This window comes from Magnolia sinica, chromosome 19 (assembly GCF_029962835.1).
Source record: "Magnolia sinica isolate HGM2019 chromosome 19, MsV1, whole genome shotgun sequence".
NCBI classification, from domain to species: domain Eukaryota; kingdom Viridiplantae; phylum Streptophyta; class Magnoliopsida; order Magnoliales; family Magnoliaceae; genus Magnolia; species Magnolia sinica.
Window position 1 is genome coordinate 5,991,907 of NC_080591.1, and position 127,639 is coordinate 6,119,545.

The 127,639-nt window shown below is 41.3% G+C and overlaps 6 protein-coding genes across 7 annotated transcripts; 3 read left to right on the top strand and 3 right to left on the bottom strand.

Annotated features, from left to right (window-relative positions):
* The first annotated feature begins 34,153 nt into the window (after nucleotides 1–34,153).
* Nucleotides 34,154–37,974, top strand: LOC131235642 (probable LRR receptor-like serine/threonine-protein kinase At2g16250). Its single transcript, XM_058232905.1, has 2 exons — nucleotides 34,154–34,701; nucleotides 36,863–37,974. Exons 1-2 carry the CDS (start codon nucleotides 34,154–34,156, stop codon nucleotides 37,338–37,340), a joined length of 1,026 nt encoding a protein of 341 aa, XP_058088888.1. The 3' UTR covers nucleotides 37,341–37,974.
* Nucleotides 37,975–39,437: 1,463 nt separating this feature from the next.
* On the top strand, nucleotides 39,438–43,528 carry LOC131234787 (benzyl alcohol O-benzoyltransferase-like). Its single transcript, XM_058231740.1, has 2 exons — nucleotides 39,438–39,909; nucleotides 42,368–43,528. Exons 1-2 carry the CDS (start codon nucleotides 39,469–39,471, stop codon nucleotides 43,301–43,303), a joined length of 1,377 nt encoding a protein of 458 aa, XP_058087723.1. The 5' UTR covers nucleotides 39,438–39,468; the 3' UTR covers nucleotides 43,304–43,528.
* An 8,781-nt stretch (nucleotides 43,529–52,309) lies between these two features.
* LOC131235217 (uncharacterized) lies at nucleotides 52,310–57,435 on the top strand. Its single transcript, XM_058232363.1, has 5 exons — nucleotides 52,310–52,804; nucleotides 52,965–53,101; nucleotides 53,233–53,314; nucleotides 54,168–54,284; nucleotides 57,024–57,435. The coding sequence occupies exons 2-5, from the start codon at nucleotides 52,983–52,985 to the stop codon at nucleotides 57,075–57,077; spliced, it is 372 nt and encodes a 123-aa protein (XP_058088346.1). The 5' UTR covers nucleotides 52,310–52,804; nucleotides 52,965–52,982; the 3' UTR covers nucleotides 57,078–57,435.
* Nucleotides 57,436–61,357: 3,922 nt separating this feature from the next.
* On the bottom strand, nucleotides 61,358–78,676 carry LOC131234466 (double-stranded RNA-binding protein 4-like). The gene is made up of 5 exons (XM_058231372.1): nucleotides 78,460–78,676; nucleotides 75,366–75,643; nucleotides 63,692–63,905; nucleotides 63,047–63,564; nucleotides 61,358–61,613 (listed from the first exon to the last, which is right to left on the bottom strand). The coding sequence occupies exons 1-5, from the start codon at nucleotides 78,527–78,529 to the stop codon at nucleotides 61,566–61,568; spliced, it is 1,128 nt and encodes a 375-aa protein (XP_058087355.1). The 5' UTR covers nucleotides 78,530–78,676; the 3' UTR covers nucleotides 61,358–61,565.
* Nucleotides 78,677–85,995: 7,319 nt separating this feature from the next.
* LOC131235590 (mitogen-activated protein kinase 9-like) lies at nucleotides 85,996–107,148 on the bottom strand. Of its 2 annotated transcripts, none has more exons than XM_058232814.1 (11): nucleotides 106,637–107,148; nucleotides 103,360–103,768; nucleotides 103,139–103,266; nucleotides 102,874–102,933; nucleotides 95,947–96,096; nucleotides 94,676–94,831; nucleotides 94,435–94,572; nucleotides 94,266–94,339; nucleotides 92,642–92,743; nucleotides 92,262–92,523; nucleotides 85,996–86,334 (listed from the first exon to the last, which is right to left on the bottom strand). In XM_058232814.1, exons 1-11 carry the CDS (start codon nucleotides 106,895–106,897, stop codon nucleotides 86,260–86,262), a joined length of 1,815 nt encoding a protein of 604 aa, XP_058088797.1. In that variant the 5' UTR covers nucleotides 106,898–107,148; the 3' UTR covers nucleotides 85,996–86,259. The 2 variants fall into 2 exon arrangements, with proteins under 2 accessions (XP_058088797.1, XP_058088798.1); XM_058232815.1 differs by lacking the exon at nucleotides 106,637–107,148 and adding an exon at nucleotides 106,180–106,357.
* Nucleotides 107,149–116,893: 9,745 nt separating this feature from the next.
* LOC131235647 (uncharacterized) lies at nucleotides 116,894–119,541 on the bottom strand. The gene is made up of 4 exons (XM_058232917.1): nucleotides 119,281–119,541; nucleotides 118,918–119,153; nucleotides 118,387–118,810; nucleotides 116,894–117,412 (listed from the first exon to the last, which is right to left on the bottom strand). Exons 1-4 carry the CDS (start codon nucleotides 119,539–119,541, stop codon nucleotides 116,894–116,896), a joined length of 1,440 nt encoding a protein of 479 aa, XP_058088900.1.
* Between the last annotated feature and the right edge of the window lie 8,098 nt (nucleotides 119,542–127,639).

The window sequence follows — 127,639 nt, forward strand, 5'->3', positions numbered from 1 at the left end:
TCAGTTTATGACCCTTCTAAAATGGCCCAATGATTTTGGACGGTTATGGCACATGTAGATTTTCAGAGTGCCATGTGTATGATCTATGACACTCCCAGCGCATAAGAAGCTTTTTTGCTTTTTGTGGTTCCATTGGGGCCCACATGCTGAGATGGTCCGATGATCAGAACCGTCCATATTCTGGAATATACGCCATTTGGGATATAATGAGAGAGGCAGGTGGAACAGATGATTATGACCCTCCTCAACCATGTCCAGATGAATTTAAAACATTAAAAAGAAAATTTTCAACGGACTAGGTTCGAGTTCATAAATCTATTGTCGTGATCATCAGTGCAGTATGATTACGGGATAATGGCTGGATTTATTGTGGAAACCGTGGGCTATCTAAGCATGTGGGCCCAATGGGCCCACACATGTTGATCATCCTAGTGCTTCACAGAGGCTACAAGAACTTCCATGCCTGCATCGTTGAAGGTTGAAGGCTATTGGTCAGACATGCAGATGGTTGATCTGATGAAAGATATTCCATATCCAAAGATCCTGGCCATACATTCCTTGCCCTCTCAGTTGAATGTGCACCGCATAGTATTCTTTTCTCATTGTCTTATATGTTGGTCTCCACTCTCCAGATGAAAAAGTTAAGATTGTTCTGCCGAGGAGATCTTGGGGGGCATGGTCCACCTGCGGTGGGGCCCACACGTGATGTGTACCGTGCCATTCAAATCATGCATTTGGTAAGCCTTCTTTGGGCACCCGTGATTATAACCCCGATCCGAAACTCGGGTGGGGATTCAATCACGACGGTTTCCTGTGGTATGGTCCACCCAGCTTCATTTTTGGGATCATATACTAAAATGAGCTTTCAAAATGGTTGGACGGTGTGGATTTAAGGCACATACATCACAGTGAGCCCTGCAGTCAGGTTCCCACCCTCCTCGGTGATCCGGGGATCCACCGAAGCGGCGCCCGAGGATTGCCAACAGACGCCACCAGCAGCGAGGTAGCTACTGGTCTACGTTTTTGTGGGCCCCACCATGATGTATTTATTATATCCATACCCTCTATCTATTTTTTTTCAAATCATTTTAGGGCGTGAGCCCAAAAATATTCCGGATCCAAATCTCAGGTGGACCATACCACAGGAAACCATGGTGATTGAACCCCACCATCAAAAAATTATCGGGGTCCACAGAAGTTTCGTTTTTTTTCCTTCATTCATGTCTACATGACCTAATCAAAGAGGTTGGACGGCAAATATACATTACTGTGGACCCCAATAACTTTTTGATGTTGGGGTTCAATCACCACTGTTTCCTGTGGCGTGGCCTACCTGAGATAATTTCTAACTCATTTTTTTGGATAATGGCATAAAATGATCTGAAAAAATGAACGGACGGCGTAGGTAAAACACATACATCATAGGGCCACAGAGCAGCTTCTCATTACTGGCAGCCTCAGTGGGCAATCCGCGTCCACCCACGGGATAGACCTTCTATCGTGTGCCTCGCCAGTGTTTCCCCCATGAAAAAAAATAAAATCCTGACCGTCCATGATTAAAAATAATAATAATAATCATACCACCCATAAGAGCACGTGTGGATTCCACCTGATAGATCGGACCAGCCTAATTTTTGGACAAGTGCATGAACGTAAGCGAATGGGCCGGATCCAGTACACGAGTGGGCTGGGATGCGAGACAGATGCCTGGCATTGTCCATCTTCGTTTTCAGCGGTTGACTTCGAGCCACTAGTTAGATGGTTAGGATTGGTCCGCAGGGGAGTTTTTGGACGGTGGTGAACTAACAAAGGAATGTAGAAGCTGTTCTAGAGGCCTGGGGGAAGACGCTGCATGGGTCTGAGAAACGTTTGTCCATTGTTTTCAATGCCGCAGATTACACGCGCTGTATCTACCCTCATTCCAACGCATCGAAGACGTCCCCTTAACGCAGTTGCATTTGGACTTCTTCACATTCATATCATCTATCTGAACCGTCCATTGGATCCGATCCCCTATTCTGTCTGTCGTTATAAAATAAAAATCACAGTAATTAGATGATTTGAAACACCTGCGAGTAGGCCGCTTCGGATTGGCTGGTGTACCACACACCAGCGATATAGCTGATGTGGGTACGTGTCGTGCGAAGACGAGCGCTGAAGCTCCTCGGGCTCCGAGTTTTACTAACGGTTTAACGGAGATCAAAGTTACATGGGCCCTTTAATGATGTATTTATTATATCCACACCGTTCATCCATTTTTCGAGATCATTTTAGATCATTACGCAAAAAATGAGTCATATCCAAAACTTAAATGGACCACACCACAAATAGCATCAGGATAATGATTTTCACCTATAAAAACTTAAATGGACCACACCACAAATAGCAGCAGGATAATGATTTTCACCCATAAAAAATTCATAGGCTTAGCATAACGTTTATTTTCCATCCAATCTGTTCATAAGGTGACCTGGATGAATAATAAAAACAAATTTCATATTGATCCGAAACTTCTGTCCCCCTAAAATGGTTTCAATGGTATGCGTTCAATCCCCCACCGCTTTTTGCAGTGTGGTTCACCTGATTTTTAGATCTGATGTCAACACACCAGATATATAGGTGGTGTGTGGTACACCACCCAATCCGCTTCCCTAATGGCTCTACCGTCCATCCAACCGAAAGTTAAACTGATTTAGTTCCTAACTAGCCGATAGCCAATAGGACGATTATAATGGAAAAGATTCAATGTCCATATTCAGCAAAGAGATATCAACGAATTAGAGTTTAAGATATTTCAACCAATCTATCTACAGTGGACCCCACAATTTGAACGGCTTAAACTTAGTTAGTGTGGGTGACGTATACAAAATTTGAGTGCCTGCGTATCATGGGTAACACTCTGTCAGTGTATCAAATAACTCCCGATCTCTGAAATTCTGAACCCCGTTTGGTAGCTTTGTCCTGATATAACGCCCACGGCCTCGAGCTGGGCGATGATTTTACTCCCTTTTGCTTGTAATATTACCAAATTACCCCTCCTTTTCAAAAAAAAAGCCACCCCCGATGACTGCGGCCAACAGTGCTTAACAAGTGGTGTCTTTCCACCGTTTTTTTTTTTTTTTTTTTCACACACGCACGTCGTGGGATTTCACCACCGGTGGGTACTCGAACCCTTGATATGGTGTTGAAACTCCTGGGAGGCTACCACCCGGGTAAGCGTAAGGACCCATCCTACGTTCAAATGTCATACGTGCGCTTGCATCCAAACTGGCCAAAGCTGACATCCCATCCTAGATGGATCATGGACTTAGATTTACACCAATATGTCGATCTTAACCGTTCGATTGGTTCTTTTGAAATGGATGGTGGGGTTCAAATTCAGAGCGAATTGAAGGGCGAAGATTCAATCAGGCCGGGGTATAGCACGGAGTGACATAGATTCATTGGCCCACCAATCATAATCAAGTGATATATATATATATATATATGGGAAAAGGTACTATGCGCTCGACCTCACGAGACCATCCCATGAGGTCGAGTTATGTGGGCCCCACCGTGATGCGTTTCGAACATCTACCCCATCAGTCAGATGCACCATTCCACCGTGGGCCTAGGTCTCAAAAATCAAGTCAATTCGTGACTTGTGTGGGCCACACCACATACAGTAGTGGGGAGGGGCCGTGCACCATTAAAACATTCATAATCATTTTTTGGGCCCACCAAGATGTGGTTTGCAAATCCAGCCCATCCATTATGTGTGTCCCACTTGGATGAGGGTTCAGACCAAGTTTCAGCAGCATTCAAAACTCAGGTGGGCCCCACCAAGTGCTTTTATATGTTTTAACGGTGTCTTCACATGATTTTAGATGGTATGGCCCACCTGAGTTCCATATATGACTGATTTTTGGGATGTCCCATAATTTAGAGGGGACCCATCAAATGCACGGTGTTGATGGTCGACACGCATCACGGTGGGGCCCACACAGCTCGACCTCATGGGAGCTTTATATATATATATATATATATATATATATATATATATATATATATATATATATATATATATATATATATATATATTGTTATCATGCCAAATCCACTCGAATGGACCTAGATTTTGTACTATTGGCTATTGCTAGAGCTGGGTAATCCTGACCTGATTCGGTGGATCCGACCCGTTCCAACCCGTTCCGACCCGATCCGAACCGATCTGAAAGTCTGGATCGGTGCAAATCGAGTAGGTTAGGTTAGATCCGAAAGCTTTTGGCTCGAGTTCGGATCCATGCCTACCCGGACCGATCCAACCCGGAATTTGATCCGATTCAATCCGAACCAACCTGATCCGGATGTATGTGTTCCGTTCACTCATTTTTAAAGTTCATGTTATAGCTTTGTACCAAAAATGAGAGGAATATAAATCTCAGGTGGACCACACCACGTGAAAACAATAGCGGTTGGATATCCACCATTAAAATCCTCTCAAGGCCTACTATATTGTTTATTTGACATCTAAGGCCTACTACACTGTTTATTTGACATCCAATCCGTTGATTAGGTCATACAGTCCCAGATGAAGAGAAAGAACAAAGATCACCTTGATCCAAAACTTTTATGGCCCTCAAAATGTTTTTAATGGTCAACTCTCATTTAACACTATTTCCTATAATGTGGTCCACTTGAGAATTGGATATACCTCATTATTAAACTCATATTGTAAAATGATTTGTAAAAATATATGGACGGCATGGATGAAACACATACATCATGGTGGGGCCCACATAGCACCAATTATGTCAGGGAGAGTATCCAGTCCGTTTCCCTCTCCGTACGCCCCATGATGTCTATTTGACATCCCACTCCCGTCTCCAGCTGCTATATAGGTACGTGTCGTGAGAAGACGAGCACTGACTCTCCTCGAGCTCCGAGTTGTACGAACGGTTCAAAGGATATCAAAGTTACATGGCCCACCGTGATGTATTTATTATATCTGCACCGTTCGTATATTTTTAGATATCATTATAGAGCATTATCTAAAAAATAAATAATATCCAAAGATCATCTGGACCACACCATAAAAATAGTAGCAAAGAATGATTTTCACCGTTAAACAATTCGTGTGGTCCCCACGATAGTTAGATCTGTCTTATTTTTTGTCTCAAGCCTTAAGACGAGCTCGCGAAATGGATGGACGGTTTGGATATAACACATACGCCATAATCAACAAGTGTCGTGCTTATATACAGCAAGTGACGAACTTATACACAACTGACGTGAAAAGGACGGCACTGCACGCAACATTGTAATACATCTAGGAAAGCATAGATATAATTTTTTCAAAGTTATGTGGGGCCCACCTTACTGTATATGTTTTATTTAAGCCTTTCATCCATTTTGACTTATCATTTTAGGCCTTGAGCAAAAAAAATGTGGTATATTGAAGACTGAAGTGGACTACACCACATGTAACAGTTAATTAAATTCAAACAATCCAAATTGTACCAAATCCGATCCAACTCGGTTTCCCTAACTGAGTCGGACTCGGATCGGGTCCGGCCAACCATGCATCGAATCAGTCCGAGTTAGGTTATTCGGACTCGGTCCCGGATCGGACCGAGTTCGGATCAGGCCATAGAAATTTCAGATCGGATCGGGTTATATCCGGACCGATGCCCAGCTCTGGCTATTGTCATCCCTTTCTACCCAGACAGTGGCTCTGAGAGGCTACTGTGATGTATGGGTTTATCCACACTGTCCATCCATTTTTCCATCTTATTTAAGTGTGTAAGTCCAAAAATGAGCTAGATCCAAGGCTCAAGTGGATCACACCATAGCAAGCAGCAGTGATAGTGACACCAACCATTAAAACCTTCTTAGGGCCCACCATGATGGTGAACTGCCATCCAACCTGTTCAAAGGTCACATAGACCTGGACAAAGGGACAACACAAATATCGATTGGATTAAAACTTCTGTAACATAGAAAAAGTTTTCAATGGTACGTGTTTAATGCTCTCTATGTGACCCACTTGAGCCTTGAAACTGCCTCGGAATTTAATTGTTTCCTAAACTGATAGGAAAAAAAATGGATGGACGGTGTGGATAAAACACATACATCACGGTGGGCCCTTAGAGCCCTGATCATTCCTAACCAGGGACAGGCAGGTAGTACCTAATCCGCGTCTGGAGTGGGACCCAGTTATTATCTGGTCTTAATTGATGAGGGGAGCGGATTGTGTGACCGTCGGTAATACGTTAGTGGATGTAGCCTGACCGTGGGGCCCACCTTGATATATGAGTTATATATCCATGTCGTTTATCAGCTTGTCAGCTCATTTTAAGACATTGTCCGAAGAATTAATGAAGCAGATTCAATCCTAAAAGTGGACCACTCACTACTAGGAGTGTACATCGGGCCAAACCGAGTCGAACAAGGCTCAACCCGGCCCAGCCCGGTCACCAGCCAAACCAGCTCGAACCTGGCTCGGCCCAGCCACCGGGCCAACATGTCCAGCCCGAACCCTGCTCGGTCAGCAATCGGGCGAGTTCAGGCTAGTTTCGGACCCACGATTTGGACGGCCTTGATTTTTTTACTCTACTCCATCTACTCCATGGGAAGGGCTTTGGCAAGTAACTTAAACGGCCTTCATTTTTGGGAAGGGCTTTTGTCATAGATTTTTGGAACTTTGCTCCATCTACAAAAAGACCCACGATTTGGACAGCGTGGATTGCTGTAAATGGCTAGGGTAAGAATTTAGGTATATATATATATATATATATAAACGGCCGAGTTGGGCCGAACTTGAACTTATTTGAACTCGGCCCGAACTCAGTTTCGGGCCAAAGAAAATGGCTCGTCCCGACCCAAACTCAGTTCCGGGTCAGGCCAAGTCGAGCTTTTTCGGGCCGAGTCGAGCGAGTTAATCGGGTTAGCCCAGTTCGTGTACAGCCCTACTCACTAGGGATTAAACGTTCACCATTAAAAGCTTCTAAATGGCCACAGACGTTTTGGATCAAGTTGATATTGTCGTTTCCTTTCACCTAGGTTTGCATGTCCTTATCAATAGGTTCGATGGCTAATAAACATTACAATGGGCCCTACAAAGTTTTAATGGTAGGCATTCAATGACTACGGGTTCTTATGGTGTGGTCCACTGGAGATTTGGATCATGTTCATCATTTTTAGGAGCATGCACTAAAATGAACTGATAAACTGATGGACGATGTGGATATATAACACATACATCAAAGTATGCTAGAAGTTCAAGCAACACTAGGGTTGTACACAAACCGAGTTAGCTCGGTTAGCTCCCTGGACTCGACTTGAAAAGCTTGATTCCACTCGGTTCGAAACTTAGTTCGAGCCAAGTCGAGTTAATTTTTTGAGCTCGAAAAAATTTTGAACTGAGTTCGAGCTTGCCCGAGCTTGACTCGACTCGCTAGTGGGATTTCACCACCTATGGATACTCGAGCGCTTGACCGGATATTGAAACTCCTGAGAGTCTACCACCCGAGCAAGAGTAAGGTTCCTGTAGATGAGAAGGTGAAATTATTACATAGGTTTGAATGTAATTACCATTAGTTCCATATGCGTGGGCCCACCTGTGATGTGATGGGTATGTGGAATACAGACCGTGCATATGCCGCATGTCCTCATGTTCAGTGTAGGTGTGGCCCACCTAGGGAAGCTATGTATCCCGACTAAACCCATATACTCACTCATCGTGGCCCACTTGAGTTTTGGCGTGTCCCTTGATCATGTGATCCTGTTGAGGCCCACCATATGAGTGGGTTGGTTAACATATAAACAACACGGTAGACCCCAATCTTCTTTTTTTTGTTTTTTTTTGTTTCCCACACACTCACGCTAGTGGGATTTCACCACCTATGAATGCTCGAACGCTTGACCAGATATTGAAACTTATGAGAGACCCGAGCAAGAGTAAGATTCCTGTAGATGAGAAGGTGAAATTATTACATAGGTTTGAATGTAATTACCATTAGTTCCATATGCGTGGGCCCACCTGTGATGTGATGGGTATGTGGAATACAGACCGTGCATATGCCGCATGTCCTCATGTTCAGTGTAGGTGTGGCCCACCTAAGGAAGCTATGTATCCCGACTAAACCCATATACTCACTCATCGTGGCCCACTTGAGTTTTGGCGTGTCCCTGATCATGTGATCCTGTTGAGGCCCACCATATGAGTGGGTTGGTTAACATATAAAGAACACGGTAGACCCCACATTGCAATATGGATGTTTTTTTATGGTGGGCATCCTGTCCCCAATATCTCCATTGTTCCCCCTTTTATATGGCCCACCTGAGTTACAGATCAGTTAGATTTCGGGACCAGACACGCCCTTAGGTAGGGCATCTAATCAATGGACGGATTGGATGGCAATCAACATCACAATTCCAACTTATGTGATTACTTCATTATCATTTGTAAGACACCACAGCTAAAGAAATGGTGGTGAATTATTATCCTATTTTGGTAAATGGCCCATGTATATTTATATGATATCCAACCTACTTAATAGATGTAATCCACCATATGATACCTAGAATAACTAAAAATTTGATCCATCTGATCATATGGTAATCAATCCTATAAAAAATAATGTACATCACTTAAAAATATCAAAATTTACGTGCATTTTATCGGGTAATTTAATTAGAAATATTATTTTGTTAGTGTTGTTATCTTGGATGAGTGTATGTATTTGACAAGTTGGACGTCATACAAATACTAGCTAAGTGGGATTAATTTTTATTTTTATTTTACTTTGTTGCCTTTAAAAGAAAAATAAAAGACGAGGGTGCCTTGTAATTCCCTTCTCCAAAAACAGTGCCAAGTATTTTGATTTATAGAGTAATTTTTTTTAATTATATAAATATGGCACTTGTAAGGAAATTTTCAATAAAAATCCTTAAGAGGTAATCAAAACATAAAAATGAAAGGGAGTCCTACATTTTCAATATTTGCAATGCTTGTTTTATGAAAATGTATTTATTTTTTTCATTATTATTGTTTATTTTGGCATTTTGAAACCGGTGAATCTACCACATGTAGAACAATAGAATAATGGTAGCTTCCGTTGCTAGAAATTCAATCAGACACAAGGCCAAACATGTAATCAAGGGCTTGTATTCAGATCTCATGTGTGATTTTGATGTGCAGGTATATCAGAGTTTACATAACTTAATGTTTGATAGAATGTTGGTGCCCCTGCATTGAGTTAGATTGATTAGAGACAGGACATAAGATCTAGTTATCCTCTCAACCACAAGTTATGATTAGTGATAAGGTGACTTTTGAAGAGTAAGGGTTAACCCTTCTAAATGGATTCTTTTTGCCTTGTGTCTAAGGATTAAGGGACTTGTTCTTTCACCAACACTTTCGCAATATACTTTTTAAAAGAATGAAAATGAACAAATAAATAAAAAATAGCTAAACAATGATGATTTCATTAATTGAATATGTCTCATTACAATCGACAAGCATCGAAAGAAACCTAGAAAAATAAGCAAAGCGAGTAATAAATACATAATTCGTCTATCGAAACAGATGGAGGAAAATGGTCAACATGATGTAACCAGATAGGTGTGATCGCTAAGTACAAACTCAAATGATCATGATCCAACAACTTAGGATTATGGATATTTAATCTAATTCTATGATATTATAGCAGTTTACGTTGGACAATGGCGATGTATGTTAAGTGAGTCTATGCTAAGATAAAAGATGATAAATGAAAGATAAATTGAAAAGTAGATATAAGTGTTTGGCGTCAGGACACCAAGCTCTTCTTCACGTGCTCCTTTTATAACTTGTTGAAGAGAAAATCTTCGTTGGGTTTCCTTGCTGATCCTGGATCCTCCGTGTTTACAACATGCACTCTAAATAGAAAGGACTCCATATAAATTCAATACTACTGACTTATCAGATCTTCTTTTCATAGCTAATCCCTTTACTAAATATCTTTGTGGCTCACTAATTAGATTTGAGATCAATCCGGGGAACCTATAAGACTGATCATGAACCTAAAATCGATTATGGACATGCATTTGGTCGGACTCTCCATCTCTTGAGATCGTGGTGTTGGACAGTCCGAATCCATCGAATACCAATCTATTATCAGAAATAGGTTACATAAGATCTTTCAACAAACTCTTGTGTTCTATTTATTCTGATTAATGCATAACTTGGGACCCAATCTGGCTTATGCTCATTCTTTCTTGATTTGGGTCCGATCCATTTGCTTGGACAAGGATCCGATCTTCAGATATTTAAAACTTTTTAAAACATCATAGACTCTTCGAACATTTCTGGGAAGTTCTCCCATATTGGAAGTACTGTAAGAGACAGTCTTGCTGAGCATATCATAGCACATTTGTGATTGAGAACACTGGAAACAACACCAACACGTTTTGTCTTTACTTTGGGCCTGTGGGCTGACTTGTACTGGATATAGTTGACTTGGAGTTGCCACTGGCCAATTAGTTAAAATTCATGCAATCGACTAGAACCTACAAGATCTATGAAAGCTAGAGAATTTGGAGAATTTCTTGCTTAAATATGGCTCCTGATCGGTGACCTAGAATTTCGAGTAAATGACATCGATTACATAGAGGGAAGCTGTTAGGCACCCTCTCTTCTCGTACAAGTGTACACTCTCTATTTCGTGTGGTTAATAGTTTTCTAGGGATATGATGATTCTATTCTAAATACGGAATACCAAAATGGGACTAGCCAAACTTAGATTTCTAATGTGACAGGATCTATAATTCTGACAACCACAAAGCATGCATTTAGAGAGAGCCTAGAAAAGAAAGGGGGTTAATGAGGAGATGTAATGATGCATAAAATAATACGTAGGAGAACTAGGCAACCTTGAGTTTCTAATATGATAAGATCATGAATTCTAGCAAGTCATGGAGCATACACCCAATAGGAGCCTAAAGAAGTAGGGGGTTGAGAAGAGAAGTGATGTTGCAATTTAATGAAATTAACATGAATGCAAGTGATAATGGTTCGATCCTTAGGTTGCAACTTATAAATTGGGTGGGCGTAGGTGCAAAGGGATGACCCTAATGGGCTAGGAGGTCAGGAGAGGGCTAGAGGAGGCTAAAAGAGGGGCTAGAAAAGATGATCGCTTGAAAGCTCAAGCACTTCCTCCCTCACACACTCTCTCTCTCTCTCCTTCTCTTGGTAAGTATTGGTGTGTTAAAATGAGAAGATGAGATGGGTATATCTGTATAGCTCCCTTGAGCAGTTTTCTTTTGAATATTGAGGTCATGGAGGGTAAAGGATGAGCGGAAGCTTGTGATTGGTGGAAGGAAGGGAGGTGCCACATGGCACTCTCACATGGGTTGGGAATGTTGGTAAAATGGTAAATAGGTGGAGTTTGGGGGCATTGGTAGTGTTTACATAGTTGTCTTAGCTAGAGAAGCAATAGTCAACGACAATTGGATTACCGCTACCTCCTCAATTTACTCTAAAATTTGGTCAGTTGAGTTCGGTGGCCCCATAATCTCCAAAAGGACTATGGTCTAGGTCTAGGGTAGGCTTTGGTGAGTGCTATGATTTTATTTCTATTTTTTGAATTTTATTTTTTTTTGCATTTAGTTTGAATTTTCCTTAAATTTAGCCAACTTTTGGAGCCGTGGGTCAGGCTTAGTTTGGCTTGAAAAGTAGCTAAGACTCAAGTATGGCTAAAGCTTGGGTAGAACTGGACACTGAGTCGATCATAGCCAAGTTGTGCCAAGCTAAACTCGGCTCGACCAACAGCTTACCTCGGCCCAAATTCGCCTTGACTCGGTCCTTGAGTTATATTGGAGAAACTTGGCCTGAGCTCGAGCCAAGTTCAAGCGAAGTACAAGTTATACCTTATTTGCGAGGAATAGAAGGAGAGATTTATCAAAGACAGGTTGGTGGGTAATCATAATGTGCCGAGAAATTACGTTTTTCACCTATTTCTCTTTATCGGGGAAAAAATCGCAAGAAAAAGGGCTGAGCACATAGTCAAATCCTTCTTATGCAGGTAATGAAACCCTCACAACCTAAATATAATTTTAAAAAATCCAATGTTTATTAGATTTTGTTTGATCCAAACAAGATAAAATCAAATGAAATTACTATTTTCGTTTCTCAATCTTACCTTCAAAAGAAAAAAGAAAAAAAAAAAACCCTAAGAAGGATGAGCTTCCAGAATGCAATTTTCCCCTACCTATTCTCTCCTCCCCCCTAAAACATCAGTAGGCAAAAATCAGAATCTCCGATGAGCTGAGGGAAAACCACACCAAATGAAAGGTTGGGTTTCATCATTACTTCTGTAAAAGAAAAAAAAAAAAAAAAAGCACCGATCTCCATCTCTTAACAGAACTTTCTAGAAATTGCATATTTGAAGAGGGAAATAATCTGGCAATTAGAGCTTGAAATATCCATAAGGCTTTTTTTTTTCCTTCCTTCAACCCTGACCAGACGCTTCTCTCTAAAGAGAAAATGACCTAAAATCATAGCTTTGAATCTTCTTCTCCTTCTACTGAAAAGTTTTCTTAATAAAAGAAATCTCATATTTATCTCTTCGAGAATAGAAATGGGGAAAATTAAAGTGGAAAGAAAAGATGAAAATGCAAGCTATGAGAAAATACAAGAAATAGTTATTGGGAATAAAACCATAGGTTCGTTCTATACTCAAGATTTGGAGCCAAGCTTCGAGCCGACTTGAGTCGAGTTCAGCCAGCTTGAGCTCAACTCAAAACTTTTTTCAAGTTTAAAAAAAAAACCTGCTCAGCTCGGCCCAAACCTTGCTTTTGAGTCGAGTGAGTTAACCGAGCTAGCCCGGTTCATGTCCAACTCTAGGCTTGGGTGTGGCTAAGGCTTGAGAATAGCTTGTAGATTGAGGATTTAAGTAATGGAAACTTGTGTGGGGTGTCTATAGTGATAGGATATGTTTCTCTTGGCGAGTCTTTTATAGACATGCTGGGCACATTATATTATTAATTAGCACGTTAATCATGGTTACGTGGCATCCATCGATTTGATCCTCTAAAGGTACTCATATGGGTCTGTGCTCCGTATTAATAATAAAATACGTGAAACCAATAGAGGATCAAGCAAAGATATTCCCCAGTGTGAGTAGGATTTCCTGCGGTACTAATTCTGTAGTGTCGAAACGTGACGATTTTTCATTAGATCAAGGCACCGAGAATGGGTGTAAACAGCTTTAAATAACAAAACGAAAGAAATTATTTTTGATGGAATTCAAATGTAAATTTAAAAAATAAAATCTCACATTTAAGAAAAATCATGGATGATAAGAAAACCCTAAAATGGTTATTTGTTTTAGTTTCTGTAATCTAAAAAAATGTACCATGGTCCATGGTTAAATAGTAAAATATGTCCCTCAAAAACTTTTAAAATTAGAGTTATCAAGGTTTTCTAAAAAAGGAAACACCAATTTTTTTTAGCAAAATTATCAATAGAAACATAATTTTTTACAAATTACTTTATGATCATATTACAACAGTCTAAGAACATCACACATGTAAAAGGTGTAAGAATTCTATTTAGTGGGCCTTACTGATCAACGGTCTGGATTGTCAATCAGTTGGACTGGATGATTGAGTAGACTAGTGGGCCCCACTTCAGGTGATGCGCTGCACAGTCTATCTGCGCAGCTTTGCGTACTAGGGCTGGAATGCTATAGTTGTCTTACGCAAATAGCAGTTTGAGTCGAACTAGGATGCTACAATGTGGAGCGTGGGAGAGAGAGTTGTGATGGGTTTCAAACTCTCTCTCTCTCCATAGACTCTATATAAGAGAGCTGGGTCCCCAATCCTACACCACAGCAAAAGTCTAGTCCCATCTATAGTTTTGCAGAAAGGGTGTGAAGGAGAGGAAGATCCTAGTTTTATATTATCTGGTATTCTATTTTCAATAATGGTGTCTCAGTCAGGTAAGCCATCCAGCCCCTTGATCACCATGTTCTATGCACAGAGAGATCAGTGGGCCTATTCCGCATATAGATTAAGCCCCACAGTTGGTATCAGAGCCACTGTGCAAAGGCATGGATGATCAAATTCATCTAATTTTCATATTCAGGTTCGTATTAGGGATTTCAGATTCAAAACACATAGATAATCAGGGTTTATTTCTTCCAAAATTTGAAGCTGTATTAATATTTAGGGATTTTAATCCCAAATCCAACATTGGGGAATTCAGTCTCATAAACCCCAAAATCCAACTAAGATTAGGGATTTATAATCCCTGTATTCAACAGATAATTAGGGTTTTCGATTTCGAATCCCTAAATCCAGTTAAATTAGGGATTTTAGATTCGAACCCCTAAATACAGACATCCGATTGGGATTTTTAATCCAGTAATTAGGGATTTGAACCCCAAATACAGAATCCAGAGTTAGGGATTTCGAATCCCCAAATCTAGTTGAGAAATTAGGGTTTTTTGATTTCGGACCCCCAAATCAGAAAATTAGGGTTTTCAATTTTCAGATCCCCAAATATATATTCGGATTAGGGATTTTGATTCGAAACCCTAAATACAGAAATCTAGATTAAGGATTTTGAAAATCCCAAATCCAGTTATTCAATTGGGGATTTCCATTCCCGAATTCCCGTTATCCCAAAACCTCTCACCGTGATCTATTGGACCGGTGACCATTGTTGAACCTCGTTCGGACAATGGTGATGAGTCTCCACCTCTCTTTTCTTCCTCTATCCGAAGAAATCACAAGCGCCTCGAGCTTTTGCGTTCGTTTATGGCAGCCGATGCACCTGCCGCAGCCGCTGTTTTCGTTAATGATTACAGAGACGTGAGAAACTCCATCTCTTCTCATTGCATGAGGCGGACAGGGAGAACAACTGAGATTCATCTCTCTTTCTTCCCTTTTCCAAGGCTGCATACAGTGGGTCGAGATCTACCAACTCCTTCTTCGCCGCAGACATCAGGTCGAAAACAACCTGTGTTTTTCGTTGCAACTGAAATTAGGTCGAAAACCGACCTTATATTAAGTCGGGTCCCGATTTGATCCATTCAGGCATATGGACCCAATGTGAATTCGTACAGACATTTGGACCCGTATTCGGTCCAACTGTGTATTCAGGTCCACTTATATTGGGGCCCACTGATGGGATCTAGATGAACCTTGTGCAAACCTTGGCCCATTCGACCGTGTACTCCATAATACAATTGACCTCATCTGAAGACCATGCTTGTGCATCTTGGTTACACAACCTTTGGTATGTCTCCATGATCTGGACCGTACATTTAGGTCATAATGAGCAATCTATTTCATTAGCTGGATAGACGATATTATTATATGGACCATTAGACATGTGGATCTTTAATATTTGGTATGGATTATCCATATGGACACAAATTTGATGATCTGTCAATCCATCTGAATTATTTAGTGATAACCGTCTATTGTGAGAATGTTGAAAACCAAACACATAATGCTTATTGATGATGTACAGATCAAATTAGAGTATTGATTCGGCCCTATTATAGGCCCATCACCCATCCTTAAGAGTTGATATGGACCATTGGAATATATGGTATGAAACCTATCTGCATGTTTCACTTTAAGGTTCATATATTTTCCAATGATCAATACCGACCATCTTATGGGCCACATCGGACTGATTAAGATATAATCCAAAGAGAAGCAGGATTATAATAGCAATCTTAAAGTCTATATTTGTAGTTTTGAATTCGGTTGTGTTAGCCAACATAGTGACCTCAATCGATGAAAACTTTACAAGCACAAACTTGTAACATTGGGATAAGGAGGATTGCATATAGTTGCGTTCATTTTTTTATGCGTACGGTAACGAAAACACAGACGATTACCGTTTGGCAGTCAAGTGAATGGGTGAAGTAAATGGTGCTGTTAATGTAAAGTTGAAAGACTCATCTCACCCACAGGTGTTGAGTGTCTCAGATTTACATGACTTACGTCACTTAGCTTCATGTTCAGGAGGATCACTAACATACTGTTATTATCACCCACAGGAGGAATGATGATGATGTAACAGATTCTCACTAGGATGAGATGGTTGGGCCCATCGTCATCCTGGATGATTCAGTTGATGCCTCCCTTAGCAACTGAATTTATTAACTTTGCTTGATATTTGTTTACATTCACTAAATTGCTTTGTAAAATTATGAACTAATGTGAGTATAAATGCATCTCTTTTATTTCAATCTCAGTTCCAACTAATCAGAATCAAGTCTCTGCCCTTAATGGATCTAATTACGGTCAATGGAAGAACACCATTGAAGTTGTACTAGGTTGTCTTCAATTAGATCTTGCCATGGTAACACTAGAACCGCCAAAGCCATCTGATAATGCCACTGAAGCTGAATATAATTGATGGGTTGCATGGTTTAGATCAAATGATACATGCCTGAAAGTCATTAAGTATTCAATTTCTGAATCGATGAAGGGTGTCATGCCTGAAACAGATAAAGCCAAAGTTTTCCTGACTGAAATAGGAAAACGATTCAAGAAATCTGATAAATCTGAAGTGGGCATTCTTCTGAATAAATTGACTCGCTCGTCCTACGATGGAAAAGGCAACATCTGTGAATATATTGCAGAGTAGATCGAAGTTGTTTCTAAGATTCGTGCTCTAGGGCTTATACTCACTAATGATCAACTGGTTTATTTGATCATGAACAACCTACCTCCCTAATTCGGCACGTTCCTGGTAAACTATAATACTCTGAAGGACATGTGGACATTGAATGAACTCATCAATCAGTGCATCCAAGAAGAAGACAGGATCAGGCAGATGGTAAAAGTTCAAAATTTTAATATGGTGACTTCAGGACAAGGGCATGGGCAAGGGAATAAAGGTAAAAGGAAAAGGAAACAAGGTTCTAATAATGGAATCTCTTGTCCTCCATCTGGAAACCATGAGAATCAATCTGGAAATGGATCTAAACGCAAACGGGTTAAAGGTAAACCATGCTTCTTTTGTAAAAAGGCAGGTCATTTAAAGAAAGACTGCGAAGGTTTTCAGAGTTGGCTCATAAAAAAAGGTAATCATTCTGTTCTTGTCTATTTTGAATCTAATCTAACCGATGTGTCAGTGGACTCTTGGTGGATAGATTCAGGAACTACTATTCATATATGTACTTCTATGCAGGAATTATTAGAGGCCAGGCCACCAACAGATACAGAGCGCTCAGTATATGTAGGCAATGGTGTCAAGGTAGACGTGAAGGTAATAGGAGTCTATAGGTTTAAGTTGAAGTCTGGTTATTTTTTGGATTTAGTAGATACATTTTGTGTGCTGTTTATAAGACGCAATTTAGTTTCAATTTCCTGTTTGGATAAGTTGGGATATTCGTTCCACTTTGTAAATAAAAAATTTAGTATTTACTTTAATTTGATTAAAGTTGGAACCGGCTCTATAGTAAATAACTTATACCAGTTAGACTTGATTGCATTTCACGTCTATAATATTAATACCTTACATGGAAATAAAGTGGGATCCACGCGAAGACTAGACTATGAGAATTCCTCCATGTCGTGGCATAGGCGGTTATGCCATATATCTCATGACAGATTAGACAGGCTTGTGCGAAAGGAAATTTTACATTCTCTAGACTTCTCTGACTATAAAGTATGTATTGATTACATAAAAGGAAAACAGATTAGAACGAGAAAGAAAGGTGCAACCAGAAGTGTAGGTCTATTAGAGGTTATACATACAGATATTTGTCGACCATTCCCTACAGCCTCATGGAGTGGCCACGGATATTTTATTACCTTTATAGATGACTACTCTCGCTTCGGGTACCTATACTTTATTAATGAGAAATCAGATGCCCTGGATGCTTTTAAAATCTATAAGGGCGAGGTTGAAAATCAACTCGATAAGAGAATTGAAGTTGTCAAATCTGATCGTGGTGGTGAATACTATGGCAGATATGATGAATCAGGATACAATCCAGGGTCATTCGCTAAATACTTGCAGGATTATGGCATTGTCGCTCAGTACATTATGCCCGGTACTCCAGAGCAGAATGGAGTGACTGAAAGACGTAATCGCACCCTTATGGATATGGTGCAAAGCACATGGTCAACAATTCGACATTGCCAGAATCTCTATGGGGTGATGCAATCAAAACCGCAGTTCATATATTAAACAGGGTTCCCAGCAAAGCAGTAAGTAAAACTCCTTTTGAGTTATGGAATGGGAGAAAACTAAGTCTCCGATATCTACATGTTTGGGATTGTCCTGCTGAGGCCAAAGTTTATAACCCACATGAAAAGAAGCTTGATCTTAGAACCATAAGTTGTTTCTTCATTGAATACCCAGAAAGATCAAAAGGTTATGATTCTATTGTCCTTCCCACTCTATCAGTATTGTTGAGACTAGGGGTGCACATTTAACCGGTAGAACTGTGGAACCGGACCGGAACCGTTGGATCGGTCCGGTTTGGTCCGGTTCTAAACAGCACCGGTTCCGGTTCCGGTTCCAAAATTGCAAGAACCGTTGGATACGGTTCGGTTCCGATTTAGGGGCATGTAGAACCGAACCGAACCGTGGACCCGAACCGTGAAACCGATCCGTTGAACCGTGGCCCAGAACCGTGAATCTGAACCTTGGATCCGAACCGTTGATCCCAACCAGATACACATGTGCAAAATCTAAGCCAGTCAGGTGTTCCCCACTATTTGGCTGCATTTTCTCGAAAAAAAAAACCTCTGTAACAATCTTGTGTACCTCACGTGCACAATAAATATGGATAATTGGCCAATCTCATCCCAACCACCCATTTGTTTCGTGACAGGTGGGTCCCACACGATAGCCAGATGTTTATGGCTTTTCAGACAAAATAGCTACAGACTGGAGCGTCTCGTGAACGAATCCGATCAATCATGTGTGCCTCATTTCCACATGTGAGTTTCTCGAGTGCACTTAATGTGCGTGTGAGTTTAAAGCTCCAATAAAGGCCTTTCAAAATTCAAACCACGAACCCATTTATACACGGAGGGAACTCAAAATTACACAGAGAAGATGTAAACCATCAGATCTCTCGCATGTTTTCTATGTTAGCACGTGTGTGAGCATTCAAATAGCAAAAGTACGCCCAAGCGGGTGCATTTCTTGGATCAGCAGGTCCAATCTCATATTCCCCTAGTTATTTTTCCTCTCCAGCAATTCCAGTACAGGAGTTCTGATGCTACCCGCAATGTCTCTCCCCCCAATCTCCGCCTAATGTTCTCAGTGCTGCTGACTCCACGCTAACCCAAGGCACGCCAATCAGGCCTCCTCAACAGCAACCTACTGATGAGCAGCAACTACGCCTGATTTCACCCTCAGCGTGCGTGTTGTTGAAGTAACCACATTGAATTAGTTTGGAACCGTGGAACCGATCCGGAACCGAACCAGTTTTCACTGTCCGGTTCTGGTTCGATTCTAGTGGGCTAACGGTCCGGTTCCGGTTTTACCCCAAAACCGGACCAAACCGACCCGTGTGCACCCCTAGTTGAAACTGGGAATGCCAGATTCATTGAGGACACTGAAAACAGTGGGAGCACGAACATAAAAAATTTTGTATTTGAGGAACAAAGGACTGTGACTCCTATCATAGTCAATCCAGCTCACGTGGACATTAATGATGCAGTTGATTCTACAACCACTACTATATAGAGCACCACGTAGAACCTCATATACAAACCACTGATGAGGAAAATCAAGATCAGACCCTACAAACTAAACCATTAAGAAGATCTGAAAGAGAGAGAAGGCCTGTATATCGAGACAATTACATCGTATACTTATAGGAGTACTACTTTGACATAGGGGTGGAAAAGGATCCTGAACCCTTTACACAGATCAAACAAAATGCTGATCCTTCTCATTGGTTTGATGCAATGAAAGATAAGTTAAAATCGATGAAGGACAATAAAGTATGAGATCTTGTAGAATTACCCACTGGAATAAGGCCGATTGGTTGTAAATGAATATTTAAAACTAAATGGGACTCCAAAAGTAATGTCGAACGATATAAAGTCAGGCTTATTGCCAAGGGTTTTAACCAATGTGAGGGCATTGACTTTAAGGAGACTTTCTCACCAGTATTTAAGAAAGACTCATTCAGGATCATAATGACTCTTGTAGCTAATATGGATTTAGAGTTACATCAGATGGATGTAAAGATTGCATTTCTCAATGAGGATCTGAATGAGAATGTATACATGTTGCAGCCCGAAGGTTTTGTAGTTACTAGCTCAGAACATTTGGTTTACAAACTTAAGAAGTCCATCTATGGGTTGAAACAGGCATCGCGACAGTGGTACCTTAAGTTTCATGAAGTAATTTTCTCATATGTCTTTGTAGAACACACTACAGATGAATGCATCTATATTAAAACAAGTGGGAGTAAGTTCGTTATGATGATTTTGTATGTTGATGACATTCTATTGGCTAGCAGTGATACCAGGATGTTGAGTGACACCGAGAAATTCTTATCTCAAAGATTTGAAATGAAAGACCTTGGTGAAGCTTCTTACGTCATCGACATTGAGATTTGTCGTGATAGAACACTTGGACTGCTCAGCCTGTCACAGAGGGCCTATATTACTAGGGTACTCGAAAGGTATGGCATGTAAAATTATGCTTCAGAAAAGTCGCTCATTGTGAAGGGCGACAAATTTGGTCTATTTCAGTGTCCAAAGAATGATTTGGAAAAAAATTGAATGAAAGAATTTCTGTATGCATCAGTAGTAGGGAGCATCATGTATGCTCAAGTCTGTACACGACTGGACATTGCCTTTGTCATTGGAATGTTGGGAAGATACCTATCTAATCCAGGAATGTAACATTAGATAGCTGCAAAGAAAGTATTATGGTATCTATAAAGATTGAAAGACTTCGGACTCACATACAGAAAATCTGATCAGTTGGAGTTGATCGGATATTCAGATGCAGACTTCACAGGCTGCATTGACATTAAGAAGTTTACTTCAGGATACATCTTCATGATGGTGGGAGGAGCTGTGTTGTGGAAAAGCGTGAAACAGTCTATCACAGCCTCATCTACTATGGAAGCTGAATTTATTGCCTGCCATGAGGCATCTAATCAAGCACTATGGTTACAGAGTTTCTTTTCAGGTTTGCGGGTACTGGAGCATATCCCGAAACCATTGAGAATATTTTACGATAATTCGGCTCCTATTTCCTTCTCTAGTAACAACAAGCATTCGTCAAGGTCGAGACATATCGACATCAAGTACCTTGTTGTAAAGAAAATGGTTTAGAATCATCAAGTGTCCGTGGAATTCATCGACACTAAGCAGATGATTGCAGATCCGCTCACTAAAGGGCTCCCGATCACGCTATTTTAGGAGCATGTAAGATCCATGGGAGTCATTGATCCCACAGATATTTTCAGTTAGTGGGAGTTGAGCGTATTTTGATTTTCACAGACACTTAGAGATCTCGTTTTATATAGTTTGTTTGGATGATTTTGATATAACGATTTATTTATGTTTCTTTATATATATGTACAAATTTTGAGTAAGTAAAACTACAGTCGTGTCTCGTTGGAGACATGTAAAAACTTCAGGACCTCTTAAGGATAGACACGTATCATCACACTAAAGTGTGTAATCCTTATACCACATTTCTTAGTTCGTGATCTATGTCGTTAAGATTTAAAGTACTTGTGATTGCGCTTAGTCTCACTTTGCCTAAATTAAATGTTGTGACGACTATCGCGTTCCGATACTGACAGTCTTAATGGACCAGATTGAATAGCATTACTCATATTATCCAACTATTTCATTGGTTAACAATTTGGATATTTTCTTAAAAGATCAAAACTTGTTTTCAAAATTATTCTATATGACCATTATTAACGTTGCTCAATGAGGTCCAAGTGGGAGAATGTAAGAACTTTATCTAGTGGGCATTACTGATCAACGGTCTGGATTGTCATTTAGTTGGACTGGATGATTGAGTAGACCAATGGGCCCCACTTCAGGTGATGCGCTATGCAGTCTATTTGCGTAGCTTTTGCGTACTAGGGCTGGAATGCTATAGCTGTCTTACGCAGACAGCAGTTTGAGTCGAACTAGGATGCTACAATGTGGAGCGTGGGAGAGAGAGTTATGATGGGCTTCAAACTCTCTCTCCACAGACTCTATATAAGAGAGCTGGGTCCTCAATCCTACACCATGGCAGAAGTTTAGTCTCATCTATAGTTTTGTAGAAAGGGTGTGAAGCAGAGGAAGATCCTAGCTTTATATTATCTGGTATTCTATTTTCAGTAATGGCGTCTCAGTCAGGTAAGCCATCCAGCCCCTTGATCACCATGTTCTATGCACAGAGAGATCAGTGGACCTATTCCGCATATAGATTAAGTCCCACAAAAGGCACTTTCGTTTTCCTTGCACATTACACCAATCCGAATAAGCTTTAAAAGAACTCATTTTCCTTTTAACGGTTAAACATGATTTTCCATCTTATAATCACTTAGCATAAATTTTATAACGGTAGTGGTGGCTCGTCTTCCTCCAAGGTGGCCCTCCAAGGACTCATCCTCCTTGCACATGGCATTAATCATTAATCGACAACCATCCAACCCATCCAGAGGGTCCTATTGTAAATGAAGCATACATTAATACTCACATTGGTGGCTCTAAAATAGATTATTGAATACGTTTTTGCTTTATTAATTACCATAATAATGTAAAGAAAAATTATTATCATTATCATAATAATTTTTACCACTGCCAAGCCAAATAAAAATTATTGGATTCCAACCTTTGATATAAAAATTACGGGCCGTGTTTTAATGAGATAAGTAAAAATTCTCGGTCAAAGACAATTAAACAAAATTATTGTACTTTTCATCGCATTATTATGAAAACATCGAATTCAATAACAGATATCGAATGTAGATATAATGATTTGACATGAAAATAATATCCCGAGACAAATGAATTTATAATCATTGCACTTTTTCCAGATCAGGAGGAAAATGGCAAGTGGTCCAAATGGGAATAGAAAGCAAAGATGGTCATGATTATTTACCAAGGGAGTAAAATGTTGATTATGCTCTATCAACAATTTGGTGATCAGTGATTTTCAATGGCCGATTACTGTACATATCTGCCACAGGAGTGGATTAGGTGTGGCCCCAGCCTCACTTAAGATGGTGCAGCCCTTGCCATGGGCCCACCTTAAAGTATATTTTCTATATCTATGTTGTCCATCTGTTTTGCCTAAGGCATGAACTAAAAAATAAAGTAGATCCAAATCTCAGTTGGACCATACTATAGGAAACAGTGGTGATTGAAGTCGCACCATGAAAAACTTACAAAGGCTCACCCTAATGTTTCCATGAGTTTTATTTGCCATCCAACCCGTTGATAAGGTCACATAGATGAAAGGAAAAAAACAAATATCAGCTTGATCCAATACTTTTGTCGCTCGTTATCACTTGTTAATGGTTAATCACTACGATTTTTATGGTATGATCCAGCTGAAATTGGGATGTACTTCTTTCTTATGCTCTTGCCCAAAAATAATTTGAAAAAATGAATGAATAGCATGGATATAGAATAATTGCATCAAGTGGGCCCCATGATAAGGCTTCCACCTAATGCCATATGTGGAAGGAACACGGATTGCATACTGACAATGCCAATGGCTAGGTGGGTATTGATTTTTTTTTTTTTGGGTTAGCTTGTTATTACACACCCGTGTCAGTACACACACTTCATGTTAGCCACCCCCGCTAGGGATCGATACCAAGACCTCAAGTGTTGAAATGAGGTATCTCCTCTAAGCCTGCCAGTTGAGCTATGGATCTGGGTGTATTGAACGGTGTTCTGAGAGCCATGTAATGATGAATGCGTTTTTTCCAGGCCATCCATATTTTAACAGCATGGATAAAACACTTACATCATTTATTTTAATTGTTGGTTCAAGGTATGAGCACAAAAATGAGACAAATCCAAATATCAGGTAAACTACACCTCACGAAAATGTTGGTGATTAAACGTCCACTATTAAAAACTTCTAAGGCCACCATAATATTTAGATGGTGTCCAAACTGTATAGATTAGGACCGGAGTGAATTTCGCTTTTATTATGTTGAGTAAACTTTGTTAGGCCCATTGTGAATATATGTGACTTATCCACATTGTCTATCCGTTTTCCATCTCATTTTAGGGTTGAGCCCAAAATTGAAGCATGTTGAAATTTAAGTGGACCACACCACTGGAAGTGGCGGGATTAATGATTTCTACAATTGAAACCTTATTAGGGCCCATAATGATGTTTATTTGTTATCCCATTTGATCGTAAGATCACGCAAACATGGGCAAAAGGAAAATACAAATATCAACTCAATCCAAAGCTTTTGTGGCCCTTAAGAATATTTTTTCGGTGGACATTCGCATTGCTTCCTGTGGTATGGTCCATCATTGCTTGGGATATGCTTCTTTTTGTGCTATGGCCATGAAAGTATATGAAAAAATAATTCAGATCATCTACTTGCTGCAAGTAGGGATTTCTTACTTGATGCAATGTGCTCGGGTTACATCATTACTGTGACGTGGCCTAATCACATTTCAACAAGCAAAAAATCTATGCTTGTGGCAAGTAGAGGATCCGTACTCCTGAAAAAAATGAATGGATAGGTTGGATAAAATACATAAATCATGGTAGACCCCACACAGTTTATACAGTATGCAATCCCATTCGATCGTTGTGACCATAATGAATTGAAAACACAAAATATTTTCAAAACTTTTGATTTTTCACAATAGGTGCTCAATTACCATTATTTACTGTGGTGTGGTTCACTTTTAAGGCATGTTTGGTCCGTGGACTAAAATGGTATGGAATTGTATTAGATGGGATTAACATCATTATTGCACAATGATTGCATGCCCAGAGATACCATGGTATTTTAGCCATTGAAACTCATGTTTTTTTAATAAAATTCTTGCCAGCGAATTAGACCATGCAATTTATGTCATTCACTTGTACACGTACATAACTTAGAATGTCACCTCCAAACGGTGTATATGGATGGATGGAATGGACAAACGCATGCATCAATGTGGGGCAAATATATTGGATTTCAAATACAAGAAAATCTGACCAAATGCAATTCCATCCTCCCAACATTTCTCGTCCTCCCCATATGCTGGATGGATTTTATATGGAACGGATGCAATTCTATCCCACTTAAATGCACCATTAGGACTTCGATCTGCCTCAATTTCGCATAAAGCTTGAAAGAGATGGAAAAATAGATGGACGGCAATCTTTAGCCCAGTCCGATAGCGAGTGGCCATCTACTGGCAGTGTCAGCGGGGAATCCGCGTTCCATGATAGAAGTCACGGCCATGGGACTCTAATTTGTTTCCTGAAAAAGCATTATTAATTAAGGTACGGATGACGAACAGACACGTCAACAGTTTAGATCATCAGATGGTGGACCAATTTGCATAGACAGCCACATCATACTACTCCCGTCCTATGTGTCGGCACGTACGATTCCTTTTGGAGCATTAATTACGGTACGACTACTAAAGTATGTTCCATGGCATAAAGGCAAAAGCTGAAACCGCTTTACCACATGGGATGTCTTTCTTCCCTTCACGCGAATCGTAAATTTCTAAGATAGTTTACCACCGGTTAAGAAAGATAGTTTACCACCGGTTAAGAAAAAGGTTAGGAATCTAGCGTAGTACATGCGGCGCACATGTAAAGAAATACGTATTGTTATATGGAATTTGAAAATTTATTTAAACAAAATAAATTTAAATTGAAAATAAAAACAAAAAATTAGTTTCATGTCATAAGTCACTCAGGTTAAAATTGAATTTGCTTTACTTAGACAGCGTTCCAAGTGTAACGGGTTTTCAAAGTAATCGATCTCTAGGATATAATGATTATGACCTGGTTCCAGTGGTGCACTCACTCTATGCGGGCTCGAACCACTTACAATCTTAACCCGAACTAGAAAATACTTAAAGTATACTTTGAATGTAAAATTGAACTTTTTTTTACCTTTTAAAAATAGATAAGAGAAAGTCTATTTATATACTTTGTAAAGACACTCTTAATGGTATAGAGATACTCTTTCAAAAAGAGTTGTGACTATTGGGTTTAAACTCAATTGGTGCAACCCTTAAGCTTAAAATGATAATTTTTCAAAACAAAATATGAAAGGATACAACCTTTCGGACTTGTGTGAAAAGACACATCAATAGGGCACGTACTCACCTATTGCCACGGCAACGACCCGTCCCAATGGAAACTTTGAAACACTAAATTATTTTAAAATACAACAATTCCTTGCATGTTTCAAAATTTATGACATTTCGAGTTAAGATGGAAGAGTTGCGCAATGGTATTGGTGTCACCATATATTTGAACCATCATGAGAGTAAGCAAGATAAGTTTAGAGGAATTAGGTGACACCATAGTCTTGAACCTGATTCTTTTCAATGTAAATCGCAAGTACATGCCACTTATACAACTTTTCCGCTACAAGTGATTTTGTGGTTTGGTACGTTTTGGTCATGTGCTATTACCTGGATTTCATGAGTGCTTTAGAGAATTGGTCTAGATTCTCATAAGAAGTGGCCTCTACCTCCACACTCATATAGGTGAATTCCATCATGTATACACAACAATTGGGTACACCACCAAATATATAGCTATGGACTCATTAAGAGTTCAAAAACTCATCCTTCCTCATTGCTGCTTACACTGCTACACCATAGAAGGGGCTCATTTATATTAGTGCAATTCTCTACCTTGTGTCTTGTTGTTTACCCATTGAACCTATCCCATAGGATCTCTACTTATATAGGTTGGGTTGCCAACATTGGTAGCTCATATATCACGCACAGCCGCATTCCCTTTGATATACCATTGATTAATCTTTTAGATAGTCATTTGGTTAGAAGATTTAAAAGTTTATGCCTCGTGGGCCTTTTACCTCCACCCGACATTGCTCCATTAGCCTTTCACCTATTACCGAAAATTTACTGTTGTTACCTTCCATAGGACTTAAGCCATGTCGTAGTCTCATTGTGGTAGATCATCCTCTCGGACCAGCTATTGAATATCGCTTTGATAAGCTATTTCTCACCAACTAGCTACTAAAAAATGAGCCTATACTTAAACGGATTCCTCCTTCTGCTCTTCATTCAAGTCTTCACTAATTAGGTCCAACCTCTTAAGTTATTCATATCTCAAGCCAACGCATACCAAACTATTTTCTAACCTCGCAGAGTCAAAAATTACGACACCATCATGCAACAAATACTGCCCAATACTTTTATTGTGATAGTTGTCATATCACCAACTCTAAATATAACCAATTTTCCTAGTCTTGAATGCACTCTTACCATTCAACTAATTTCACTAGCCCACTAATTAACCAACTGATGGTAAAGTCAATTGAACTTATTGTATCTATAGTACAAAGTGGCTGGGGTAATCTGTCATGTTACAACTAAAATAGAGTATAACCTTCATATAATCATATTATAATATTATCGTGTTATCACATGTTCCCTGACACATAAAAGGTTCACCAATTTATCAATTAGTGATTAGAATTCAATACAATCACCGGATATTTGGCAACCGAATATGGAGGAGAAATGTCCAACTTCATTATCAAGTTTCTTAATCGACAGATTGAACAATGGGCTCTATAGGTGTATAAGTTTGGCCATTAGAAAATTATACATTTGTTGATGGTAAAACAATACAGTTCATCAAATAAACTTACAGTCTCATATGAATATCAATCCCAAATGTCCAAATCTAGCCTCCAGTGAGAATATAATATAGTCTAAAAATCTCATTTATCCAACAATCATCTTTTGAATTCAGACCGCTAATAATTTTCTTTCTAACCATTTATTTGATGGCTATCAATTAGATCATTAAAACATGTAATCAATTTGATTCCAGATATCTTGTCTCTAAGACCTACATGATGCCAATGTAACACATGTGCATATTGATCCATAACATTCATCATATAGCTTTCTTGGTACAAACCTTCAATTCTTTTGTCAAATACCCCCAATTTCATATTTAGCCTCGATAGATATATTTATGGCTTACCTAATAAACATATTGTTGATCTCCTTTGACCCGCTCGGTATCGTGGTCAGTCGGAAACTTCATCATGAGATGATATGTTGACACGACTGCTCAAAAAGTCTTGAGGAAAGGTCGTTCGAGGATGACATTGTAGACGGATGAACGGTCGACCACCAGGAAGTTGATCATGGTCGTTGATTGGTTTTGCCATTCTCCTGCGGTGACCGGAAGCTGAATTGACCCTTCCGAGGTGATTTTATCCCCCACAAACCCAAGTAATAGGGTCTTGATAGGTCGAAGTCGGGACCTTTCAATCCTCATTTTGTTAAACACTTCGGCGAAGAGGATTTCTATTAAGCTACCAGTGTCCACCAAAATTCCAAACACTCTGCGGTTGGCTATGGTCATAGCCACCACCAGTGCGTCGTCATGGGAGTGTAGACACCTTGGGCATCCTCTTCGGTAAAGGGTAGATCGCAAGGTATCATTCTCTGCTCCTTTGGAGGTCTGTTAGTGACACAAATCTGGTGTTTTGAGCCACAGTAGCTGATACTTCGGGCGTGAGCTCTCGAAGCTCTGTTTTAATCGTCTCCCCTAGCGAGTCCGATAAAGATAGTATGGATTTATACAATGACTTCGTTGTTAATAGGTTGCTCGTTTTTTAAGTCAGTCTGTTCTTCTCTTTTGGTGATGTATTCCTGCAAGTGTCTGTTGCGAATAAGAGGTTCAATTTCTTCTTTCATATCAAAGCAGTTGCCCGTTGAATGGCCATGGTCACAATGGAAATGACAATATTTCCGCTTGTCTCGCTTGTCGGCGTCAAATTTCATCTTGTTCAGCCACTTGAGAATCCGTTTGTCTCGAACTTCCATAGACCTGCTCAAGCGTCATGTTGAGAGGGATGTATGAGCTGACTCTGTTCTTGAGTCGTCTGCCCAAACGTTAGCATCTAAGAGGTTCGTCGTCTTTCCTCCTCTTGTTGTTGTTAGTCAAGGTCAACTCCTCCTTGGTTGAGCTTTCCTTGTGCCGAGCCGCCCTTCGTAGGTTAGTGACTTACTCGGCGTTGGAGTATTTATGGGCTTTGTTAATGAGGCCAACCATCATCCTAGGACTTTTGTCGAGCAAAAAGTGAAACATTCCTTCTCTTATATCTCCCATCATGGCAGGGAAAGCAATTTCCTTTGAATGTATTTGCACTTACATCGTTTCCAAGTTGAAATGCTTGATGTAGTCTTTGATCAGCTCGCCTTCTTTCTGAATGATATGGAGGAAGCGGGAAGTCAGTTTGAGGCTTTCTTTCCCCCTGATGAAATTGGTGATAAAGACTTTGCTGAGCTGCGTGAAAGAACTAATTAATTATGGCTTCAGTTGTCGAAACCACTACCAAGCTGCTCCTGCTAGGGTTAGCAAAAATGCACGGCACATGACCGCAGTTGATGCGCCATGCAATTCCATCCAAGCCCTAAAAGATTTTAAGTGCTTGGCAGGATCAGTGTTCTTGGAGTACGGGGCGATCTGAGGCATACGGAACCTCGGTGGCGCGTGGATGATGTCGGCAGCGAACGGAGGCTTGGTTTATTCTAGTATTACCACCACTGAGGTCGGCTTCCCAGGGGTCGGGACATTCAATCGGCAAGCTCTTCGTATGTCGCCGATCTGAACTTGCAGGTCATTGAGCTCGGCTTCCCAGGGGTCACCGCTTTCAGCTATGGCCTCAATGGCTGTCTCGGGTGCCTTGTCATGCTTATTTTTTCCAACTCGTGACATAGATCGAAGGCTGCCAGCGCGGCGGTGCCAGATACTTGAGAAGGTACTGGCCTCGATGTTCTGAGTTGCCGACTCTTGTGGGAGACGACGACCCTTAAGCTTAAAAAGACAACTTTAAAAAAAAATAAAAAATGAAATGATGTAATATTTCGAACTTGTGTGAAAAGACACATCTATAGAGCACGTGATCACCTATGGCCATGACCACGACCGGACGCAAATTTCCTGCGAAAGCCTTTTGTAGGAAGTTCCTGTGTTAGAAGCCAGGTGGGGGCCACTATCATATTTGTGAGAAATCCTCTCCGTCCATCCATTTTTTGAGTTCATTTTAAGATATAAGGCCAAAATTGAATAGAATCCAATGCTCAACTGTGCTAAAAACACGATAAATGAACGTCCGCAATTGAAATACTCGTAGGGTCAAAAAAGTTTTGAATCATTTTATTAATTGTGTTTTCAATTCATCCTAGTACGAATGACGTTATTAACGGTATGAACGGCATGTAACATCATGGTAGAACCTAGGGAGGTTTCAATGGTAGAAATTTCCCAAACGACCTTTTCCTTTAGTACGGTCAACTTGAGTCTTGTATCCTTCTCAATTTTGGTTTCATCTCCTTGAATGAGCTCACAAAAATGGATGGACAGAGTGTGTTTCTGAAAAACGTCATGGTGGACCCCACCTAAGTTTCAAGCGCACATACTTTCCATCCAAATGAAAATTTTGAAATACTAAATTATTTTAAAATACAACAATCCAGACGGTCCAATTCACTGAAAAATTAGCTGGGGGGACAATCCAAACATTACATTGAGAAGCTGACAATCACCATCTGATTTTCGCTTAGAATTTGAACCAGTCTCTTTCTTGCCATCCGTTTGATGCCATAAAATGGACGTTTATGGTTTCTTGATAAGTGTAATCTTGTAGATATGATCCATCTACAATGCGCCTTGGCAATTTAGATGGACAAGATGGTCCGGATAGATATGCATCAGTGTCACGTGAAGAGAATAAGTCACCGCGGTGAGATACCTATGTGGCTTGGGAGAGGATTAGGTGCGGCCACGGCCTCACCAAAGACTGTGCGGCTCTTACCGTAGGACCAACCTTGATATATGTGTTCTATATCCATGCCGTCCATCCGTTTCTTCAGGTCATTTTAGTCCTTGAGCCCAAAAAGAAAGCAGATAGAAATCTCAGGTGGACCATACTATAGGAAACAGTGGTGATTGATCATGTCAAGGACCGCACCGTCTCCAGTGAGGCCGGGGCCGCACCGACGCGGATTAGCTACTGACATTTGAGCAGCGACAGCTGAAGTGACGTCACCAAGTTATACGGGAGGTGTATGTGTTGTATCCACACCATCTATCCATTTGGATATCAATTTAGGACACGACCCATAGAATTAGTCAGATCCAAAGCTCGAATGGACCCCACCACAGAAAATAGTGGAGAGAGTGGCGCCGACCATCTAAAATTTTTAAGGGCCACAAAAGTTTTCCATCAAGCAAAGATTTGGGTTTTCCATTCTTTCATATCTGTCTTAACTTATGAGCAGAAATTTCAAGGTCCTTATTCTTACCCGGGTGGTAGACTCTCTAGAGTTTCAACTCCCGGTCAAGGGTTCGAGCACCCATGGCTGTTGAAATTCAACCTGTCACTCTCTAATCGGCGTTCGGGCCGCACCTAGTCGGGCGCTGAGCTGATTGGGTACTACCCACTGCGACCTAGAGCTAGAGACGGACGGTCCTGTCATGATATCTGTGGGGGCCACCGTGATGTATATCTTCCATCCACACTGTCTATCCATTTTGACAGATCATTTTTGAGGCATAAGCTCGAAAATGAGAAATTTTGAAGGCTCAAGTGGACCACACCACAGGAAGCAAGCAGTAGGGATTGAATTCTTTCGGTTGAAAACTTCCTAGGCCCACGGCGATGTTTATTTGCCATCCAACCTGTTCATAAGGTCACATATACCTATAAGAAGGGAAAACATAAATATCATCTTGATCCAAGATTTATATGCCTAAAAAAGTTTTCAACGGTGGGAGTCAATCCCCACTGCTTCTCCCCGCGGTGTGATACACTTGAGTCTTCAATCTGCCTCCTTTTTGAGCTCATATCCTAAAATGCTCTGTCAAAATAGATGGACGGCGTGGACGGCACATATACATAACGGTGGGCCCCACAGATATTCTAACAGCACTATCCGTTTCTAGCTAGGTCCTGGTGGGGGTATTAAACAACTACTCTCCAATCTGCGCCCCCGCCAAATCCGCTCCCCTCTGGCGACATGAATCCCTGCCCTTCGCACATGTGCCATGCGCCGTGTGTGTGTAGGAGATCTTGAACGTCCAGATATTTAACGGATCCGGACTGGCAAATGACTCGAAGGGAGTAATGGAAAGAACGATCTTGATAGAACGCAGGCAGGGCCATACAAGTACACTCAATTAGCTGGTTGGACTTGTTTTTCTAACCACTCATTTTTCTGCTACAATTTTGACCTCTCAGATAAGTGTACCAAAGTTATTTTTACTTCCTAGCATGTTCAAAGTGCATTCTACGTGACGAGTGGCTCAGATTTCTGACAAGTGTACCATCCGATGGTTTATCCAGTGGTAACTTTCACCTACTTACATGTGGGGTCCATCGTTGAAATAGACCCTAGAAACTATAGAGCCTAGGGTCATTAATGACATGCTACGGGTGCTTTCTATGTTTGTCAGAGCATGGACTTTGATTCGATTTGCTTGCCTATTTTTGACGGTCCACCTGTAGTGTAAGCTGTTAATGTGGGCCCTTCATTTTGTGTTTTCTATTTATATGTGAATCGCTTGAGAATAATATCAATGAGAATACAGGTGGGCCCCACTTGACATGTGCCATTGTCTGAAAATCAGGCCAGTTCTGTCATCTGGTGGACCACACGACATATCAAAGTCATACTCGTGGGACGTGAATTTCCTGCAGGAGCTGTTGCTGGATCACGTGCAGCGAAAAAGGTCTGTGGGGCCCACCGTGATTCGTGTTTGACATCCCCTCCGTCCATCATTTGCGCTGGCCATGTTGGAACGTGAGCCGTAGATTCAGGCCCATACGAAACTCCAGTGATCCACACCACAGGGATGGAGATTGCCCACAATAGAAACCTTCATGAGGCCAACCAAGGTCTTAAAACAGGATGTCATTTGGTTTCCCTTCATTCCGGTGGGACCCACCTTATGAACAGGTTCTAGGAAGGTTTTAATGGTAGGAAGCAGACTAGATTTGATTAGGTGGGACCCGCCTGCTATCATTGAGAGATGGCCCCATAAAGCATGTTTGAAAGTAGTTGGAATGAGTACATGACCGATCAAATCAGACCTGTCATCCTTTCATCTCATCACCGACGTACAATAACTTTCAAACATGCTTTATCTGGTCATATCAAAGCCGCATATTATTTAATCAAAATCTCACTAACTGGGCCACACCAAATTAGCCCACTAGAGTTTTGGATGACCTTATTTTTTCGGGTCACATCCAAAATAAGGGCGATGATGATCCAACATCCTAACATCTTAAAATAAGGGCGACGATGATCCAACATCCTAACATGAGGCTGGCCTAATTAATTAAGATAAGGCTTAGACGAAGATGATGATGTGAATCATAGCATCAGGCAGTGAAAATAATGGACGGCGTGTATGTCACTACCATCACGGTGGGCCCATTGAGCTTTTAGTGACACGGGCCCACCACAACTGTTGTAGGACATTCGCATCCATACATGTGTCGCCAGTTCAATGAACACTTTGGCCAGCATAGCAAATTATGGGCGGATCCACCGGACCAATGACAGGGATCTCGCGCACAGGTGCCGCATCAGCACGTGTGAGGTTTCAATTGTGACATTTCCTTCTGTGTGGCCCAATTGAATTTTGGATCGTCCTGCTTTTCGAGTCTACCACTTAAAATGATGTGGCACAAATGATGGACGGAGTGGATGTCACACAAGCATACCTCACTAGCCCCCATCAAGTTTTTAATTGCACGGGCTTCCAACAACTGTAGGAAAAGTCAACTACAAACATGTGCGGCCCACCCAACAACCACCTCTGCCTGATTTTCAACACACGACACATAAACGGTGGGACCCATCAGACCGACCAGGACCTTAAACACACGTGCCACATTAGCACGTGCCAGGACTGTAGGACTCTCTTTATATAAACGAGCCAGTCCCTCTCCTAAAAGAGGCCATGGAGCCTGACTCACTTAGACTTCTGATATGGAGCCTTTTCTCCGTGTTTGGCTTCCTGATTTTCATCTTTCTACTTAGAAATCTCACAAAATCAAAACACGGGTCTTCTCCTCCCTTATCTACTAAACCTACATCTTGTATTACAAGGGATCTCAACGTCGAATCATTACGGTCCGCCACCGATGATTTTAGTACGTTGAGCTTGATCAAGATCGGCCACTCAGGTGAATTCTTCGCTGGCTTTTTAAACAACGGAACGGATAAGATCGTCGTTAAGAAGGGTGTTGTAGAGGATCTGAAGAGAGAACTTGAGCTGTACATCTCCCTCAGTGATGCTACATGCTTCGTACCGTTGATTGGTTATTGTGGTGAAGATAAAGAGAAGCTTTTTTTGGTTTATGAATTCATGGAGGGTGGAGATCTTGCAACGGTCCTCACATCCAAAGATCGGCCGCTTCCGTGGATCGTAAGGCTGAAAATCGCCGTTGAGGTGGCCGATGCATTGCTCTTTCTCCATTGCACTTGCAGTCCTCCTGTCCTTCACAAGTAAGTGTTTGTGTGTGTTTTATAGTATTTTAGTGAGGTTTGTTAATTCCACACGTGTGTGGGAACTGCACGTATGCACACGTGCGCATGTTTTACAATTTGCCATTTATGTGAAATCTTAGCTTTTCATCAGGTGAGCTACATTAGATATTCTGGTATAAAAATGAGACCATTTCACTCATCAGGTTGGCCACAGAATATCAGAAGAAATGAATGGCCATAAAAGATTTTAACCATCAATCTATTTCGTATGCTGTGGTTCACCCGATGAATGGAAATGTCTTACTTTTTAGGTGGAAGATCGGTTTGAAACCTTATGGAAGGCTTAAATCTCACACACATGTTTCATATTTGCACGTGTGCCCATTTGTAGATGTGTACTGCTCTACATGCTTGTGGAATTAGCAGGCCTCAAATTTAGATTTAACAGTCTTGATTTCATTTGAATTAAAAATTTAAAAAAAAAAAAATCAAAATTGGAATGTTTCTAAGATGAATTTACACCTTTGGTTCCTGATACAATGATTTTTGCTGTTAAAAATAGAAAATATTGGGTACGTTCCGTGTGCACCGAGAGTCAGTGCGCACATATCTCTCACCGTCGAACAACAGTCAAGGGGTTGGATAATGGGAATCCCAACGTAGATTTCCAAATGGAGTTTTGAAATTTTAAAAGTGGAAATTTTTATATATTCCCGCCAACTGCCTTTAATTTGTTGAAGATAATGCGCGCATTGAAGTCTCCTTCACTCCTTTGGAGTGTCCTCAACTTTTCAAGTGGGAGTGATAAACGGCCCAGGACTTGCAAAGTATACCCGGGTTCTGACAAGTGGGGCCACGGTTTTATAATCTAGACCGTTGGGATGTTGCGTATCACTGTGGATGGACCATGCCCAAAAAATCTCCTACATTGGAAGATCCTAACCACCAATCTTTTACTTTTTTTTCAGTTGAACGTCTTAACCGTCTATATTTAGGCCACAAATTAACGGGTTAGGATTTATCTATTCCAGTGATATTTGGGGCACAGTCCATCCAAGGTGGTTAATATTTTTTATTTTAGTTTTTTTGTCACTGGCCAATCACCACCGTACTTGGCGATGTAGGTGAATCTCGACCATCCAATCCATCCGATCGTCCATACCATCAATGACCTACGGTCCAAAACCCCAAACCATTGGAGAACACAACTGTCCGATTGATAGAATTTTCGACTTCGAATGTGGGCCATTCATCATCTCGGTGACCAGAGATATTCAGATTAAGAATGCGGAAGTGTACTTATGATTTCTGACCGTCCGATCTTGATGGATGATTTTCACTAGGCGGAATCACCATATGGAACGAATAAAGCGACAGACCACCATCCTTGCAAGTGGTGGGCCCCACATGTGATAACTGCCGGATCATGAGCAGTTTATTCAGAGTGTACAGCAAAAAATCAGGAAGCCAATTACAGTTATAGCTGAGCAGGATCTGACCCGAACACACCCAGATCCATGGCTCAACTGGCAGACTGAGCGGAGATACCTCCTTCCAACACCTGAGGTCTTGGTATCAATCCTTTGGGGGGGGGGGGGGGGGGGGTGGCTAACATGGAGTGCGTGGGTAGACCCGGACCGATGGATCTGTGGCTAACATGGAGTGCGTGGGTAGACCCGAACCGATGGATCCGTCTGACTTGTTCGAACCGGTCAGATCCGATTTGATCTAGTTGAGTAGTATAAATAAATTATTATTTTTTAACTTTTACTCCTCTTTTGCTCAAACGGTTCTAGCACGAGAGTCTCCGGCTTGACTTGACTTAGTCCTGTCCGAATTGACTGAACAATCGACCAGACAGACTCGACTCGATCCAACTCGGTTTCCCTGACTGAGTCGAACTTAGTTCAGAGCAAGCCAACAAGAAATTGGATTGGATCAAGTCAGCCCTACTAGACTCAATCCCGGATTGAATCAAGTTCAAGTCAGGTTCTTAGAAAAATAAAAATTGAATACCCAATCTAGTTTGACTCGACTAGATGCTCACCTCTAATCACAGTTGATAAAATGGGCTGGGCCTAGCCCACTCAAAATCAAACGGCCCAATCAATTCCAAAGGGCCCACAACATCACCACCACCAGATAATTACAACATAACATGCTTTCCATTTCCATGCAGTGATGTGCAGAGTAGCAGCATCTTGATGGGCCCGAACCAAGAAGCGCGGCTCGGGAGCCTAAGCCGAGCCACACGTGTGGAACACGAAGAGCTACTGAGTCACGACGTGTGGTGCTACGGAAAGCTACTGATGGACCTGATCTCGGGCCTAAATGTGAGCAGTGGAGATGATCCATATTCCCAAAGATGGTTACAGAAGGTAATGGCTTGTCCGGACCGAGCCAGCTTGATCGGCTTGATGGACCCAACCCTCATCATGGAAGAAGATCTAGCTGAAGAGATCATCGGAGTAGTGACCATCGCTAAGGCTTGTATGAGTCAATCGAGCTGGATCACGATGAAGTTGGTGCGACAGGCCATAGGCCATCCAGCCCGTATAGCTGATCAGGGTTGTGGGTCCCAGCTTGGATCCTCTGATCTTAGCCACCCAACCCTCATCAGGATGAATGGTTATGATATAGAAAGCAACATACATTAACATTATACAGGAATGCTAGATAAAGTGTGCACAAAATCTGGCCTTTGATCATTTTATTTGGTGGTGATTCGGGTATGATACAGCGTGCCACACGTGCCCATGCGGCACATGTGTGAGAGATTAAAGTCGACCATCAACCACGTGCAGTGCCCTTGCCCAGAAACCAGGTGGGTCCACTCATCAGATGGGTAACAAATTAATGTGTTTCGAATGTGGATACACAGCAATTATTTATAACAATCCATTTGTTTTTTTTACAAAAGTGTGGCCCAGATGAAGAGTGGACCGCCCCACCTTTTTTGCCAGGGGAAAATCCAACATGGAACGTGCATGATGAACGGCCTGGATCTCATTCTTGTCTGCCATGTTGACGCATTTCAACCGTTTTTAATTACATTCTCTTGTTTATCAGCATCATTTGTGATTTTTTTTGGGGATTGGTAGAAAGATAGGGAGGATTAACTGCAGAGCTCTGTAAATGGGTCAGGCTGGCCAGTCAGACTTTTAGGCCAAGCCCAATTTTGGCTGGAATACTCGGCAGGGGGTCAAGCCCAGGTTGATATTTGAAGCCCATTTATTAATCATGCCGCGCTCAGGCTATTCTAAGAGCCCATCAGTCAGGCCCACGTAGGCTTTCAAGGATTTTTTTTATTTTTTTTGTTTGTAATATGGCATGCATGATGGCTAATGAACGTCCCAAATTTGCACAAAAGTCAATGGCCACGCTCGGGGCTGCAACCTAACCCATGTGATGATGTCTGTATCAAAAGTTATAACTCTTTTATAATCAAAACTTTAAATAATAAATTTTTTATATTTGGAATGAATTTTTTCAAATTAAACACATTAAGAAGCTACTTACATCATGTTTACGTAGGATTGAGTATAAATCTAACGAACTACTTCTAGTTTGTTTGGGCTTCTTTTGATCCAATCATGCCAAGAATATAACTAATTACGTAAGTCCAATGTAAATTGTTGGTGATTTTCCTTCTACCCGTTTATCTTTCTCATCCATGATTTCCCCATCAGGATTATCTAATTTATTGACGTGGCATGTTTATATTCGGCCCCACCTAATAGTTGGCCTGGATGTCATACACGTGTTACTTGTTGGCACGTTGTTTCATTAGCTTGCACGAGAATATTTATACGGTAACAGAAAGCATATTGCATTGGTCATATGGCCGTTTAGCCGGTGAGATTGAGACTGCTTTGGGCTTTGTGTTTCGAATGATAACAGTTCCAACGTATCGTATCGGCATCACATTTCGGCGTTTGTTGTCTTTTTCCAATTCCCTTTTCTTTGACTTCGATTCTGCTGTCCATATCCTGGTCTCTCATAGGAATTGATGGATAATCTGTACTGTCTATGTGGTGGACCATGCAGCGCATGGGCAACTGCTCAAGTTTCAAACCGAGGGACCGGTCCTATCCATCTTATCATCAGTTTTCAGATGGATGGTCATGAATAAACTATTTCGATGGGGAAGATCAGGCCACTAGGATTGTCCCGATGAGAACGAATCTATACTGTTTCCCATTAATCTTGGTGGCCCACTAAAGAGATGGCACAGATCATTTTATCGTACGGTCATGTCGGCCCATTTAGGTTGTGATATGGACCATCCAAACGGTGGGGCATGATTGGACCGCTGTGCTCCGAAATTGTTTGATTCGAGGATCCTAGTTATCTGATTGAGCGCAGTATTTCCGCATTTAAAAAGGGACCATTCTCATTTCTAACCGTCTATGTGCGGACCACTGACAAAAATGATTAAATAGTATAATCTCACCGTTGGATCGCAGTGATCTTCTGCTCATGACTCATGGACCTGATGAAGTGCTAGATCAGCCGTTCCGATCATAAGATATTATGTAGCCTGCATCTCTCTCTCTCTCTCTCTCTCTCTCTCTCTCTCTCATTACTCCAACCTTTACATCCTTAACTAACTCCATCAACGGTTTTCATGACATCGAGCCGTTGGTTTTCTTTTTTTTCTTTTTTCGTAATTCCATAAAAAAGGAGGGGTATCTTTAAAACATCCACACTATAAAAAGAAAGCACCCTCAACATGGCCTACAGATATACACCGAAGTAACCGTCTATACCCCTTCGCTACCAAAAATGGCACCTCTCGACTTCTCAGTGCAAATCAACGGCCCAGAGCTCGTTGGGCCCCACACATCAACGCCTCGAGAATTCAAGTATCTATCCAATATAGATGATCAAATGGGCCTGAGAAACCACATACCCTTCATCCATTTCTACCCTACCAATGCCACTGGGACCGATCCAGTCCCGATCATACGACGAGCATTGTCGATGGCCCTCATTCCCTACTACCCGATCGCAGGTCGTCTCAGGAATGCCGAGAATGGCAAGCTCGTCGTTGATTGCTGTGAAGAAGGTGTGATCTTCCGCCAGGCCAATGCCAATGTTACACTCGCTCAGTTGCACGAGATCGATGGTGGATTGAAGCCACCGTTCCCTCAGTGGGACCACTTTCTTGTTGATGATATTTGGGGCAGCTTCTCCATCGTCGATTCTCCATTGCTTCATATGCAGGTAATTGGTGATATCCTCACACATTGTAGTTTCTTCAAGGCCAATGGCCCACCCTGGAAAAATAGGGGTCCACCAGCCCGTTGCTTTTCAGATCAGGCCCCTTCTTGCCAATTAGGTGGGCCACATTCATCACAAGGCTACAATTTGTGAGGAGATTGACCTTTTTTACCCCTTTGTTTTGTTGCCTCTTTAAAATGATCTCATTTCATTTTTGTTAGCAGTAATGATGTAATAGAGATCACGTCTTAGGGTGCGTTTGGTTGTACCAATATCATGATATTTGCACCAAATTAGATTGTGATTGGTCCTGAATTATCATGAAATTTCATGATATTTAGTGCAACCAAACGTGCTCTTATATAAATTAGGTCGCATTTGGTTGGACCAAATACCATGAAATGTTGATAACGTTTTGTACCAAATTAGACTGATTAATCAATTCATGATATTTGGTGGAGCCAAACGCACCCGTCAAAACACGATAATTTGAGTTGAACCAAATACCTAGGTCGAGTGTTTTTTTTTTTTTTTTCTTCTTATAATATTTAATAGATAATATAATAAATGGAGAATGATCCAGTAGTGTCGACTATAGAGCAGTAGATTAGCCGTAGAGTTAAGTATGTGTGGGGCCCACTTGGATGTGTGTCAGACATCCAATCATGCATCAAATGTTCTCTGTCGAGAAATGGGACACACCAAAATTCAGCCAGATCCAAAATTTAGGTGGGCCACACCATCAGAACCAGTGTAAAATCATCCATATAACCTCTAAATCACGCCGCATGTCCCCTGTGTTTCCAATGGCCTAATTTTTGGGCTCTCCCTTCATCCACGTAGGCCTCACCCAATCAACGGATTCGATGTTGTATAAATAACATGATGGCCCCCATATAAAAACCTATGGTAAGCATCCCTTCTCGACCGTTTCTTGTGTAGCCCAAATGAGTTACGGATCAAACTGATTTTAGGCCTATAGAACTAAAATTGAGAGGCACATACAATGGACGGGTTGGATTTCATGTAAACATCACAGTGGGGTCACAGATTTGACACCATCATAAATTTTATATGAGAGAGTACTATAAGTTATAGTGCTCCTAATTGTATTGGGACATTTAAAGAGCCAAATCCATTGATCTGGATTGTTCATTCCGTCCGATGCACATTTCATGAGCAACAATGGAAAAATCACACCGATCCGACAGATTTTATCAATGTCATTTAATATGGACGACCAAGATTATTTACACAAAACAGGTCAAATCAACAATTTGATCTATATATCGGCTAGGGACCATCATCGATTGCTTTTTATTTTAAAGAGTTGGTTTTGTTAGGCAACCGTGACCCATCCATTGATTTGGAAAAGGATGGGTAAAGAGAAAAAAAAAAAAAAAAAGGCCAAATCAAGGATGGAATAGATCACCCGATCAGTGTTATTTTCGGATGGTAGGCCTTGAGATGTGTTCTCCACTTAATGAACAGTTCGGATCGATTGATTGGACTGTCCAAGAGAATCCACTCAACTAGGAGCACTATATCTTAATAGTTCTCTCAGAGCACTGGAGCATTTCTCAATAAATATTGAGCCCGACAAATGGTTGGGATGGTTCTAGCCGTCTGATCTATGGCCCTCAAAGCAACGGTAGAAACCAGAAATGTATATCAGAAAACTATTTAGGGAATTTCAAAAAAAAAAAATAAAGGTGATAGATATAATTGTCCAATAGGTGTGAATTTTGAAATATGTGCCATCCATGATAGGCCCCAAAAAATGAATGAACCTGATCAGGATGATGAGTGGGGCCCACTTGAGTACCATCGCCACAGGCCCACAAGATTACTTAGCAATTGCCCGTGTAGCGAACTTATTGTGGGCACACATCCCTAGTAGAAATGGGCCCCACACATCGACACACCAACCATTTAATGCATACACCTTGCCTTGTAATTAAAAGTGGTGTTCATTTTTGCCGATAAAACCTTCAGTGATCTCAGAGCTTTATAATGCTCCTGGTTGTATCGGGTAACTTGGACAGTTCGATAATCAATCTAGGCCGTTCATTAAGTCTAGAACATATTTTAAGGGTTAACGTCTAAAAAGAAGCCTTATTGGATGATCAAACCCATCCTTGCTTTGTCCTCATTTTTCGTGGCCATCCTTTTCCCCGCGGATGGACGGATGATAAGGATTTCCTAACAGTAGTGATTCTTTACCATCATAAGCAATCCTTGATGGTCCATCAAATAGATGGTCTGAAATTGTTGATAATTTTTTTTTTTACAAATAATATTGATCGTCTATATTAGAGGTCGCTAATCAGATGGTTAGTACTGTAAGATAGGTGTGATATTTGCATGGTGGCCCATAAATTGTGTGGTGGACATAGTGGACGGTCTAGATCAACCGATCTTTTGACTAACGTTCGGTGCCTTGTCATTGTGTTCTTTCCAGGTCACCCGGCTTGCTTGTGGGGGGTTCGTACTCGCGTATACATTCAACCACTGTGTATGCGATGCGTATGGCGCCCTCCAGTTCGTAACGGCCGTATCGGAATTCGCCCGAAACCCTAACCGACACGCCTCCTCTTTCCTCCCCTCCTGGGGCCGCGAAATCCTCGCCCCACGCTCCCCGCCCCGCGTCTCGTACCGGCACCCGGAATACGACACTGATACAACGTCCGAAACGCCCGCCACCGGCGCAGATTTCAAGCGCCTCGCGCAGATCTCCACCTTCTTCTCCAACGCCGACATCTCAGCCCTCAAGCGCCAGATCAACGACCGTCGATGCCCCACCTTCGACGCCGTAGCCGCCTGCCTCTGGCGGGCCCGGACCCGAGCCCTCGCTCTGAAAACCATTACGAAACTCCTCTTCCCGATCGACACGCGCTTCCGCTACCATCCCTCGCTGCCGGATGGATACTACGGGACTGCGGTGGTCTTTCCCTGCGCCGTAACGACGCCGGAAGCGCTTTGTAACGGCCCGATACGTTATGCTGCGGGGCTGATATCGGGCGTGAAGAAATCGGTTGTTGGAGACGAGTATCGGAAATCGGTTTTGGATTTCATTGACGTGAATGGGCGGAGGGGGTTCTGTTCGGAGGGCGCGTTCGTTGTGTCGGACATGAGCCGGTTGCGATTTGCTGACGTGGACTTGGGGTGGGGCCCAGGGGTTTATGGTGGGCCAGGGAGGGCTGGGACTGGGATGGTGCCTGGTATGGTGACATCTGTCATCGGACATAAGGATGAAAGAGGGGTTGAAGGGGTTTTGGCTTTGGTATCTTTGCCGCAAGGAACGGTGGAGATGTTTGAAAGGGTGATAAGGGAACAGATACGGAGGGTGGAGGAGATTGACGATACTGCCCCTGTAATGGTGCCGTCTGCTCTTTAGCGTGGAGCAGCATTTCTGAGGGTATGTTGGTAAAGTGGGTTTTTGCCTTTATGATGTTTTTATCTGAAAAGTTGGAATAATGTGCACATGTAAAAGATACCGTTTTAATATTACCAGTCAAGTTAACTTTGTAATGCCACGTGTACTAATCATTAGTGCCTGCGTATCAAGCATCAGACCCTGCCAGAGTATCAAATAACTCCCAGTGAAAAATTTTGACAGTCAGATAGAGTGGATGGATGATGCATATGTACACAAAAAAATTGTAAAATAAGGTGAAATTCAAATTTAACCATTCAAATGGTGGGAGCAAATTGTGATGGTTTACAAAGGAACAACTATGCTGAAATGATGTTATATATAGTCAATTAGTTGATATTTAGGGCTTGTTTGGCCAGGTGGATTGGAAGGGATTGAATGGTATTAGGGTGGATGGCATGGATTTCAAGGTAGTTAGGATTGCTATATCGTTTGGCCCATCCCTTCCGATCCCGCAAACCAAACACGTCCCAGGCAAATTTGAATGGACTAAGGTGGATTGGATGGGATTTAAAAGTAATGATAGTGTTGTCAATGGATTGTCTTAAGATCCATGGGATTGCTATATTCCGGGATCAGATTGCCCAGTCTGTTTGGCACACCCGGCCAATATGGGGATTTAACTTCCAATCCCTTCTAATACCTTCTAAGCCTCCCGGCCAAACGGGCCCTTAATGGACAATCAACACGTGATATTGAGAACGCGTGGAGGGTCCATGACTTAAGAGGAGCAAATTCAACCGTAGACACGTTTTAAAATCATGATCCCATCACATGGGTGGCTGACAGCCCGCATGTGACTGTTTGATTGTAATAACCCAAATTTGTATAATAGTTTATACACATTTGTACTCTCACAAAACCGTGACACGTGGAATGTAGTAGACATCTAGATACATCGTTGATTATAGAAGAGTATATTCACCTATTCTTTTAGGGGTGTAATTAAATTTCAAGGACGAAATTTTTATAAAGGTGGTAGAATATAATGACCCGATATTTTGGTACATGTGCACGTACATACATATACATTCATCTTAGCATATATGCATCCACCCATGCATCCATGCATACTTGCATCCTTCAATTTATACAAGATGTGGCCATTGATATGGATCGATTTGTTAGTGTAAACCATTGAATTAAATTGTACTATTTGGTGTGTATATATGTATATGTGTATGTGTACTCCCTTCACTTGTACGCTTGAAATCATCCGTTCATGCATTAACTAGCTCAAATTTAGTTACGAATCACACATTAAACTCATCCGTTCATTCATCGTACAAGGTATGTGATCATCTATTCATTCATCCATTTTTAAACTTTAGTTCAATTTATTAAATCATTAATCTAGACCATTAACCCAACGATCTATTTATTTAATTCATATATATATATATATATATATATATATATATATATATATATATCCCTAAGTTAAATATGAAAGTAACCGTACATTAACTTATACATCAAATTGGACTCATAACTGTCTAATTATTTACTTATATCTCAACCATCCAACCATACATTGTACTTGTATCCACCAACCGAGCCACCTAATGGTTAGTTTCCATATTGGTCACAAACACTCGTTACGTGAGATCATGAAAGAGTAAGAGCCGTTGAAATCTATTTTTGCCACTTTAGGATGATCATATGACAATATTAAGCTTATTAGATAGAGTATGTTGAGTGTAAATTAGGCATTAAGTTTCATTCTGATACAACGGTCCAATATTAAGATATTCGCTTGTGTACTAGAGGAACTAAGAGAAACTCAACGTTGTAAGACTTTGTCCACTCAAACAACCAACCTTTAAAAAAAAAAATTAATTTAAATAAAATTTAAAAACAACAAACTCAGCGAGATTTTCTGCCTAATTAACATCTCTTCCCACGTTCTCCACATTGCTTTCCTTTTCCGTGTAATGAGTCTCAGACCCATCGCATCTAAACCACCCATCATCATAGTTGGCCCTAGAGTCATTGAATCCTAGCCATCTTCATCTCATTATTGTGGGACCCACCAAATCTAGGGTCGTCCACTTGGATGGATCCTAAGGAAGTTTCAATGTAGGTTTTTCCTAACCGTTCTTTAGGATATGCGATCCATCGAAGTTTTGGATCTGCCTCATTTTACACCTTATGTCCCATCAGTATAAGATAAAACTTATAATCGGGTGGATTTCTCTTAAACATGTTGGTGGACCCCACTAGCGATTTTTGCAAGAGATCAAGCAAAATGATTCAGCAGGTAATCCACCACTCCTACTTTTCCTCATCTTCCTCATTTTCCTCATTTTCCTCCTTCAAAATAGAGATAGCCACATCATTGCAATGACATGTTACAACAAGTGAATCACCCATCCATCGGGCCATGATCAACATTTCAACTACCACCATAAATTACACAAGCATTATAAGTAAATAATAATATTAATGAATAAATAAATAAGAGAAAAAGAAAAGAAACAGAAGACAGAGAATTTGTGTGTACAGTGGTGAGGTTGAGCATGGGTCTAACCTGCGACGGCGGGGCTCATACAACAAACTAAGATCAGGTAGGTAATCCTACTCATTTATGAACTTTCTAATTTTTATGTATTTCTGAGATTTAATTTTGAAATAATTTTCTTAGATTAATATTATCAGAGTCATTTATACCTGATGTTCATGTTTTCGAATTTAAATATTAATTAAATTTGATGGATTTATAAAGCTCAATTATATTCTAACATTATTTCAAAAAATTAGTTTTATGTGTATTAAATTAAATTCATTAATTTTAGACTTTAATTCTGAGTTAGACTGATTTAAAATATGTTTATTTAGAATGAATATTAATTTCTTTATTTCTGTGTTTAGAGAGAGAGAGAGAGAGAGAGATTTTTAAAAATAATAATAAAAATAATAAAAAATAAATAAATAAAATAAACAATTTATTTAAGTTTATTTTTTAATTAATAAATTTTATAATTTTTTTGAAGATTAAAATTAAATATGAGTTATTCTTAAATTTTAAAATTAATTGATATGAAATTAAATTATTAAAAATAAATTAAGTTCAAATTAATTTATGAATTGTGTAAGTCGGATGTAATATAATATCTAAAGATAAATTTTATTGTTTTATATCAGAATTGTTAAATTTAACTTGGAATTAATTTAAGTTCAAAACTAGAATTAATAACTTAAATTAACTTGCAAAATTTAAGACTTGATTAATATATGTATTTAATTTCATAAGTAATAATTAATTTAATTTATTAATTTAATCTAGATCGAGTATAATTTTAATGATCGATTAATTTAAATTTAATGTATGATGGTTACAATTAAATTACTAACTGGCGGTTTAAATTTAAATTATAATTCTTGGAGTTTAAGAATTAATATTAATTATACTAATTGGGAATCTAAAATTATTTTTAAAGTTGTATGAATTAAATTAATGTAAATTTAAATCTAAGATGACTTTTAAAGTCTTTAGAAAATAAATAATTATAATTCAAAATTTAGTAATTTGATGACTATTATGAACCTTGACTTATATGATTATTTAAATTAATTAAATCAAAATTTAATATGATGAAACTTTATTTATTATTCTAATTTAAACTCTAGTTTAAGTTATAATAATAAAATGATAATGATAATAATAATCTGAATATAAGGTACAAAGAAACCTTTTATAGATTATTAAATAGGAATTTAAATTTCAAATAAATTAATTTGTTTACATTGTAAATAAGTAAATAAATTTAAAAATCAAAATTTTGAGACAAAATCAGTATTCCAACATTTTTCAGGAGTTCCTTTGAAAAATTTTAGCACTATTACAGAAAACAGCTTGATATTTCAGAAACTAATTTTAGACAACATCAAATTTATGCACCTTATATAAAACTTACATCATAGTGTAGAAATTTGATTTATTAAATTGTTTTATTGCTGATTTTAAAATTATTCATATCATTCATACTCCTCTATTGATTATTGAATTGTGAAAAAAAAAAAAGAAGATAATATTAAAAGCAAGTGGGGCGATCGTGTCCCTTGGGTGAGAGACCCTAAAGCCAGCAAGTAGGGCAATCGTATCCCTTGGGAGAAAGATAATAGAACTCATTGGATCCTTCGGAGTCTCATTTGTGTACGGCGTATGAGTAGAATTATGTGCGCGAACATACATGAGACGTACAACTGGAGCAGTAGTCTGACCAGCTAACGTATAAATGGGTCCCTCATCACGAGGTACCGGTGCGTAAGCGTTAATGCAACGTGGCCATCCACTTGGATATGGTGTTATAAGAGATGATGATTATTTAATTTTATAATGGAATTCATGAGAGTATGGCACAATTCCAGGATTGCATTCATGTCATCCTTAAGATTTAATATCTTGATTTGTATTTGAAATTTGAAAAAAAATAATAATATGTATATATATAATTTCATTATTTGCTCATTTGTTATAAATTTAGAATTTTCATATTTGAGTTGAATATAATTGCACGAGCTGTTATACTCACACCCAACATAACAGTGTTTCAGGGTTCGAAGTTTAGTCGGGGCAAAGCAAAGTGAAGATCTAACCATCAGCTCAGTTGTAGTCATATCTTTATTTGTTATGTTAAAAAAAAAAAAAAATTGTATAGTAGGAATTTAGAAGTATGTTTAGATTGTAATAGTTAGGAATTGTATTGGATGAATGTTTGTTTGTTGTAATGTTTTTTTTTTTTTTTTTTAAATGTGGTTGTGAATGTTTGAATTTATGTCATGACCAGGAATTCGGAGTCGGGTCTGGCTAAGTCGGGTACTGAATTTCGGGGCATGACATTGATAGCCTGAACTTTAGAATCCACTTACTAAAAAAATTGATTGAAATTCCCTGGTTCGAGCATGCGATACCAATACCGTCCAATCATTAACTAGATTCAAATTAATACTTAAACCCATACCCACATTCATACCCGGCTGACGTTGGATTGAGTCTGAGTACTCATTGGGCATAGACAGACCATCACCAGCCATTATCCATCATTTCTGTTACAACCTGACTCTGATATTAACCTGTCATACCTCAAAACCCGGATACCTGTAGTTGAATTTAGAGCATGCGAGATAAATCTAATGAATTCATTACTACACGTGTAGGCATTCAATCTTATATAAACATATACATTCAAATTAAAAGATGATAACTACTAATTTCAAAGTTAATTAAAAAAGCATTGTATAATACTCAAATTGAATCACTTAACTTATTATATTAACATTTGAAATTCTAAACTAAACTTAATGATAAAGTAAATTAATAATAATGACTGTTTGCTCAAAATAACCCAACTCGAAGCCTGTATTGTTTAAATTAACGTGTGTATAATAACTCATTAGGATTGTTTCATACACAAATCTAAAGTTTTTAGATATTAACACATTTCATTAAGCAAAGAAATAAATTTTAAACAAAACAAAACAAAACAAAATAGTTTATAATAAAATCAAGTGCAATGAATACAAAGATGATATGCATGCGATACTATTCATGAATCTACATAAATAACAAAATAAATATCCATCATTAATTACAACACTGTACTCAGTGTATGGCCATGTTGCATTAAAGCCCACGCATCAGTATCTCGTGGTGAGGGACTCATTTATATATTAACTAGTTAGACTACTGCTCCAGTTGTACTTTTAACATATGCCTGCATATACAATTATATTCATAAGTCGTACACAAAGGAGACTTCGAAGCATCCAACGAAATATATAAATGTTCACCCAAGAAGCATGATTGCTCTACTTGCTAGCTTTAAAGTCTTCCACATAAGGGACACAATCACCTTATTTAATCATACCATTTTTTAATTTTTTTCTCACAAATCAAATAATGATGATGATGCATGATATGAACGTAATAAAATTCGCATAATAATACATGTTATGGGTAAAATTGGACAGTCCAAAGGTGACCATAATGGGATGAAAAACACAAGGTAAGTAGCTCGAAAACGGAGGTCACGATCATTTCGAGCACTAACTACAATCAGTGACTTCGGTTCTAGGTGATATCTCACTATCGCGACCAACGAACGACTATAAGTATTAACTTAGGCTCGAGGATATGCCCCAACTATAATCAACAGTTAAGCTCGCTTTGTAGGAACTCGGTCGACCCGACTTAGAGGTTGGCATCAGTTGTTTACCACGACCTCTTCGAAAGCTAACCATCGAGAGATCTCATTCGTGTACGAAGAGGATTAACTCCTCGAAATCTTTGCCGAGTATCACACCGAGGATAACGCCATGTATCCCAGGGACAATTCCTCGCATGATATGCGATTGTATGACATATTCATTGTCATATACATGACTATCACCGAAGGGCTATAAATATGAATCCTGCACACATTAGAATGTATGCACAAAAACCCTAGTTCCACTAGACCCAGCATACGTGGTCTAACTTTGGCGTCGGAGGGTCCCCTTATTATAGCTAGGGTTTCCCTTATTACTTGATTTTGTAGGTATATAAAGGTTTATCCGGGATGACTAGATATCAGTATTAACAATACATTTATAATGAAGCAGGTTAATTTAAACAAAATACAATAAATTCACGATTTAGTAAATAATATTGTACAATTTGATGCTGTTAGAATTTAACACTTGGAATTGTCTGAAAATTAGGTTGTTAACTGTAATAGACTGTAATTGGATTTTTTTAGAAAGGTCAATGCTGCATTCCATAACAATTGAAGAAATTGTGCCAGAAACCGTTGGCTTTGTTGGAATTTTTATTTTAGCCTTGAAATTATAATTTTCAATCAATTTGTTAATTTAATTCTAAACCATTTAGAATTAGATCTAATCTAACAATTTTATTACTTCAATATTTAAATCAGATTTAATATTCATCAAAATTTTAGAATAATTTAACATATTATCAAGAAATTTAATAATTTAAGATTTATACATTAAAGTAATTTAATTACAAAATAAGTTTAATGATTTATAAATCTCTCATTTTTTAACTAATATGAAATTTATTCTCAGCTACCTAAATATAAACTAATGATCCATGGTTTAGAATTAACTTATATTTAATAATTAATTAATTATCTATCTTCGATTAATTTCCTCAATAAATCTAAAGTTTATTCAACCAATTGGAATTTACTTAACTAAATTTTAGATTAAATTAATTCATATTGATCAATTATTCTAAAATTTGAGAATCTAAGCTTAAGTTTATTATTATTAATTATCCTAAATTTTATCCAGAATCCAATTGAAAATTAATTTCAAATATATCTTATTTTGTTTATATAATTAATTTATTATGAATATTAAAGATAATTTGCTTGTCGTGTAAATGGGAATAAATGAGAGTGAATTGGGTAAACGGGGGACGTGGTTTCATGCGAGTCTTTCGAAAGTTCCTGTGTTGGGATGCTAGGTGAGTCCCACCGTGATGTTTGGGAGAAATCCACCCCATCTAGATCATTTTAGGATGTGCAACTAAAATTAAAGTGGATCTAAAACTCTGAGCGTGCCATGTGAGAGGAAAAAGTAGGGATTTAGCGACCCCTGTTGAAACATTCATGTGGCTACAAAAACTTTTTATTATGCTAAGTGTGTATGTTTTTTTTAAAAAAAAATTTACTTCATCATCTTAGTGGGAATGACCCTATAAACAGTTTGTATGGCATATAAACATAGAGATGGGCACCAAGTCGAGTCGAACCGAGATAGGGCTGACTCGACTCAATCCGATTTTGAAATAGGCCTGACCTGAATTAATACTGAGTCCAGCATGCCTGACTCGACCTGAGTCCGCTCTGGCCTGGACGGATCCGGATCGAGTCTGATCCAGTGAGAAGTATCGAGTCGGGTTGAGTTGGCACCAAGTTGGATTGAGAGATGAGTAAGGGAGAGACCGAGAGAGTGGAGAGGAGAGAGAGGAGGAGGAGGAGGGTGATGGTGCTGGGTGGTTGCTAGGCTTGGAGGATAAGGAGGAAGAGAGGGAGAGAGAGAGGTCGGGCTTGGAAAATGAGGAGTATGAGAGAGAGAGAGAGAGAGAGAGAGAGATTTCGGGATCGGGTCAGGGTAGGGTGCAGTGGATAGGGTTAGGGAGTCAAGCTTTGGATCGAATCGGGTCTAACTGATTCAAGTTTTGGGTCGAGTCAGGTAGTAACTCGAAATCGACTCGGTTCGAGTTTGAATTGGGCGAAGCCTACTTAGTTTGGACCGACTCACCCATTCAATTTAGGTCGAGTCGGATATGAGCGATTCAAACGAGTTGAGTTAGCTAGATCGAGTCGTCCGGTGCTCACCTTATATAAACATAAAGGTGAACCCGAGAAAAGTTTCAATGGTCGAAAACTCTTTCTCCGATTTTTCCTATCGTATCGCTAACTTGAGTTTTAGATCCCACTCGTTTTTTGTCAAATCCCCTAAAATGATCTCCCAAAACAGATGGACGTGTGAACTTCTTCCAAACATCACGGTGGGCCCCACGTAGCATTCCAGTGCGGGAACTTCCTGCCCATGGCTTTCGCAGGAAACCCGCATCCCCCATTTACGGAAGCGGATAGGCAGGTGTACCATACACCAGCTATATAGCTGGTGTGGGTACGTGTAGTGTGAAGGGCAGCGCTGACGCTCCTCGAGCTTTCGACTTGCACGACCGGTTCAAATGAGATCAAAATTACATGGCCCCAAAATGATGTATTTATTATATCCACACTGTTCATCCATTTGGAAAGATAATTTTAGAACATGATCCAAAAAAATGAATCATATCCAAACCTCAAATGGACCACACCATAAATAGCAGCTAAGATTATGATTTTAACCGTTAAAACATTCATAGGCCCACCGTAACGTTTATTTTCCATCCAATCTGTTCATAAGGTCACAAAGACCTGGATGAATAGGAAAAAAATATATCATATTGATCCAAAACTTCTGTGACCCGCAAAAGGGTTTCAATGGTAGACGTTCAATCCCCACTATCTTTTCAGTGTGGTCGACTTGATTCTTATATCTGTCTTATTTTTCGGCTCAAGACTTAATACGATCTAAAAAAATGGATGGACGGTTTGGATATAATACATACCTCATAATGGGACCCACAGAGCACGTCAATACATCAGCTATATAGCTGATGTGTGGTAAGCCAACCAATCCGCTTCCCCCATTCACCCCATTCACTGTCAAATGCACGCAAACTATCCTTAACTGCGCCGCGTGTACTAAAATAAAAAAATCTTTAACTGTAAACGGCCAAATCTGCGATCTGGACCATCCAATAGGTTTCCAATTCCAGTAATGTCAGTTCTCTTCTTTTCCTGCTTCCAGATGGGGCGGCGATAAGATCGTCCACAGCGAAATCTTCGGTGTAGAAGATCGGACGGTGATAAGATCATCTACCGCAAAATCTTCGTTGTAGGTGTTCCGTATTGTATTTATTCAGCGTAGCTTATGCTCTCGTATCGTTACGCAACATTTGGTTGTGCTGCAGGGAGTTGATGGATATAAATTTCTTGCAAGTAAGGTGTTTGTTGTTATGCTTGTGAGAATATCATTCCAATTTGTGGTTTTTCAGGATTGCACTGAGAAAATCATGAGTCTCTACGATCAATGGAAGGCTGTTTTGAGGATTCAAAAGTTCAGAAGAATAGTATCGTATACGGGATTCTACTGCTTCGTCGCTGTCCTAAGCTACGCATACACAAGCAATACGTAAGTCGAATTCCTATTATACATGCTCTTGTAGTAGTATATGTTGTTGTTTTCCAATTACACATGCTTCTCTACTTATTAAATGTTCTTGGTTTTCGTTGGATTGTTCAATTGCTGTTTTGGTTATGTAGAACGAGAGCGGGTATTTCTAGAGCGGACCAGTTCTATGCATCTTACCCGGCTGGGACGGAACTACTAGCAGACACTGCAAAGGTATGTGTAAGTGAAAGCATGTCGAGGATCGCCCTGTTGTGGGTACTTACGGAGATCTGTAAGTGACGGATTAGGCGATTGTGTGCGAAGTTTAGGCTGTTCGTTAGATCAGCCCCACTATGTTTGTGCATTGGCCCAAAAGTCAGCTTTGTCCACGTGTTTACGTTCAATGCGGAACCATGGTCTTTCTTCTACAGTAGCCCTTTCATCATACACGTGGCCTACCCGATGACCAGACTGGATTTTTATTTTCAGCCATAACAGATACATGGTTGGGTCCACCAGAAGAGCGGTGTGGATCTTGCACGTGATTGGGTTTTGGATCCTGCTGTTGAGAGCGGCCATGGGTTCCTGCTCTTGTCACGCATGACATAGTGGGTGTGAGACCCAGGCTGTTAATCAGGTGTGCCCCACTGTGTCCCAAAAGTCAGCTCGGTCCACATGTTTGCGTTCAATGTGGGGCCATGGTCTTGCTTTAACAGCAGTCCTTTTGTCATACATATGTGATCTACCTGATTACCAGACTGGATTTTGATTTTCAGCCATGACAGATACATGGTTGGGTCCACCAGGAGCGGTGTGGATCTTGCACGTGATTGGGTTTTGGATCCTGCTGTTGAGAGTAGCCATCGGTTCCTGCTCTTGCCACACATGACAAAGCAGGTGTGAGATCCAGGCTGTTGATCCGGTATGCCCCATAGTGTATGTGACGTGGTCTGAAACGGGTTCAATCATCAGGTGGTCCACCTAATGACTGGACCAGCATGATTCTCAGGCCACGTCAGGTGTGTGAATCTTGTCTCTTCAGTTGGTTCTTCTATCTGCAACTAACTTCAAGGCTGGTATTCTGCAGTTATATAAAGCTGCACTTGCGAATTGCTTTGAAGAAGAGGAATGGGGCCCAATTGAGTTTTCCATCATGGCAAAACATTTTGAGCGCCAAGGGAAATCACCTTATGCCTACCATTCCGTAAGTCTAAAGTGCTTCTTTATCAGTACCATGAATTTCAATTCTCACAAATTGTACATTTTCAGCTTCAAGAGTGAAACGGAAAATCATTACCAAGAAACCCACATGGCAAATGATTTTGTTTCTCACTTCCTATTTAAACATGTCTGTTTATACATTCCACTAACTACAATAAATGCCATAAAATGCAACATCCTCCGCACCCGTTTCTTGCACTTCCTTTTCCATACATGTGCATCTCTCTTTCTGACAACTATCAACTAACTAAACAATGATTGTCAACTTCTTAGCAAAAATGTTGTGATGATGTTCTCCATGTGCAATATGTAGACAAGATTTTTATTTATTTATATTTAAAGATAATTAAGCCGGGCTCGAACCTGAGACCTCGTTGTTGAAACACGCCCTCTGCAAGAGTTGAAATAGGCTCTTTGTAGGATATCATGGGAACCTGGATCATTTTGGAAAGGAGTTTGTCTGTCATTCCCATGGATAAAAGGTATGGTTGTAAACTGTCTGGCCTGGGGTGGTTCAGCCTGATTTTGAACTGCTTGGGTTGGACCCATTCAAAAATCAAATTTAGCTCAGCTCAGGACTTGGCCCATCTACAGCCATAGATAAAAGAGAAGGATGAAGTGATGTGGGGTGAAGGTGAGGAGCTGAACAGGGATGTTATGATCCTTTGTTGTTTTGGTTTGTCTCGAGGTGGTGGAGACATGGAGTATGCTGTAGTGAGTATCACGAAAGACAATTTGGAAGCGCTTCTTGTTGATGGGAAATGGAGTTCAGAGGATAGAAGCATCTCCATATTGAACTTAGAATCTCCTTTTCGACTTCCAATCTCTTGGAGGTCTTAGCGGGATTGGAAGGATGCTCCTTTGATCATCTTAGTCTTGACTCTTGATATTCATAGGAAGGAAACTGGCACCATATCAAAGGACCAAATCCAACCTCAAGACATGGGCATTTGGGACATGAAATGTGTGGCCCACTTTTCCCTGAATCCCGATGATGATTCTTGTGTAGAGTGGTGTTGACAATGATGGATGCATGGAATTTCACCGATCTTCTATCAAGGGTGTGGCTTCCACCTCCGAATGGCAGTATTTCCATATGCTTTGGGTACTAAGTAAATGAATCATAAAGATTGATCGGCTATGATTGTATGGGGAATAGTTATCAGCACCCAGTCTTATTGATAAATCACCCATCCTTTCTGCTTTTGGTTATAGAGCAGTGCATTGTTTGTACTACTGTACAACAAAAAGCAGAAAGGATGTGTGTTTTTATTATAGTGGATTTAGATAGTGGCACCTATCATTTATCCCTCTTGCTTCAGGGCCATCCACTATCCTAGATGATTACTCTTTTCTGGGCACTTCCAAATGTGAAGTCTCCATATCTTATTGGTGAAATTGAATACTTGACATTTGACAACCCTTCTTTTCTATATCTTGACGCCTAATAACTGATGTAAATGATTTTTTACTATAAAATAATTATCCTATCGCCCTCTCTCTTTTTATTTCTTTATTTCCATAGATTTTTATTTTTATTTTTTTTGGAACATTGATAATTTATTGATAAAAGGCTGAGGCTAATATAATACAAAAACCCAGAACCAAAAGAAAAAATTACAAACTCCAACCAGCTATCTGGAAAATGGGCAATCTCCTTTGATGCAATCACCCACTCCATAATATGAAATTTAGCCCTCCCAAAGACCTCCAATTCTTTCTTGACTCTTCCTATTCCTAAAACAAGGATCATTTCTTTCCAACCATATGAACCAAATTCCCGCTAATAGACATATATGCCAAACTTTCATCCCTCCCGCCTTCCCTATGCCTCTGCCATGCCACATTAAAAAGAGGTTATCGACTGAATTCAGCATTACTCATGCTACTCCAAATAGATTGAAGAACCACTCCCATATTCTTTTAGCAAATGAACAATGAATAAAAAGATGATCCACCAATTCCTCATCTTGAAAGCGCATTAAGCATACATTCGTAGAATCACCTTCCTCTTACAAAGGTTGTCTACTGCTGGCACTTTTTTTCTTCCCACTAGCCAAGCGAACGTTGCCACCTTTGGAGGAACACCATATCACCATACAAGAGTTGTCGAACCTTACCCCTTCATTGCTTTTCACCCCACTTAACGACTTGTAAAATGATTTGAATAAAAATTTTCTAGATTTATCTGTTTTCCAAATCAAGAAATCTGCCTCAGAAGGCACCGGATGCACTTTAGATAGCAAACCCATGACATTAATGAAAATAGATATGTATTTTACCAATCAAGAATTATAACAATGGTGTCAATTTGATCTGGAACACACAATATTCAAATCATGAACTTTGTTTGTAAACCCATAAAATTCTATAAATGGGGCCAAAGATTTTGGCAATTCTATGCCTTTTGGGATGAAGGGTATCTACGGGAGGACAACATGCTCTTGTGTCCAAGTTGTTATTGTGACAGCTGGGACATGGAGTATTGCTGAAGTATAACCTTCCAAACTGTAAAAAAGTAGAAGATAGAGACCATGTCGGCTGAATGATCGTTGAATCTCCACTCAGCCTGTTGGTGGTGGCAACTGAAGTATAACCATCCAATCTCCATGCATGTGGATGTTTCTAATATCTAATTGCTGGATTTCACTGTAGTGTTTTTCTTTTTCCCATAATTGCTGCACTGTTTGTGATAGACTCTTGTTTATTTCCTTGCTTGCAGCAATACATGGCACACCTTCTTTCTCATGGACAACTTGATGGAAGTGGCGCATAGAGACAATTTCCGGTTCCTATCCTGGCCTGCAGAAATAGCCTCTGTTTTATGTCTGAAAAGAACTTTGATACTCTGGCAGAGTGCGATGGATGGTACGCAGGCACTTTGAAATTACATTGCGTTGGTGGTCCCAGTTTAGATGTATCACGAAGTGAAAATTGCAATTATTTTATTATTCAGATCATTTGACATTTATCAGACTGTTAAAAATAAAAATATCCAATGGCCTTATTCAAGCAAACTAGTGTCCATGAATTATAGGTTAGGATTGCTCAACTAATCTGATTTTGGGACTTAGTGATAGTGGTTCCATAATTTAATCGGATTAATTGGAGTTTATGGATGCTTCGTTTTACAATTTCTGAGTCCCTGCTTATCAAGTGTCTTGCTCTGCCAGAGTATCAAATAACTCCCCCCCTTATGTTTAAATCGGATTTTAGTGCATTTGAAGGTTCGAGGTTATGAAAAGGGATATGTTTAAATCCATAGAGAAATGATGTGGTGATGTTTGCCAAAAGAGATCTAAGAGCTGAAATGTGGCACACGTGTTTGAGACCCAGACCAATCACCGCTTGGGCCAGGGCGGTTCACATCCCTTGACTCAAACATGGAAGTGGATTGCCTGCTGCGTAACTCAGTACCCTAGCATACTGAGTAAACTCTGTGGGGCCCCACCTTGGATGTATGTGTCTTATCCACGCTGTCCATTGTTTTTCCAGATTATTTTAGGGCATGAGCTAAAAAATGAAACAATCCAAAGCTCAAGTGGACCGCGCCACAGGAAACAACGGAGATAATGACATCCACCGTTGGAACCTTCCTAGGGTCCAGAGATGTTTATTTGTCATCTAACATTTTCATAAGGTCACAAAGATATGGATGAAAGGAAAACACAACTATCAGCTTCATCCAAAACTTCTGTAGACCCCAATAAGTTTTCACGGCAGGCGTTCAATTCACACTGTTTCCTGTGGTGTAGTCCACTTGCGCTTTGGATTTGCCTCATTTTTGGGCTTTTATCCACACCGTCTATCTACTTTATCAGATCGAAATCTCAAGTGGACCACACCACAAGAAAACGGTTGTGATCGAAAACCCACCATCAAAAACTTCCCAGGGCCCATTGGTAATGTTTATTCACCATCTAACCTGTTTATTATGTCACACAAACCTAGGCGAAGAAAAAAAACAAATATTAGCTTCATCCAAAACTTTTGTGGCCCCAAGAAGTTTTTAATGGTGGGAGTTACAATCACCACTATTTCATATCGTGTGGTCCACAAGATATTTGGATCTGCCTCGTTCTTTAGCTCATGCCATAAAATGATATGAAAAAGAAAAAAATTAGATGGTAGGCACGTACCACCCTTCAGTAGCTAAGGGCTCCTGACAGCGTCAGTAGGCAATACGCGTCCTTTCCTACTCGATTTAACTGCCTTTGCAACGTACTGATTCGAAGGCTTGTAGGCTACTTACACGCCTGTATTGGAAATGCTGATGCTGGTTACGGTCATTTCTTCAACCCTCCAAAATGGTAGGTGGGAATCTTATAAACAAATTTCAAAATGGACTGTAGTAATGTTGAAATTTGAAAATGCTCCGAGATGCCATCTTGCCCTTGTCTTTTTTCTTCTATTATTTTAAATTTAAACAGTAAAGGGAGGAGATCCTGCTTCCATAGTCCTGCTTTGTATACAGCTCAGAGACTACGTATGATATGATATAAACCATTCATTCAGCAGAAACAACCACAAATTGGTAGACCAAAAGTCACAATCATTGATTGATTGTGTTCTTCGTTCGCACATCATCCTCTGCTTGGTTAGGATTGCCAGAGCACTGATTTTGATTCAATGGTACACTAGGGGCTTGTTTGTATAGTTACTTAAGATAAGCTACTTATGTCTTAAGTAACTTATCTTGGTTTCTACTTATTCAGTAGATAAGTATATTTAGTAAACAACTTACTTATCAGCTTCTTCTCTCTTCCATCTCTCTTGATTCTCTCTTCAATGATTTATGAAAAGTAGAAAAGCTAAAAAAAAATTAGCTGAAATAATTAAATAACTTTTTAAGTAAAAAAAGTTACTTATAACTAATTATAAACTAAACTTACTTATCTGAAATAAGTTACTTATTTACTCCTATAAGTAGAAAAAGTAACTTATTTGTTGGCATCCACACTGGCCCTAAGGGTCATTTGGATGCTTGTGCAGTTACAAGTTGTAAACACTTAATTTTTTTTAAGGTGTAAGCTAACTTGCAAAGTGTTTACAATATGTAAGATAGGTATTTGCACCACATTAAGCTTAAGGTGGTAAATCTCGCATATGGCAAACCACGTAAAAAAGACTTCAATAATAATAATTATTATTATTATTATTTTCTTGAATGTTTTTTTTATGATGGCAAAATCCACAAAGGCTCCAAATGCAATCTGGATGTTTTTTTTTTTATGATGGCATGATCCATTTGACAATCAACAAGCTTTTTTCTTTTTCTTTTTTGAGCCAAATGAGAGCACCTGTATAATGTCTTTTTAGCTGTAAAGATTTTACATGGTAATATGAAACATATCTTATGGCCGAATTTCATAATACCACAAATATATGTGATGCGTTTTCAGCCAGTAGAGCCTTTCGTGTTCCCTTCACAACTTCAGGATTTTACATGCATCCAAAGGACCCCTAAAGGATCCCTAATGAAATTCAAGTGGTACGGATAATACACACAAGTCTAATGCACTGCATAAAGCTGGGAGAAGTGGATCAGGCCACCACTCTCAACTGGAATTTCCAGCTGGCCTGATTCTTGGGGACAGGCGCTGACATGTTGAGGCCCACCTAATGGATGGCAAGGATTTTGCATCCACGTGCGCATCCGCGTTGGCGCGTGGAGATTTTTACATGTCTGGGCTATTCACGTGATTACTAATGGTCCTTGAAGAACACAGCGACGGATCTTCACGGCCCCAAATACCATGATCAGAAGATCTAAGCCCTCCAAATACAAGCACACAAAAACGAACTTGTATCAGATGGCCTCAATCATCAATCTGCGGTGATTATAGGATCATCTACGATCCATGCCGGACTTCTAACAAGTGGTCCAACAACAAATGAACTTGCATGGAAATAAGGCACAAAGAATTCATACTGGATCCTGAACCATAGAAATAACTGTGTTTTAGACTTGCCAAGCAAATGAGATAAGCTTTGCATCAGATGAGCAAAATTCACAATATTGGATGGCCAGAATTTTGCAATCTTCAATTCTAAGCATATGGCTGTCTATGTGATGGCCCATCAGATAAGCAGCACTACAATTCAGTACTAAACACACACACACGCACAAAAGATGCAGGCAGGCATGCAACTGATGTATAGGAGACGATTGTCTCTGATACCAAACTAAATCATTGATCACACATCCTCTAATATCAGTCCATTATGGGACTATCTTAACCATCCAACAAGTGACCTACAAATGGACGGTGGAGAAAGAAGATTGCCAAACATTCCGCACTGAAATGGAAATCGCCCATCAGATGTCTGTTAGATAGGATAATCCAATTCATATGATTTGAAGACTATGGGCAACAGACTGGGACCTAATCCATTTCACAAGGGCCACTGCCTGCACGTCGTCTGGTTCGAGTGCAATGCACTTCGCTTGTTTGAGCGAGTTCTAGAATCAAAACAATTATATTCTGAATGCAAAGGATCATTCATCACACTAACAATGATTAAGACAAAAAAAATGAGACGTAGAAGAAGAATGTGTGAATATTATATACAACTACAATACTCTTTGATCTAAACCATCGATCTGATGGGCCACACGATGGGTGGACCTTGCCTTGAGAATCTCACAGATGCTACAACCCCAGCCCTCTGATGGGTCACCAGAAAAGATCACTAATTAAAGAAAGGCTGCGCAGGTCAATACTCAAATGGAAAAGGGGAAGGAAAAACGAAAACAAAACAAAAAATTACAAATAGCTGTTTACGATTCCCAATCTGCGAGTTCTGGGGGCTAAGTCCATCCAAGGTGGGGCACAGCAGAACAAAGGTCAGGATTACTGAACCACTGGTACAATTTCTACAACCCAAGCGCTGGCGGGTCAAGGCCCATACTGTTCTCCTGTGACCTTTACAAAACTAACCTGATTGACCGATGGTCGAGTAGCCCAAAGATCTATAAAATGGGAGAGAGAGAGAGAGAGAGAGAGAGAGAGAGAGAGAGAACTGTTACGACGGAACAACAGAAACAGTCTGATCTCACAGAAACCTACAGAAATGAGATCATCAAACTTATAGAGAATCTCTGATGTATTGCCACTGCATCCCATAAAGAAACAGAAAGCACTACATATTAGATGAAGTACAATATGTCAGCAGGAAACCCAATCTGAAGGAGGGCCCGAAGACCATCTTCTTTCTATAAAAGATACAAGAAAGACAAGGCATATGATCCATACTTGCAAGCCTATGGGAATGACGCTGGATGTGCCTGAAGTGGAGTGCAGTTTATAACCTGCATTATGGAAAAGAAACAGTTAGTCCCAACGTTTAAAATATCCTCTCAAACAGGGTGCGTACTGCCCAATGCAAACCAGTTTTGTCCATTAACAAAACAGGTGTGCCAGCCCGATACAGGCCTGATATAGCGCAATACAACCCGGTTTTGGTGGTGACTGATACAGTACACCAAAACAGATTTTCGAAGTTACTCCACCCTCAAATTAAGGGCGCATAAGTTGGAAGGTTCGATGTTCTCCAATCCAAGCAAATGTATGCTAATAAAGACAAATGGATGTTACTTCATGACAACAACACATCTGGATATCCAAAGGACCAGCCATTGTGTTGAGAGATCTATCTGTCCTTGCTCTCCAAGATTCTAGAACAGATGTCGCACAAACCAACATTCACAGATCACATTACATTGCAAATGAGCTATTTTAAATTAGCAAAAAATGAAAATGTAAAAAATAAATAATAATAATAATAATAATAAATTTTAAAAATTTTAAAAATTTTAAAAATTTTAAAAAATTTTAAAAATTTTAAAAATTTTAAAAAATTTTAAAAAAAATTAAAAGCATGGTCATTTGATAATGGGATGAAACCAACTGCAGCGGTTGAAGGAAAATGCTGAAATGATTTGGCAAAGAAAAAAACCAATGTACCCTTTTTAAATAATGGTAACCATGGCATGCTTTCACCCCCATTTTAAAAATGGTGCCATCTCATCCATGGAACTACATGCATGTCAATCCAGATAGTTAAAACTACGACAGGCATTCATGTCAGTCCTGTGTAATTTCAAAACCCCGTTAATTGGGGGCATGGCGTGGAAACAACACAAACTGGATGCTCTAAACCATCTCATTTCACCTGTTGATCATTTTCCTTTTTTGATTGTACATTTGAAACCCACAAATTTGACAGTTGGGATAGCCCAATTAGCATGACATATCAGTGACGCTCCATCCTCAAAGGAGGCCATGATTTGGATGGTCTGAACTGAAGACCACATGCCTCGTGGATGACATGCATCACAGTAAGCCCTAGAAAACAATTGACATAAATGCTAAATTCAACCAGCGAACAACGACTGCACTAGCATATATCATACTAATATTCAACATTGTCTGTTTTCATTCTCAAATTAGCAACAAAAGTAATTTGTAACAAAAGTTAAAACATGCATAGCAATCATCTACTACCATCCGCATAAAACATATTCCGGATAACGACGATGACAACATTAATATGGTTCAAGGAACCAAGAAAACTGGTTGGTTCCCATCGCATGGTATAAAAAAATTCTTTTTTTAGTAAATAACAAAGCAAAAGATGAACTAATGGAAGGGGAAAAAAACTTAAAGTATGCAGAGGATAGGATGAGATTGCACTCAATAGACACTTAACCCACTTGAACAACACAGATAAATGGAAAAGTACCTCTTGGTCATCATTGCGAACTTTCTTCACTTGTTTTCCTTTTTTGTTCCTCTTACGTCGCTTTCTTGCAGGACCTGTAACCGCTATCTCCTGAGCGTCAAAAGGGACTTCAGCATCAGATGGAATCACACTTCCCGGTTGGTTGTGATGTACAAGATGTGTATCATTTGAGATAGTTCCGCATGCCCTAATAGATTCTGCTGGGCGAACAGCTAGGCTCTCATTCAACACTGGTATTGGATTTCCAATTGGAACAGAACTACCTTCACAAACTGCCTCCTGCTTTGGTTTCTTAAGCTCTAATGGAGCTTGAACTGGGACTAGGCTGCCAGTTGCTGAGGCTGTCTCAATATCCTTTCCTTTGCTCAAAGGGTCCTCTGACCTGATCTCCGGCTGTCCTCCGATGACCAGATTTGTATTGTGAGCAGGGCTAGACCCGTTGACTTTATGCAATGCAGCATAGAGTTTCATCTTGGATTTTATGATTTGGGACAAAAGAGCTTTTGACCCTGAGTTACCTGCAAAAAATACACCCGAAATATTTACAATTCAAGCCTTCAAAACCAATAAAGAAGTGATTCCCTTGATTAATCATGCAAAGTTTACATCGTTACTATTTTCATCACTAAGCATTATAAAACAGACCTAAAATTGACAGAATAACAGCACGGGCTGCCATTTGTTCAGCCTCTTTCTTATTTCTCCCTGCCGCACCGGTGTAACTTTTACCATCAAAGGTCAAAGACGACACGAAGACTGGAAGTAGGCCACCTTCTGTCTGAGAAGTGTTGTATGTTGGCTTTTCTAACTTCATCTTCACTGTATACTCATAGAGTATAGATTTGCAAAACACTGGATCCTGAACCAGAGTAAATAAATCAATGGATGCATCACGGCTAATCCAAAACAACATAATCATATGGAACTTTTGGGGAAAAAATGGAAAATTATCTAAAAATTTACCCAAGGTAAATAGAGTCAATAACCAATTTGACTTGTTCAGTAATGGAGTACAAAGTTCTGATTTCAGTATCCTTTCTCATTTAATTCTCTGACAGTTAAATGAGGTACATGTTTCATGCTATGTTAATTAAGTATGCATATGGACATTATGCATAGCAAGTATCAGGTTTTGTGGATCTTCACAATCCAAGTTCTCTGTATACGAGTTCAATGAGGTTTCATTTCTGCTCATAAGTATGATCTCATTAAAATACTTCTTTCTTTTCTGTTTTTTTTGGAAGGCAACTAGAATTTTATTAAAATAGAAATAGAAAAAAAAAAAAAAAACAGTGCCAAGACGCCAAGTTAGCAACCCGGCTACATCCCAAGAAAGAGAAAAGTACATCCCTTAAGATTATCAAAATTGAAGGAAGGCCCACTCAATGATTAGCAGCCTCACCCTTCAGGAAATCCCCTCCGCTGACTTGCTTTCATTTCGGAAAAATCTAGCATTTCTTTCTTCCCACACGGACCACCAAACAGCGAGCAAGAACATTATCCAAAGCAATGTCCTTTCTTTACCCAAATTCACTCCGTGCCATGCTTTCAAAAGCTCACTTGCAAGACCACACCATACAAAAACTGGTGCAAAATATCAGTCCAAATCAGATTAATAAATTGGCAATGAATGAATAGATGGTCCACCATTTCCACATCTCCCATATAGCATAAGCAAATATTTGGTATAATCTTCGCTCTCTTTCAAAGGTTATCTATTGTCAAAACCTTCTTTCTACCTATTAACCAACCGAAAGCCACTATCTTGGGAGGGACATGATAGTACCAAACGTGCTTTGTAAGCACCTCGTCTCTAGGCACAAGATCCTTATTAAGGCATAAAAGGACCGCACCAAAAAAGCACTCGATCTATCAAGTCTCCAAAGCATACTATCCGAAGAGGAAGGATCCGGACGACAAGGTCACATCTCCTATAAAGGCCATAATAGCCCCGTAATGGTCTATTATGGGACATATATGTGTTTTTCATACTTTTAAATCAACATTACGGGGCAAATAAAGGTTTTTCGGGGGTTTTTTCAATAAATAAATAAATAAGAGAAACTGTAACGGCCGTTACGGGGCCATAACAGCTGTTATGCCCCGTATCGTAAAGATAACGACGGTGGCCGTTACGTCCACCATTACCGTTACGGAACACGCTGCTTGTCCTAAAGGTGTTTTTGGGGGCTTGCTGATGTAAAGAGGAAGGCCCACGAATGTGGTCGGAAGCACCCCTACAACACATCCAAATTAATCCACGAGCTGCTTTATCTCCTCTACTTCCCATATGAACCCCGAGCATTGAACTTTTTGAAATTTGACCTTAAGTCCCGAAACTGCCTCAAAACAGCAAACAATTGTTCGCAAATTATCCTTCCTTGATCGGATCAGCATAGCAGAATAGAAGAGTATCATCCGCGAATTGGATATGAGAAACCGGGATTTCTAATTTTAAAAATTGACTTTGCGACTTGCTTGATGCAATTCATTATTATTTCTACGTAATTAACAAATCCAAAGTTTAATACACCAACAGATCCAGATATCCCTTCGGTTTGCGCTTGTATATCAATGGCAAACGAGGACGTGTTTCAACAACTTGGTTCGACCCTAGCTTATGATGCACACCTCATCCCACATGTGTATGTTCCACGCGTGTGCACAAGAAGAAGACTAGTTGGGGGCTCACTTGTGTGCACATGACAAGAGTTCCCTAACTGTTGCAATTTCCTCTTGTTTAAGTTTCTTAAGTGTTCCTTTTATACTTTTAGAGCGTCCAATTGTAGTAGATTAGAAATGGCAATCTTCAATTGCTTATAAATAGGCTCCTATAAGCTCCTATGGACATACGTTTAGAGGACCTTTTATAAGATTTTCTTCAATAAGAGTTGCTAAGAATTTTCTTATGGTATAATGCAGGGCCATTTTCACACCAAGCTCGAGTGAGGTGGCCTGCGGGATGCAGGGGCACACTCGGGGTGGGTGGCCCGAGGAACCCATGCATTTGGGGCCCGTGTGAGGCGGAACCCATGGATTTGAGGCCTAAGCTATAAGGGATTAATTCACCATGCTCTATCCGTTCGAGCTTTCAGAGCAAGTGGTTAATTGTCCTGCATCAAATTGGTATCAGAGCGGGAGGTCTCGTGTTCAAGACTCCTCACCAGGAGTGATTAATGCGGGGGAATTTTCACACCGGGCTCGAGTGGGGTGGCGTGTGGGATGCAGAGGCACACTCGGGATGGGTGCCCCGCGGAACCCATAGATTTGGGGCCCGTGTGAGGCAGGTGGCTTGTGTGAGGCGGAACCCATGGATTTGGGGCCCACGATGAGAGTTCGGCCAAGGACCTAACCAATGGATTTTGGGCCTAGGCTATGAGATAAAGGGAATAATTCACCATGCTCTATCAGTTTAAGCTTTTAGAGAAGTGGGTTAATTGTCCTACATCATGGTATCTTTTAGAGAGAGATTGAGAGAGAGAATTTTCTTAGGGTGGAAGATGTTAGAGGGTTTGTAATCTCTAGCATAAAGGCTAGAGGACTGTTAAGCCTTGCTCTCAGTCTTTCTTCTTCTATCTAGGCATGTGTATGCTTGAGCTAGCTTAGTAAGTTTTTTATTTTTTTGGAAGGATTGCTTGGTAGTTGGTAAGTAAATTTCCCCAGCCAAATCAAACACCACTTAGCCTCCGAAACAGTCCACAATCTGTCCCATATCTCCTCCAAGGTATTCCATAACAGCCGGTATGGCCCTTTTTTAAAAAAAATCTACTTCCGCACATAATGAACCGAGACAGGGCCATAACAGCCCATTTTTTCTGTAACAGCCGTTATGTAATGGCCATTACGTAACCATTTTGGAATACCTTGATCTCCTCCCATTCTCAGCCCCAAATCTGAATAATAATTATAATTTAAAAATAAAAAATAAAAAATCCTTAACCCATCCAAATTTAATCCTCAAATCTGTAACCATCCTCCCTTTAAATCTCTCCCGAATCTGCCTACCATTTAGCCCTATTGCAGTCCAAATTCTGAAACCAAAACAGCCCAGAAAGTTGCATTACCTATTCCCAGAACAGTCCAGTGCACCTAAATTTCATACCCAAAACCTGTCCCTAATTTCAACCATAGCCTGCCCAGATTTCTGTCCAAAGTTGTTCGAAAACCATCCCATAAAATTCAGCCTTCTTACAACCAGAACATTGACCCAAAAAAAGCAATAATACATTTCTATTTCCCTTTTCCTTTATAACTCCATAAAACCTTCATCATACCGATTGTTTATGCCCGCAAGAAGTGGATTTTCCTATAGTCCTACAAAGGCGGAAGGAGGTCAAGATGATGTATCGTCGATACTCAACAAATTTCGGAAACATTGACCAGATGGATGGCAAGTTTGAGAACATGGAAGGTCGGATGACCATTCTGGAATGCAAATGAAGATACTGACACTTGGGACAGCAGAACGCTTGAGGTGAACCCAGCATCAGAAGGATGCATAGAATCGGGCACTATTGCCCACCAGCAACCACTGATCACTCACACTCCAAGGAGACGTGACCCTAATTACACATATGAGTATGAGGCTTTTCCAGGATATCAGTAGCCCCAATATCCCCAGTAAAGATAATGGGAACTTGAGGCTCCTCGTCATGATTATTCGGATTATATTGAAGCTACCCAATTGACTTGCACAGAAGATCCAACCAGGTGCATGAAGATGGAGATTGCAGACTACATTGTCAGTGTTGATCCTGACGTTCTGCCAGATTGGTTGGAGTCAATGGAAAATTATTTTGAGTGGTTTCAGCTCACCAAGGAAGTTATGGTTTGCAGCATTTAAGTTAAAGGGGCCAGCCCTGAAGTGGTGAAAGGGGCTCAGTTATATACATGTGGCAGGAGCCCCTTAGTTATTGCAATTTCCCCTTGTTTAAGTTTCTTAGGTCTTGGGTCCTTACTCTTACCCGGGTGGTAGACTCCCAGGAGTTTCAACACCGGGTCAAGGGTTCGAGTACCCATCAGTGGTGAAATCCCACGGCGTGCATGTGTGGGGTGTGTGTGCGTGTGTAAGCGTGTGTGTGTGGGGTGTGTGTGCGTGTGAAAAAAAATTTCTGAGGTCTTTCTTTTCTTTTTTAAAAAGTTCAGTCGTAGTAGATTATCAATAGCAATCTTCAATGACTTATAAATAGGCTCTTATGACCATACATATAGAGGACATTTTATTAAACAGTTCTTCAATCAAAGTTGCTGAGAATTTTCTTACATAAACACTAGATGTCTGTTAAGCCTTGCTCTCAGAATTTCTTCTATCTATCTGTGCATGTGCATGCTTGAGCTAGCCCAATAAGTAAATTTCAGTTGCAATTAGTTTCAATTTATATATGTATGCTTAATGGAGCAGCTCGGTTATTAAGTCGATGAGATCTTGACACCCGAATCACAAAAATGGATAAGGGTACACCCACAAGAATAATGGAGTAGAGAGAGAAATAGTCATATTAAATAGCAAACTTCTTTTTTTAAAAGCTTACAATGATATCAAATTTCTTCTCTTACAAAACTTAAGAAACTCATACTAGAAAATTTTGGATGCCTACCTCCCACACCACCACTCCTTTAATAACCTTAAAATCTTTAACAAGAATATCCCAAACTAAGATATTGACTTCAAATAAATCATAGTCAATTTCAAATCAATCTAATCTACCTAAGATGGTAAAAGCCTAATAATAATGATGATGACATCCCAGCACCATGAGTACATCAGATGACAAGACGAGCTTTGACCCATGCCCCGGTTTCTCTATGGCTAGATGACCATTACGTGGGGCCCAGTTCCGGATCGTAGATGCGTGGAAGACACCACGTGCATATTTGGTACATCATTGAAGATCCCACATAGGGGAGATGCATGTAAGCTACTTATGGGATCAATGAGATACATTTTAGACGTGGAGACACGTTTTTCACGTTAGCTAGAGGTTATTTAATATTTGTTAGAGAGTTAGGGGGTTATGTCTTATTTTGGTTTTAAAGTAGGAGGTACTTAGGACTTTTCCTTATTGAGAGGCATCTTTTTGTAAAAGTCCCAAGCTGAGACTATTTAAGGGCTGTTTGGATAGAAGTAAATGGAAGTAAATGGAGAGAATAGGGAGTTAATGAAGGTAAATGGTATTTTAAGTGTGTTCGGATAGAAATAAATGCATGCAAATGAAATGAAATAGAAGTAAATGGGCTTGTAAATACAATCCTTCCTACAAGAGAGGATTTGGAAGTAAATGCGGTGAAATGCCTTTTTGAGCTCCCTTGGAGAGTCGTGCGACTATACAAAGGTGGCGCTACGCACATGTCCTCCATACACATGACATGCTAGTGATGCTCCAAAACCATTCAAATACTGGCTACATTACTAAAATCACACTAATAAAATGATCCAAACTGTCTAAAGGTTGGCCATCTAAATGGACGATTAAAAAGGATTGGTCAGTTGCTTGTTTGCGATCCTTATGTCTGTGGCACACTCAAGGCTCAAGATTTTTATTTTTGGCTTCAAGGGGCTTATTACAATCAATCTATTGAATATAGATTGAATATCACATATGTATACGAATTTAAGACATTAAAGCAAATTTGGGATATCAAATATGTTACTGTGAATATATTAAAAAATTCCAATGCATTCCAAATCCTCCCATTTACTCCTATCCAAACAAAATATTTGGATTTTAAATGCATTTCATTTACTCCCATCCAAACACATGATGAGTAAGTCATTTACTCCCAATTCATTTATCTCCAATTTCATTTCCCAATTACCTCTATTTACAAGCTCCCAATCGAGCCCTAAGGGTTATAGGAGCCCTAATTTGGGTATGCTATGATTATTATGAATGAGATTTCTCTGCTAGGGTTTTTTCCCTTGCAATTTCCTGTGGTTGGAACGGTGTGCTGTCATGGTGTAAAACCCTTAATCTTAATCTAGATAAGTTTTCTTCTCTCGATTTCTATTTCTTTTAAATTTCCTTTTTTATTTTCCACTTTTCTCAACCCATCTCCACAATGTTCATTCTCAATTCTCATCCTTATCGAAACCCAATCCAGATCACATCAAAACCTAACATAAAACTACACTCTCTTTTCCCTAACCTGTGAATAGTGCTACGAATAGTGTCGTGAACAATGTTTTGTTACTTCCATTCCCCTTTTCTCCTATTTTCCTAACCTTTTTTTTTATAGAAGCAACAGGAAAATTATATTAAAAACCAGGCAAAAGGAGAAAGCATACAAAGGCAAGAAAGAAAAACAAAGTTGCTGAGATAGCAGAACTAACACTAACACCCTAAGAAACAAAGGTCATAGCCTTTCAACCCCTTAACATTAGCTGCCCATTCAACCAACAACATCTTGGCCCTAGCCCCAACCACAGAAGCTAAAGAAGACATATCGTTGAAGCATCTATCATTCCTTTCTAACCAGACCAACCACCAAATTGCCAAAATCGCCATTCTCCAAATGGATGTTCTGGGTTTTCCTAGCCTCCAACCATGCCAAGACGAAAGGAGATTATGGGCCGAATCTAGAATGCACCAGGATAAGTTGAACCGTTGTCCAAAATCGTTCCATATTTGACAAATGAAGGGGCAATGCACCAGAAGATGGTCCCGATTCTGCATCTTGCATACAACACAGGCAGATATTAATGAGCTACATTCCTCTTTTCCGGAGATATTAACGAGCTGCATTCCTATTTTCCTAACTTTTAAACCCCAAGTTCCTAAAAACCCAATTCTAAAATTTAAAAAATAATAATAATAATTAAAAAAAAAAAAATTTAAAAAAAAAAACCTAAATCTCCAATCCCAAACCCTTGAACTAATTCCTAATTAATCCAAACCTAGAATACTTAACCCTTGATGGACATGTGAATCCCTTTGAATGTAAATCAATCCCTATGCTACAAATGGAAGTCTCGTCTTCCATTGGGCCTATTTCTCTTTCTGTTCTATATTTTTGAGGATCAATACTGCAGGATTGTAGTTGGGTCTTAAATCTAAACATAGCTGCTTGCTTGAGTACCTTTTATATATGTGTTAAATTATATATTTTTTGAGTTTCTCACTGATATGATAATAAATTGATTGATCTCATGATATCATTTTAGCCTCGTCCCACGTCCTACATCACGCAGGTAGCGTACGCTACTTGTTTTGTATTATTTTTTTTTTGTTTTTCCAGTGCAGGAAACAGTGGTGAACTCACACCACAAGCAAACTTAAGTTAAAAAACCTAATTCTAAAGGGCTTCCACCCCCAAACCGCAGCAGCCGACGCAGCTGCTCTCCCCACCCTTGCATTTAGAGACCCAAAATCTTCTCATAGAGTTGATCCGACGCTGCCGACGCTGATTCTCTCCCCACCCTTCAATGTTGTGGTCGAAAGTCAGCTGCCAGGCGCAAACCGACGCTGCTGACGTTGCTCCTCCCCACTTTTCAATCGTGAGTTGGAAAAACTACTTCCAGAGGCAAACCGATCGCCGTGGAGCTTCAATATTTACAGTTCTCAGCGATTTAATCTCATCTTGAGACAAAAATAGGTACGCTCCTTCCTTTTTTTCTTCTTCTCCTCTTCCTTCTTCTCCTTCTTCCTCTTCTTCTTCTTCCCCTTCTTCTTCTTCTTCTCGAACTGCTGCGGCTTCTTCTTCTTCTTCTTCTCTCTCTCTCTCTCTCTTTCTCTCTCTCTCTCTCTTCTTTCCCTCTTTTCTTTCGGTTTCCCCCTCTTCTTTTTCATTTCCAGCATCGAAAATGGAATAGACTGACAGCCACGCACTTATTATCATTATTATTTTTTTGTGTTCTGCGGTGCACATTGAACAGTGCACTTGCACTATTTTGTTACACGGTTCCCTGTAATGTTTATTTTCCATCTAACCTGTTAATTAGGTCACACTGACATGGATGAAGGGAAAACACACATGTCAGCTTGATCTAATACTTTTGTAGCCCCCAATAAATTTTTAATGGTGGATGTTTAATTATTGTTGTTTCTTATGGTGCGGTCCACCCGAGCTTTGGATTTGCCTCATTTTCGGGCTCATGCCCTAAAATTATTTGGCAAAATGGATGGACGGTGTGGATATAACACATTTATCACGGTGGGGCCCAAAAAACTTTGACACTTGTGTGCTACACTTCACAATCCGAGTCCCGCCTAATTCGGGCCCTTAAAAAATTGTACACGAGACATGTATTAACTTAAAAATAATAAGACCTTATCCATCAACTTCTTACTATTTAATATTTATCATATATATATATATATATATATATATATATATATATATATATATATATATATATATATATATATATATATATATATATATATATATATATATATATATATAAATTAAAAAATAGAAGTATTGTGTAGCTTACGCTACACGCTATGCTATTTCGCTACACGCTACGGAGGGTTGAACGCTACGCAACACGCTACCGGTAGTTGGGTCTTAAATCTAAACATAGCTGCTTGCTTGAGTACCTTTTATATATGTGTTAAATTATATATTTTTTGAGTTTCTCACTGATATGATAATAAATTGATTGATCTCATGATATCATTTTAGCCTCGTCCCACGTCCTACATCAAATAGTAAAAGCAAATCTAAGAAATAATCCTCCAAACCTCCAATCGCATCTTCAAATTAACCCCTATATATTCAATCACATCTCTCCATATCTTAAATCACATCTTTAAATCAACCTCATATTTTTCCAAAAATAGTAAATTGTAAATCTTGATATTTAGGCCCTAAATCTATAATAATTAAACAGTCCAAAATCAGCACACATTGGGCCTTGCAATGGGTTGTCGGCCTACATCAATTGAGCTAGCCTGGTAAGTAAATTCAGTTGCAATTAGTTTCAATAGAAAGAAGAAGAATAATTTAGAGCAAGGGTCAACAGTCCTCTCGCTTTTGTGCTAAAGATGACAATTCCCTCTCATAAAAGGTCCTCCATACATATGGCAATAAGAGTCTATTTAAAAGTGATTGAATGTTGCTATTTATAATCTACTACAACTTGACTTTCTAAAAGAGAAAGGAAACACCCAAGAAACTTAAACCAAAAAAGAAAATTACGACGAGGGACTCCTAGCACATGTGTATAGGTGGGCCACTATCTAGCCTCTTCTTGTGCACACATGTAGAGCGTACATGTGTGGGACAAGATGCGATTGCATCGATCAACTTATCTATTAAGGGGGGATCTCTTAACCAAGGGGCCTGTTTGGATTGTGAATTACATCAATAATGTATTGTAAAAGGCATTAAAGATCTTCAAGCTATGAATAGGGAGCTTCTAGGGAAGTCACTTTGGAGGTATGGGAAGGAAGATGTGATGCTTTGGAAAGAGGTGATCAAAGCTAAGTATGGTGGTACGATAGATAGATGGTGGACAAGAGAATCCTCCCTATATGGAGCCTCTGCCTTATGGAAAGGTGTCGTGTCTACAAAGTCAGCGTTTTTGGAGGGTGGTGTCGGCTTCTCCTTGGTAATGGTGAAAGGATTCATTTTTGGGAAGACGTATGGGTGGGAGATTCTCTTCTTCTAGCCCTTCTTGCTTCCAATTGTTTTTCCTTTGTAGAGGGAGTAGTAGTTTGGGAACCTCCTTGTAGGAGACATATGAGGGGCGAGGAGATAGAAGAGTCTGTAGCCCTCTTGAATCACATTCATCTTTGTCATTTGAAGAATTCATTCTCAAACAATATGATTTGGCGTTGCCATAAATCAAGTTCTTTCTCGGTATGCTCATTTTATGACTGTATAACCAAGATAGCTCCAGTTCCTGACAAATCGATCTCCAAGCATGTTTGGCATTATCTCATCCCGCCAAAGATTGCAAAATTTGGCTGGTTGGTAGGTCATAATACGGTTTTGACAGTCGATAATCCCCGAAAACGAGCAATGGTTCTCCCGAATATTTGTTTGTGTTACATTGGTGAGAAGGAAACGGTTTATCATTTGTTTGTTCATTGTCAGTTTATTGGGACAATATGGTCAAACTTACTGAGACGTTTCGACGTGTCGTGGTCTCTTCCGGCAACAGCAGGTGTCCTTTTGAGAACTTGGCATGAGGTGAGGTTGAATAGAGAAAGGACGTTACTGTGGAGGATGTCCCTTCTTGCTACCTGGTGGTTAGTTTGGGAGAAAGGGAACGCCAGATGTTTTCGCAATGAGAGCAAGACAGCGGAATCCATCTCCCAAAGGGCGAGGTTCTTAATTATTGAGTGAGCCTCTAACATTGAGAAGCTCAAGGATTGTAACTTTTCTTTTTTTGGGTTTGTAGTTGGTTCGCTCCCTCGGCGAATTAGCATTGTTTTTCCTTTGTTTTTGCTTCGTCGTTTGCTTTAATAAATTTTCAGTGGCCTTTTAAAAAAAGTGTCATCATTAAGATTTTAAAACTTTTGATTAAACACGTAATTAAATGGTCAAATGCAAATATAATAGGAGACAGGTAAAGGGTTCGAGTACCCACCAGTGGTGAACGTGTGTGGGGTGTGTGTGTGGATGTGTAAAAAAAAAAAAGGGAGACAGGTAAAGGAATTTGTAATCATTACAATTTTACATTGAATTGCAATGGAAATCTCCTATCCAAAATTGCACATCATAGCATTTTTCTCTATGATTTGACACTAAAGTAATGTAAAGTATCATCATTAAAATTTTACCACGCTTATCCAAACACAAGAATTGTCAGTCAAATTACATATTTTCATGAGAAAGGTATTGTAATTGTAATCATTGCACTTTTACTACAAATTTGTGATGTAATTCGCAATCTAAACAGACCCTAGAAGTATTTAAGCATCTTGCTTGCGTACACTAGCTTTTGAAGGATCTCAATATCCCAAATATCCAAGCAGCTTCTTTAGCTAGACAATCAACCATCCCAATAGCCTTTCCTCCTCACATGGGCAAAAAAAATGGTCAACTTGGAAGCTAGCTTAAAGATCCTATCAAGAATATAAAGGAAAGGCATTTCACTGCATCTTCCACTGAGCATTAAAAATACACACACAGAGAGAGATTTCCTGATTTTTCCTTTTCTTTTGTCTTTTAGTTTCCTATTTTTTTCTTACTTTGTTATTTTCATAATGTCATGTTGAACAGGGATTAAGTTAACAAATGGTTTGATCCAAGAATCACGTTGCATCAATTTGCATCCAACACAAAAGCTAAGCAAGTTTCAAACACACAATATTTTATGATAAACTAGAGGATAGATACGTCCATCAACGATTTATGTAAGACAGCCTACCTCACGAATTAGGGGGCACCCATCATCTACTAACACCCGTTCTACTACTCTTTTGGAAACATGCTCAAGCGCAAGCTTAGCAACATCCTGTTCCGCAGCTTTTCGATGATTAAACGTGTAGGCTGACCTGTATGTTGCCCCATCAATCATGACGGTAGATCTAAATCTCGGTGCATGTTGAGATCCTTCATTGATTGTGTGATAAACCGGAAGAGTAATGCCCAAGCTTTGAGAGTATTCTTGTAACCGGTTCTTATACAAAAAGTGCTCCGGTACACCTAAAAAATGAAAACAAGCTTATCACCAACTACAAAGATCAATAAGGGCACTGACATTTGATGAGTTGTAAGTATATTTGCAAGGGAATATACAATGATCCCACTACACATATAATTGGTTGCCAACATTAAAACAGAGATGATATTAAGCACTTTCACCAATCATTTAAATACAAGGGCAACCAAAGCATCATGAAAATCATATAATGGTAAAGGAAAAAAGCATTTTCACCAATCATATGTGTAGAATTGCTCATGTTGATCCTTTAATAATACATGGAAAGGGAAAAAAAAAAAACAAACCATTACAATAAACCCCCTCACTAGAATACCTTTAAATTTAAAAGAAAAAATACAAACAAAGCTCTACACACTAAACCACTCAAACAACTGCCTCTCAGAACCCATTTCCAAACACCGATATTTCTAAAATATATTCTTAAAAGTTAAAAGTGCATTGGATTCCTCACCAAATCTCCAAGGCCACTACTAAATAAGAGCTTATTCCTCTCCCTTCTGTTGGCAATAACCGATCCTCAATACCTTCCCCTCATTGGGATGATATTTCTGACTTTTGTCCTACCTTGTTGTAGGAATCTCTTTGTATCTTCTAAACTCTATCCGCAACAAATGCGGGAATCTTAGTCATGGCATGTAACAGATGAGAGGGCTAGTCTCTACGAACGAGAAGTGAGTTAAACCAATGAAACTACTAGAATTGAATAAAGTTCATGTCAATATGCGCCTAGTTAACTTCAAGCCAAATCCCATTTGTAGTCATACTTTGGCAAGTTGCTGAGTTTTGTTAACAGAATTTTATTCAAGCAATGGAAGAAACCACATCAATAAAGTGTGAAAGAGTTCCAATACTAAAGAAGAATGAAGGATGCATTTAGTCAAAACATCAGCCAAATTATTTTCCTCTTAACACACAAATAAAAGAAATATTTAAGTTGGAGACGAGGAACTGGGTTTCATCAAAGATAAAGGTTTCAATGGTTAGGAGTGCTCTTTGCAAGCTCGGATAATAATATTCACAGAATCATCAACGACCAACCCGTAAATTCTCATAGAAAACAATTGTAAACCTTCCCAGAGAGCCAAAGTCTCCACTCTCCACTCTTGTTGAGGCCCCCTCAATAGCTGGCATGGAGAAGGATGAGAACTAAAAAGATCTCACCAATAGCATTCCTTGCCATAGTTCCTATTCCACTGGGACCCAAATTCTCATGACACGAGTTGTTGAAGTTGAATTTCCACCACCCTCTTGGTGGCGATTTCCATCCAGCAATCACCTTCCTCTTGACTAGTTCAGTATTCACCATTAAACACCAATTACAGAAGAAATCAAAAGAAATCCTCCAGAAGGTATGATCAGTCATGAGTTGCTTTTATTCTTATGATGTAAAAAGGATATCCTAAAGACAAGGTACAAAAGGAAAGCATGATTAAACCAATAAAAAAATTGTCCTAGAAGAAAGCATACTAAAGGAGAGTTGCAAAATCTTCTTCATGTTGGCAAACTGTTTAAAACCTTGGTGTCCTCTACTGTAGCTTGCCCTCCAAAAGAAAATTAAAAGAAATTTCTTAAACGACAGAAGCATCACAACATTGTTGTCTACTGAAATATGTGCCAATATATGCCCTTCTCTGCCATGCTAGACTCTCAAAACCTTTCGCCAATTTCTCTCATTTCTCAAGGTACGAGCACTACCGTCCACAAACACACGAAACTCCAGACATCTTCTCATAGATGTTGTTGAAGATCCACCACCTTTAAAAATAAATTAACATAAAAAAGGCATGTGCATCATTTTTCAAGAACAACTCCTCCTAAGCTACTCACGCAATCTTGCCTATGGGTAATTGTGCCAGCATCAATTGGAATATCTAGGTCACCAAGCTTGATCCCTTTTTTCAGTTGAACGCAAACTGTTGATGTATTTCATTTACTAACAATTAATTCTTAGTCAACATATTCAAAGGGTAGGATCGCCCCATCATGGCAAATTTTGGGGTATAGTGCATACACGAGCATGCGCAACAACCCAACAGCCTAGATGGCTGAACTGTGGGTAATGGGCCCACCATTACAAACCAAAAAACCATATTGTGCATATCCTTGTACAGCGATCATACAATTACTGAAAATCCACACCCTAAAACACTTAAAGAGTAGATCCTAACATGTTGATTGAGCCGGCAGTGAACACCCCAGACTGGCAGAGACCAGGGTTCAAGTCACACTGATGTACCAGTTGGAGTGCTGCCCAAAATGACTATGTAATCCACCAAGAAAAGGCGTAGAGATTTGAAAATGAGCTTAATCGGGAATTCAGGTCTTGAAATCAAATAAAACAAGCTGCCTCAATGAAAATTAACACATTGAGCACAAAATGCATGGAGAAATGCAAGCCATTCCACCACACATGCCACCATAGAACACGTCTCCAAGACCCCATCAATTCATCAGGTAGAGTCAACCGTAAACACACCCCAGCCCAAAAGATCAGGTGGGCCACATACGTATGAGAAAAATGACAGCGACCCGCCAAATGAGTGGAAATCTCGATTTTGTGGTCCCGGTGCCGCAAACCCCCCGGCGGCACCCCAACCCCACCAGATGAGTGGCCCATATCACGCAACAAGTGTGCCAAGACGGCACACGTGACAAGATCGCATCGGCATTTATGAAATGAAATTTCTATATTTTGACATGATTCAGCTACCGCAAGAGAAAAACGAACTACATGGATTAAAATTCAAGAAATCAAGGGGGGAGAGAGAGAGATAGAGATTTTCTAAGAGAAGCTTACGAGGTTTTGAAGGAGCCGAAAGCGGCTGCGGAGCTGGTAGTGGCTGCGGCATTTTCACAGCTTCCACCATCTGGAAATCTCTGTGAGCGAGAGAGTGAGAGAGAGGGAAACCGTACAGCCTAGGGTTTGGTTTGGAAGAAGACCGGGAGTCGCATTCGCACAAGCAGCGCTAATATTGGATGGAGGGCGATAAACCTGATCCTCGGGCCGAGGACAATACTATCACATAAAACATTTGATCCTCTGCCTGAGAAGCAAGGTCTAGGGCTGTCAATGGGCCGGGTTAGGGCCGGGTCGAGCCCTGTACAAACCCGGCCTGTAATTCTGAACATAAGCCATGCTCGTGATAAGCTGAAATAGTCTAGACCGAGTCTGGCCCGGGATATTTACGGAAAGCTCAACCCAAGTCTGCTCGAGCCCGAGCCCTGAAAATCTCCATGAATAAATGATATTTCGGCGTGCCTCACGTGTAAGAGAGGAAAAGAATGAAAGAAAAGGAAGAAATAGGTTTATAAAAGACCTATTGGGTCTAGCCGGGTTTTTTGGGGAGCTAAGCCCTAGGTAGGTTCCAATAAGTTCATTAAATCAGTCTTGTCCATGAGCTCACCTATGTTTATGGGATCTAAATCCATACCTATATAATCATTAAGTGGGCCGCACATATATAATCATAATGTCATCCAAAAACCTGGAACTACACGTGACAGGCCATGTTATTGTCCATGTGATATTTGTACTTTTCGGGTGGGTAGAGCCTCCCTAGCATGATAGATGTCATGCACTTCGAGGGTGGCCCCAAACACGATCTTTGTACTACAATTTAATTACATACGGCATGTTAAGGCCCACGAGGCATGTAAAGAGAAGTTCATCGTGTCTGACCAAATATGTGCAGGGGCTTACCATAATGTATCTATTTATCCACACCATTCGTAACTTTTCTTAATAATATTAAGGTATAGTCTCAAAAATGAGATAGATCCACCACTTCAATGGACCACACCAAATAGCAAGCTTAAATGCAAGATCATCTCTGATAGGGTCTACTAGAGTGTTGAATCTGCTTTATTTTTTCACCCATGCCTTATATAATTTGAGGAAATGAATGAACAACATGAATAAATGGATGCATCATTGTGAGCCCTTATAGATTTGGCCAGACGTTTAAATGTCCGGTCAATAGCAATCCACTTCCAATGTAAAGGAGACAAGGATTGCATATGACATAGATTTGTGTGAGGCCCACTGCAATGTATCTATTCATCCACAGCGTCCATCCCTTTTCTCATATCATGTCAAGGTATGGGCTAAAAATGAGGCAAAACCAATGTTAGGGTTAACCACACCAAAGATGACTCTTGCATAAATGATTTGTAAATTTACGCATGTATTATGTATCAGTGTTATTTATCCGGTTTGCCTGGATCATTTTAAGAGATTATTTTAAGGCATGAGCTCAAAAATAAGGTAGATTTAGTTCTCATGTGAACTATATGATAGAAAATACTAGTAATTGGTTATTAATGGGCAACAAAAGTTTTGGATGAAGGTGATATTTGAGTTTTTTCTTCTCTTCCATTTATGTTACATAACTTTATCAACAAGTTGGATGACAATTAATTATTACCCGAATCTCGAGCCGCTGAATATCTACCATCGATGCTGACTGCAATCCGTCGCCTATGTTTGATCTTCTGTCCGTCTTGTTTGGGTAAGGTAAGAGAACAGTTGTACAGAAATGCGAGAGTATGATCATCCATGCACATTGCAAAGAGTAGATGTACATTTGAGAGACTTTTAGGTTAATCAAAGCCTTCCAACCTAGGCCATTCCTATAATTATCAATGAATTTGTATCGTTGGATGTAGTGTGTGTGACCATTCATTTTATGAGAGAAACGATTAACAGCGTGGATAAAACACTTACATCACTGTGGGCCCCACAGAGCCCTGCCCGGGGTAGGAGGCAATCCGCGTCCCGTACAAAAAAGCATACGAAGTCCTTATCTACCATCGGATTGAAATCCAACGGTGTGAATCGTAACAGCTAAAGAGGGCCACTTTAGCCTTTAAAGTTACGGATGCGAGCAGCCCCAATCCTGCCTCACCAGACTTCTACGCATGTAACGGCGCTAGGCAGTCCGTGGGATGAAAACCATTGTGGGGCCACCATGATGCGTGTGTGAAATCCACTCCGTCCATCATTTGTGCCAGATCAACATATCACTTTTTACTATAAATTAGGACGATTGGAAGCTGAAGTGGGCCACACCACAGGGAGAAGCGAGGGTGGGGCGCCTACTGTTAAATTGTACGGTGGGACTTATCTACTGGACGAGTTGATGGCAGATAAACGTAAAGGTGGGCACCATGAAGGATTCAACGGTCGGCATTTCCAAACCCACTGTTCCGTGTTGTGGCCCACTAAAGCTTCGGATCTGGTTTATATCTTCTAATGTGGTGTTAAAATGAGTATTAAAAGATTTATGGACGGACGGTGTGGATGTTGCATCGGCATCACACCGGGCCCACAGAGCACTTAGTTTGTGTTTACTTAAAGTTACCTTTTGTTTAAAAAAAAATCCACTCGAACGGAATCCCCTGCAACAGTTATATTGATGTTAGACATTAACGGTTCAAAACAAATCTAAAATGAATAACAGTCCATTTAATCCAGTGTCAAAGATGAAAGGTTATGATTATCTTCAATTAAATATGATCATTGAACAATCAAGCTATCATTTTATCATAATGGTGTTTGGTTCAAGCTAGAACATGAGTGTTCTATGTATGCGAGCATACCAGAGTTGAATGCAATTTGAATTAAACCGAACACCTATGATCCAAGGTGCCAAAATGGATCAAGAGATTAAAGTCTATGGTTTAGTCACCTATCCAACTATAAAACATTAGAAGATTAGGTGATCTATGAAGATGATAGTTCATACTTTTGATGAGTTCTTTTGACCTTTTTAGATGAAAGGATTTTTAATTAAATGTGTAATAGCAGGCATAATTTAAAAATAACAATATTAAAGTTGAAAATACTTTATTAATACTAACAATAAATGCTTATGATCAACTTTGATAAAACATGACTACCTATTCGTAACTTGGTAAAAAACTGAGCTTTATGGCAAGACAAATATGGTGTTGAGCAATTGTATTTTAATCGCTTGATGGAGACCAAGTTTTGTGGTGAGATAGTTGTTTGGTGTGGGATAATTGCCTGTTCATTGCTCAATAGAAAATTGGGCTTCATATCGAAATGACCAATGGAATGTAGATCTTTAATAATATGTTTGAAAATCTAGTCAAGAGACCAGACACATAACAAGAAACCTAGTGGGGTGAGTCTGTTTAAAAGTATAACAAGGGCTAAGCTCGTGGCGAGATGGTTATTATTCAACTGTATACTTGTCGCTTGGGTTGAAAATTTTAAGTTTTGTAGTAAGACAATCAACAAAATCACCAAACACACGGTAGAAAAGTATAATAACCTTTCGTTCAAGATTGAGCAATCCTCCTAGTGATCCAGCAGTGTTTCCATGGATGTAAAGTGGAGGAATAAATAATCTAATTGGTCCATGCTTTCTGTAGCATTGCCCTAGTTAGAATAGAGAAATTAAACCAAATTTAAACCAAGAGTGTCCATGAAAGACAAAGGATAAGCACCATCACACTGTAGAGTAGCGTGGTGTTAAGTTAGTGTGGGCTTTTCACTTTTTGCTTTATTTATAAGCATACAGAATAATTCTAGAATATGATCTTAGGTATTAGTTACCTCCTCAATTTTTGTTTCAATATATTACCTAATGAGAAAACATGGCCAATTATACTTTCTTATTAGGATTACACTCTATGACATTCGTATAATCAACTAGTCATCAAACAAGCGTAACTAATTATATTGAGCCCATCATGATCTTCCTTATGATGGTGCTGTCACAAGTCGGCTCTTTAGCAATCTGATGTGGCAATATTATTAAAGAAGATGTAAACAAATTATTTGTTACATAAAATATATAAAGTATGGCCCACCATGCAAACAATTACATTGACTAATATATAAGTCCAGTGTACAAAAATTTCAGTACATGTATACTGTGCTTATTGCTCTGAAAGAGTACAAAACTTTCCACTGAATTGTCACAGGTAAATGGGTTTGTTACTTTGCATTTTAATTATTATTATTTTTTGGTACACATGCATACACACCCCCACGGCCTCGTGCTAGTGGAATTTCACCACATATGGATACTCGGACCCTTGACCGAGTGTTGAAACTCCAGAGAGCCCACCACCCAAGCAAGAGTAAGGACCGGAGCATTTTAACTATTTTGAGTTGACATATTTACACCTTTTGGATCCTTAGTCCTGCTCTGCTGGTAGACTCTTAGGAGTTTACTGTTTAGTAGTGGCCAATAAATGTATAGTTAGAGTAAAAGCAATCAACGGCGTTTTGAATTCAACTTAATATATCTGTCAATCAATGGTTACGGTCATGTATCAAGTCTCATTTGTCTTGATTCAGAGGGTTCAGACGGTGTGGATTGTGGCATCGCACTTGAGAAGCTGCCGGTGGGCACAAAGATATTCCTGTGCTGGGGCTGCATGGGGCCCACATAGATGTCCATCACAAAGGTACTCCATTCATCTGTTTTGAAAGACCACAATATAACAGGACTCTAAAAATTAGGCAGATCCAAAACTCAGGTGAGCCGCGCCCTTTAATGGAAATCCACCATTGAAACCTTTCTGAAGCTGACCATAATGTTTATATAACATCCAAACCGTTGAATGGGTTATTATCACTCAGAAAAACTGCAGGCACAAATATCATTCTGATACAAAACTTCTGTCGCCCCAAGAGCTGAATTTCCACTTTTTCCTGTGGTATGGTCCACATGAGTTTTGGATCTGCCTAATTTTTAGACTCTTGTCCTATGTATATGTACCGTGGTCCTGAAAAGCAGATGGATAGAGTGGATTGTTACAGACATCTCAGTGGGGCCCAGTAAATCACTTGGAACAGTGGCCTGACTCCTTTACTTTAACGCTTTTTTTTTGTTGACTTGTCAGTACAACCTACTGTCAGTTCACACCTCACTGTCAGCCGCCCCCACTAGGGATCGATGCCAAGACCTCCGAGACAAGGTATCTTTCACTATAGTTTAACACTAATGTTAATTTACCTATCCAGTCCATTCAAAAGTTTTTGGAGGGAACAACAGTGATCAAGCGAATTCCTGACCATTGAATTGATGGCCATCAAACGGATGGTTAAAAGTAAAATAGTGAGGGGTCCAAATTTCCAAGGGCAAGATCAGAGTTACTGTCATATGGACACTGTAATTTTTGGGTTATCTTCTATTCGGATGGTCTGGATAGCCGTACAACTATGCCATGTATTGGGTGGAAGGGTCCTAACCATCTTTAAAACAATGGTAAACTATCACAGGAGTGGTGATCCTTGATAGCCGTACGGGGCATTTGGTTCGATGGCACGGTAACACGGATGTGGATCGCGTCCTACCCCTGCCAGGATGTGATGCATGTGCTTTATCCGCGCCGTCCATCCATTTTTTAAAATAAGTTTAGGGCATTTTAGAAAAATTGAGGTAGATCCAAGGATCAAGTGGGCCACATAGTTTGGATTGAAGCACACTATTAGAAATTTCATGGGAGCCGCAGAAGTTTTGATCAAGCTGAAATTTGTGTTTGACCCTTGTAAAGTCACAGCTGATAGTTGTGTTTGACCTTCATCCAGGTTCATGTGACCTTATGAACAGATTGGATGGCAGATAAATATCAAAGTGGACTCTAGGAAGGTTTTAACTGTGGCCGTTGTTATCGCGGCTGCTTCCTTTTGTGTGTTCCACTTTAGCCTTAGATTTTTTTATTTTTTTTCTCATGCCCTAAAATGATCTAGAAAAATTGATGGACGGCGTGGATGAAATACACACACCACGGTGGGGCCCACATCTTGGCAGGGGCAGGATGCACTCCGTGCACCCATGAAGACCTTCCGTACACATGCGCAGAGGACACTGCTTCGCATGCCTCAATCCGAACCGTTTAAACAGTCATCATCATCAGAGATGGGACAAATATCAGAAAACAGATGATTCCTTCGATTTTACCAAAAAACAAAGACGAAAAGAAAAATAAATAAACAAATCCAGATAACAGATGAGCTCAACGGTTCGATTTGCAGATGGGGGCTATTGCAATAGGGCACCAGCCGCACCACCCAGAAGTCGCACTGCACCCAGTGGATGGGTAAACGGATTTACTGAACGGTATAAAGTGGGGCCTGCCACCTTACACGGTTGGGGAGCGGATTGGGCACACGACCCCATCATGGCCTAGCTAGAGACGGACGGTCCTGTGAGGGTCCCTGTGGAGCCCACCGTGATATATGTGTTTTATCCAAGCTATCCATCCATTTTGAAATATCATTTTAGGGCATGAGCCCCCAAAAGGAGGGAGATGGAAGGCTCTATTGGACCACACCACAGGAAGCAGTGGTGACAATGATTCCCACCGTTAAAACTTTCCTAGGGCCCACTGATATATTTATTTTGCCATCCAACCTGTTCATAAGATCACACAGACCTGGAATGAAGGGAAAATATAAATATCAGATCCAAAACTTCTATGGCCCTAAGAGGTTTTAAGCTTGCAGGCATTCAATCCTCACTGTTTCCTGTGGTACGGTCCAGCTGAGCATACGATCTGCCTTATTTTTGGGTTCATCACATGGACGGTGTGGATAAAACACATACATCAGTGGGCCCCACAGCCCCAAACAGGACCGTCCGCCTCTAGCTAGGTCCTGGTGGGGGTAAGTACCCCATCCGCGGTCACACGGTTGCTTGTTTATCTTGCGCTGATGCAAGGCACTAAAGCTCTTTTTAGCAAAATAAATTGGGGCCATGGATGGATGTATACCACAGGATGAATCGTCAAATGATCCGGACCATTCATCTGACCAACAGTGTTGCAGATGGCCTATGGTCCAAAAATCAGAATTGATCAGAGATGATCCACAGCAGGTACGTGCCATTAGGACTTCAATGCGGGATGTCCAAATGGGCCACATTGGCAGAAGCGCATCCAATGAAGATTTATCTGCAACAGAATCCAAGTGAAGTAGAAAGATTTGCCACAGGCATGACCACCCAATAGGCAATAGCTACGAATTTTGTAATGCCAACCCAAGAATGTTCGGACTAAACAGACGGACGGTTCACATCATCAGATCGTGCAGCTATGTCCAAGGTGATGGCCTAAGGAGCCCAGATAAGGCCCAACCACCTGGGTTTATGTTTGGAAGGCAGAAAACAGGGAATCAGGATCCCATTAAATCCCAATTCTAGCAAGCTCTGCACCACAATCAGGTGGTCAGGATCATCCGCTTGTTCACACAATGGAACCTGCTATGAGAACACATCTCATCCGTACACAGATGGGTCGCATTTTTTGGGATTTAAGACAATCAATTGGCCATAGGACAGACAGAAAGACCAGATAATAGCAGTGAATCCAGATCCAGATAATAAATAGTAGCTATTTCAACACTGTTAGCATCTTCATGCGATGGCAATACAAAAAAAAATAAAATAACAACAATAAATAATACAACTGTAGGAAATTTCCCAATTAGTGTCTGCCTGATAAGTAAAGGACGAAAATCTTGGATGCATAGTGGCATCGAACCTGGCCGATCAATCTCCATCTAATCTGAAAACAATCACACATCTGCCTAAAATCGTCATGTGAACTTACAACAGCATCATCACGCATACAATGCAGCCACCTTCTGCGACAACCCATCAACCACCTCATCTTGGTGCTCAGCGATCGCTTCTTCCTGAAAAAATAAACAGAATTTAAATTTTTTTATAAAGAAGTCACAAGGAGAGATCCATGCCACTGCAAACTCATCATCATCATCTAAGCCTTATTCCAATCAATTGGGGTTGGCTACATGAATCCTATTCCGCCACTCCACTCTATTAGGGGCCAGATCTTTGGTTAGGCCATGGATCATCAAGCCTTTTCTACCTCCATCCATGTACTTTTGGGCCTTCCCCTTGCCCTTTTCAAGCCTTTAACTTGTACCAACTGGTTCAACTCACTCCTAACCTTATAGTTTTTGGTCTCTGATGCACATGACAAAACCATCTAAGCCTACTTTCCCTCATCTTATTACCTATTAGTGATAATCCCAAGTTCCCTTGAATGATTCATTTTCTAATTATATCCCTCCTCATCTTGCCACTCATCCATCTCAACATCCTCATTCCAGCTACACATCCTATGAACATGTTGTACCTTGAATGACCAACATTCCATCCCATAATGCATGGCTGGTCTTGTAGCTCTCCTATTAAATTTCTCTCTCAATTTGGGCAGTACATGACAATCACACAAAACTCCGTAGGCACATCTCCATTTCTTCCACCCAACTAAGAATTCTATGGGCAACATCCTTCTCAAACTCTCCACTCTCATGAATTATTGACCCAAGCTATCGTAAGTAATGACTTTGGGCAACTTCTTAGTAAGCAATTTTAACTAATTCCTTGTTTTCACTACCATTGTTACTAAAATCGCACTCCTCTGGATGGCTCCTTGCCCTTATTCTGAAGTTGGAGGGAGTGGATAGTTTGAAAGATTTCCAGCCAATTAGCCTTAAGTAACGACCCTTATAAAATTGCGGTTAAAGTTTTTAGCCAAAGGTTGAGCGCGATTCTTATGAAGATCATTTCCCTTTCCGAAGTGGTTTCATTGTTGAAAGGCAAATACTCGACAATGCCTTTAATGCTCACGAGTGCCATGATTCCAACCATAAGGCGGGCAGGCAGGGTAGGGCGTGCTCTATAAGCTTGACCTTGAGAATGCCTATGACCATGTGGACATCCTTCCTAGATTACATGCTTACTCAGACGGGCTTCAAGGATGAGTGGAGAACTTGAATTAACGCATGTCTTGTTCGCAAGATTCTCTATGCTCATAAATGGCTCCCCATTCGGGTTCTTCAAAGCTTCTTGGGGCCTCATCAAGGAGAAACCCCATCCCCATTACTATTCGTATTGATCTCGACAGCTATAAACAAAGACGTTATCTAGGGGTAGGCACGTTGGGCTTTTTCAAGGCTTTAATGTTGAAAACTTCCCCCAATGAATTAGTTACCTCCAATTTGTAGACGACACACTGCTTTTTTGCAAGGCCAAAAAATTAATGGACTTCCTGGGTATGACTATCTGCCAGTTTGAAGTGGTATTGGGACTTAAGGTGAATAGGTCTAGATGCGGTTTTTTTGGGATTCATCTGTCTAGGGAGGTGTTCTGGCTAGTTAATTCCTTCGACTGCAAAGTCGGATCCCTTCTTATCTCGGCCTTCCTCTCTATGTGGAGAAGCCTGCGATGCATCTGTGGGACAAAGTCATTGAGAGGAAGCTTTTTCCTTGGAAAAGTAATCTTTTATACAACAGGGGAAGAATCACTTCGATTAAGCTTCCCTCTAACCTCCATCTTTAATTCATGTCCCTCTTTCTCTATCCGAAATTGATTCTTCTTCGGATCGATAAAACTCTAGAGAATGTTTGTTTTCCTTATTCGAGAAGGGGGGTTAAGCGCCTGGATCCTGTTAAGTTCACCCCGTTGGGAAAATGGGTTTGGCACTTCAGTTCAAAGGGATCAAGTCTGTGGAGATCCATTATTGCCGCCAAATATGGCTTGACTCTGACGGGTTGGTGGACCAAGGATTCACCCTTCTACCGCTCTTCCTTCCTTGAAAGGCCAATGCCTATGTACCCGTTAAGGTTTTCAAGGTTTGGGCTTTTTTGTCGATGACATGATGGGGCTGGAGCAAGATTCTGGGAGGATGTCTGATTTGGAGATTCGTCCCTCAGATTGCCTTTCTTGGCTTTGGCTAATTTTGCCCTGCGGAGGGCATTTGTGTCGCTAGTTGCTTCTCAGGCCAAAGCACTAGCAAGGTTTGGATGCCTCCTCGGCGAAGTTTACGGGATTTTGAGATAAAGGATCTAGTTAGAATTCTTTCTCGATTGCAAGGGTTCATGCTTTCTCCTGGAGTCGAAGACTCATTGTACAAGAGACGCGACAGTTTGGTAGTCTTCTCGGTTCGGTCTTTTATGGTATTCTATCTTAACCTGAGATCCCTAGTCACAGTAGCCATATAGGCCATAGTTTGTCATATGGTGCTTTAATGCAGTGGCATTTTTACACCGGGCTCGAGTGGGGTGGCCTGTAGGATGTAGGGACACACTCGAGGTGGGTGGCCAGTGTGAGGCGGGCCCACGTGAAGTGGGGCCCACGAGAAGGGTTCGGCCGACATCCTAACTAATGCAATGTGGGGCTTGGGCTATGAGATAAAAGGATTGATTCGCTACTCTCTATTATATTGAGCTTTTAGAGCAAATAGCTAATTGTCTTGTATCAAATTGGTATAAGAGCGGGAGGTCTCGTGTTCGAGACTCCTCACTGGGGGTGATTAATGCAGGGGCATTTTTACACCGGTCACGAGTGGGGTAGCCTGTGGGATGCGGGGACACACTCGGGGTGGACATGCCTTCTTTTATAGCTGGCCTTTTCCGTTCCTGGCACATAGGTGGAGGGGGAAGTTTAGCAAAGCAAAACGGAGGATAGCCCTATTAGTTGTCCTCTGGGCCATCTAGGGTGAAAGGAACAATCAATGTTTTTGTAACAAGAGCAGTGCTTCTGTTAGGGGCTTAAATTTGGTCTTGTTTATATATCGAGGATTGGGATTCTTGAGGGTTCATTATGTTAGGTGAGGTTCTCCAACCTATATGGTGTTATTTTTCTGTATTTTTTTTTTTAATGTTAGTTTTGTTTTTCATTTTCCTTAGCTGGTCTATGTTATATATATCACACTTCATATACCTTTAAAAAATGCACTGCATATACATTGTTTTAGTCCAACTAATTTTAAATCATTTAGATTCTAGAGCACTCTTCCATAAATCTAGCTTTGTGTTTACACCCTCCCTCATCTTGTCAATCAAAACCATTTCATCTACAAACAACATACACCATGGGATCTCTTCCTGCAAATGCCTCGTTAACATGTCCATAACCAATGTGAAAAGGTAAGGGCTCATTGTCAACCCCTAGTGTAAGCCTACAATAATTGGGAACTCACTTGTCTCTCCACTAGTGGTCTTCTCATTTGTCACTGCTTCCTTAGGCATATCCTTAATCAAGTCAATATATCTATGCAAACCCAAGCTTCATTGCCAAATCAGTTTCTACCAAAGAAAAACCCATTTTTAGAAACTACCCAAATTCGGGTTGCCAACAAGCCAGACCAATCACAACTTCAAATATCCTCTGCCAAGGCCTAGCCTTTCTTCCATCCTAAACTTCTCCCTATATTATGGGATTTGTTTTCCACAGGATACTCGAAAAATGAACTTTCACAGGTGAAACAGTAGACATTTCAGTGTCCTGCTTTTGCCAAAATCACCATCAGAATAACTTTTAAGTGGCACTAAAAAAATGACTACTTCATATGCAGTTTCCAATAGAACTTTCAACATGGACATTCAAATCCAACAATGATTTGGTGCACATCCACATAGACCCTTAAAGTATCTCCACAAATGCATAGAAGTGCGACACAAAATGCCGCAATGACATTTCTGTTATTTTGCAAGTCAACTAGGGCATTTACCTCATCCACACGACACATTGGCTCGTGCATCCGACTTTGGTAGAGACGAAATTGTGATTGAAGAAAATGGCCCGACAGATTCGCGAAATGAAAGCAACATGATTGCAGCATTTTACATGAATACCCCACTATTTTGCACAAATGCCCACGTGTCATTCATGTTTCCTTTTTCATGCATATTCCATTGCACTACTAATACATAGCGTGGAAACAAACAAATCTCCATCTACACATAAATGAAATCAACCAATGGTTCATTGTCAATACTAGGGTAGTTAGCAGATCAGGTTCGGGTCGTGTCCCATAATAACCATACCCGGGCTACCAGGATTCGGCTCTTGCCGGGTCTGGATCTAGTTCTTGAATGTCCGGACCCTAATCCGATCAGGTTCCCATCAGGTCTTTGGATCTAGGCTTTGAGTTCGGTTTGGTACAACTAATAGAACTTACATGGTTGGATAGCACACAAATGTGCCACTTTGATATAAACATGGTGTAAAAAGGTTCTCTTACATGTGTCTTAGGAAACCTCATTTCATTTCTTTTGCTAGAATATATATATATATATATATATATATATATATATATATATATACACACACACACACACACACACACTATTAAACTAACTACACCCGACCCGGAGTTGACTAGATTAGACCCTACCCGACTTTATGATAGAGACATCTCGTGCACACGCACGCCCCCCTTACACACGTACATAAAGAGGAGAGCCCCACCATCGATTTGGATTGATGACGATGTACAAAAAGGGTCTCCTAGTTAGAGGATTGTGTTTTGGTTCCTCGGAGTGGACCCGATCATCATGTGAATCCCACCATTGGATCTCATGATCATGGCCCACTACTCTAGATGATCTAGTACTTTGAGTTTTGCTTATTATTGTTATTAAGAATATCATGGACAGTATAGATTGCTTTGATTAGTTGTTATTTTTATTACTTCGTCTCTAAGTAATAGGATGCACACATGGTGCGGCTTTTGGGATATAGATTTTTCTTATAAATAAGCAATCCCTTGTAGGGTTTTTGGCATTGAAGATTATTAATAAAATTCTGCATTTTCTTGCTTCTCTAATTTTCTGAGTTGTGGAAATCTAATTGGGTGCGAAACCCTCCTTTCTTCGAAGGGCTAACTATCATAGTGCGAAGCCGCATCCATCCCAAATCGCCCCACCTCCTACCCTCTATATTCATCATCCCACATAGCCATCCACTCTTCAAATCCACCTTTATTTTGCAGTCAATCCTTCTCTATAGCAGCCTTGCAAGAAGGCTGAAACTTCGGCAGAGCACCGTGCACAAACAGGACATCCAATCGTCCCGAAATTTGGCGTAAATGTGGACCTCCCCTAGCCGACCAGACCCAAGTTGGCCGATTTCAAATTTGTGGGCCCCACACACATGCAGCCAGGATTCCATGCACATGCGTCTGGGCCCAGCTGCTGTCCACAAGTGTGGATCACTTCAGGTTCGTTTATTTCACTCATTTCTCACCTTATTTCCCTAACCCTAACCCTAAATTATCATAAATCCTAAGTTCTATTCCACTTTCGAAACCCTAGGCATTCCCGATTTGAAACATGTGAATCCCTTGAATTGGGAAGTAATCGTTTGCATGTGTGGATAAATCTACTCTCCTTTCAGCATTGTTTGGCCTATAATTTTTAATTGATCCAGCCCTAACATATGTAGGCTTGGACCCTCATAGATTCCCCTTGTTGAATGCTTGATTTTTTTTGTGGGATGTGGAAATTTTGTATTGTTTCTAAATTAGTATGATCTAAAGCCTGAAATCTTACATATCATAATTAATTTTCATGTCCTGCATCACTTTAACCAGGCCCATCACATGGACCCAACTTGCACCTGAGTGGACCCAATTTTTAACCGGGCCACCCAATTTATTAACAGGTCAAATAAATGGGAGCCAGACCCCTTAAAAACAGGTCCATCGGGTAACCATTGGCAACCCTAGTCAATACCCAGTAACAATGGCCTTGAAATCAGCAATTAGAAATAGTGAAAGGTGCAAGTCGCAGCACTTGTGCAGTATACATACCTCTGAATTCCTTCTTCCATTTACAACCACGCACTTAGAAGCACTGATGCTGGCACTCTTCAAAAGACCATGTGCACTGTTGTCGGGTTTACTTGGGCCATTTTCTGTAGTTGATGCATCCTTATGTGCATGTTCCAATCCCTCACTTTGGTTAAATCTCGGAGGGCTTTGAAGGGTCGTGCGAGCAACGGATGCTGCAGTCCGCTTTTCAAAACCATTGCTTTGATCAGCAATATCATCTTTAGATGCACATACCCGCTCTCTGCAAATAAATGAATAAAACACAAGCAATTTAGGAAAGTGGATAAAATTCTATGAACCATAAACTTATAAGGAAAAAAGAAAAGGAAGTTCAATGGGGGCTTTCTTTATGCACTTACCTGGGCAAAGAGGCATGTTGACGCTGGAGTGGAGTGCTCCGCTCGCCCTTACCATAGTGCTCCTCTAGATGGGCGAATTGTCGCTTAAATCGGTCGACCCCGCTGTTGATAGGAAGAAATCACATCAGGTTGGTAGCTGACAACCAATTTTAACATAAAATCCTTTAAAATGACAGTTGTGCCTATTGGAATGCAGACGCTAAAAGTGTCCTTTGTGGGCTTTCCACCATTTCTCACATGCCGATGACTCCACCACAAACATAGGATACATGAACAGGATATTCCAAAGGTGTCAAGGATTCAGGCCAGCCTGTCATGGCGTGGGGTCTACAACTAGAATACTAGGCCCATAGCATCAGGTCACCCAAGCAATTGAGCCCTGATTAGTAATTGGGACAGACCTGGACCAAAGTAATTGGTCCATTGGGTCAAGTCAAGTCAGAACCAGGTCATGATACAGCAATGCATATTAGTTAAACATATGAAAAACATGCAAACAAAATCACATAATGGGGCTGGGCTTGACAAATATTTTACTGGGTTGGGCTTGGGCCTAGAGATCTCTACCCATGTTCGGATTGGACCTTGTATTATCAACTCAAGCTAGGGCCTACCATGACCAGGCCCAAGCCAGCCTGTTGGCATTCCTAGGATTTCCTGCGGGTAGAAGACTGCCTCCCTGGTTAAGGTCATCTCCAGGATTCCAGGCACTTCTTATTTAGGTTTGAGTCAAACTCAGACTTGTAGAGACAGGCGGTGGATTAGCATCAAGCGAAAACGAGATAACACTGAACCAGCTGCAAATGTCCAATACCCAACCTGTCCACTACAGATTTTTCAGCAACGCAGATGTGGAAGGATCTCAGTGATTTTTTTTTAGGTGTGGAGCTTCCCATTAGAATATATTATCAGCTGGTGCATGTCCCATTTCAAATAACCAATGTAGCCCATTGATAGTGTAGGGTTAACTCCCATAAGGAACTTGGGTCGATGAAGCAGAGGCCACTATCTCTATGACTACAAGTAGCTTGAATATCTAGAAAGAATGTGTCACCTGCCTTATTCTAGTATGGTCAAACTTCGACACTTACATGGTTACAACTTGCACAAGACCAAGTAGTGCATGCTCTGCGTGCGTGTGTGTCCACAAGCAGGTTCACAAGTAATCAGGGAGTTGAACATTGACCTCTAGGAGAGAGACTTCTTGGAAATGCAGAAAACCACCACTCAGCCATGAGGAAATCTTAAGAGTTTGCACAAAGGAAAAACTCCAAACCTCAGGCCAGAGTAATTGGTTCCTACCATCACACACAACACCAGTTGCGTGTTTATCCAGCATTGTAGGACAGATAATTCTCATGTCATGAATAACTGACATTTCAACGGCAGATGCAAATTCATGACAAAGAAGCATAATCAGTTGAAAAAGCATACACATCATGGTGCCCAAAAATTAGCAAAAGCAACATAAGACTATCCTAGTGCGTTCATAAGCCAATGATCATTGAATTAGAGAAAATAGGTACAGTTCATGATTTTACTGGAATCAAATGATTTCAAGCATCAATTGGGAACTTGAAAATAAAACTCATATTCCATCAGAAGATCTTGACAAATGCCTGACCTTGGGTACATGAAGCTAGTCTGATCAGCACCACGAAGATACTCCTGCAGCATCTGGGGATGATACTCCAGTATCTGTTTACTTTTAAAAGAAAATCCATTATAAGAAAAAAGTTTACTGAAAGCCAGTATCCCATTACAGAAATAAGTGTATGGCCGTATAGTCATACCTCTCGATAAATTAACTCTCTAACATCTTCCTTTGTCAATTTCCTCCTTTCAAACTCAAATTCGAGTTTTGAAATGGGCTGCGTCGATGGTTCGCGATCTACATTCGCCAAACCAGAAAAGTATGGATCAGCTAGGGCCTGCAAACATAAACAACAAAAGTATCAGAAAACAGAACTACTGACATCAACTGGCTTCTTTGAGATTTTTGAAAAGGTTATAAGCTCATTTATTAAATCTTACCTCTTCAGCAGACGGGCGATCTTTTGGATCAAATGCAAGCAATCGCTCAAGTAATCGAAGAGCCAAGGGATCTGCATTCGGGAACTTCTGTGAGAATGGAACCGGTGGCTTTCTCCACATGCTACTTAAATATCTTCTAGCCTTCTCGTTCCGAATCTGCACATGTTTTTAACGATTAATGGTGACAGGAAAACATGAAAGTATAACAGAATTATACAGTCTTCACACTGAGAATAAGCTAGTTTTCTCAGCTTTTCAGTTTGTACAAGTGGAGCTAGGGCTGTAAACAGGCCGGGCCTCGGGTTGGTCTTGGCCTGGATTTTGAACTGTTTTGGACTGGACCTATTCAAATTTCTGATTTTGTCAGGCCCGAGCCTGGCCCATTGACACCCCTAAGTGGAGCCCATAGCTCAGTTATCTGAACCATTCATCTGATGTGGATGTATTATATCCCACAAATCTCCCAACTTGGAAAATCCTAACCATCCGACCTTTGACGATTTTTCAGTTGAATGTGGAAAATTGCTGTATTTCTGACTTTAACTTCCTGTCTTTGGGCCGCCGCTCACAGGGTTAGGATATTCCTATCAAGGAGATCTTTGTGGAAAGATCCACTATGAGGTTTGTTTATCAGATCAATTGTCTAGATCATCTAACCAAGTGGCACGCTTGTACATTCATAGGATATACAAAGTCACGGGCGAAGAATCATATGATATAATCCTCAAGTATGAAATCTTGAAGGAAAATATTCTTAAAAAGTAAATGAGAGGGATTTATGGTATAAGAAGCAGAGCAACATATTTTCTCATGAATCATAACATACCCTAGAAATTCTCTCAAGGCCATATAAAACAAGGAAAAACTGAGATATTGCATCAATTAACGGGAATATCACGGCAGATGCCCCAATAGGCTTTACCGGTTTCGAGCGGACCTACCAAGGTTTATAAGGGGCTTAATAACTCTAGACAATGCAGGGGTAGAGTCTGTCAGGAAAAGAAGGCCTGCCTAAACATGGCCCCCTTAGATAGCAGGTGGAGGATCCCTGGAGTGGCGGACGGAGGGAGTTTCATGCTCTTGAGCCTTTTTTGGAGGCTTTTTGTGAATTGTGCATTTTGGGTCTTTCCTTTATGGGTTGTAACGGGGTTGGGCTTCGTGGTATATGGTTTCATATGATAGGCAGGACCCCACAGGGATCATGAACTACTGCCAGAATTGCAGATGAACTTTGCAGGCTATGATGACAAATAAACAAAAGGAAGACCAACCCTAGCAATGGATTCTGATGGAGGAGTGCCAAGCAAATCAGTCATGAGATCAAGTTGATGCACCACATTCTTCCCAGGGAACAACGGTTTCCCAGTAAGCATTTCTGCAAATATGCATCCGATGCTCCAAATATCAATTGCAGGAGTGTACTGCAAAACAGAAAAGTCTTAGAATATGTACGACTTAAACCCATATAAAAATATCATTTGAAATTGTAAAAAACACAATTTGATGAATCTTAGCCCTAAGGAGCCAGACAAGTGATTACTCATTACTGCACCCCTAGCTGCATAAAAGGAATCGCTATCCATGAAGCAATCTCATGCAACAAAAGTTATCATCAAAACTGAATATATGTTGAGCCCACCATGAATGTATGTGGCTTATCCACGCTGTCCATCCATTTTTTAGCTCATTTTAGGGGTTGAGTCCAAAATCAAGGGAGGACATGAGGTCGAGCACCGTCTTCCTCGAGAAGATAACTATTCCGAATCCATGGAACTTCTCTGGACTCCTCACAGAGACTTCTTGAATCCACGAGGAAAGAAAGCATAAAATAGAAATAAATTCTAATAAATTTGAAATTGATTGATGAATAATAAAAAAACGAGTTCACAACCCTTTAAATAAGGGTGCCAAGCAATGGGAAATAAATTAGAATCAAACTACAACTCAAACTCCAAGAATCCGCGACTTACTATAAATAGTAAACTTACTATTTATAGACGGTCGTGATGTCTACTAGTGCGCAAGGTTTTCGGCCAAAAATAGTAAGTGTCCTATTTGGCTTCACCAAACCGTTCTCCTAATTATTCTAAGCTCTTTTCACGTTGGGCGCAACTCCTAAAGCCCGACGGATGAAGAGTTATAATCAAACTAAAACTTACTATTTATAGTAAAAACGGAATTAAAACAGGGAAATGACCATCGATCAAGGGGTTTTTCGCAATTCCAGGCTGCGTAACCCGGCATAGCGGGGTTGGTTGGCTAAAGTAGCTCGTTCTACCCCAAAATCATATATTTTACGTCAGATAACTCATTCCGGATTGCAAGATACGCCCGATCTAAGGTCCGATGGTCCGGATCACTTCTGTCATCAACCGGGCCTTTTCTGATCCATCTTGGCCATGAAACTGTCCGCGACCCGCTCTACATTAGTCCCCTCCACTTCAAAAGAACTCGTCCTCGAGTTCTCATCATGCGCTGGTTCATGATACTCGAACAGGTCTGCAACATTGAAAGTCCGTGAGATTGCCATGTCATCTGGAAGATCAACAACATAAGCGTTGTCATTGATCTTTCGGATGATTGGTACTAGTCCAATCTTTTTATTCTTCAACTTGTTGTACGTTCCGGTCGGAAATCGTTCTTTGCGTAGATAGACCATTACTTGGTCGCCCACCTCGAACACTTTTTGTCGCCGATGCTTGTCCGCCTACTCCTTGTATTTTTCGTTAGAGGCATGTAGCTTGGTTTGTACCTCCGCATGAATGCCCATGATCTTGTCAGCCATATGTTCCGTTGCAATGCTCATGCCTGGGAGCTTGGGCAGAGGGACCAAGTCTAGTGTGTGGCGAGGTACTCGTCCATAGATAACCTGGAACGGGGATTTCCCTGTTGAGTGGTTCACCATGTTGTTAAATGCAAACTCCGCTTGAGGAAAGGCCAAATCCCACTACTTTGATTTTTCTCCTGAAATACATCGAAGGAGGTTTCCCAACGTGCAATTTACAACCTCAGTTTGACCGTCAGTCTGTGGGTGGTAGGCGCTGCTGAACTGAAGTCGTGTATCGAATCGAGTCCACAAAGTCCGCCAAAAGTGGCTTATGAACTTCGTGTTACGATTAGAAGTAATAGTCTTAGGAACCCCGTGTAGCCGCACAATTTCTCTGAAGAATAAATTCGCCACGTGTGTTGCATCGAGCATCTTCTTGCATAGAATAAAGTGGGCCATCTTGGAGAAACGATCTACTACCACGAACACCGAATCCATGCTGCGTTGTGTTCGTGGAAAACCAAGTACGAAGTCCATAGATAAATCCTCCCAAGGGCCGTCAGGTACGGGTAACGGAGTGTAGAGGCCCGTATTATGAGATTGCCCCTTTGAGGTCTGACAAATATAACAACATTGGACTGCATTTCCTACATCACGTACCAATTGCGGCCAGTAATATCGTTCTTCCACAAGAGCTCGCGTCTTGTCTCGCCCAAGGTGTCCACTGAGGCCACCTCCATGTAGCTCTTGGATTATCTGTTCCCTTAGCGAACTGTTTGGGATGCACAGTCGATTTCCCTTGAAAAGGAACCCGTCTTGCATATGTAAGTCACCGGGGTGACCTTCTTGGCATCTGACTCATGCGTCCTTGAAGTCGTCATCATCGGCATATATGTCTTTGAGGCGCTCGAACCCGACAACCTCATTACTCATAGTGACTAACAAAGTTGCACGGCGACTCAATGCATCAGCTACTTTGTTCTGTTGCCCTGACTTATGTTTTAGTACGAACGTGAATTCCTGCAAAAATGAGATCCATCTAGCATGCACACGGTTAATGTTAGCTTGACTATTAATGAATTTGAGAGCTTGATGGTCCGTGTAAAGTATGAATTCCCTTTGAATCAAATAATGTCGCCAGTGCCGCAGTGCCTGGACCACCGCGTATAACTCGATCTCATATGTAGACCACTTCTTACGTGCATCGCTAAGTTTCTCGCTGTAGAAGGCTACCGGCCTACCTTCTTGAGACAAAACTCCCCCAATTCCGACATATGAGGCATCACATTCGACTTCAAAAAGTTTGTCGAAGTTGGGAAGTACAAGAACCGGGGTCGTGGATAATCTGCGCTTGATTTCGGCAAAGCTCCTGTCGGCTTCGTCAGTCCACTGAAACTGCCCTTTCTTCATGCAATCTGTGATTGGTGACACAATGGTATTGAAATTTTTCACGAACCGACGATAGAATGTCGTCAGTCCATGAAAACTTCGTACTTCGTGAATATTTGTAGGAACCGGCCATTCTCTGATTGCCTTCACCTTTTCCTCATCCACCCGAATGCCCGTGGATGTGACGACAAAACCCAGGAACAATAGGCTATCAGTCATGAAGCTGCACTTTTTTAAATTGAGGTACAACTTATTTTTAGTGAGCACTTGAAGGACCTTCTTGAGGTGTTCCATATGGGTGGTTTCGTCTTGACTGTATATCAAAATATCATCGAAGTAAACCACAACGAACCGCCCAATGAAAGGTTTCAGAACTTGGTTCATCAATCTCATAAATGTGCTAGGCGCATTCGAAAGACCGAAGGGCATGACCATCCATTCGTATAATCCTTCCTTGGTCTTAAAAGTCGTTTTTCACTTATCACTGACCGTATTCGAATCTGATGGTAGTCGCTCCTTAGGTCCAATTTAGAGAATATTTTTACACCCTCTAGCATGTCCAGCATATCGTCCAACCGTAGTATAGGAAATCTGGGGGGTAACCCATCGGGAAGATCATTGGGCCAGATTTCTTTGAATTCATGTAGCAGGGCCTTAGTATTTCAGGGATGTTGGTAGGCTCGAGTTCTTCCCCTTTTACAATTAATGCATAAGTCTGTCCTGTTTCCTTTGATTCTTCCACGAAGTCCCGTATGGTTAAGAGAAAACGGCCCTCCACTTTAGAAGTTTCAGGTGGTCCCTCTGGATCCATAAGGGCCAATATGGTCTTCCGGCCGTCCTTGACGAAGATATATATATTATCTCGCCCTTTATGAGTGGCGTCACGGTCAGATTGTCAGGGCCGACCGAGTAGTATGTGACATGCTTCCATGTCAACTATATCGCATACTACTTCATCCTTATAATGTTTGCTAATTGAAAAGGATATGGTATACCATTCAGTTACCTTTATTTCACTGACCTTCTTGATCCAACCAATTGTATAAGGAGAGGGATGATGCTCCATTTTCAATTGTAATTTTTCTACCATGACCTTGGAGACTATGTTCTTGCTGCTCTCACTGTCAATGATCACGTCACAAACCTTTCGATTCACCGTACACCTAGTGCGGAAGATGTTATGTCATGTGGATGCACTTCTTTTCTTGGCGTATATAATAGTCGCCTCACGACGAGCGACTCGCCGTGATCTTGTTGAATCCAACCTGAATCATCTGCCTTGTCCTCGGTGGTATGCTCCTATTCTTCAATATCCGGATCTTCATAAGCGTTATCGCACTACCATCATTGATGGCGAGGTTTGCCACTTTTCGCCGAGGACAAGTATTTGATAGGTGGCCGGTTGGCCACAACGATAGCAATTATCGGGCCTTGGCCGAGCATCAGGGGTTCGGGATTCTACTTGACCAACAACGATACGCCCCCTTGGGGTCTAGCTTGCCCGCTTCCCGATCTCGGTTCTCAAACGTAGGAGGTTGAGTGCGTGCTCCTACGGGCTCTTTCCCCTTAAGCTGTGGATAAACTTGCCACAGGGATCCTCGCAGTAGGATAGGTCCGTGTGTTTGGGACGTTCAAGTTGCGCTTCGCCGAGTAGCCAACTTGATCGCATCATTCATTGTCCAAACGGACCGCATCTGGACCCGATCCTGGATAACCATACACAATCCACCGTTGAATCGGGCGACTTCTTGCGTTCAGGCTCGACCAAATCGTTACGCACCACCAGGCGGTAAAATTCTTCTGCGTATTCTCTCACTGACCGACTACTCTGTCGATAATTTTGGTATTGTTGGAATAATACCTGATCGTAATCGCTAGGGAAGAATCCGGCACGTAGTAGCTGCTTCATTCATTGCCATGTGCGGATTGATGGTTTCATCCGTCCGCGAGTTGCAGTTGTTCCCACCAAGCTGAAGCTCCGCCTTTCAACTTGTAAACCACAAGTTTAACCTTATTTGCTTCAGGGATGTCCACATAGTTGAAAAACCGCTCAACTTCAGAAAGTCAACCAAGGAAATCCTCAATGTGTTGTTGGCTATTGAAGTTAAGAATATCAACCCGCATCTTGATTTCTCAATCTATTCGATCTACTCGATCGCCGCCTTGTCTGAGGTGTTGGAAGATTATGTCATCGATTTTTTCCTCACTGGAGCTCCCTTCCTCAGGAATGACCCTTGGATGCACTGCCGGTACTATCCTGCGATCAGGGCAATTAATGGGGGTGGAGGATTGCCACCAGGAACACGGAATTGCCTTAGGTTTTCCACGAAGAGATTTGTTATGCTGTCGATGGAAGCCTGCAACCCTTGCATGGCTTGCTGATTCTCTCGTTGCGCTACTTCGAAAGCTGCCGCCGTTAAAGGAAAATTTCCTGGAGCACCGCCCATGGGATTGTTGCCCGACCCGTCGTTAGAAGCCATAAATCCGAGGAGAAACCTGGACTGATATCGACGCAGGGGAGGACGTGAGGTCGAGCACCGTCTTCCTCAAGAGGATAACTATTCGAATCCACGGAACTTCTCTGGACTCCTCACGAGACTTCTCGAATCCACGAGGAAAGAAAGCGAAAAATAGAAATAAATTCTAATAAATTCGAAATTGATTAATTGAATGCTTAAAACGAGTTCACAACCCTTTAAATAAGGGTACCAAGCAATGGGAAAGAAATTAGAATCAAACTACAACTCAAACTCCTAGAATCCATGACTTACTATAAATAGTAAACTTACTATTTATAGGCTCGTGATGTCTACTAGTGCGCAAGGTTTTCGGCCAAAAATAGTAAGTGTCCTATTTGGCTTTACCAAACCGTTCTCCTAATTATTCTAAGCTCTTTTCACGTTGGGCGCAACTCCTAAAGCCCGACGGATGAAGAGTTATAATCAAACTAAAACTTACTATTTATAGTAAAAACGGAATTAAAATAGGGAAACGACCATCGATTCAGGGTTATTTCGCTGCGCAACCCCGCGTAGCAGGTTGGGTGGCTAAGGTAGCTCGTTCTACCCCAAAATCATATATTTTACGTCCGATAATTCATTCCGGATTGCAAGATACGCCCGATTTAAGGTTCGATGGTCCGGATCACTTCTGTCGTCGATGTGGCTTACCCATGCTGTCCATCCATTTTTTCAGCTCATTTTAGGGGTTGAGTCCAAAATTGAAGCATATCAAAAGCTCAAGTGGATCCCACCACAGGAAACAGTGGGGATAATGATGTCCACCATCAAAACCTTCCAATTCCAAGGGCCCACACTGATGTTTGTTTGTCATCCAACCTGTTCATAAGGTCACACAGACATGGATGGAGGCAAAACACAAATATCAGCTTGATCCAAAACCTTTGTGGCCCCTGTTAAGATTTCAATGGTAGGTGTTCAATTCACAATCTCCTGTGGTGTGGTCCACTTAGAGCTTTGGATATGCTTCGATTTTGGGCTTATACCCAAAAATAAGCTGGTAAAACATATGGACGGGGTGGATAAGACACATAACTCATGGTGGGACCCAAAGAGTTTACCCAGTACGCAATCCGATTTCATTTCAAAAACCCAAATTGAGAAGAAGAGAGAAAAATCAATGTCAGTATAAAGCCAAATAGCAGCAATATATATGTGTGTGTGTGTGTGTGTGTGTGTGTGTGTGAGTACAATCCCAAAAGAACGATGCTCATTATAAAGGGAAGTACCTAGAAAATACAGAGATAATAAGAAAAATTAGTACGCATCAAAATGTTATCAACTGCCAACAGCAAACTAGTGACAGTGCAGCAAATAAGAAAAAGGTATGGATCTCTGAAAACCATTATTAGCATGACAAAACCTGTTCTGGATTACTCACAGGGAGCACTAACATGAATAAACTGATGCATAAATGTGAAAAAGAAAAATCTAAAATAAAAAATGGAAGTAGAATAGAGAACCATCAAATTGCCCAATTATATAAATCCAAATTGAAGATTAGCAAATACAAAACAGCTTACCTTGGAAAAGAAAGAGCCACAGAGTTCAGGAGCACGATACCATCTGGTCGCTACATAATCCTGCAAATAAATACACATATAAGACATGGGATCATGAGCATAAGTGCAAAACATACATGATATCATAATCAAACAGACAATCAAGTACACAACATAATAAGAGAAATAACAGCTGATCACATTAAAATCCAAAAGGCAAGATATCAATCATGGTCAGAAGCTGCAAATAGCATGGCATCAAACACAACACGGAAGAGCAACATACAGTCCAGAAAATAGCCGATGGGGCATCGGTGAATGATACACGTGCAAGCCCAAAATCACAAATCTTCAGTTTGCAGTCCGCATTAGCAAGGATATTTTTGGGCTTCAAATCCCGATGGAACACATTTGCTGCAAATAATTGAGAAAAATCATCAGTAATCGTCAAGGATAAAAAGATAGGCAAAATGGAGAGGCTATGAAATACCAATGAAAAACACCAACCTGTATGTATGTATTTTAGAGCTCGAAGAAGCTGGTATAAGAAAAACTGATAATGCTCAGGGGTAAGATCATCATTTGCCTTGATTACTTGGTGGAGGTCAGATTCCATCAATTCAAAAACTACATAAATATCTTTAAATTCTCTTCGGGATGGGGGAAGCATTATATGCTTTATTTCTACAATATCTGGATGTCGAAGCAGCCGCAGGAGCTTGATTTCTCTTAGAATGCGGGTAGCATCGGAGACATGCTCAAAAACATCATTGATTTTCTTAATTGCTACCCTCTCTCCAGTGTGGGTGTCAACAGCAGAACCCACTACACCATAGCTTCCTTTGCCGATGACCTCTTGGATTTGGTATTGACTAGCTTCACCATACTCTGTGAAGAATTCCGTGTCAAGCATGTTCTGAAACAATAAAACAACATTAGCAATACTTCTCATCTAAGAAATAAATGGGAAGTGACCCAGAACAAGAAAATAACATTAAATAATTGTGTAACTGACACAAGGATAACAATGCATTCACTGATATTAATTGAATTCTCAATCCATTAATATTAGTTGGCTAGACATTTTTTCTACAACCATAGCAAGTGTCTAAAGACAAAGTCAGCACGTTTGGGCACGAATTGGAAACAGAATCAAGAGTACCAAATCAAGTACCCAAATATATTAGTGTATACATCCCTTCTAATGGCAGCTGCCCAGGTCATCTAATTGGATCAAACTGAGATGGGACGATCTCAACTCTTAACTCCATCTTTGCAGGGGTTGACTTCAATTAGGAACAACCCATCACCCGAACCAATATTGTATACTGAACGTCCTTAGAACCATCCAAATACCAGAAAGTGGTAAGGGGTGTGTGGCCCAACCTTGCCTGAGCTTGGGACCCCACACTTCAATTTTTGGTCCCTCTAGCAATGGAAATCCGTTTTCCACACCTGAACTTTTACCTTTCAGTTATCGAGAAATTCATTTCAGCAGACCGTGTTATCAAGCCATTCCACCTCTTTAATCCCCATTCGTTATTTAACAAAATCATTAACTCTAGGACTATTCTAATCCTCTAAAAATCTATGGGCATACACCACATGTCCCCTACCTCAAACACCACCTAGTTGTCAAATATTACCAAAAATGAAACACCATGTCTATAAATAGACCTCTCCCTCTTGAGAAAGGCCTGTGGCTCTTGCTTCACTACACTCTAGCCTCTCTCCACCCTTCTTTTCCTCTTAGAAGCCCTTTAGAAGAAACCCATGCAAAAGAGTGAGAAATGAGTAGTGTCAAGAAGTGAATGGTTAAAGGATTCAAGAACTTTTTAATCTTGCCCAAAAGAAAAGGATTGGCTAAGGAGAATGCCTCAACCATTCCAGGTTTCAAGAAACAGATCCAGTAACCACTACTAGGGGAGCATTCATTTCATCTTTCCTTCCCAAAGCTCCAAATCGCATTCTTGCAAGGTGAGCATCCACAATCAAGACCCTCTGTTGGATATAGCAAAAGAGCCATTGAAGACGGAGTGTGCCGCGCAATACTCACCAAATACCCTCTTTGCAATTCTAATTGCTTTCATTGTTTATTCTCTCTATTCAATTTGCCGAAACCCAATCTCAAGGATTTTCTCTCTCACAAAGTAAAGACGGGGTTGACACTATAAGATAAGGATGCATCATACTTTCCTTCTCTGTAACCAGGACGCTTACCCGGCTTTTCAGGATAGACACCATTTTGGAGTCAAATGCTTCAGTCTTCAGAAGATCAAAACTATGTTTCTCTACTCATCAACGGGACCCTAAAGTCCCAAAATCTGGCTAGTGGAGACTCCTTGTCATCTTTTACACCTCCAGCTTTCCAGTAGGTTAGCTAGTCCATTTCACAACTAGGTAAAAGAACAACATTGAAAGTACCAACATTTTAAGACCTAGACCGGAATGGACGGTTGGACTGGTTTGGACCGGAACCAGTCACCAAAACATGCTGGACCCCTATAAACCCAACTTAATTAAGTGCAAAAACTGTTTTGTTGAGGAAAAAAAAAAATGTAACTACACCAGTCAAAGATCGAACCCACAACTTCTACTCTAAAGTACCATTCAGCTAGCAACATTTTACTCGTTAACTCCTCCCATTTTCATAATTTTAGATTAAGTACCTTCCAAGCCAAAATGGGCAAGAGTAGGTCTGACAAATTGGACTAAACCATCCACAACAAAAAAGGATGAAATCTGGTCCGGGTTTCAAAATAATTTGAATGTACTGATGTGCATCCTCAAATAATTCATAACTGCGGAGCATCTGATATTGCCTATCCGTAAGGCTTACAGAAACTAATCAAGCATTGGTTGCAACAGAAGAACAAAGGATCAAAGAAAGTCTTGTGTGCTTAATACAACTCGTGTGCCTCATGCAAGTACCATGAAGTAGCAACAAAACATATTCACCATACACACGACAGTCGTATGTGATGATCCAACCATGGGTTTGATTGGCCATTGTTTGGAGCAGGCCGTGCAATAGACGGCAATCCTGTCAGTGGTCTGTAAATGAACGGTGACCAATACGTTTAGAAAAAATAAAATAAAATTTGCGCAAGTTCCATATACAATGAGAAAACACAGAACTACTGAATGGATAGGATGATCCAGTAAACACAATTTTCATGCTGTGGCCCGCTCAGATCCGATTGCCAAACACATTTACCCAACAACATCAACAAACAGAGGAATTGAAGAAAATAGGAAAAATGGACAGTTGAGAGAGTTTTTCAACAAGCAAGAAAGAGAAAGAACTCCAAAACACATTCGTTTTACCAAATCTAGCTGAAAAAACAACCAAACATGTAGATTACAGAAGAAAGGGCGAATCTTTTGGATCGAATCCTGCTAAGCAAACAAAGCACGACGAACGTAGATCCAACTGCCACTTCTCGTCCCGATCCTGAATCCGATATCTTTCAAATAGAGAACGAGATATATATAGAGAGAGAGGTCATGAATACGACCTTCTCTTCTCAAAATCATCTCAAATTCCGAACAGGAACAGAGACAAATAAAAAGACTCGTTCTCCCAACCGAATCATAAATTCAATAAAACAAAAATCCAAAACAGACACAAACAAACGCAAATAAAGACAAACAAGAATCCCATCAATCCGCAATCCAAACACTCAAAAAAATAAAAAATCGAGATCTGATCTTCTCTCCTTGAAAATGAGAGACCCTTTAAAGAAGAAAAAAACAGAGAGAGAGGAAAAAAGACAGATCTGACCTTCTTATGGGAATCGAACCCGGCCATCTTGTTCCTGTTCGGGACTCTGATATGCTTCAATCCCGAGATCTCGATATCTTCAATGATCTCAAGCTCTTCTTCTTCTACCACTGCTGCTGCTCCCTCACCGTCTCTGGATTCTTGCTGTGGTCGATTTAGGAAAGAACGGATGTGGTCGTTTTTCTCGTTGTGGGAGGTTTGCTGCTTGGAGCGACGCTGGAACAAGCGACGGACGCCGTCCACGAGAGCGCCTCCCCCCATATGACGGTCAGGATGGAGCGGCAGCAAAGGCAGTTCGATGACACGCCAGGCGACCGCAGCATTGCTAGCGGGAGCGAGTCCTATGCTCGCGTTCGGACCGCCATCTGCGCGCGGGTAGGAGAGAGGATTGGAAAACAGGGAGAGGGGCTCGATTTCCGCAGGGATTGTAGAGCGTCAGGGTGGGGAGTGGATTTCCTTTTTGCCCTGGGTTTTCATGTTATTTACGGAAATGCCTGTGAGCCTCCTTCGTTGAAACGCGGGAAATGCAAGGGAGAATCGCGGAAAGGTTTCGATGCGATGAAGGAGTTGTTTCGTACTCTGTAGTGTGTGATGCTCCATACACATGCACTTAGAAATTGTACACGTGGATTATAATAACTCATATTAAACCGACTAAATTGTGGAAATAACCGTAACTGAGTCGGAAGGAAAAAATAATATTGGTTTTAAAATTTTGAACTCTGATTCATGGACACTTGTTTGTTGAAATGGGACCGTTGAATACTTTTCATTCTGAACCGTCCAGTGTATGCCCAACAATGATAGTAAGATTGTCAAGCAAGTGTTTTTTTTTTTTTCCTTTGTCCACGATGCATCTGAACTGGTGCCGATGGCTTTAACAGTTTAATTCGAATTGCTTTTAATCCACGTATGGAATATCCGTGTGATTTCTAAGCGCCTGCGTATCATCCACCGCACTGTGCCAGAGTATCAAAGAATTTCTTGGTTATTCTAACAAAGTACACCGTGAAATTTGGATAGTGGATCGGGACCGTCCACTGTATGGAAACTACCGTTCATGGACAGTTACTGGAATAGAGCACAGTATCTCGATCCTTAACCATCCGATTGGTGTCGTTAAAATGGACGGTTGCTGTAGAAAAGCATCTTAAAAGTTGAAAAGTGAAAACAAAAGGGTAAAACTGAAGAAAAGTGATGCGTCAGCTTGGACGCGGATTGGGTGGTGAACCCAACGGAAGCGGATTGGGCCATATCCCGCCCATCCCTTGCCAGGAACAGACAGGGCCTCTAAGGGGCCACCTTGATGTATTGATTTTATCCACACCGTCCATCCATTTTTTCATACCATTTTAGGGTAGAAATCAAAAAATGGGGAATATCCAATGCTTAAGTGCACCACACCACATAAATCGTTAGTTATAACGATGGCCACCGTTGAAACCTTCCTAAGGCCCACCATGGTGGTTAATTGCCATCTAACCTGTTTATCAGGTCACATGGACCTGGATGAAGGAAAAATACAAATTCCATCTGATCCAAAACTTCTTTGGCCCTCAAAAAGTTTTCAACAATATATATTTAATCCCCACTGTGTGATTCACTTGAGCCTTGGAACTATCTCGTTTTTTGGATTATACCGAAAAATGATATATAAAAATAGATGAACGGTGTGGATAAAACCCATACATCACGGTGGCCCCCTCAGAGGCCCTGTCCAACCCTAGCATGGGACGGGCTGTGGTGGTACCAAATCTGCGTCCGAACCAAACACCGCGTTGCTACGTGGCGTAAGGATCACGTGGAATCACCATAATGTTTTGTTTTATCCACACCGTTCATCCGTTTTTCCGGATTATTTTAGCTCTCGTAACAAAAATTGAAATATATCCGACGTTCAGGTGGACCACACCAAAAGAAACAGTGGGGATAATGACTTAAAACCTTCTTAGGGTGCACAGTGATGTTTATTTGTCATCAAACCTGTTCATAAGCTCACAGAGACGTAGATGAAGGGAAGCAGTAATATCAGCTTGATCCAAAACTTCTATGGCCCCAAAGAAGTTTTCAACGGTGGGCGTTCAGTCCCCAATGTTTCCTCTGGTGTGGTCAACTTGAGCTTCGGATATACTTAAATTTTGACCTTATGCCATAAAATGATCTGAAGAAATGGATGGACGGTGTGGATAAAACACATACATCAGCTGGACCCCTGAAAATCCTTTCACCACGTAGCTACGTGGTGTTAGGTTCGCCACTCAAACGGAGTCCTTTTAGATCGTCCCATCAGTATTATTCTTGAACAGCGGGCCAGCCACGGTGCTCTCCACGTGCTACAAAGCATTGATCTACCATCCCTGTGCCACGTGTCGTGATGGAAGAGAATCTCTAATCTCTACCGACCACCGAGATATGATGAAGACGTCTCTATTATGTAATCCCCGCCCACGCCGACTATGAGGGTGGGCTGAAGGACGGGAACCCTCTACAAGTAGGAAGAGCGCGTGCAACTTACGAGTCAGTGGGATCCACTGTGATTTTCATTTTTTATTTTTTGAAATCCGCTCCATCCATCCGTTGACCCACCCCATTTTCACCGTTGAAAATAAAAAATAGCTCAATCCAAACTTCATGTGGACCACACCAAAAGAATAATGTAAAATCACGCTTGAAATCTCTAGATTCACTCGGTGTGTCTCGGTGTCTGGGTCAGGCTTATTTTTGGGATTTCGTTTCATCCTGGTAGGTCACACCAGATGAACGGCTTGGAAAGCGTTTAAAAAACACGGTGCCCTGAGATAAGGTTCTTACCGTGGACGTCCTCAGCCTTACCGGTCCCTTGTGCTGTGGCCCAACGGAGTGTTGGATCCGTTCTATTTTTGGGTTCGGGTACTAACATGACAGCTGATGCCAGACACACATCATGGTGGGCCCACACGCGTGTTGCGACTTGCAAGCTCTTCGTGCATAAATTACTACTGTAGATGTTACCTTTTATCCAGCGTCTTTCACGAAAATGCCAAACTTACCTTCCCAACTTAGACCTTGCACCGTTGCACGTACGGACAGAGCATTTCAGGACGAAAATATTCCTGCTTTTCATAAGCATTGCACGTACGGACAGGGCTATTTTCGTTCTCACATGCTCCGTCCGTACGTACAATGTCTAAGTTGGGAAGGTAAGTTTTGCACTGTCCATAAAAGACGCTGGATAAAAGGCGGCATTTACAGTGATAATTTTCTCTATACAGCCTTCCAGGTTGGTTAAACGTGTACCACGTGCTAACCGAAGACGAGATCCGCGCAATTCATTAGTTGGGCCCACAGAAAACATGCCCTGGCCGAAAAATCAGGCATTTTAGCCCTTTCCCTAACATATGGGCTAGGCAAGTTAGTTGAATATGAACCGTTGAATATAGACTGGTAGTCGGTGGTCCACGCGATGAGTGGAGCAATCTTATCTTTGTTCCTGAGCATGTTCCCTTTGTGCCGCCCCATTGGATAATGGTCTGGATCTCCCACACGTGTGCACAGTTGGTACGTGTAAGAAAAGTAGACAACCGTGACCGTGGGGCCTACCTTGATATATGTGTTGTATATCCACGCCATCCATCCGTTTTTTCTACATCATTTTAGGTCATGGACCAAAAATAAAGCAACTCCTAAACTCAGGTGGACCACACCACAGGTAACAGTGGTGATTGAACTCTCATCGTTAGAAAAGCTCCCTGGGCCCAGCATAATATATATTTTACATCCAGTCTGTTGATAAGGTGACACAGACATGGATGAAGGAAAACACAAACATCAGCTTGATCCGGAATTTTTGTCGCTCACAAACATTCAATTACCACATTTTTCCCTGTGGTGTGGTCAACCTGAGATTTGGATCTGCTTCATTTTCAACCCGTTCATTAAAATGAATTGATAAAAAAAGATATGCGGTATGGGTATAAAACAACTACATCAAGGTGGATACCCTGGTTCTGACATCACCAAAGTCGGTATTTTCACCGTGCCAGAGTGGCGCACGTACGACAGATCCAGTCCGGTCATAAAATAGTGGACGAGAATGAGAAGCGATGCCCATGCATTTGTGATCCAGACCATTGATCTGCTCTGGCCCATCGTGTATGGACCACAACCAAAAATTATCATTATCATTAACATTAATCGGATAAAAGTTCACGATCAACTAAAAAATGTCCAACATTCGATGGCTTGGATCTTCCTAATTGGAAAGTTCCGGGACACAGTCCATCCATGGAAGGAAGCAACAAAAGCACACGGCCTAGATGTCTGAATCATTGGTCGCAGTTATAGTTAGAAGCCCACGTGGGACAGTCAGTATATCTCTCGTGTATAAATAAGTCAGAATAATACTCACGTGCAATTAATTGGTGTGTGGGGTCACCATAGTGTTTGTATGACATCTTACCCGTCTAGTAAGATTGTCCCGATGTGAAAATGAGATGCCCCGAAAATCAGTTTCATCCAACCATTAGATTCATGACATTTGAATATAGAGTTTTTTTTCCGGTGATTGTTCATGGTTTTCTACGGTGGGCCCACCTGATAGTTGGATCCACCTGAAGTTTGGGTTGTCTCGTTTTTACGATGGGACAACCTTGTGGAGTAGATGAGACGTCATGCAAAGATAATGGTGGGCCCAAAACGCCAATCAGTCGGCCGTAGAACTAGTCGCGCGCGTGGGATTATTTATCCTTCTAGCGTGTTATCGTTACGATTGACGATAAAATAAAGAAGTCTTCAACGGGTTGGACTACAGGTAACCGTTCACAGAGCCAATGATTGCCAGCCTGTTATTTGTGTGTGACATCGAACCGTCCAATAACTTGTCTCCGTCTTGAAGTTCAACCTGGGTAAAAAATCAGTTACATCCATTCATCACATGGACCATACCGATATTTTGTTATTTATCAATGGCTATAAATTATTTTCTATGACATGCACTGTGTGATTTTTGTACAAAGTGATTTTGATTTCATGGTGGGCCCAACATATTGGATGTCACACCCAATATATTAAAACGGAGGTTTCCTCTCAGTGGACCATAAGTAGTGGTCCAACCGGTTTAATTAAAGACGGGTTTAACTCATACTCTAGTTTCACTATCTTTCAACTGATACTTACCTTTATTGACTTTTAAATCAGCTTGGGAGATTATTTATATAACATCAAATCTACCTTCATGATGACCAAAGAAAATATGTGCTTAGAGTTGCAAATTCAAAACCAACGGCCACTAACTCCCAACCGTCAGATACGTCATTAGTATAAAAGAGATTTTACTGTGTAAAATAGTATTGAAAAGAATGCAATAATTGAAAGGTTACAAATATATATAGAGGAGAGATTTTGAAGGAGAGAGCTTGCAACCTCCAAATTCTAATGTTTTTAAAATCAGCCATTCAAAATCATAACTGTCAATTCTTTTATTCTCTCATTTAAATATGTAGTAGTATAATAATCCTTTCTCTTTTTAAAATTGTTATCCAATTGAATTAGGGATTGTGATTGTAAATGTTGGTGTATAAAAATATCATGTGAAATGAAATGAAGGACAAAGATTTGATTAAGTTGTCATGGTATCAGAGTCGTATGATTTTGTTTATTTTCTCCAACGGGGCTTATCTCTTATTTTGAGTATTTCACATTTTGTTTTAAATTAAAGTTGGTCAAACCAACTATGTCATGTGGTTGAGATAGTTTCTTCCGGTTCTTTGAAGCAATAGCTTGCTTGGCTATGCCAGTGGAACAAAGTCTTTGTTGGGGAATCATGGAAGTACACAAAGTTGAATCAAGCAAAGTACTTATAAATGCATGATCAAGTTCAAACACAAACAATTCAAAATTTATGTGAAAAAACTACGATACAAAGTGACAAGTATGCACTGCTGAGGTCAGAATCTGGACCACCCTCCACTCAATGCTGCGAGCCTTGAATGGGCCCTAGTCCTACACAGAAAGGTAAGCAAAGGAGACCTTGGCTTAAACAGGGGACCCTCTGATGCCTAAGTCAGGCTAGGGAATCTGGGTCTAAGTCACGTAATGTAGAGAGGGTGCAGGATATTGCGTACATGTTGCAATGGGGTCCCTTGGTATTTATACCTTTGGGTAGAGAGGATCGCGTCCATTAATATTGGCACGATTTACTCAATCATGCAGATATTGTAATCGTGGAGATATTATCCGCAAATCTTTGGGTCGTGTAGAGTATCGTGTCTTAAGGGCGCGCATCCCTGGGCGAGATCTTCAGTCACGTCCGTATTTAGGTTAGTCTCCTGGCTCGGTACTCGGAGTGTCTTCACTCGGGCTCAGCCTCATCCTGTTCAAAATTGAGACCGAGTGCTAGTATTCGAAGTCAGTCAAATAATACGCCTCACACTCGGATATACACATAGTTCGGCTGTTTCGCCAATGTGAATTATTATAGCTCGGAGTTGTGATTCGCCGGTAATGGACTTGGCCACACTGAATCTTCATAGCCTCCTGAGGTCTTCCCTATGAGCTACTAGCTCTGTAATTAGCTTAACTTGTCGGATCAGATTTCCTCGTAACAAAAGCTCCGTACTCTCTTGGTCCGAGCTCGGACTTAGAGAGTAAATGCCCAGGAAACGAAACGACGCCTCCATATCTTTATTCATGAGTGCAATTATTGCAATGTCTATACTTCAGGTTACGCGTGCTTGTGCGGTGGCCGCAACCCTTTGGACTTCGACCTCTGGACAAAGGACGCATGGTGACGATTACGATTCGCAATCGGCGGAGCAAAAGAGATGGTGTCACATGCCCATGGGGAGGCGAGAGGCCACCTGCACCATAAAAGCATCTAATGTTGAGATGACTCCGCCGTCAGAACGTGGACTCAGACGTATTGTCTTTCTCCGCGTGTCCCTTGGTGTCAGTGCTGAGGTGCCTCAGCTTCGGGAACAGTTACCTACAATGATGACGCTGAGTAACGGGGGGTTATATAAACCCCTCCCGTTCTCATTCATACACTTCTTTTGCATCTATCGCTCTCTCGCTTTCCATTTCTCTTACTTTTTTATTTCAAATTGTCATCTGCCGGAAAAAGGATTTTCGTCACCGGATAAAGGGTTTCTGACAATCGGAGAAGGGGTTCTGCTCAGACGAAGCCGTCAGAGTTTGAAAATTTTCTGCCAGAAAAAATCGCCTACAACGTCGTGAGTCTTCCATCACTTAAGACTATTTTTTTACACAATGTCGAGCAACTCTAATGAAGTAAAAGAGGTCCGGGAGCTGGTTCTGACTCCAGACCAGAGACCACCGCCTCAGGGCCCGGAGACTCCGAAGGCCCTTTTGAGGCCATACCACTTGGCACCTCGGCCCAGGGAACAGCGAGTCAAAGGGCCAAAGGTCGTGGCAAGAGGCCGAAGAGGGCTCTCAAAGATCCCGCGGGGTGGTCGAAGGCAGGCCTATCAAGAGGCAGGCCGAAGTTGTTGGTCTGCGAGGGCTCGATCCTAGTCGAGTCCTAGATAACCCAACTCCGCGAAGATCATCAGATTCCTGACTCGGTGCACATCCGAGCCCCTGCTCCCAAGGACCAAGAGGGCTTTCCTGTTGAGAGGGAGATCGTCATTTTCACCAGTGCCCTTCAGTGCGGGCTTCAATTTCCCATCCATCCATTCATGCGCGAACTGATCGCACGACTGGGAGTGGCGCCGGGCCAGCTGGTCCCGAACTCCTGGAGGATCCTTATCTCCACCTTATTCGCTAACATTGGGTGAAGAGCCAGAGGCTGACGCCGGACGAGTTCTTATTTTTGTACATGGCCAAGTACGACAGGTCGGAGCTAGCCTGGTATTACTTCTCGGTTAAGCTTCCATGCATCCCGAGTTTGGTAACCCAACTTCCTACTTCCAACAGGGACTGGAAAGAGAAGTGGTTCTGGGCCTCGGGGGAATGGGAGGCCCCTGCCTCCGAGTTAGACTGACTATGGGTTCGGGTCCCCACCAAGTTTGTCAACCCAGGTCGGACACTTCTTTTCATCGCACTGCATGCTTGATTTGTCTTTCTGTGTTTTAACTCGAGCTCTGCCTCTACTTGCAGTTTAGTCGAAAGGGGCCCTAAACCTCCCTCCTTTCCAACAGCAGCAGGTTGTCCGAGCAAGATTGCTCGTGGAGGACCAATGAGTCTAGTTTGAACTCATCAACGGGGAGGACCCAGTATCGTCTGGTTTCTGCAGACTCTAACCCACTCTCTTTGCTCTGGATAAGCGGGGTAAGGGTCCTTGGAGATTGTTTGTTGACATTTAGTAGATTTTACTTTGGCTGATTTTCTCCTTTTTTGGGCAGGCATGAAGACAGGCGGCTCGAAGAGGAGGCGCCCGGTTGTACTGCACCCTCCAATGGACGTTGTCCTCTCATCTGAGCCGAGAACAAAAGTAACGCTGAAGAAGAGAAAAACTTCCGGCTGCAGCCACGACCTTCTCTGCTTCCAGGGTTGAACCTTTTCCGACTGTAGTCATGACCTTCCAGGTCGAAGTCGTACCTGTCACGGCCCCGGCTGAGGCTGCACCTGCCAAAGCCCCGACCCCTGCTCCCGAAGTCCAAGCTCTCAAGGCCCCTGTCGGAGTCAAGCCTATCACCATCTCAATGCTAACTCCAGTGGATCAAGCCCCCGAGGTTCAACCCTTAGTCCTTGTTGGTCCCCCTGGGGTAGGGAGAGAGGTGGTCTGGGAGACTCCTAATGCTGATGTCCCCGCACGATCCATAGCCCGCCATGCTGCTGAGGCTGAGCTCTTAGCCGGTAGAACCGACGCCTTAGTTGAATACACTGCCACGCCCGAGGCGACTGCTCAAGCTCTGGGCTAGCAGAGTTGGAGGAGCTTCCGAGCCCACTCCTCCAAAGACTCCGCCTCCTGGTTATCACATGGCTTTGTTGAACCCTTGGGCGGCCAAGCATGTGCTAGAGTCAAAGATAGGTGACACGTTCTCTCGAAGCCACGTCAAGTTCATGAACGACTACGCAGCAGTCTGTTACCAGTCACTGCCGATGATAGTGGAAGTAAAGGAGAGGTTAAAGGAGATGAATCGGCTCGAGGCGGAGAAGGCCAAGATTGAGGCGGAGAAGGCTAAGCTTGGAAGGCTTCTAGAGGCTTCAGCTATTAAATGAGAGGAGCTGAAGAGGGTTATAGGTGAGGGTCGAGTGAGGGAGCTGGTGCTCCAGGGTGAGCTCATCCAACTCTAAGCTCGCTTGAATGTGGCCGACCCTAAATTCATGCGCCTATGAGAGGTTGTCGAGCACCTGAAGGCCTCAGTTGAGCAAGAGGAGGGGACAACGCATAGTTGGCGGACGACCTTAGGAGGGAGAAACGCAAAGCCACAGAGGGGTTAGCTCAACCGTGAACCATTCTTGATGTTGCGGCTGCTACTACGCAGGAGAGGCTGCGAATGAAGTTCGAGGCTCAAGCGGTCTCTCAAGCTGCCGAGGAAGTGGCAACGTAAAAGGAGTTGTCGGAAAGGGCCAGAGAGTTAGACAAACTGTATCTCTTCGGCTACAACATCAGTTTCGACACTTGCCTTACTGAGGTCCAAAAGCTTCGCCCGAGCATCGACCTTGACGTTCTTGCTGCGGACAAGGCTGATGACACTGAACTTGCTGCAGTCGAAGAGCCCGAGAACGCCCCCTGTTGTCGAAGCCACTCCTGATGCTCAGCCCCCTAACTCGGTGGCTGGTCATTCTGCTCGGAGGGATTGAAATACCTTTTTTTATTACATGGGATGTTTACGGATTATAATTTTGTAGATGATTATTTTTTAATCTTTTATCCCTCAGTCGATGGCGTAGTTACATGTGTTGATTGTTGCGTGTTGTTGATATTAAGGACTGATCCCTTGAGGGATCAACCCCTCACGAATGGCACGCGACCCTTAGTCATTTTTATAGACCTTTTTAATATGTGATGAGCCGACCCCTTCTTTAAGGGATCGGTTCATCTATATATTTTTCTCTGCACATAAGAGGACCCCTTCCTAGATTTTCGTGGATTAACGAGCCGACTCCTTCTTTAAGGGATCGGTCTGTTGAGCTCGCTCCTACTTATCAGAAGCAACTCTTTTCAATTGTAGATAAACCGCACAAGTGGACCATGTAGAAAGAGACTTTTATTAAGAGCTTTAAAAGGCTAGTAGCTCCGAGCTATACAATTATTGGAGGCCTCCAATGGCTAATAGATTTTCATGGATAGTAGATCTTTAACTGCTTAGTATTTCAGGAGTGAGGAAGCTGACGCCCTCTGAGATCTTCTAAGTGGTAGGAGCCCGGCATGGTTGACCTGACCACCCGATAAGGCCCTTCCCAATTTGTTCCGAGTGTCCTAGCCCCCGGATCTGCTGTATTCTGGAAGACGCGGCAGAGGACTAGGTCCCCTAGCCGGAACCGCCTCGTTTTAACCCTGGAATTATAAAACCACGCCACCTGCTGATGCTGAGTAGCAACTCGGAGTTTGGCGACGTCTCTGACTTCCTCGAGTAAGTCGAGGTTTGCCGCAATCTGCTCGGTATTCTGATCCTCCCGGTAGTTTCTGACCTGAGCTGTTGGGAGGTCGATCTCGACTGGGATGATCGCCTTCGATCCGTAAGATAGTGAAAATGGGGTCTCCCCAGTAGACGACTGAGTTGTAGTCCTGTAGACCCATAGAATGAATGAGAGCTCCTCTACCCAGTTGCCTTTCGTTATTTCTAACTTTGTCTTGAGATGGTGCTTGATAACCTTGTTTATAACTTTGACCTATCCATTGGATTGCAGATGCCGAGGTGAAGAGTATGCATTTGAGATGTCGAGCCCCCTGTATATGCCTCGGAATATGTCGTTATCAAACTGCTTCCCATTGTTAGAGACGATGGTGCGCGAGATTCCGAATCGACGGATGATATTCTTCTAGATGAAGTCGATCACCTTTTGTTATGTAATCTTTGCTACTAGTTCGGCCTCGGCCCACTTGGTGAAATAGTCGACCGCTACGATAGCGAACTTAACATGTCCTTTCCCAGTATGCAGAGGTCCAATGATGTCGATTCCCTACTGAGCAAATGACCATGGTTCACTCATAGGGGTCATCTCTTCCGCAAGCTGCCTCGGCACGACAGCAAACCTCTGACACTTGTCACATCTCTGGACGTAATTTTTGGAGTCTTCTCGAATTGTCGGCCGAAAGTACCTCTGACGGAGTATGTTTAGAGCTAAGGCGCGATCGTCGAAGTGGTTTCCACAGATTCCTTCATGAATTTCTTGGATCACGTAGTCTACTTCATCGGGTCTGAGGCACCTGAGGCAGGGCTGTGAAAGGCCCTTCTTGTATAAGACTCCATCCAAAACTATGTATTGTGCAGCTCCGATCGTGAGGCGTCAAGCCTCTAATCTGTCTTGGGGGCCTCACCAGATGTGAGGTAGTTGTAGATTGAGTCCATCAAACTCGGAGTGATTTTCACTGGGTTGACCATCTCCTAATTAGTCCGATCGATGCTCGGACTATCCAAAAACTCCACATGGATGATCCGGGTAATCTTTCCTTCATCGGCCGAGGCTAACCTTACAAGGGCGTCAGCCCAAGTGTTCTTCATCCTCGGAATCTGAGTGATGACGCAGCTCCAAAACCTTTCTATTAGCTTCCTGGCCTCAGCTAGATAAAACACTATCCTTGCCTCCTTGGCCTCATACTCGGTGGAGATGTGGTTTATGACGAGTTAAGAGTCACACCACACCTTGAGAGATTGAACCCCCAGACTGGCTGCTAGTCGAAGTCCAGCCAATAAAGCCTCATATTCTGCCTCATTGTTGGAGGCTTTGAAGCCGAGCCCGATTGCATACTGAATGAAGGTTGTATCAGGCACCAACAGGACAATCCCTGCCTCGACACGCTCAAAGTTTAACGATTTGTCCACATAAAGTATCCATTTCTGCTTCGATTCTGCATCCTGGATACGCCAGGGAGATAGCAGGGGCACGGGAACTGCCTCCGCGCTCGCGTCTGCCTCTTTTGCGTCCGAGGTAGTGAACTTTACTATGAAGTCGACCACAGCTTGGCCATTGATTGTAATTTCCGGACGATATTGAATGTCGAACTCCCGGAGTTCTATCACCCACTTAATCAGTCGACTTGACACCTCGGGCTTTTGAAGGATTTGCCTGAGGGGGAGTCAGTGAGGATAACAATAGTATGTGCGTGGAAGTATGGGCGCAACCTCTATGCCGAGAAGACTAAGCTGAGTGCCAATTTCTTCATACTCGGGTACCTAGTCTTGGTGGGTACCACTACTTTACTCACATAGTAGATGGGGTGCTGTCTACCCCCAACGTCCCTGATGAGTGCAGAACTGACGCCCGAGGCAGAGACCGCCAAATATAGGAATAGGAGTTCACCCTCTTCCAGCTTCGATAGCAAGGGAGGTGAACCTAGATATTGTTTCAACTGCTGGAAGGCTTGCTCGCACTCTAAGGTCCACTTGGCCTTCTTGTGACCCTTCAACTGCTGGAAGAAGGGGAGACATTTATCGGTAGCTCGGGATATAAATCGCCCGACCAGTAAGACATTAGATCTCCTTCGTAGTCCGAGGCGAGCTCATATCAAGTAGTGCCTTAATCTTCTCGGGATTCACCTCGATACTTCTCTGGCTGACTTGGAAATCGAGGAACTTGTCCAAACCGACTCTAAAGGCACACTTGACGAGATTCAGCTTCATACGGTACTCTCGGAGGATTGAGGTCTCTCTAAGGTCAATGATGTGGTCGGACGCTCTAACACTTTTTACCAACATGTCGTCGACATAAACCTCCATAGTCCGACTAATCTGTTTGGCGAACATCTGATTCACCAACCTTTGATATGTTGCTCCAGCGTTCTTCAGGGCAAAGGGCATGACCCGGTAACAGCAAAGACCTTTATCCGTGACGAAGGACGTCTTCTACCTGTCTGGAGGATGCATGGCGATCTGCTTATACCCGAAGTAAGCGTCCAGGAAGGAAAATTGCTCGTGTCCGGCCGTGCTATCCACCAGCTAATGATTAATTCGAGGTAGGGGGAAGCTGTCTTTGGGGTAAGCCTTGTTCAGGTCCGAATAGTCTACACAGACCCGCCACTTCCCATTGGCCTTCTTCATGAGGACCACGTTAGCTATCCGGTCTAGATAATGTACCTCCTCGATGAATCCGACACTGAGAAGCTTTGACACTTTATCTGCTATGCCTGAGTACCTCTCGGCTTCGAATACTCTCCTCTTCTGTTTCACTGACTGTGGTCCGGATCCACATTCAGCTTGTGGACCATAACATTAGGGGAAATCCTCGGCATATCTTCATGTGACCATACAAAGACATCTTTATGCTACTGTAAGAAAGCCAGCATCTGGGAACGCTGCTCAGAATTTAGTGACGATCCGAGCTGAACAGTTATACTTAGATTGGCTTCCTCGAGTGAGATGGTCACTAAGTCCTCCATGGAGGAGTCATCTGTTGGAGTTATGGGGTCAAGGACGTTAATAATGAAGGCCTGCTTCATCGATCCCTTTCTTACAGCTATCGCGTAACACCTCCGAGCTTCACGCTGATTCCCTCGGAAGTATATGACCCCTCCCTCGGCGGAAAACTTCATCATGAGGTGATAAGTGGACACGACCACCCGCATCGCATTGAGGAAAGGTTGGCTCAGAATTACGTTGTGCACTGATGACACATTCACAATAAGAAAGTCCACCAGAAGTGTGACTTGATGATGTCCTTCCCTTGCTATTACGGGGAGGGAGATGGCTCCCTCGGAGATCACCTTATCTCCAGCAAAGCCTTGCAGGGGGGTCTTCACAGGTCGAAGGCGTGACCTGTCGATCCTCATTCTCTCAAATGCCTCGGAGTAGACGATGTTGGCCAAGCTACCAGTGTCGACCAATATGCTGTAGACCTTGTGGTTAGCTATAATCATCGTCACTACCAGGGCATCATCGTGTGGATATTGAATTCCGCGTGCATCATCATCTGTAAATGTTAGACTACATGGGCTCACTCGGAGTTCTTTTCTCAGCCTTTCAGCCAAGTGGATGTAATGTTCGGGGTCCGAGCTCCAAGAGTAGGCTTTGCGAGCTCTATTCGAGTCACCCCACCAAATGAACCGACATAGATGGTGCGGATCTTGGCGAGCTCTTCTGTAGTCTTGCTTGGCTGCTCTTCTTTCCGAGCCGACTTCTTTTCCTTGGTGTATCGTCGCAAATGACCCTTACGGATGAGGATCTCAATCTCGTCCTTAAGATCCACACAGTCACTCGTATTGTGACCGTGGTCACGATGGAAACGACAATACTTGCGCTTATCTCGCCGATCTGCGTCGGCCTTCATGCGAACTGGCCACTGCAGGAGTTTTTAATCCCTGATGTCTAACAAGATCTCTTCTGGAGATGTGTTGAGGGGGGTGTAGGAGTGGAACTTACTCTCAGGCCTCTTGCTCAGTCGGCGATCGCGAGAGGCTTGATCGTTCGACTTCTTGTTGGATGACTGAGGCTCTTCATTCCTCGGTCTCTTCTCCTTGGACAACCGTTCGACAACTTGGACATTCTTGCGAGAGTTGAAGAACTCCTTGACATTAGTGTATTTTTAAGCTCGACTGACGAGTTCGGTTAAAGTAGTCGGCGGATTCTTCCCAATTGAGAAGATGAACTTCGCCTCCCTGAGTCCGCTGAACATGGCAGAAAGTGTCATCTTGTCGTCATAGTTGTCCACTAATAGCGCCTCCTCATTGAAGCAGGCGATGAAGTTCTTCAATGACTACTTGTTCCCCTGTTTGAGGGTGAAAGATGAGTAGTCAGCTTCCGACTCTTCTTACCAGAAATGAACTGGGTAAGGAATAATTTGCTGAGCTCCGCGAAGGAGCCGATCAACTTCGGCTTAAGTTGCCGGTACTAACTCCGAGCAGACCCGGAGAGGGTAATTGAGAAGGCACTGCACATCATTGCGTTCGTGGCCGACTTGATCTGCATCCACTAATGGTAAGACTCCACATGTTCTAATGAGTCTTCGGACCCAGAGTATTGGATAATTGGAGGCATCCTGAACCTCTGCGGCATCACCTCATCCATAATGTCTGAGGTGAAGGGAGGCTCGGTCTCTTCCATCATCGCCTGGACTGCAGTCGGGAAGGACGCGGATTGCTAGTTCTTCTGAAAAGTCTTGATCTGGTCATGGAGTTCCTTAAGCTGGGCCTCCCAAGGATTTTGACTCTCAGCTACTGCCTCTCGAGGGGCCTTCGCCACCCTCGGGTGTTGTGCCCTGTCTTCTCCTCTCTAGCCGATGGCGAAGGTCGGTGGGGGCCAGAGCTGAAGTTACCGACACATAGGATGACTCCACATCCCGAGCAGATTCTGAAAATCGATCGGACCGATTCCGGGACACCGCATTCTGCGTAAGGTTGGGAGCTCGTGCGGATTATGCCAGGGACTCCCTGACCCGAGAACTGACTTACTACGGTCGTTCCTCAGGTGCCGGGGTGTCCTCCAGCATGTTAAGAGGTGGCTGTTAGTTTTGTTGTGCTTTCAGTCGGTTGATTTCATCCCTCAGCATTTAGACTTCATTTTGTAACGCCTTGTATTTTCCTCCTCGGCTCCGAGTTCGCTGGGATGGCCCTATCAGAGCCGATTCGGTATGTAACAATGAAGAAGATTGATGTTGCCCGTTGGGTTCGGGCTTAACTTCTGTAACTTTCTTCTTTTCTCTCCCCATTTCTGATAAAACCTTTTAGCTTTTTGTTTGATTTTTCACAGACGGCTCTAAAAAATGTTGAGGTCAAAATCTGGACCACCCTCCACTCAATGCTACGAGCCTCGAACGGGCCCTGGTCCTACACAGAAAGGTAAGCAAAGGAGACCCTGACTTAAACAGGAGACCGTCCGATGCCTAAGTCAGGCTAGGGAATCTGGGTCTAAGTCACGTAATGCAGAGAGGGTGCAAGATATTGCTTCCCCTGGTATTTATACCTGTGGGTAGAGAGGATTGCATCCGTTAATCTCGGCATGATTTACTCAATCATGCGGATATCGTAATCATGGAGATATTATCCATAAATCTTTGGGTCGCGTAGCATATCGTGTCTTAAGGGCACGCATCCTTAGGCGAGATCTTCGGTCATGTTCGTATTTAGGTTAGTATCCCGGCTCGGCACTCGGAGTGTCCTCACTCGGGCTCGGCCTCATCCTGTCCAGACCCGAGACCGAGCACTAGTATTCAGAGTCAGTCGAATAATGCGCCTCGGACTCAGATATACGCATAGTTCGGCTGTTTCGCCAATGTGAATTATTATAGCTCGGAGTCGTGATTCGCCGGTAATGGACTTGGCCACACCGAACCTTCATAGCCTCCCGAGGTCTTCCCTCTGAGCTCTGAGCTCTGTAATCAGCTTGACTTGTCGGATCAGATTTCCCCGTAACATGCACTATGAAAGCAGAATTATAAGAGAGAGTTTCCGATTTAAACTAGCATCAAATCCACCTCACGAGCCCAAGCAATGCCCTTGAAACCTTTATGGACGATTTAGAAAGTACTATAACTCCCGTCCTTTTCCAAATCCCGATTACATCCGATGTATATATTATCACATAGTATTATAGTTGAAATAAAAAACAAATCTCACACTTACGCAATTCTGCGCACACTCGATGGAACTTTAATGGCATATACAGACCTATCGAAGACCTCAATGGCACCAAACTTACTTTAATGATATCAAGTAGAAACACCAAAACATTCCGCCAACCAATATGAATTTTTCAGATTTTTCTGATGGCATAGAAAGGTCTATCTATAACATCCAATGTAAATTTAAGACACCAACAACAACCTTGTCTTGATTAGTTTCTTATTAATGAAAATATGAATCAAACTCTTACATCCAATGTACAATTTCTTACACGCAACAACACGAACGGCTACTTCTTAACCTAACTAATGCCACACGCTTGGTAATACCGGACCATATCATGCAATTAAAGAATCAACCACAAATCAAAGAAAAGGAAGCACTCCATAATGTGTGGTAGCTTATCCGTGCTAATGTGCCATCATGTTAACCATTCAAATCATAGGTCCAACCGTGGATATAGAAAATTTCTAAGATAAACATATCAAGCAATACTAACCGTCCATTTTTAGGGGTTATCAATTGAATGGTTAGAAGTAATGATTTAATATTATCTCTGTGTAGTTTTTTTAATGTCCCATTTACAATTGGGTCAATGATTTGAACGGTTTTGATTGCCATGCAATTATGCCATGTTTATGGTTGAAGAGTCAGCATTTTTTTAAAAATAATGCTAAACAAACCTTATAAAGATTGAACCTACTTATTTCACGTACTTTTTAAAAATTGAGGCCGGATTCAATAAAAGTGAAAGTAACTTGAGTGGTTTTTAAAAAGTGAATGTAACGTGAGTGGTTTTTAAAAGTTGAGGCCGGATTCAATAAAAAGCTATGTATATAAATAAACTTGTACAAAGCCATCAAAATCGGACGGTGTGGATCTTACCTGCTCAATCCGACGGTGTGCATCTTTTCTATTGAAGAGGGCTTCTTTCATCATTTAAAATTATAGATGAGAGTAGCCCAATATCTTAAGTGGATGTGGCGCTCATCCAGACCAGAATTTTTACATGGTGTACGCCATAGAAAAAACTTCATAAGGCCCATGGTGACGTGTGTATGAAATCTACTCCATCCATCCTTTACAACAAATCAATCTAGGACTTCAACCCAAAAATCAAGCTGATTGAAAACTAAAGTGGACCATACCATCAAGAAAAGTGATGATGGTACACTTGTCATTGAGATGATTGCGGGACTCACTAAAGTTTAGAACGAGGCGCATCTTTGATTTTTTTTTTCTTCGTCATGGTGGGAATCACCAAATAAATGTGTTGGTTTGCACGTACGCATGATGCGTGATGGTGGGCCCGAGGAAGGATTCAATTGTGGGATTTAAAGTGTTGTTGACGTCTTATATCTGTAAATAATATGGTCTATCGATGCCATCGGCAGACCACTTGATTCCGTTGAGGAACCATCGGAAAATTTTGAAAATTTTATGTTTTGTTGTTGAAACGTTTCGGTGTTATTCACTCGATGTCGTCAACACATTTTTGATGTTATTGAAGTTCCATCAAAGGTTGTAATGACCTTGGAAATTTTTGTGCTAATCTTTCCTTAAGTAGTTTTTTTGGGGTAATTAGCGCTATACTCGATTGCTTGTGAAATTCGCATCAATCACTTTAAATTGTATCTGCATGGCTCTAAACCTGTAGATTAGTTAGCGCTATGTTACTCTGAAATCTGGGATCCATCGCTAAATCCAGTTGTTCTGGGGATTTTTTGGAAGATCTGGATCGGACCTGGACCGCGCGTCGAAAGTCCGATGGCGATGATCTTCGGCTATTGCGGTCACCGAGTTGGGCTTGACCATCACCTCGAAAATCAAGTCCATGTGATGTTCTGGGTCGATTTGATTGAGTTCGGAGTGAAGAGTGTGAGAACGGTTGGATATTTATTAAGTTTTTATGAAATCTGAGTCATGTCGCTTGCGCGACGATTTTAAGCTATCTGACCGTTGGATTCTGACCCAATTTCACCCTCTGATCAGGAAAGGTGGCCCAGGCATATTCTAGTGCTTGTGGACCTGATCGAGATTCCGTGATCGTTGAATTGAGTGTGGTCCGCCACGGCTGATCTGAAGAGCCGGTCGATACGAAAACTCAGCCTGACCTAAATCCATGGTCAATGAGCTTAAGTCCAACCTTTCGTGGTTATAGGCCCACCAGAAGTGCTTCGTTGGATCGTAAGAGGCAGGTTTTAGTTATAACCTAGGTATACCTTGTCCCTGGGGTTATTTCCATCAAGTTAGGCCTATTTATAGTCCTTAAACCCTGGCTCTCTTTTCCATACGAATTTTCTCTAACCCTAGCTTGGAAAGAGAGTGGAAAAGAGAGAGAAAGTGAGAGAGATAAGTTGGTGAATCATCTTGGATTCTTCTTTGTTCTTCTTCATCTTTGAACCTTCACTTTGAATCGTTATTCTGACGGTTCTGAGTTCAATTTGGGGTAAGTTAATCTAACCATAATCTGTGTTAGAGCTTAGATTAGTCTTGGTGTTGTTGTATCTCATTTCTATCCTTGTTTTAGGGTATTCTATCGCCGTTGACAAAGACAACTCGTCTAAATCAGTTCGGTGTTCTTTCCTTGCTTAAGGTGCGGACTTTAAGTGTATAGGTTATGGTTTTCAAGGCTTTCAATGCCAGTTAAGGATTTATTCTTGTTATGGATGAGATTTCACATGCCAAATGTTGTGTTTACGTTGCTTTTCTGATATGCATGCGTTATATTGAGATTTGTGTATTCTATGTGTATTTATAAAGTACCGTATACGTATAAAATATGTACTTATGTTTGCCATGTATGTATGCTAGATGCATGTATGATAACTCCTTGGTAAAAGGAATTGTCAAAATGAATGTATTTCAACATACGTCATGTATGTTGTTCCATGTATGCTAAGTGTTTGTAGAAATGCCTGAATGACCTATGGTGTAACTTATTACACTAATTGTGGGCGTTGAGAAGTGATTCTCAACACTCCTATTGATGTGCATGATTTCTTTTATGCAAGTTACATTTCATGTTATTTAAATTCAAGCATTACTTATGCTTACATTTATGTTAAGTTGAGATTCTTCAAATGTCTATGTACCATGATTTGAGTTATTGTTCCTTTACTGTTTTACATTCGATATGAACATCTGTAGTTGTGCAATGTGCTTGGGACTATGCATTAGTCCAGGAAATCGGTAATTGATCCTATGTTCGTGGTTGAGATTGCTTTCGCCACGTAGGACGTATTAGACGAACCCGAGCCGTATTAGAGTTGTCGGCAGTGGTTTGGCCACGCGGAGTGTTTGCGCACTCTATGTCACTCAACCCAACGTGCGCTCGTGCTAGTCGAGTTCGTCAAGTAACCCGATTGTCCGATGTATGTTCACCATGTATGGACGCTACTGCTTGAATCTAGGGTACCGAACTTACCAGTGTAATCTTAATAACCATGGTACCTTGATCCGCTAAGACTCATGAGCCGGACATGGTGGTATGGGACACCGTGGTCGAGCTGTCGGCCTACGCTGGGGTGACGAGCCTCCCCGTAGTGACCAGTGAGCAACCAAACTCGTGAGCCGATTATGGTGGTATGGGACACTATATTCGTGCTGTCGGCCTACATTGATTGGTGACGAGTCCTTTGTAGTGACCTCGAGCATACCTGGATACTGCAATGAGGTGACGAGCCGAACTGTGGTAGTAAAGGCGTGAAAGTCGTGCATTGATTGGTGACGAGCCCTTTGTTACGACCTCAAATATATGATCGTATGAGATGTCTAGGACTGACGACCCTAGAATGGATCACTGTTTGAATGGTGATATGAGGAAGGTATCTTAGCTTCCCAATCCTGCTGTATGAAATGGACTAATAACAACTTGGTAATCATATCCATGCACCACATTTGCATGTGCTTTGTAGATGTGGCGCACTTTGAGGGGATGTCATGCGTAACGTAAGATGAAGACGCTGAGGGTGTACGCGTGAGGGCACGCATCATTTTGCATACATCATTGCATTAATAAGAGTACTTAGGATTTATTTAATTGTTCTGCTTTATCATTACTATTTGATTGAACTGATAACATGTTAACCAATGCCTTATTGTTCCACTGAGTTGATCACTCACTCCCACGTTTCTGGGGCGGTGTTAAACACCCACCAGACTCTGTCTTAGGTTCTGATGTTGCAAATGTGGATGCGACTTCTGAGGCAGAGCGAGAGATGGATGATGATGAGGTTGCATTTTCTTATATGCAGTTTTCAGACGGGTTCTAGCGAGCCTTGGTCTGATGCGCGGGATTATGGGATTATTTTTGGGAACTTAAATGATGTGACTTGATACTT

Excerpts from the sequence above, each read along its gene's own strand:
- LOC131234787 (XM_058231740.1), top strand. The coding sequence starts at position 39,469 with ATGGCACCTCTCGACTTCTCAGTGCAAATCAACGGCCCAGAGCTCGTT. Across the intron at positions 39,910-42,367 it reads CTCCATTGCTTCATATGCAG|GTCACCCGGCTTGCTTGTGG; the intron begins GTAATTGGTGAT and ends TGTTCTTTCCAG.
- LOC131235647 (XM_058232917.1), bottom strand. The coding sequence starts at position 119,541 with ATGCCCTTTGCCCTGAAGAACGCTGGAGCAACATATCAAAGGTTGGTG. Across the intron at positions 119,154-119,280 it reads TCAGCCAGAGAAGTATCGAG|CAGTTGAAGGGTCACAAGAA; the intron begins GTGAATCCCGAG and ends CCCTTCTTCCAG. Across the intron at positions 118,811-118,917 it reads GTGGTACCCACCAAGACTAG|GCAAATCCTTCAAAAGCCCG; the intron begins GTACCCGAGTAT and ends ACTCCCCCTCAG.
- LOC131235642 (XM_058232905.1), top strand. The coding sequence starts at position 34,154 with ATGGAGCCTGACTCACTTAGACTTCTGATATGGAGCCTTTTCTCCGTG. Across the intron at positions 34,702-36,862 it reads AGTCCTCCTGTCCTTCACAA|TGATGTGCAGAGTAGCAGCA; the intron begins GTAAGTGTTTGT and ends ATTTCCATGCAG.
- LOC131234466 (XM_058231372.1), bottom strand. The coding sequence starts at position 78,529 with ATGGTGGAAGCTGTGAAAATGCCGCAGCCACTACCAGCTCCGCAGCCG. Across the intron at positions 63,906-75,365 it reads GGTGCCCCCTAATTCGTGAG|GATCCAGTGTTTTGCAAATC; the intron begins GTAGGCTGTCTT and ends ACTCTGGTTCAG. Across the intron at positions 61,614-63,046 it reads TTCGCAATGATGACCAAGAG|GTTATAAACTGCACTCCACT; the intron begins GTACTTTTCCAT and ends TCCATAATGCAG.
- LOC131235590 (XM_058232814.1), bottom strand. The coding sequence starts at position 106,897 with ATGGGGGGAGGCGCTCTCGTGGACGGCGTCCGTCGCTTGTTCCAGCGT. Across the intron at positions 94,573-94,675 it reads ATCGCCCGTCTGCTGAAGAG|GCCCTAGCTGATCCATACTT; the intron begins GTAAGATTTAAT and ends TTATGTTTGCAG. Across the intron at positions 86,335-92,261 it reads ATGGAAGAAGGAATTCAGAG|GAAGAAGCGATCGCTGAGCA; the intron begins GTATGTATACTG and ends TTATTTTTTCAG.
- LOC131235217 (XM_058232363.1), top strand. The coding sequence starts at position 52,983 with ATGAGTCTCTACGATCAATGGAAGGCTGTTTTGAGGATTCAAAAGTTC. Across the intron at positions 53,102-53,232 it reads TACGCATACACAAGCAATAC|AACGAGAGCGGGTATTTCTA; the intron begins GTAAGTCGAATT and ends TTGGTTATGTAG. Across the intron at positions 53,315-54,167 it reads TACTAGCAGACACTGCAAAG|TTATATAAAGCTGCACTTGC; the intron begins GTATGTGTAAGT and ends GGTATTCTGCAG.